Genomic DNA, 143116 nt, shown 5'->3' on the forward strand with positions numbered 1-143116 from the left:
GATCACCCCCTCTACAGGGGCCTCTTGGGTCTAGACTTCTTGGCAAGGCCAACAGGGCTGAGTCACATGCGTCTGGAGCTAGAGATGTAGATGCCAGGACTGGAACACAAACGTGCCCACTCAGAGGGCCACCAGGGAGTGGGTGCTCAACTGAGTTCTCGCAAGTCCCTATTTTCCCCCAGCCAAGCCCCAGTTTCTGCCTAGCCTCTGTCCTGTGCCTGAGGTCCACCTGGTGGGGTGAGACAGCTTTCATGGAGAGTCAAGTAGAACCCATGTTTTTGGCATGAATCAGCTAGAACTTCAGGCTGGAAAGGAAGATGGGAAAGTGGTCCCAAAGTCCCCCTTGCTGTATGGTGTCCTCTCCAGGCTCTCTTCCACTGACACCCTCCCCAGGGACACCCACACCCCAGCCAGAGGAGGCCGTGGGCCCTCTTTCCTGCCTGTCAGTGCCTTGCTCCCTCCATTCTCTCCCCAGCTATCTTCCCAACAAAGGTTCTGTTCCCTCCCTCCCCATCTCCCATTCTCATCTCAGGAAAGGCAGCCCAGACCATGAGTGTAAATATGAATGGTCTTCTGTCTACAGTGCTCATAAAAGCGTCTACAAGAGTGCTTCTTTAATTGGGAGCAGATCCTCTGAAGTTTCAATGACATTAAAATAAGCTTACTTTCCTCTATGGAAGGGTCACTGACAGCAGGAGGAAGGCATGGAAAGTTTTACTTTTCTCTTCTGAAAGCTTTAAGTGGGAAAGGCCCCTGTATTTTTACTGGCATACAACAGCTGCCTGCTTGTGCCCTGAGGCCTGCCCCCACATGTATATATGTAAACCTGGTATTCTTATGTATTTGTGAATGCACAAGTGTGCATGAGTGCACACACACACACACACACACACACAAATCTGCTGTACCCATATAAGATGTGAAAAGTTCAAGAATGGGCCTATTCCCTGTCTGGCGTGTATGAGCTACCAAACCATTGTTCTTCCCCACACCCTGGCAGGAGTGAGGATACATGGGAGAGACTCTATGCACTGGGCAAATGCCAGAACTCCCTGTATAGAGTGACAGAGCAGCAACAGCCACCAATTGTGATATATTGTGTACCCTAACAAAATTTGCCTGAAGATCAGAGAACAGAACAAACCACTATATTAAACATAGAAGCCGGCAGTGGTGGCACACACCTTTAATCCCAGTACTTGGGAGTCGCACGCCTTTAATCCCAACACTAGGAATATTGAGATAGGAAATTACATGGCTGGGCAGAGAAAGGTATATAAGGCATAAAGAGACAGGAACTAAAGCCTTTTCGGCTGAGGAAACTCATTCAGCTAGAGGCCTATCTGCTGAGGATTTTCAGGTTGAGGAGTTGGTGAGGTAAGAGGTGGTGGTTGTGGCTTGCTCTGCTTCTCTGATCTTCAGGCAAATTTTATTAGGGTAAACAATATATCATCACAAGCAATACATTGTTCCTGAGCTCCAGATACTTTCCTGACAGAAGCTTGGATGTTTGCTAACCCGCCTTGCAATCCAGCTCCTGAGCTTAGGCAGGTGTGCAGTTGACACTCATTTCACCAAGGGCAAGCTATGATCAACTTCTCCCCTAGACAACTCAGTCCCTCATATCTGTCTCCACCTCTGTCCTTGTGACCCCAGTGAGTCTGTGTTGCACCTGGCTGCCAAGGGCTAAATCTACAGGTTGAATTGTGCAATTATTTTGCTGAGAAGTTTCTGGTGGCTCTGTTTTCTTTGAGGTTAAAGGTAATGTTTCTTGGTCACTGTTGACACGTTTCTCAAGCAGACCTTCCTGTCCTTTCCCAGTCTCAGTTCCTCACTCAACTTATTTCACTATCTCTGTTGTTTCTAAATTTGAGTCAAACTCCCCCAACTCAAGGCCTTTGCACTGGCCAGCCTTCCTTTTTGAAGGGCTCTTTACCAGAGTCCTATTTGCATGGATATCTTATTTTCATTCATATCTCAGCAAAAGTTGCTTTCTCAAGGCCTTTGTCCGATTTCTGTCAAAAACACTGCTTCCTTTAGACACCCGGTCTCTTTGTTTCTTAAAGAATCCCTGTGCCTACAGTTGCAGTGGCTCAGGAATGTTTGGTGAGAAAAGAATCTGTTCTCTAACCCTCCCCTGATGAGAGAAGAGTCCTAAGGTTGTACAACGTTGAGGAGACTTGAGGGGGGAAAAGCTCTGCATATGGGGAGAGGGCCATGTAGGAAGGGAAAATAAAGTTGGCAGGAGACCCTTGGAATTCTGGCATTGTGCAGCTAGAAGCTATGGTGTTTATATAGAGCAGATTCTTCTCCCTACCTACAATCCGTCTTTACAGCTTTCTAAGAAGTGCTTGTCTGCCATAATGAGGTAAAGACTGAAGCACTGAGCAGGGAGTATTGTTCCTGAGATCTCAGGGCCAGTCAGATCATAGCAGAGCATTAAGTCTGAAGTCCTTTACAGCAAGCCCCAGGCCTTATCCTGGTTCCTGGAAAATCCCAGTGCCCCTCCCACCCTCTTCTCCAGACACAGGCTTAGAATCAGTGCTGGCCTGTGGCCCTGGCTGACTCAGTCTGAGAAGAGTCTGAGTCTGCGAATGAGCTCTTGGGGAGAGGGGAGGACAAAATCAAACTTGATGGGAACTGTTGGTTTTGCTGAGCCCCTCCCCACAATCTGGTTCTGCGGGGTTCCTTCAAAGTTTCAGAGATGTCTGGGCACTCTGGCTGGACAGAGTACGTTGCAGAAATACCATTCCCAAAGTAACCACCTGGATTGGTCACTGCACTTCCAAACCAGGAGAAGGGCAGCCAGGCCAGGGCTCCTTGGGAGCTAAGAAACTGGGAGCACCTCAGACCTTGGGCTTCCTGCCTAGGTGGGGAAGAAGGAGTGTCACTCCCTCTTCCAGGCTGGCTGTGCCAGAGAAACCTGGGAGCAAGCTTCTCCCCACCCCCATCCCAGCTAATGGGAACCAGATGGCAGGATGTTTAGTCAGAGCCTGGGGAGCTTTGAGAACAGGGGAAATGGTTAAGGGGCCAGGATTCCAGAATCCATCTCAGTTGGGGGGAAGGGGCAGAGCCAGGGGCATCTCTGGAGACCCAGATTCTAGGCCCACCTCTGTGATGCCTAGATCAGGAGGTTCTCAGACTTGAGCAGGTCTTCTGTCATTTCTCTGTAAAATGATGATGGTGGAGGGGTGCTCCTTCTCTCTGGCTTTCAAGAACAAGGGAGGACTGCATACTTCAGGCCTCTCAGGCATGAGGGGTCCCCTCCTCCAGCCTCAGCAATGGCCTCTCAGACAGAAGACTGGGCCCAGGCCATTCTCAGTCACCCACAGGATGCACAGTCAGATGCTGGTCTCATCACTGGCTCTTAAGACAACCCTGGTCTCTGATTTGTGTGTGGCATTGTCACAGTCTTCAGGTCACGTGGGGAAAGGACTATGAATGGACCTTGGGTGGTTCAGAGTGGGGGCTCTTCCAGAAGAGTGACTCCCAGGTCCCTCTCTCACCAGCCACAGTACAGCTGCTTCACTACACTCAAGTAGGGAAATGTTGAAAATCCACTTGCTAGAAGTCCTTCTAACTTCAACTGCCCCTGCCCCTCTCCTAGGACTTCACACACTGCCCCATAGCCCAGGACAGAGACTCAAACACGCAAATAGAGCTGAAGCTGTAGCCCTTCTTGGCCTCTGCCCTTCCCCCACTACTTCTCTTCCTCCCTTCCATCCAAACCTTGCCCACAATTAACTAATTTTTTTCAGATCACTTCCAAACATAAGTCAACACTGGACAGAACTGTAGGAAAAGCTTCTTCAATGCTGGCCCCAAACAGCTGAGCCCTGTGGCAAGCTGTACTGCTTGCCAGCCCCAGCCGCCTGCCCCCTCAGCCCCCAGAGCTAGGTTTAGAGCTGGGGCTATGGAGAAACCCAGTGGCTAGTGTCCAGGCCAAGTGTTGGAGCAGAGATTGCTGACATCCCCCGAGGCATGTTTAAGGGACCCATGTAGACACCTCCTTTGTCTATACCCAGCAGCACCTTCATTCAGGTCCAACCTCTTTTCTATCTGGTATCATCCTAACCCACAGGTGCCCCTAGATTCACCTAGTGTTGGGGAGGTACAGTAGCATATGTGGCCTGGGACTCTTGACCAAAAAGTCTGGGAGTCTTGTAAGATGGATATATCCAGGCAGTGCCTACTACACACACATTCTGATGGGGAACACAGGGTACATGTTGCCCACCATTTCACAGAGGAGAAAGTAGAGGCCTGGAAGAAAAGGAAGTGACATAAGCACCAGGAGCCAACCCTATCCACAGGTAGGCCAGTGTCCAGGAAGCCCAAAGTCTGTTGTCTGTGCAATGGGGGTGGGGGGCTTTCTGCTGCTATCTATGGCAGAAATCCATGGCATGAACAGGTTCTGTCAACACCACAGTCTTCACTGCCCAAGACAGCCCTGGCACCTGCCCCTTCTCCTGGGGACCCAGGAGGTCCTTGCCCTTCTCTTTTTCCTGCCATGAAGGTGGGACCAGGCAACCTGTGGTGAGTATCCTGCCCTCAAATGGACCTCATAGGCCCACAGTGTATGGAAACAGATGCTCTATTCATGGAGGCACTGGGCCTGGGCCAGTAGAGAGTCAACATGGGCCTTACAGAGAAAGCACAAGTTCTTGGATGCAGGAAAGAATCCCTGTCTTTCTTCTCAGGTGGGAGCAGTGGACACTGTGGGGAGTTAGGAACAAGGGACTCATTGGTTTGGTAGAAGGGAAGGATAGACAGAGTAGGCAGGGGTGGCTCCTAGAAACAAAGCCAGAGCCAAGAGCTTAGGTAGGATTGTCACAGGCCACCCTGCCATCACTGTGTATGCCCATGTATCCCATCTAGTTGTGGCCACTATTCCACTTCTCCCAGCTCTTCATGCTCTCTGTGAGGCCTACCCACAGGGTCCATGAAGGGTATATTGCTCTCCATCCTGGCTCTTTGGGTGGGGTGCTGCTCTGAAGGGGCCCTGGCCAGGCAGGGTCTAAATGTGAGAGAGCCTGTGGCCCCACCAGCCACAGAAGCTTTGCCCATCCCACAGCCACCACCCAGAAGGTCGAGGTCTTTCAACATTGAGTAGATATCACTGGCAAGAAGAAGAGCACCTCGCTCTGCCACTGGAGTGCCTTTGGATTAGAGTAGATGGGGAGAAAGCCCGTCACTGGAGGCTGTCCACCTGAGACATCCAGACAAAGCCTGAGGCAGTCCATGGCCCTCAGAGCACCCTTTCTGGAGGGTAACAAGTGTTGAAGACCTTGGGAGGCTTTGTACCCACTGCCTAGCATGGGGCAGAAAAGGGAGGGGCTAGAAGAATAGATCAGGGTTCGCTGGGAGAGAGTTCATCTAGCTGCCTCAAAGCCTACTGGGACAAGAGAATCTTGAGAGGCTGGAATTGTGGGAGGTGAGGGGTTTGGCAGGCAGATCTGGGCTCAAGGGGCCCCAAGACAAGGACTATGGGTAAGGGCTGATTAGTGCTGTGCTTGGTGGTCCTGTCCTAGGGAGGCGGGAGGAGTAAGTGGGTGGGTCTAGGCCCTCATCCTATTCCCTGAACACAAAACAAATAAGAGCCCTCGAGGCTACTGGGCTTCTAGGACATGGGAGTCCCCAGGAATTATCACCCTTTCTTTAAGGTGGCTGACAGCCCCTTAAGACAGCCTTCAAGCTTAGCTACCCTACAACAAACCCTGCCTCCCAGCAGGTACTGGGACTGCAATCTCCAAAAGTGAACTGTGCAAGGTGACAGTAATGACTGTCTCCACACATAAGGCTCCTGCTTCAGCACTTGGTAGGGGCAGAGGGGGACCCTGAGGCAATGCTCCCACCCTCTGTCCTTGGGAGGCACTGGAGAAGAGGAACTGAGAAGAGATTTGACCCAAGATCTGACTAAGTTGACCTCTTCAACCAAGGACAAGCAAAGCTCCCCTTGTGAGCTGGGGGCCGGCCTGCATCTTGTCCCAGTGTATTTGGAGAGCCTCTAGTGGAAGCACTGCTTCATTTATAAGAGGCAGGCTAGGCCGCCAATGACATAGGATGGCACTCTGCTTGCTCTCTGGTTCTCCTGTGGAGAAGGAAGAATGGCAGTAGAAGGCCTGGAGAGAAAAGGGGTTGTGACCACTCTGCCATGAGTATCTCATGGTGGGTGAGGACTAGACCTGTAAGTCACTCCGGCCTATGTTGGCACCTTTTGCAGAGTTAGGCAACCCAAACAGGCATGAAGATTAGCAGCTAGACTGGTGACAGAGCTGAGCTTGACCCATTCTCAAAGAGCAAGTTCACCAAGCTCCCATCTGGAAGTAACCTGCCAGGCCAGGCCTGGCCCTGAGATAGAAGTCACCCCCAGTAGTCTATGAGGAAACACAGTGTCTGAGCAATGGAATGCATACCCAACAGTCTCAATCCAAGGCAATAGCTATCGTAGGGACTAGGACAGAGGAGCCCAAGGTGGGGAACCTGAAACCCCTTATAGGCCAGCAAGGTTCCAGGATCCAAAGAAGGGGCAGTGATCATAGAAGAGTGCCGGGGAAGAAAGGCAGGTCAGAAACCCAAAAGGAATCTGAAGTCCAAGAGGACCAATGGTAAGGACTAGATAGGGTTGATGGCCCCCATGTGGTGTCTGCTGGGTGTGATAAGGCTACTCATGAGTGTCCAAACTGACCGCAGTTTTGTAAAGTCAAGCATGCATTTTAGGAGAGGAAACCCCCAAAGACATGACTCCCTACTGGACTCAGTCACTGGCAAAGCCCTTGCCCCTCAGTTGGGCTCTTGCTGCTTGTGATTAAGCCAGGGATGCCCCATTTATTCTTATAGGGAACTCTGCTGATCTGTGCCAGGAGCCTGGTACCAGCAGAAAGACCAGAGCAGAGACCAAGATAATGGCAGGAACACCTCAGAAGCCACAGGCTACATACAGATGAGGCCAGGAAGCAGGCAAGGGCCTGGACCTGGAATGACAGACCTGGGCACCACAGAGGAGGCCATGCCCTCCCTGCCAGCCTCATGCATGCTGGCCCAAATGGCTATTGCCTGACACAATGTCAAAATGAAACATGCCCCAACCCTGGGGGATCCTGACCTGACCACGCTCTTCCTCGCAGGTGGTTAACTCCTCTCTGCCAGCACCTACCCCCACAGCAGAGCTAAGAAGGGTGCAGACTTACACTCTTGTCCTGGATCCCCTTCAAACCAGCTCTCAGCCACGGTGGTTGCCTTCCTGCAACTCTTGCTGTGGGTCTTGGTTAGCAGTGATGCAGTGCCCTACAATCAGAAGAACTGGATACTTCAAAGAAGTGGGGGCTTAAGAGTAGCAAAGGACAGGAGATAGTGCATGGGAAATAGTTGCTCTATGAGGACACAGAATGAAACTGCCAAGATTCCAACCTGCATGTTCCTGGGACTGTCCAACCTGGAGTGGCTAGATCTGAGCAAAAACAAACTGAACACCTAAGGCCTACATACCCATGCTTCCAAGGTGCACTGCAGCCTTTTGCCTCCATTCTAGAGGCCTGGGCTTGGGTCTGGGGATGAGAACTGCAAGTGGCCAAAGGTTCCATTGCTTTGCATTGATCTACAATATCCAGCTGCTAAAAGTCAAGTCTAAAGAAGGCTCTGCAGGAAGTTCTTCAGCAGGGATGAATCGCATGATTTGGGGTACATGGGGAAGTCCCCCGAGCCCTTTGCAGTAGATATCCTCAATGGGCCTAGGTTCAACAACAGTTAGGAAGCCACAGTAAAGCCAGATAGGGGTGTTGCTTGGCTAGGATGGACCTAGAGTTATGCCCAGAAAGGTTTGTGTCCTGATCAGCAGCAGATAGACCCCCATCTTGCCTCCTCTCTTCTCCCAGAATCAGAAGCAGCTGAAGCAGCTTAACTTGGATAGAAATTCGCTGTCCACATTGCCAGGCTTGCCCCTCTCCCTGCTGGAATTCAAATGCAATGATCATTTCCTGCAGGGCCTACAGCACAGAATCTTCTGGAGTGCAGGCAAGGCTCTGGTCCCAGAGCAGCTGAAGGAAGCAGCAAAGAGGCACAAGCAAGGGAGCATAGAGTCAGTTCACCCAGCCTCTCTGCCTTCCCCAAAGGGCTCAGCCAGCTGCTGATGCTTGGGGTGCAAGGGAATGAGTTTTATGATAGGGACATCTCACAGGTTTTTGTCAACTTAACTTAAGCTAGAGTCATCTGGGAAAGGGAGCCTCAGTTGAACTGACTCCATCAGATTGGCCTGTAGGGATGTCTGTGGGACATTTTCTTGATTAAAGATTGATGTGAGAGGGCCCAATCCATTGTAGGTAGTACCATTCCCAGGCAGGTACTCCTGAATTGTTTAATGAAGTAGACTGAGCAAACCATGAGGAGCAAGCCAGTAAACAGCATTCTTCCATGTCTTCTGCTTCAGTTCCTACCTTGTCTTCCCTTCGGGATTGACTGTAAACTGTAAGCTAAAATAAACCCTTTCCTCACCAAGTTGCTTTGGTCATGGTGTTTTTATCACAGCAATAGAAAGCAAACTAAAATAGTTGGCTTTCTCTCCCTTTTTATACAGTTTAGGACTCCAGCCCATAGGGTGGTGCCACTTACATTCAGAGCAGGTCCCCAGTTAATCTTCTCTGGAATTCCCCTTATACACACACCCAGAGGTATGCCTCACTAATGTCCTAGGTGCTTACTAATCAAAATCAAGCTGGCAATCAAAATTAACCATCACCTTGAGTAAAGCCCATGCCTTCTTGAACCACACCATCTCCTGAAATGGCTATCACCATTTGGTGGTACTTTCTGGAGATGTGAGTTGTGGGACTCAGGGGAGCCATGGCCTAGCCAGTTGGTGTTCCCAGGATCCTTGGCATAGATGGAGCAGTTTACTTTCCTCATGACCTCTGGTTCTAGGAGCTCAGCACCAACTTCCTCAAAAAGATGGTAAAAAGGATGCTGAATTGCAACTGTACCTTAGCTTCAGGAGGACGGCCTGGCACTCTAGGCATGGATCAATCCGCACCCCACGAGTGTCTACCCTTGGGGGGGGGGGCATTCCCCTGACAGGCATATGGAAACCAGAAAAGAAGGAAAGGCCCCAGAAACACAGGAAAGTATAGAGGACAGTGGAGTCAGGAAACCCCAGAGGACCTAGAGCATAGGCCTGGTCTCAGATAGATCTTCAGGTCACCTCCCTCCATGCTCACAGCCCAGGGAAGTTTGGGCCCTGTCACCACCTGCTCCTCTAAGCTATTGCCAGTTTCCAAGGTCTTCTCCCAACACCCCTCAACCTCAAGATCCTCCTCCCTCAGCCATGCCTATGCCTGCCTTGCTGGCACCCAGGAAGCCCATGTGGAGCTGTGGCGACAGACGGAGCTGGCCCAGAGCTGGTTTTAGCTGAGGCGATAACTACAAGAAGAGGCATGAAAGGGAGGAGCAGGACAGAGACCGGTGGTGTCCTGGAGTTGCCATCACAAAGCCCCACAACTGGATGTACTAACACAACAGAAACATAGAATCAGGGTATGAGGGAGTGGGCTTTCTCAGGAGGACTTAAAACAAAATCCTTTCCTCTGATTTGGACAGTTGGTTGGGGTGTTGGCATGAACAGACCTTTCACCACAACAATGACCAGAGGCCACAGTGTTAAGGGGACAGGATACAGTTCTGGAAAGAGTGGGACAGGATAACGGAGGTTGGGAGAGGGCTGTCAAGAAGCTAATGAAGGTCTGCTGATCACCAAGACATGACAGGCTGGAGTGGAGACAGAAGGCAAGGGTCCACAGACAGTCCCACCCACCATTCCCAGGACCAGAACCTCCCGCCCAGTGTCTTCTTGTTCCAGGAAAAAGTTACCAGGACGTTTGGGTTTAATTATTCTTTTTTCCTCTTCACTTCTTGCCAAGGGGGCAAAAGAAAGCAGACAGCAGCCTGGGAGGGGCTACTCTGCTGCTTTCCACTCCACCACCACCACCACCCCCCGCCCCCCTCACCACCACCACCACCCCACCCCCGCTCCACATCCGTCCTCCTGCCCGACAACATGGGGCCTGGGCAGGGGGTTGGCGGCTAGTCAAACATAGGCTCAGCCCCTGCTTCTCCTTGACTGCAGCACTGTGATATTTTCTCTGCTGATGGAAGGCATGGGGGCTGCAGCCTGAATGGATAGGAGACAGAGGAGCTGCCCCAATGACTTGTCCCACTTGGAGGTCATTGAAAGAAGCCACTTTTTCTGCTTTCACCCATCCTGGCCATTACCACCCTCTGTTCTTTCAGACTTGCAAGGATCAGATCTTGCCTGCCAGCAGAGTCAGGGCCTCAGAGGTCCACCAAGGAGTAACAGAGGCTCATAGTGGCCCAGAGGAAAGTGGTGACCTGAACTTCACCTTCAGTCTAGCCTCCTTAAATCCCTCTGCCCAGTAGATATCCAGTGCTCATGCTCCACTCTCACTCTGGCTCTTGCTCTCACTCTGCCATCTGATTTTCGCATGGTGGAAGCTAAGCCCCATTTGATCTTTACACCACTGGGACAGTTTTAGATGCCCCCACTTCTTCACATGATTGATGAAGACCTTTTCATTCAGCATATGACCCAGTGGAGTTCAAGGGACTGGAGGAGCACTGGTTTGCATTAAATGTAATAAATGCACCTCATTCAAGCCTCTAGCAGCTCCCACCTCCATCTCAGACTTAAGATGCATGCACTGAGAGCTCTGGCTCTCTTTCCCATGGAGTCCCCAGCCACATCCTAGATGCTGCTTTCCTCAGCAAGGGTCTCAGAGACCTGGTTCCCACAGCTCTTCTGAGAGCCTCCCCACATTCTTGTCCTCATCAGAGTCCTGAATCCTTACAGCTATACCTACTTGTTCCAGGAACTATCTGTAGCTGAGCCCTCTATTAAGTTTCCTATCCAGGGCTAAGACTTATAGTGGCATTTGGTTGCTCGTGCAGGTTGATAGAGAAGCCAAACACACTTATCTTTTGTCCTAAAGCAACCAGAAGCTGGTGACTGCTGCATATTAGTAACTTTGAAGCCCCTTATCCATTCCATATCCCATGACCTTGTCCATACATACCCATCCCAAAATCAGCCTGCCCAATCCCCAGGGTCCTACCCACAGTTTGAAAGTGGGAGAATAGGATGCAGGCAGGTAAAACAATTTGCCCAAAATTATGCATCTCACTTCCTACAGGACCAAGTTATAACTTATATGGTCTGATACCAGAAAAGGGGGTGGTCACATTCATTCAGCAGGTACTGGGGGCTAAGCCTTGGTCTGTGCAAAGCCAGGCCTGCATCAGAGGTCCAGCCCTGGGGATCTAGCAGTGACTGTACCCTGATCCAAGTCATTGGCTGACTACCTGACAAAGGCCAGGCTGCAGTGCCAGGGTGGTGATGACTCAGGCCTGCTGAGCCCTGAAGACAGGGTCGGCCAGTTGTACTGGGTTGAGGAGATCATTCTGAGGAGCCCCATGAGGCCATGGAGCCTTGTCTTGCCTGTTAAGGGAGCCACAGGGAAAGTGACTGAGGTTCCTGCATCAGCTTCTACAGCTTGCAAGACCAGAGAATTAGGTGGCAGGCAAGTAGAATGTGGCAGGAAGAAAGACCATCCCTGCCTTTGGGGATATAAACAGAGGAAGAACACAAAAATACCTACTACAGAGCCCTAACACTGCCACCAGTTCCAATTGGGCTCTGGGCCTGAGAATTCAGTCTTGCTTTGTCTAATTCTGCAGCAATTCTCTCCTACCCCCACCCCACCACATTTTCGGCAGAAAAAGGACAAGCAGACTGGGGGTGGGTGTGACTGGGAAGCTGGTGGAATGTTTGCTTTGGACTCATCCATGCATTCCTTCCCCCTCTGGGGTCTGCGCCCACAGATACGGCACTTCCTGTTTGGGCTGGGTCAGAGGTCAGCAGCCCTGGAGGCACTGGACCTGCTTTCCCAGCTTTCCTAACTCCTCCTCCCCAGCCTAGCCACCCCAAGCCCTGACCATCCTGCTCTAGCCTTCTAATCCATCCAGCCCCACCCTCTTCACTGTTGAGTTCAGACCCAAAAGGCACAGGATGTACGGTATAAGTAGCCCCAACATCCCGTCTTCCCAATTCTTAGCCCTGATGTGCTAATGACTCAAGGAGGCCCACTGTGTGTCAGGGCAGCAACTTCCAGGCCTTGGTCTAGACCCTTGGAGACAGGATGGGAATCCCCTGCACAAGGGGGGAAGAGCAAGGGATGGCACCCCTCAAGGATAACTCCTGAGTTATTTCCAGTTTGTCTATGAGGCTGCTATGAGCTGGCAGAGCCTGGGACAGAGAGCATAACTTCTGTGATGTTCCCAACACAGATGCAGGGAATTTAAATTTAGAAATTATAATGAGATGATTCTTTGACTCACCTCCTGATCAAGATTGAAATTAGACTGTGATCAACATAGCCTCTGCTAGCCCTGACAACAATCTAGAATTGGGCTGGTACCAAGTTGAGACAAAGGAAACATGACTTTATGTCACCAGGTTATCACTAATTAAGGATACCCAGCAAACAAGGCACAGCTGAGGCAAGAATGATCCAATTCTCCAAGTAATACGGGGTCTTGGAGCTAGAGGATCCTGGCAGCTGGAGGTCAGGGCCTCCAGTTCTGTGTTAATCTGGGAGGGGCTATCTAGCAACCAGAATCTGGGCTGGTAGTACAAGCAACATCCCCCAAAAGAACTCCAGGCAGGGATGAGCTTCCCAGAATCCTCTAGTCCCTGATGCCATGCCTACTTTGCCTACTTCTCCCTTGGGTAGTCACTTGGCAGGTACCAGCAGTAAAGGCAGTCCAACTGGAACCTCAGGGTGCTGAGTCTCAGAAAGAATACAATAGTAGCAACCCAGATCGTGGTGATAGCAAAGAAGGGGTCGCTGGGGTCATGTGGCAAAAAAGGAAACATTCATCAATCTCCAGATTAAGATGGGGCACTGAGGTAAGAGAGCAGGACTGAAGGCAATGGCAGTGGGGACCAGAAGGGTACTCCTATGGCTGTCAAGTTCAAGTGGAAAATGAGAATGGGGAACAATGTATTTGTTGGGGCTGACCTGTGTCTCCTACAGGAGACCTCAACAAGACTTTGCACCTCTATTTCCTTTCTCCTGTTCCCATGCAATCAGCTTTCCAGATTCTACAACCCACCAGCCTCCCTGCCTAGTTTCCCCACATTCTACACCAAACCTCCCTCTTGCTTTATACTCAAGGTCTGGATAAGCTTTGCTTGACATGCTGTGCTTGGTACCAAGGCCATCCCCCCGGCTCCTACTCCCATAGCAGCTGCCACTACCTCTGAGAAGCTGATTCTGCAGTCCTCAGGCTATGCACTGCCCTCTGCCAGGCACCTGGCTAGAGGTTCTGAAAAACAGGGCCTGGCCTGCCCTTCCCCAACCCTACTAGACTCTAGTAGAGCAACTAGAGCCTTCTGTTTCCACAGGCCATAGGCAGAGCCAGACAGCACTCCTAAGGTCTAGCTTTATTTAAAGGAAGAGCACAGAGTCCCTGGTGCCTCATAGCCTCCTTCTGGTCCTCAGCCCTGAAGACCATCCACACAGGCCACAGTACAGTCCCAGTCCACTTTCTCTCTTCTGGCCATGCCCCAGACTGTGCCTCTAAAGATAGCTAGACACACGCAGACTGGGTCTTCAAGGAGCCCCCTTCAATCCCTGAAATTACAGCCCTGGTGGCCCAAAAGGGAGAGATGCTGTGTGATTATGTCCTCAGGGGAAGGTCAAAAAAAAAAAAAAAAAACCTCCTGGCATAGAGAATGCCAGCTTTTACCAGCCACGCCTTGGCCATCAGCACTGGGAAGCTTCCAGACAGTGGAGGCTCGGCTCACTAGCACTACCTCAGCTATCTCTTGCGCATGTTGACAGAAGCTGTGTCCCTAATTGCTCCACCTTCTATACTCAAAAGGTACCCCCTTACCAAGCATCCATTTCATACCACCTTGAGGCTCCAGGTACTCAGTACTCACTCTAGTGGTAGCAAGGGCTGCCCTCTAGAGTCTGTGGATCTCATACCCTGACTTTGTTCTGCCATTGAGGGTGTGGGCATCAGCCATTAACATAGCCAGAGGGTAAGAGGACTTATCAAAGCATTCTGGACAAAATGCTTGCTAAAGAAGTGATCCTGGTGTGCATGTGACATGTCTCTGGGTGGACTATGTCCTGGAGGCTGAGGCCCCTTGCTCAGGACTGGCTTTGTGGGAGCCCACAGGAGTACCGCAGAGATACTGCCTTCTTCTCTGCAAGCCTTCCCTGCCCCCTTAGGCTGGTATGCTCTTGTCCCACCATCTCTTTGATTCTCCAGGCATGACCTTGCTCACAGTCCAGCAGTATTCAAATTATATGTGGACAGGGCTACTACCTGTTCAACTTATGCACTGTGGATTCCCTTGAGTTCCCAGATGTCCCCTGGGTCTCTTCAGCTTATCCAGAAGCCAGGCATCGGACTGTCACTTAACACTGACTGCCAGAACAAATGAGAGAAACATTGTGCAGTGGGCTGGACATACTAGAGAAACAGGACAGGGAAGGACTCAAAAGGGGGACTGGCAGAAGAACCCTGAAGCCCAAAGACTCATGAGCTAAGCAACTGGGTTGGTAGGAGCTCTAGTGTGTAGGAACCCCTGAGAAGTTTTCTCAGCAGCTATCACCTCTGCAAGGGGCACCTGCCACGCTTCCAGGCCCTGTCCCCCAGGGATTCTCACCAAAAGTCAGTATTTTATACTCAGAGAACCAATGTGTTCACAGCTGTCCTCTGGATGCCCTGTCTCTCTCTCAGCACGCCCCCCCCCCACCTTCGGCTTTGAAGCTGGGGCAAGAACAGATGTGAACCAGCTGTAGGGGGACAGGCTCCTGCCTATGCCAGGTCCTTTTCCACACATGCCAGGCTGAAATTCCCCTGCCTGGGAAAAAGGGTCTCTCCTTTTCTTAGCTCCTTTCCTCCCTGCCCCTTCCACAAGACATAGACCCTTCTATATATGCACTGCCGTCCTACCAGCTCTTGCCTATGGGATCTTCCCTAGGCAGGCTGGGGGAGTAACTGCCTAAAGATGGATGGAGGGCTGGCTACTCAGAACAGGAAGCCAGCAATGTCTCCTAGCCAGATGCTTAAGCAGTGCAGGTGCCCATGGCAGGTGATCACATCAGTACAGCTTCTCCCAGAAGCAGTGCTGGCTGCTCAAAGGATATGCTTCCCATCCATCTAAAGGGCTAGTTAGGCTCCTTACATTCTTAGCTCTGGACAGCAAGAGAAAGACCTTCCTAGGCTGTGAGGCAGGCCAGGGGAGACAGGGTAGCTCCCTAAGATAACCTAACTTTCTCCAAGCCTCTGGGGAAGCATACAAGCTAGAGTTGAAGGGGTATACAAACACAGAAGCTAGTCTCTCTCTGGGGTAGCCTGGAGTCACACACAGAGGTGTATTGACAATGATGAGCTCTGTCTCCCGACCCTAGCTGAAGGCTGCCACTGGTTCCTGAGGAGCTAAGACAGCTGTGTGGTTGCCTCCTCCTCTGGAGTCCTGGGGGGCCTCAGAAAATGCCTTTTCTTTCTTCCTGTCTCCCCACAGCCCTCCCTCTGCCTTCTCTGCCTCCTCCCAGGCATGGGAGGCCAGAGGGCAAGAGATTGTTGTTGCTGCTGCTGCTGCTGCTCTGTTCTGCTGGCCAGCAAGGATGTTCTGTTCCCAGCCTTGCTACAGCTGGGGCCCAGGTTGTTTCCTCAGAGACAGCTGAGGCATAAGGACAGGGAACTAGAAGAGTGAGAGGGGCAGTCTCAAAGATTGAGAGGCGCTGCCTGGATGGCTTGGGAGTTGCCCCCAAATTAGAGGGCCAGGCTGAGTGACTCAATGGGCCCTGGGCTGAGCATGCAGTTATAGCTTACTGCAGACTGCAAACCACTGACACAAGGACCTTCCAGGCACAAAACTGTATTTACGGAAGTGCTGCCCCGACCTGCCCCCCAACTTTGAAGAAGAACCTCAAAGTGCACAATGTACCTCTTTCCTGGCCCCCATGCAAAGGGTTACCTCAAACTCTTTCCAGGAAGAAAGACAGGCTGGCTTACTGCTCAGCCTCCCACCTACCCCTAGGGCACATTTTCTAGGCTGTTCCCTACACCCTCCACAAGGCAAAGAGGCTCCCTCTGCCTGTTCTAGTCTGCTCACTGTGGCTCCTCCAGAAAGTCTTCCTGGGTCTCCCTTTGATGCTAGGTGTTATAGCCCTGTTGAGGCCAGAAACAAGAACACATACCTGCCTCCTTGTGGAACTCAGCTCCTAAGAGTCCACTTACTGCAGTGGTTCTCAACCTGTGGATTGCGACCCCTTTGAAGAGTTGAATGACCCTTTCACAGGGGTCACTTAAGACCAACGGAAAACCAAGATATTTAATTCATAACAGTAGCAAAATTACAGTTATGAAGCATCAACAAAAATAATTTTATGATTGGGGGTCAGTACAATATGAAGAACTATATTAAATAGTTGTAGCATTAAGAAGGTTGAGAACCACTGCTCTAGTGGGTCATGACAACTCCATCCATCTCCAGGGTACTTCTCCCCACTGAGGTTCTTGGAGGCCTAAATAACAACCCCTAGAACAGTGTAGGCTCAGGCCTAGTGGTACCATATTCATTAAGGAATTTGCAGACAGGTGCCTGGGGGCAGTGAGTATATATTCTGTGAGGTTTCACCCTTAAAATAAAAACCTTGACTAGGCATGATGGCATATGCCTCTAACTCCAGCACATCAAGAGTTCAAGGTCATTCTGGACTACAAAGCAAATTTGAGTTCAACATGGACTACAGGAGACCCTATCTCAAAAATCAAACCAAAACAAAACAAAAAAGATTTGCTGAGATATACTTGTTGGGTGTAGTAATGGCCTACTCCTGTAATCTTAGCACTCAGTAAGAAGGAGGATTGCCACAAGTTCAAGGTTACTTAGTGAGAGTTTATCTCAAAAATAGAAAAAAAAGAAGAGATAAAAGATACATAAAACACAAAGCATACAGTTTAAATAAACAACTCAGCACTTTTCACTCAGTATGTTCAGAGCACTTTTATTGGTTCAAACTGAAGACTCAGAACTGGTGAGATGGCTCAGTAGGCCTGATGATCTGAGTTTGGTCTCTGGGACCCACATGGTAGAGGGAGATAACTCCCAATGGTTGTACTCTGACCTCTACTCACTCACATGTCATGACATGCACACCTACCCACTCCCACACACAAAATAAATAAAATACAATATATTTTTAAGACCCAAAGGCCCATGTATTTGGCTGTCACTCCTCTATTCCCCCATTCCCACCCATCTGCTATTTCTCTGTCTCTATTGGAGAGCCTAGTCTGGACATCTCACATGAACAGGCCAGATATATTGTGGCCTTTTGCCATTGGCTGAACTCACCAAGCAGAATGTTGCATATGTGCCTCGGACCTGCTTCAGCCTTTGCTGCCTCTCTGCCCCTGGTCTCTGCTGACATGTTTAGTCTGGATAAGTAGGTATTAGAGTCCAAATCCACTGGAGAGTATGGCCAGAGTTATCACAAAGTGACTGTGAATAGAAAATCTGAGGGTCCATGAAGCTCTGTAGCTTCCAGGATGTTACTCTGCCAGTGACCAGGTATGTTTGAGTATGAACAAAAGCAAAAGTCAGGGGCTGGGAGTAGTTCAATGGAAGACCATTTGCTTGGTATACACAAGACCCTGCTCCCATCACTAGTACTGAAAAGACAAAAAGGAAAGAGAAAAAAAGAAAGACATGAACCAAATGGGACATGGTAAAGTATTCTGTAATCCCAACACTCATAAGACAAAGACAAGAGGATCGGGGTTCAAGACCAGCTTTACTTACACAGTCAGTTGAAGGCCACCTAGGGCTACATGAGATCTTTCTCTCTCTCTCTCCTCTCTCTCTCTCTCTCTCTCTCTCTCTCTCTCTCTCTCTCTCTCTCTCTCTCTCTCTCTCTCTGTATATGTATATGTATATGATGTACATGAAATAGCAAATAAAACCAAAAGCCTCAGTCTAGAGGACCTTTGTGCTCCCCAGTCTCCTGGTCTGGAACATAGAATCCCAAGGCACCCACAGGCTCCCAACACATATCCAGCTTCTTCCATTTTTCTCCTCTCTGAAGCAAGAGGAAAAGCCTCTTGAAGGAAAGTGCCACAGCTGGACACTGAGCTGATTCTGGCTCCAGGCAAAACCCTTACTAGAACCTCTGTCCCTAGCTGGGAACTTGTAGTGACCCTCACCCCTCACCCCTCACCCTGATCTCTATCTGGTGGGGTTCTGTTTCCCTCCTTATTTTTTGCCCTTCCCTACTCTTGGTCCCTCATTCCTTCTTCAGATTTCAGTGTGGCTCCCTGATTCAGTCTCTCCCATCATCTAAGGGCTCTCACCTTTATATCTTGGAAGCTGCACTAGCAAAGGAGAGGTAGTACATCACTAGATAGGTAGATACCACAGTAGGGACCATGACTCTTTTGGGCCATCAAGAAGCAGCTGAGGTTTGGCAGGCTGACCCAGTTACTCCCAAAAGTGACCAAAGGAAATTTCCCCAACAGAGACCATGGTTATGGTATCCTGGCTACCCTGTAGGAGTTGAGCAAGAAGATGAGGGACTTGGTTCCTCTTCTCCAAATTAGCTTTGCCAACTTCTCAAAGTCTTCAGGGAGGTGAGCCAAGAAGGTCTCCAGAATCTGGGGACAAATCTGTTTTAAAAGGAGGAAGGGATGGGGAGGAAAGGCTTACAGGGCCCCTAGGAACCTAGATCAAGCACTTCTAGAAGCCTACAATCCTCTACTTCTCTGATCCCCAAACCACCCCCTTGTTTCAGACCAGACAGAGGTTCTGGGTGGAATTAGGACAGAATTCCAGGGCCATGCACTATCCTAGCCATAAGGTTACCTCCCCTCATCTCCTCTTACTTTCTTCTGCCTGGCAGTATGCCAGCAAGCACCTCAATGTCCCTATTTGAGCAGTGGAAAGTTTGACTCTGTGAGTCTGTTTGCCCAGAGACACCAAGGGTCTGTCCCTAAGTAAGTGAGTGTGTGTCCTTTCAAAGTGTGCTTGAGGCAGGGGCCAGGGTGGGGGACATAGGGGGAGGGGTACCACACAGCCTCGCCGCCGCCGCCGCCGCCGCCTACAAGAAAATTGCTTCCTTTGAAGCTGCCAGGGGGCTCGGAAGTCTGCCCCCTCCCTCCCAGCTGCCCTTCCTCCCTCCTTCTCTCCCTGTCTGCTCCACCAGCCCCCTCCCTCCTTGTCTCCCTCTCCGCCCCCTCCCTGTTCGTCCCCTCCCTGTCGGGCTGGCCCGCCCAGCCTTTAGCCTCCCTCCCACTGCCTCTGTCTCCCTCTCTCCACGAACTGCCCAGGAGTGAGCAGCTGCTCCCGGTTGGTCCTGCCTGACGGACAGATACACCGACAGCCTGACATCCTAGCCCACCAACTAACCAGCCTGCACCGGGCTGCTTCCCCCTCCCCAGGTAGGGCCTGCTCAAGCCCCGAACTGACTCCACTCTCCCATAAAAACCTCAATTTGTCCTTGTTATCTTCATTTCTGGCTATGCTGTCACCTCACTAACCCAGAGATGCTGACAATCCTGCTGCTCCCACAGCAGCCCTGCTACATCTGATACCTCAATCTGTGGCCTTGCTGTCCCACTGTCTGTACCGCAACTGCTTCATTACTGCTCTCTCTACACCAAAGGTTCCCGGTTTGTGTCCTTTCATCAACACCCTGTGACCCTTTTGGTCCTTATCCCATTTCTGCCTCTTCTCCCCACCCTCTTCCCTGAGCTTTCTTCCCACCCTTTCTTTCCCTCTCCCCTCTGACCTTGCTTAGTTGCTAAATTCACCCATGATTTGCCTCTCTGCCTCTTGGGGGTGGGCAGGGAGCTTCCCCTGTGCTGCTTCCCAGAACATCACTGAGGCAGGGCTGGGTGGCTGGCATGCTGGCTCTACCCACAGCCCTATCCCTTCATGGCAAGGCCCAGGCATACCCTCCACTCCTGCTAGCCTTGCTCTCCCAGTTCAGCCTTTCTTGGGGGCTTGGCACCTAGCCAGGTCAGGGAGGATGGGCCCAATGCAAAATTCAGCACTGGCAAAGTCTCCACTTGGAGTAGTCTGAGAGACTTGTGCTCCCAGGCATACCTCAGGCAACTTGCCCTGATATTTCACACTCACCACAGACAGACTAATGCCCTGCTTCCACCCTCTCCTGGGCAAGGTGTGGATCCACAGAGCCCCAGCTATAGGGGTCTTGTGTTCCTCCTGTTTATCTCAGTCCTATCTGTTTCCAGAACCCTCTTGAGTTGAGATGCAGAATGGGCAGAGGATGAGATGGATATAGAAAATTTGGCAATTGTGCCATTTTCGCAGGGACAAATATGGCTTGGGGCCCTGAGGGGCCAAGGGGTTCAGGAGAGGAATCAAGAGACAAGTAATTTGGGCATGAGCCAAGTCTAGTGAAGATTGGGGGACTGAAGTACCCTGTCACTGCCCCAGGGGTGGGACCAGGCTCTCTCCCGTCTGCCCAGAGTAAGAGGCATAGGACCCTGCAGGGAGGAGCTGTAGGTGGAGCAGGCAGAGGAAATCTTCATTAGGCCAAGGACATAGCACCTGGGTGACTCCAATTTCATCTTTAGGAGCTTCTGCCTGTGTTCCTCTCTGGCCTGCTGGCTTTCTGCTGTGTAATGACTAGAACTGAGACAAGCTGGAGATGCTCCCTAGATGCCAGCAAGATTCCCAGGGACAGGCATCTGGGCATGTGATCAGTTGCCTGTGCCACCCACACCCTAGGAGAACTTGTGGGTGGGCAGGGGTACTTTGTGTGGAACATGACTGTTTTGGCTGCTGAAGGCCAAGTGGCATGAACCTTTGAAGGCAGGCAGTGTAGCTATGCTGACAGGAGGATGTGGGTCTGCCTCTAAGCCACTAGGGCAAGGCAGCAGGAGGAGACTCTGAGCCAGGGAGTAGAGGGGGCTCCATAGCCAGCTGGCCACCTGGGTGTGGTAACTGGGCCTCTCTGGCCCATTCCTACACTGGCCCACTTTCCACTCCAAAGGACTCCTGTCTACCACTGCTTCTGCACCCTACCCAGAAGAGTGGTTGAAGTTCTACTGCATGCAAAGTGAATCTGGACCAGCTAGTTTTAGGGGCCCAGATGGGTGTGCCAGCCACTGACCATCATGTCAGATAACTTGCTAGCACTGACCCAAATCTTTCCCCAGTCCCTCCCAAGCCCTAGGCTGTTGAAGGATTGGCAACATGATGGGATAAAAGGAAAAGGGATGTTTCAAAGGTAAAAAAGAGCTTTCTTCAGCAGCATTCTGTAGCCATCCTGTGACAATGTCTATATCCCTCTAATCACAGTGTCAAATCCTCAGAAGAATAATTAAGGCTATGCTTGACAATCTGCACTGGGATCCTCCCTAGATCACTCGATTCCTGTCACCCTGTGTTGGGGAGGAGTGGGGACTAGACTCTATTCTAGTCTCCCTTTTGCCTGGGCTCACCCACCATGGTCTTTCACCTTCTCTCCCTGCAGAAACAAAGTACCACAAGTCTATCCCAGAAGTCACTAGTCCTTGGTCCCACAAGATTCTCAGCATGCCTCCCCCAATACCAACAGCCTCTAATACTCCAACTACTGGAACCCTTCAGCTTCCTTGCTCACCCACAACACCCCCTGACTACCTCCACATCGACCACGACTCCCTCCTGCTCTTCCTCCTTTGTCCCTGCTCTTAAATGCCCCACCCGTCTTCTAGTCTGGCCTCCACATCCCAATAGTCCTAGCATCAGGCTCTCCCCATTGTAGGGAGGCCAATTGGTTATAGGGAGACACTCCAGCACAGGACCTCCCTCACACCAAGAAGTAGGGTCAGTGTGAATGAATGTTCCTGAATACCCTGTCATGGATGGACTAAAGATTACAGGGCAGGTACAGTCTCCCTCTAAAGACAAGCTAACCAAGGGGCTCCTGCTCTGGCCTTATCCACTGAATTCTGGGGTAGTTAGCATTGTTTCTCACCCCTTCCTCACCTCCAGGAGACTTATATTCCTTTGTGCTCAGACACATTGGGCTGGGGAAGGTCAGCAGCATCACCTATCACACCTTGGCCACCCACAGAGTCCTTTCTGCAAATCTCACGGGGTGGGGGTGGGACACGGGGAGGGAAAGTGTGGCTCACACTTTGTCCCATATTCAGACCTCAGACCATCCTCCAGCCTTCCAGAAAGCAACAGTTTCAGGTGTCCTCAGAGGAAAGCTGGGGTTTGCTGGGCCAACTCCTTTGGGGCTTAAGAACAGGGCTTTGTCTCCAGTCCTCTTCCAGGCCAATAAGTCCCTTACCCAACTTTTATAGCCCACAGCCAAAGGCTCCTTGGATATATCTGGGACTCCAGGTCACTTTAATTACCTTCTTCGAGATTTCTTATTGCTCTAAGTCCAGAAAGCCCCAGATGTGGCCTTTCCATGTGCTTTAGTGGCTGCCTGGCTGCAAGCATCCAGGAGCCCAGTCAGCCTGGGAAGACTGTAAATGAAGAGGCTCTTGGCCTTTCCCAGCTGACTGCATGAGGCTGAATCCCACCACAGCCAGAGTTCCTGGCAAGCAGTACAGGACCTGATATTTGGGAGAGAGTTCAGTAACCCCAAGACATGGGAAGAAAGGGGGCTCTCTGGGATCTGGAATCTGTTGCCTTGCTACTCTCTCCAGGAGTGGGGCTTTGGATGAGCAGGTAGACAGACACTGTGACATCTTAGCCTGACTTTTACCTCACTGTGAGGCCATGGAAAAGAGTTTTGGACAAATTATCTTAGTCTCAGCTTACTAGACACCTATAAAATGTTAAAAAGTGTTATGGTCACCGGGGGTTGGGTAGTAAAGAAATCATTTGACTCTCCTTTTCCACCATTGAGAAGTGACAGCATCCTCTTCTCCTTTGAAAATTCTAGCACATGCTGAGTAGGAGCCCAGACTTTGTTAGTAAGTGGGAGGAGGTGGGCAGACATGGGCCAGGTGCAAAGGGACTAGGAAACATAGTACCTCCAATCATCTGTTATAAGGCTTCTTTCCAGAAGTTTCTCAGTAGGGCAGGGACAAGCAATAGAAAGTTCTCACTCAATGCACCCACCACCTCTATATACCCCAGGCACCCCTGACACCTGCATTCAGGTACAGCCTACTCCCAAGTCTGTTGGAGAGCTGTATCTGACTGCCCAGCTACTCTATCAGTGCCAGGGCCACAGGTAGTAAGACGTGGCCCTGACCAATTTGGCTTGGACTGTGCTCACCATGTGGCATACAGGAAAGCATACATCCCATCCTTCTAGTTGACACTTAAATATTAGGCTGGAGCTAGGTGGCCTTAGAGGGTAGCAGGAAGCAGGTCAATTGTCAGCTTGCCTTTGATGATCAGAGGAAGGAAAAACAGTGCCTAGTATCTCCTGTCACTCACACATTTCCCCACCTGCACAGTCCCAGGAGCACAGCAGAACTTAGTAGAAGGCAGCATCTTCCATTTATCACAGTCAAGGTACAGTTGCTCAGCAGGGCCCAATGCCCCAGGAGGAGGTTGCTGAGACTGCACTTGGTGTCTGCTCCTTGGCAGCTGCCAGCTCCACATCTGCAGGCAAGCTCCCATAGCCTGCCAGACCTCAAGCCTTGCCCCTGCCGCCCTTGGCCTGGCCTGAATGCCTGGCACAGCCCTTCCATGTTCTCAGAGACTGACAGCACGTCTTGCTTGGCTGTGGCCCAGAGCAATCCTGCATGAAGAACTACACTGGCTTTCAGAGGAACAGACAAGGAGGGCCCTATTGGGGTGGTGGCACAGGCTCCAGGAAGCCCATTCCCTTCCCTTGTTCACATCTGCAGTTGCCAAGCTCAGCTCACCATGATGACCACTTCTTTCCTTTGCTCTGATGAGCTGTTACCCCAGCAAGCTCAGAGCTCACTTTGATGGAGCATAAGGACAGCCAAAGAGGCCAACAAAGGGAAAATGAGGTCTGGAAACCCCAGTGGAAAGGTGAAGTGGAACTGGAGGAACTCTCTACAGGTTTTACAGGGTCTGTCCACAGAAGATCCTTCCTGTCTGCAACTTTGCCTGCTTCCTCAGTGTGCGGGGGTGAGGGCTCAGTTTGAGGGAGTTGAGGAAGGGAGGCATGTGAGACTATCTGCAGCACCCCCACTGTCACCATAACCCCACTGAGTGATTCTCCCACCCATTCTGGGTCTCTGCATTACCCACTTACAGGCCCAGAGTTTCCCAGAAGCTACCCTCATTCATGGACCAGAAGCAGTACTAAAAGCTCAGACCCTAGAGTGACCAAGGCTGGACTCTGTTCAGGCTGAGTAAGCAGGGAACTTGGGAGAAATCAGTTCCTCTTTGTAGGCCTCAGTTCTCTCATCCATAAAGTGGCACTACTGGTGGTGCAGACATGAAGAAGGCCTACCCTCTGCACTCTCTTAATTTAATGGAATCCCCTTTTTTGGGCTCTGTGTCTGGTGTGCCCCTATCCCTGCAGAATATGGGTACTGAATCTAGTGCCAGTTTTCTGAGTGAAAATGGGGGCTGTACTGGGAAGACTGCCTGGTCCCCATTCCTTTAAGCCTTGAGCCCTGAAAAAGCTGCCAAACTCTGTCCTTGAGCCTCCTACCCCAGGTTGAGCCTGGACTAGAACTGACAACAGACTTGGATCTCCTTGTATCATTCTCCTAGCCCCTTGTGGAAACCCACACCAATGTCCTCTCAAATCTACTTATATAAACCCACCTAGTGTTCTACAGCTCCTTTCTCTGGGTGGAGGAGGCTTGTAATCTGAACAGGCTTCAGTGCCTACAGAGGAACATCATGCTCTGATTGTCTATGGGCTACAAAAGGCTTTTGGGGAAGATTCCTGCCTAGGAAAAAGATGCCCTATGGAGATCTCCAGGCTGCTCTGTAGTTCCAAAGGATATGGGTTGGCTTCACGAAGATGGTCCTCTATCCAACTTTATCCCCTATCCATGCCATCTCCCCTGATTCCTGGCCTATCCAGGTGGATTGTGGGTCCTGTAGTTCAGATAGGCATAAATTCTAGCCTTGACTCATCCTCCTGCAGGGTAGCTTTGGCAGAGGGGACAGGCAGGTGGGTGGGCAGTGCAGAGGGGTGGGGGACAGTGCCTCACTCCTCACTCCTTCCCTGCCATTCCATCTTGCTCTCTGGACTCCCTTCTGCCTCTTCTGACTGCTCTGGGCTGCTCTTGCTTCTCCTCCCTGCCCTTCTAGTCCATCTGCCTTGGGCAAGTTCCCCACACTGTCCTGGAGGCTGTAGCTGAGAGATGACTGGTCTTTCTAGCTATTCTGGGGCCCAGACTTTCTGGGGGAATCTGCTGTGTCTTACTGGGCCAGGCTTGGGTGAGCATCTTGAGGCTACTTGGAAGGAATGGGGGAGGCTGGACACTCACCCAGCTGAGGACTTCTTGTAACCTCAGGAGTCAACACCATACCCACTTCTGCATATAAAAAGGAAATTGAGCCAAGCTTTTGGCTGTGTCCCCTACTTTGCTGTGTGACCTTTGGGTATCAGAAAGGCTGCTCTATTCTCTCCAGGAAGCAGCTCATCACTAACCTCTGTGCAGGCCCTTCTGTCCATTGATATAAGATGGGAGCCAGGATGGGCCTTGAGAACTGGGGTTGGGTCTCTGTGTGTGGGGTCCCCCCCACACACACACACAAATCTGGAGCTTTTCAAGCAACAACATAGAGTGAGATTTCTTCTGGGGCTGACATCCACTAGATAGCCAGTGCTTGTGCCTAACCAAATTGGGGTGTCCCAACCCCCCTCCTCACTAGTGCTGAGGATTCCAAAGCAGCAGTGAGCCCAGCCCTCTCGTCAACTGGGTTCCTTCCACTCTTGTCTCCAGCAGTTGAGATCAGAGGAGCTTATTTAGCCCAGATGGAGCCCAAATATCCCAGCTTCCCCACCAAAATGTGCCCCATATGAGGCCTCCCTGAGCTGGGACTGCTTTAAGTCTTCAAGAGACAGGGCTTCCTGTCTACACATGCACCAGGACAACCCCAGACATCCAAGCCTGGGAGGCTAGCAAAGCCAACATGGATTCCCTATTTAGAAGATGGGGTGAACAAACCAAAATACCCTGAGCCTTTGCCATGAAGTTGGGCAAGGAGTGATAAGAGAGGCAGGGGCTCTGGCCTTGTCCTGCAGACTATGCCCTGCTTGGGTGGTTGAATGCAGTAGGAAGAAACAGGAGATGTGGGTGCTGCGGGCAGGCTCAGGCAGCATAGAGTCTCCACCCCCACCCCACTGCCTCAGCCAGGGAGGGCCTCAAGACAAGCCCAACCCTGCCCTGTTACTCTGGCAGCAGCCTACTCTCCTTGGGATCTTCTCTATGGTGCCAGGGCCATGGGCACAAAGAAAGAGCAGAGATAGATGTGGGAGCCCTGAGTTTTGCAGGCTGAGTCCTGGGAAATGAGAGGAAGGGAGATGCCAAGTGCTGATCCTCTAATTCCCAGGACTCTGGCTTGGTGTTGCCACAGCATTGGAGAATCAATCAATCAATCTCTCTCTCTCTCTCTCTCTCCCCTCTCTCTCTCTCTCTCTCTCTCTCTCTCTCTCTCTCTCTCTCTCTCTCTCTCTCCTCCCTCCCTCCCTCCCTCCCTCCCTCCCTCCCTCTCCCTCTCCCTCCCTCTCCCTCTCCCTCTCCCTCTCCCTCTCCCTCTCCCTCTCCCTCTCCCTCTCCCTTCTCCTCTCCCTCCCTCCCTCCCTCTCACTCTCTCTCTTTTTCCTTCCACCTCATGTCTTGGCCTCTGGACCGTCTCAGAACAACATACAATTTGGGCACTGTGGAGGGACTCAGACTTTGAAGGGGATGACTCACTCATCACCTAGTTAAACTAATAGCATCCAAATCTTCCAAGCTCACTCTTGGGAGGGATTAGCCAGGTGGCCAGGGGTCCAATAGCTGGGCTTCCTCTCAGCCTCCATTTGGCCTCACTGACCTCCAATCCTCAGGCAGTGAAGCAGGCTCTGGTTGACTCATTGGTGGTGGGGGCAGCCTTGAGCTAATTGGGAAGACATTTCATTGCCCAGTGAAACCAACTCCTTCCAGGAAGGAGAGGGGAGTGGAAATAGAATCCCTCTTGGCTGGCCAACACTCCCACCCTGACTGGTGCCTCTTATCCATACTTCCTCCCTCTGCTACCTCCTAGCCATCCCTTGTGAGGGATAGGGGAACACAGTGCCAACATAGTGGCCCTTCTCATTTTTTGCTCCCAGGAACATTCACCATGAGTCCCCTGTGGCTACTCACCTTGATGCTGGCCCTGAGCCAGGCCCTGCCCTTTGAGCAGAAGGGCTTCTGGGACTTCACCTTGGACGATGGGCTGCTCATGATGAATGATGAGGAGGCTTCAGGCTCAGACACCACCTCAGGTGTCCCCGACATGGATTCTCTTACACCTACCTTCAGTGCCATGTGTCCTTTCGGCTGCCACTGCCACCTGCGGGTTGTTCAGTGCTCTGACTTGGGTGAGTTGCTAGGCAGTTTAATGTGAGAGTGTCCAGAGAGGCATAGGCCCTGCCTGGGAGGCCCTACTAAAGGGGATACATGGGCTATCTTGTGAGAGGGATGTAGAATGGTAGGGGTGGTAATGTTATGAGTCACCACAGGCTGAGGTATTAAGGTATGAACGTTTGAAGGTGTCCAGTGTCTGGCATGTGAAAAGCAAGTAGAATGTGCAAGCTCTGAAGCTGGCATTCATTAGCTCAGAGTCCCTGCATTTGTACTAGTGTCTCTCTGTGTGTCCATATGTATGTGTGTGCCCACCACTGTGACAACAGACTGGATGAGCCAGGCTTATGCTGGTGATGGTGCTGATCCCCAGGTCTGAAGACTGTGCCTAAGGAGATCTCACCTGACACCACACTGCTAGACCTGCAAAATAATGATATCTCTGAGATCCACAAGGATGACTTCAAAGGCCTCCAGCACCTCTATGTAAGCCTCCTCCTGCCCCCTACCATTTCTGAGGAGCTGGGAAGAGTTTGATGTTTCTTTGGCTGGGAGAAGGGGTGCTCACAAATGGGGCTGGGAAGAGGGGCTGGGAGCCAATGGAGCTGAGGTAAGTCTGGGGCTGGCTGGATTGGGAACACCCAAGACCATGGATTATGAGTACGGGTGCAAGATAAAAATCCCTCAGGTCAGTTCCCTTTTTGACTGAAAACTTTGCATTTTATTGGTTCCTCTGAGCAACACAGGAAAGAGTAGATCCCATTGTAGCTCTCGGAGAAACTGACTAGCAGAGTATGCTAGGCAGTGATGGCACTCCCAGGGCAGCTTGGAGCTAACCTCAGCTCCTTGGTATGTACTCTGCTCACAAACACAGACTGACTTCTATGAGACCAAAGAGGTTCAGATGTCTCAAGTGCCATTAGTAGTAAGTTCAGGAGGCAGAGGAAGAGGGGAGGTGGAGTCAGGGGCTGAGATGCTCACCTTGGTCCCCTGCCCTGCCTCAGGCCCTGGTCCTGGTAAACAATAAGATCTCCAAGATCCATGAGAAGGCCTTTAGCCCTCTGCGGAAGCTGCAGAAACTCTACATCTCCAAGAACCACCTGGTGGAGATACCTCCCAACCTGCCCAGCTCCCTGGTGGAGCTACGCATCCATGACAACCGTATCCGAAAAGTGCCCAAGGGCGTGTTCAGCGGGCTCCGGAACATGAATTGCATTGGTGAGAGTAGTCTGTACTTTGGCATCAGGCATAAAGGAGCCAGGTAGAGGAGATCTCTTCCAACCAGGGCAGATGGGTCCTGGACTGTCCTGTGCAGTCATGGAGAAGCCCTGTGTGCCTCAGAATGTTCCAGAAGCTTGTTTTAGGACATGATGAAGGATACTGGGGTAGTTTTAAAGGCTCAGTTCAAGAAAGAGTATCAAAAATAGTCTAAAAGAAGATCACTATGTTTCTTGACAAAACCCCAATTTGAGTAATCATTGTGGGTAAAGGGAGGGTATAGGACACAGGAAGACTGGCTGGTAGAGAGAATGGAGAAGGGCAGTGGACCACCACAACAGCAGGAGTTGGATAGCTTTCTGGAGGCCCTGACTTTATCTTTGGATCTCCACACTTTCCTCTTGCTTCCCAGCTCCCAGAGGCCAAGAACAGTGCCAGAGCCCTTGAGCTAGTCATCTTGAACAGCTGGAGTTTTCAATTAGTCAGCAGGGCAAATTCTTAAACTGCTTTCTAGAGGAAGTGGGAAGAGCCAGTGATCAGTAGATCCCTACTCCAGAAAAGAACAGGCTCTGAGGGTATGTGGGGTGCCACTGATTGGCTCCAGGCTGACAGGGCTTCTCTCCTAGAGATGGGTGGGAATCCCCTGGAGAACAGTGGCTTTGAACCAGGAGCCTTTGATGGCCTGAAGCTCAACTACCTGCGCATCTCAGAGGCCAAGCTAACTGGTATCCCCAAAGGTAGGAAAGTGTCAATACCTGACTTCCAGGAGCATTGAAGGGGGGTTGCCCAGTGTACTTGATCAGGGCTCTCTTCCTGGAGCAGAGAGTGGACCTTTTACCTGCCCCAGACCCTGCACTTACCTTCCAGTATGCTCTCTTCTGAGTAGATCTCCCTGAGACCCTGAATGAACTTCACCTGGACCACAACAAAATCCAGGCTATTGAGCTGGAGGACCTACTTCGTTACTCCAGGCTGTACAGGTGAGGTTGGGGCAGTCCTTGGGAGCTGCAGGGTTCCATCAGCAAACAGAGCAGATCATAGGGTGGCACCCAAGACCCTGTGCTCTATTCCACAGTCCTCCTCCCCTCCAGCCTCTGATGACTTCTAAATTTACTTATCTTCAGACTAGGCTTAGGCCACAACCAGATCCGGATGATTGAGAATGGGAGCCTGAGTTTTCTGCCTACCCTGCGGGAACTCCACTTGGACAACAACAAACTGTCCCGGGTACCTTCTGGCCTTCCAGACCTCAAGCTCCTCCAGGTGAGAGCTGGCTTTCCAAGACTGGGTAGGGTCATGGCACCAGCCTCTGAACTGCCTGGCTCCTCTGACCCCCTTTTTTACAGGGGCCCAGGGTAGACAGCATAACAGGACCTAGATTACTCTCTGGGTCCCATGTCCTCATCCAGACCTCACTGGAACAGTGCCCACTCTCTGTTTGCACCGAGGCAGTGCTAACTCCCATCTGTGGGATCTCTTCACAAGGGGAGTCTCCTTCCCTGACTTAGCCTCCAGCCACATGGGCAAACTAGGTCTTTCCCAACCCTGTTCTGGACCTCAATTTTTATCTCAGCTCCATTCACAATGGTGGAAAGCACTTTCATCCTCCCCTCGGGCAGCACAACCCATGCCAGGCTAAGAGCACCCTCTAGTGGCTGGCGACTTTAGTACCTACCACCAGTGAGCTCCTAACCTTAGGGAACCATCTTTCTCCTACATAGATATCAGGATCAATGTTTGTTTCCTACAACAGCCTCATTCTACCAAACACAACCCCCACCTCACCCATCCCAACTCACCACTCTCTGTATACCTCACCTGAGCCCCTCATCTTGCCCTGGGCTCAGTCATACACCCTAATCACAGCCAACACCCACTAACATACTCAGGTCCTTGTCCTCTTCTCAGTCGTGGGAAAAATCACCAACTAGCCATCAAAGGGTGACCATGAAATGATACTAGGAAGTGACTGATGGAGTCAAATATGGAGGCAGGCCTGACCCCTCTTACATCTGCCCTCCAACTTGCCTACAACCTACAACATCTACCTAGGCTGGGACAGACTAGGAAAGGTGGTCTGTGATACTGAGCCCTGATGAAAAGCTCCAACCACATCCCCTCTGCCCCTAGGTGGTCTATCTGCACTCCAACAACATCACCAAGGTGGGCATCAACGACTTCTGCCCCATGGGCTTCGGAGTCAAGAGGGCCTACTATAATGGCATCAGCCTCTTCAACAACCCTGTGCCCTACTGGGAAGTGCAGCCAGCCACCTTCCGCTGCGTCACTGACCGCCTGGCCATCCAGTTTGGAAATTATAAGAAGTAGAGGCAATGGTAACCACAATGGTGGCCTTGGTGAAAGCCTCTGAGGAACATAGCCAGACGTTCCACAGGGAAAGGGGAAGCAAAGAAGCAAAGTCCCCAACACACACCTTTGTTCCCCAACACTAACTCACTGCCCTACCACAGCCTCCCCCTGGCTCCCAAGCATGCACATATGCATATGGCCTGGTCCTCTCACCCATTCCTCTCAGCTTTTGAGATTTAACACTCACCTTCCACGTCCACTCAAAGACTCCCTATAAATCTTTCTTCTTGTCCATTCTGACACCCAGATGTCTGTGGCCGGAGGGGCTAGCAAATGTGGACACAGCACTCTACCACAGCTACTGTTCTATCCAGGCATGTGTTCCTCCTCTTTTTCACCCATGTCTGTCTTCTAGCTCTCTTGGACTCTACCTGCTGCCCTTGGCCTCTGGTGACCCCAAGTTCATTACCTGTCCATCCCAGACATCACCTGGCTCTACCAACTCCTGGATCAGTCCTTCTCTCCAACCCTGTTATCTTCCTTCTAGGGTGGTAGATATCTCCCCTGCCATCTCTCTGGACCTGGTTCATATCTCTCTGTCTCTGAATCTCTCTGTATATGTCTCTGTCTCTCTTTCTGCCTCTGTCTGCATCTCTCTGTCTCTGTCTCTCTGTCTCTGTCTCTGTCACACACACAGAGAGAGAGAAAGAGAGAGAGAGAGAGAAGGAGAGAGAGAGAGAGAGAGAGAGAGAGAGAGAGAGAGAGAGAGAGAGAGAGAGAGAGAGACCATCCCCTGGCTGCTTTCTGCTTCATAGATCCCTGGCCAGTCCCTGCACAAACAAATCTGGGAGCAACTATCTCCCTGATTGCCCCGCCAAGCACTTGATCCCCAACCCTGGAGGAGGCTGAAAGGTGGAGGCCCAGAATCCTGTCCTCATTGTCCAGGAAGAGGGCCATACTCTGCTGTCAAGATGAAGAGCAGGAAGCTTCCTAGCCCCTGGAGAGGCTCAGCAGGCCACCAGAGCCCCCCAGAACCAGTTTGCATTGGCCCATGCCCTCTCTACAAGATGGCTAGGTCCCTCTCCCTCATCTCTGGGTCCCTGCTGTAATAGGGGTTGGTGAGCAGTTGCACCCAGCTGGAGGGAGTTCTGCTTCTAAGGTCAGTTGTCTTTCAATTAAAGAAACACTGTGCAATACGACTCTGTGTACTACTTCTCTGGGACATCAATGGGCATCAAGAGGAGAGCAGAGGTGAAGCAAGAGACCTCCTCAGGCCACCTCCAACATTCTGCCTTTCCATGTCCCCTTCCAGTCCTTGCTCTCAGAAGAAGGCCCTCCTCACCCTCAGGTCCAGAGCTATAAAAGCACATACTAAGTGACCAGACATAAGGCCCAGGTCTTGTCTGTTTTCCCCATCCTTTCTTGCTCCTTCCATTGCCCCAGCTGTTCTTAATCTGAACCCATAAAGCAGGCCACACCTGTGGTGACATCTGCCCTCCCAGAGTGGAGCATTTGTCAAGCACCTTCTGGATATGGGATACCAAGCTAGGTCCCACTGCCTTCAGGAGGGGAACTTCAATACCCCAGCAGAGCCCTGCCTGCCTGCCTTTCTAGATGGAATTAGGGGAACAGAGTAATTCCAGAACCCTGTTGCAGCCTGGGAAGTGACTAGTACCTATGCTAGCACTAGGAAATGGCAAAGGGGAGAAGCCCTTGGCATCAGGCAGTATACCAGTGCAGCTACTTGGGCCAGCCTGGCTTGCCTTCCCACCCAGCACCCCACAGGTCCCTAAAAACTGAGAGCAGGCTACAGCTGGATCCTGAGAGAGGCTCTAGTTTGGGTCCAGGGAAGCATGCCCTGAAAAGAAACAGACCCTCTGGGGGCTGAAGTGGGCCCAGGCTAAGCACAAGGCTTCCTGCTCAGGTAATGGGAACTGGGGCTTCCCTATGCAGTGACAAACAGCCAGCAAAAATAGAGCAGCCAAGGCCAATGTGAGTTGACAGACCAGAAGGGGTTCACCTAGAGGCATTGCTTGTGGCTTCTCACACACAGCCATACCCTTATGCCTGACCTGGCAACCAAAGCACCCAGTGTGCCCAGGTTTCTCCTTTTGGGGATGGGAGGCACCACTCAGTGTGGTGGCCCAGAGATAGAATGTCACCCAGCAGCATCATAGCACTATTCTGGGGCATGTGCTACACAGCCTGGCAATCTCTGCTGAGCTGGGCAGACACAGGGCAAGGGCACTGGTCCAGGGCCAGGAGTCAGGTCCTCAGTGCAGTCCCCATGCTGGTAGGAAGGAGGGGCAGGCAGCAATGAGCCCTGGTAGAGACAGAAAAATGAAGCCTTCAGTGTGTTTCTCTAGGGTGTGTTCTGGGGGCAGGATTCACTTCAACAAGTCTTCCATAGCCCCACTGCATCTGTTTTCCCTTCCTGCCTCTCTCCCTGGCTATTCACCTTTCTTTTCATTTCAGGCTTTCTCTCATTTCAAGAAAGTTTACAAGGCTATTCTCTGCAGGTCTCAAATCAGGGACTCAGTAGGGTAGTGCCACCACCAGCAGCTCAGAAGACAAATGTTGCATAGGTTTTAAGTTCAGAGAAAGGATTCCACAGACAGCTCCACATTGTCTAGACCAAAGGCTGTAAGGCCCCAGACAGGAGCCCATGAGGCTTGTAGGTAATGGTTAAAGGTAGACTCCATCTTCATAGCACTTGGTCTTGGCCACTGGGATAAATTCCTCTGCCTTGAAACTGGAGAGATGGCTAGGCAGTTAAGAGCATTTGCTGCTCTCGCAGAGAGCCCTGGTTTGGTTCCCAGCACCCACTTTGGGCATCTTACAACCAAGAGATCCAAATCCCCTCTTCTAGGACCAAATGCCCTCTTGTATGGGCACCAGGCTTGCACGTGGGACATATACATACACTTGGGCACACACACATACCCATAAGATAAAAATAAATAAATCTTCCATCATATATATTTAAATTCTTCAATCTCACTCTACTATTGAGTGCATTTCAAATTATTAGATAATAATGAACTGAAAAAAATCACAATGAAAGTGGGTGTGGAGGTGCACTCTCTAATCCTAGCACTTGGGAGATAGAGAATCAGGAGTTCATGGATGAGTTTAGCTACATGAAACTCAGTCTTAAAAAAATCCACAATTACATTAAAATAGTCCCTGGGACCCAGCAGTCCTCTACCTTCATTTTCACTGGGTTGTAAAGTAGGGTTATATTCTAGGCACTGGCTTTGGTCATTGGAAGCACCATGGTGGTGATTATGCAGAGCATAGAAGACAAGTTCCAGCCCAACATTTGTTTGAGTATGAGTTCCTGGACTTTGGGACAGATTGAATGAGGAGTTAAAGGAAGAGTACATTGCAGGGCCATGGCACCAAAACAACCTGATGTGCTGAGTGGAGATCAATGTGGGAAGGGGAAAAGGGCTGTGAACACCAGAACTACCAAGGGTAGTGGGCATGTTCATATGTGGCTCAAAGCAGAGGCCAGTTGGGCAGCCATTAAACTGGTGAATATTCACATGTGCACACATGAACACACTGAGACAGAAATACATAGATGCACACACGAACATACAAGCATTGTGCATGAGCATGCATGAATATGTGCAAACATACATGAACACACATGCACAGAGAGAAACACACATGCACACAGACACAAATTAAGACATACACAAGTACACACAAATATATACACAAGCACATATACACATACAAGTCTATGTATGAAGACAGGAGCACATGTGCATCATGTGCATAGAAACTCAGGCAAGCACACACTAATGATATGCAATGTATGCAGACATGTGCACATGAACATATATAAAACAAACATATAGCTACACAGGCATGCCCATTCACGCACTGCATAGAGAGAAACACACAAATAGACACATGAGCATGTAGAAGTACATACACAGATTACATAGTAATGTGTGTCATTGGGAACAGCTGTTCTATGAACAAAGTAGCTGCCAAGGAGTGGCCTTTGAGAGGCATGGGGCTAGAATAACGAATTTTTTTGAACACTAACTACAGATCAGGTGCCTTCTGCATTCAGTGGGTCCCAGCTGGAGCCTAAGCCAAATCCACTGCTTAGGTTTAAACAAGTCAGATCTTGTAGAAGAGGCAGTTGGCCCGGTATCCTGGACCAGGGCCTAGATGGAAACAGGACCCCTGAGGAGAAAATCTCTCCTTGAAGGACCCGAGCAAAGGAGGTGAAGGCCCTGGAGTGGGGGCAGCAAGGCTGCTCTGAAAGTGTGGACCCAGGCTTTTCCCATGGTTTCCAGGTTCTTCTATGTACTCTGGGATCTCTTGGGAAAACAGAGACCATAGGAAGAGGTAAAGATTCTATTCTGGACACATGAGGTAGAGCCCTTGTTTCCCCCTGGCTTCTGAGGACACACATACCTTGGGGACCCAGAGAATCCAAGGTAGCCTGATGCTGAATGGCCCCAGTGCCCACTGCACAAGGGGTGGCTAGGGAAGAGGGTAGTGCCCTAGATAGTGAGCTGTCCTTGCTCAAGAGGGGTGGTGTTTAAAGAGTCTTTGTGCGTGTGTGTCTGTATGCAACACACACACACACACACACACACACACACACACACACAAAATAGCTGACCAGAGCTTTCCAAAAGTCCCAAGTGTGGGATCTATTGAGGCTAAGCAGGCTGGGAGGTGGCAGGTATGCAGTGGACAATCCTTTGAAAGATGACTCTCCTTGGTAACTAAGTTGGGGTTTATATGAGTATCCTGGGACTTCTGTTACAAATTATTGAAGCTGACAAAAACAGTATAATTTATTCTTTTGTGGTTCATGGGTCATGTTGGCATGATGGTTCTCCTTGATAAGGTCTAGGAGGACACATTATACCTCTTGCAGCTCCTGGTGACTCCTTGTCTTGTGGCTATTTCACTAATCCTCTGTTGTCCATGGTCTCTTCTATACGCATTGGATATTTCTCTCTGCCTCTATCTTAGAAGGACACTACCGTTGCACACAGGGCCTGTCTGAAGAACCAGAGAGCATCTCCTCAGCTCACCATCCTTCACTTAGTCACATCTGCTATGACCCTATTTTCAAATAAAGCCCGTTCCAGCAGTGGCAATCAGTCAGAATGAGTCTTTGGGTTGCTGTCAACCTGCTCCAGGACTGCAGATGGATGTTGATCCTGAAGCCTTGGAGAAGAGCTGTGGTGTCAGCCTGGAAAGAGTAGAGATGAAAGGGGGATAGGTCAGGGCCTACCAAAGGAACCAGGGCATCTGGGCCTGACCAACAAACTGCTATCCCAGAGGAGGTCATGACAGCCACACCAAGTGGCAGATGGGAAATTGAATAAGCAGGGGACATGGCCTGGTGGCCAAGGGAAGCAAGGTAGGAAGCCACAGGGTCCATAGAGAGAGGGTGACTGGTGGTAGTGACAGAGTGGACTGAAGACTCAGGAAAATGAGAAGGGCTGGACACAAGGAGACCAGCCTGGAAGGTGTCCAGCTGGCTGCTTCATGCAAATTTCTTAGGCTAAGGTGACCTTTTTTGAGGTTGCCCAGGAGTAGCCATGAACAGCACAGGAGAGGACCAAGATTAGGTCCTGGAGTGACAGATTCAGACACAGTAGGGTAAGGATAGGACCAAGAAGAAAGGAGGAAAAGGACAGGGAGGGAGCAGAGAGCCAGCCTAGTGGCTGTCCCCATCATGGACATCTCTGGATCTGGCTCCCTAAGGATTTCCAATGCAGGGAACTGGGACAGGGCTTTGTGTAAGAAAGAACTTTCTAGCAAAGGTCATTAATAGCTGGTTCCTCCCTCTTCTCACTCTGGACCCAGGGCCCTCAAGACTGGCACAGACAGACAGTGATGCCAGGGATCTCCCCACACTGTGAAAGGTAATGAAGGGGACCCAGTCTGGTGAGTTGAGGGAGGAAGGCCATAGCCCTCAGGACATGATCCTGTGCTTGCAGCTCCTCTACCTTCATTTGGCACCTCATTTCCTGACTTTCTCCACCTGGTATATCATACCCCCAAGTATCCACTTGTTTATGGAGAATGTGGGTGACAAAGAAGAGCAACTGGAAAGTGGCCAGATCTGATGCCTACAGCCCAGAGTTGCTCTTCAGAGAAGATGGGGCTGATTTCACTTTTAGTCCCCCTATTCTAGGCAGTGGAAGTCATGGGGTGTGCCGGGGACTCTGAAGTGCACCCAGTCCCTAAGGAACCAGCTGCTGATTCCAAGCACGTCCAAGTTCCAGGATAGCATTGGATTCTCTAGCAGAGCCAATGACACTGTGCTGGGGGTAGGTGGAGCTCTCACCTGGAGGATAGCCACCTCTGTTGGAATAGAAAGAAAGGGTATATGGGAGGCAGTGTAGTGCGTGAGCAAAGGTGTGAACAGGAGTGTGAGGGGAAAGTGAGTGAGCATTAGTGTGGAAAGTAACTGTCTAAGTACCCATGTGTGAATACCTCTGTGTGTGTGTGTGTGTGTGTGTGTGTGTGTGTGTGTGTGTGTGTGTGAGAGAGAGAGAGAGAGAGAGAGAGAGAGAGATGACAGTATGTGACTTTGTGAATCAATAACCATGTGTGGATGAATGTATGCAGGCTAGCTTATACAAGTGTGAGAGAATATGTGTAAGTGACCTTCTGTGAGTGTGAGTAAGAATGTGTGATACATGTCTGTAAGAATGTAGGTAGGTATGGGTGAATATGTGAGTGGTGCTTAATGAGTGTGAGAGTATGGGGTGTGAGTGACCATGTGTGTGAGTTGGATGAGCATGAGCATGAGGGTGTGTGGGTGAACATGTGAAAATATGTGTTGGATGAATGTGGAGTGGAGTGAGCTTACAAATATTCGTGCTGGGTGATTGTAGTGTGGGTGAGCACTTGAATGTACATGTCAGGTGAGTGTGGGCTGAGGGTGAGCATATAAGTGTGCATGTTGGTGAATGTGGGTGGAATTAATATGAGAGTATGCAATTGACTGAATGTGGGATGGGCATGAGTATATTAGTGTACATGTTGGGTGGGTATGAATGAGTGTGCATGTTGAGTGAATGTGGGTAGGTGTGAATGAGTAAGTGTATATATTGGGTGACTGTGGGGTGGGAGCAAGCACATAGGTATACATGTTGGGTGAGTGTAGATTGTAGGTAAGCATATGAATGTGCATGTTGGTGAATGTGAGTATGTTGGGTGAATGTGGGTTGGGATGAGCACATGAGTGTGCATTTTGGCAAATGTGAGTGGGTGTGAATGAGTGAGTGTGTATGTTGGGTGATTGTGTGAGTAAGCACATGAATGAGCATATTGGGTATGAGTGTAGGTGAGCAAGTGAGTGTGAATGTTGGGTGAGTGTGTGAGTAAGCACATGAATGAGCATATTGGGTGTGAGTGTAGGTGAGCAAGTAAGTGTGAATATTGGGTTTGGGGTAGTTGTGAATGAGTGCTCATATTGGGTGAGTGTGGAGTGGCTGTGTGAGTATGCATGCTGGTGTGAAGTGAGTGTGAATGTATGAGTGCTCATGTTGTGTGAATGTGGGGTAGCTGTATGAGTGTGTATGTGAGTATGCAAGTAGTCTGCCTGTACTGAGAAGTACCAGTATTGGCCTGACTTTCTAGGACACCAGATCTCATGGGCTTTTCCACAGAACTAGTTGCTTCCTGGAGGAGGGGCTGGCTATAGGGGTGTGACCTTCTCTGGCCCAACATGAGACCACAGCAGTGCCTTCCTGTACTTCAGATACGATACGGTGGCAGCACCTCAAAAACTGCTTTCTCTGAACTCCATAACCATATTATGTCATCCCCAGTTAATGGTTCCCCCGTATCCCTTATCCCAACGATCTGAGTAGTCACTGTCTGCCACCCACTCCCTTTCAGTAGACACCATTGTATCCCCATCACCCATCCCAGCCTGGTGCATAGGCTCCCTTGGTGCCCTGTGTGTTCAGTCTTTTCCCTCTTTGTCTCCAGGAGCTCCAGCAAGTGAAGTGACCCCAAGGTTTGGCCCATAGCCTTCTCCTCAGCCCCTAACCCTGTTCACAGACCAAAGCAAGGTAGGATCTGGGGTCAGCTTCTTCTGTCCAATCAGCTGGAAAGCTCAGTGCTACAAAGACTAGTGGCAAGTGCGGCTCCCTTCTGGAAGTCCAAGGGCACACAAGGGTGGCTGCCCTCATTGGTGTGCATGTGTTTTGGCGGGTGTATGTGAGTGTCTTCTCTAGGGTATGCCCTGTATCTGCCTCTGGGTGTTCACTTGTGTGCAGCATAGCCCACTTTGTCCTGGAAAATGGTGTTCACTTGATAACCTTTAGGGGTCACAGAGTGAAAATCTGTTATAAGCTCCAGCTTCCCTCTGGGAAAATGTGTTTGAATGCCTGCACTCCCATCGCTTACCAGGCAGTTTCAGACAACCACCAACCACAGGAGCCCACCAAGAGCCCAGAGACCCCAAGCTACAAATCAGCTCCAAACCCCAAGGGCAGAGAGGGTCTTGAGAGGTATGACAACCTGCTGCCCCAGTCACATGAGGGGGCTTTCTGCACCAGCAGCTTCTCAGCCCCCACTTTCTAACCACACCCACCACTATTCTGCCAGTGTCCTTGGAGGGCCATGCCAGGCTAGGAAGTGCTGGCATTCCCTAGCATCCTGGGAACAGAAGGGCACACACCAGGCGCAAGGCTCAGGAGCACCTTGTCCCCAGAGCCTGTTCGCCAGTGCACTGCCCCTCCATCCGCTCCTCCTCCTCCTCCTTCTCCTCCTCCTCCTCCTCCTCCGCCGCCGCTGCCGCCGCCGCCGCTGCCGCCGCCGCCACCGCCGCCGCCGCCACCACCACCGCCACTGCCACCGCCACCGCCACCACCTCCGGCTCCCTCCCTCCCCCACCCCTTCCTCCCTCCCTCCGCGATTAGAGCTGCGGCTGGAGTCGAGCGCGCAGCGTCGCCCGCCGCCGCTGGTGCGGAGCGTGGGGAGCACTGGGACACAGCCCTCGCCTGCCGCGGAGGGTCCTGCTCCGCACTGCTGGTCAGGCCGCCCGGTGCCCGGGCCTCTCCGTCCTTGGAGCTGATCGTTGCCCTCCGGGCGCCCTCCCGCAGCAACAGCAACAGCCAGAGCAGAGGCCGCGGTGGCGGCTGTGCCCATGCCGGGGTAAGTGGTGCCCAGGCGCACAGGCGGGAGCAGAAGGGGTGGGCGCGCTAGCAGGCAGGGGCGAGAGGGCGGCCCAGCAGGTGGCGCGGCGGCAGGTGGGGGTAAGCAGGATCCCGCCCAAGGCACCTGCTCCCTAAGGGCCGGGCCTGCATGTCCTTGCGGCAACACGGGTGCGTGTCACCCGGGAGCCTCAGAGCTGGTGGGGAGCACCCCGCACCCGCACCCGCACCTTGCACCCCGCATCCCGCGCGCACGCGCATCTGTGTCTAGGGAACAAGGCCGCTGGGGACTGTGGGCTGGGGCTCCAAGCAGGCATAGCCCAGGGGTGCCAGGCCTGAACCAAGAGTCTAGCCCCTGCCCACACACCTTCCAGGGTTTCAAGGCAACCCCTCCCCCCGCCTCCTAGCACTGTGTCATCCTCCCCCTCACATGTTCCTACACTGTTCCCTGCACACCCACATAGCTGCCCAGCTGACCCTGCCGCTGGCATGGACAGTGCCACGGGCAAGTGAAGTGGCAGAGCCACACTTGAACAAATCCTTCATCTCTGCCAACAGCTCCTCTCCTCACCTGTGTGACCTTGGCCAGAGGGTTTCTGTGATGGGGAGCCTCAGTGTTCTTGGGACTGAAGGCTCCAGCTCTGCTATTCTGGGATGTGGAGCCACTGGCAACATCTCTGGAGCCCAGGAAGACCGGCTCCTCTCTCTATGACCTGCTCTCCCTATCCTGTGAGCCACTATGGGGCTTAGTGACTCAGCCAACAGGGGAGAGGCAGAAGGCAGGGTCAGGGGTCAGGGTCCTGGTGCCTCACCTAGGCAGAACAGACAGGCAGCAAGTCCTAGACTGGGAGCTCTAGCACGCCTCTGTCATTCTCTTGCTGCAAGGTAGGCAGGGCCAGGATCTCCCACTCCTCACTGAATGTTTGCCACTCCAAGGCCAGACCCCAAATAAGGCTACTACTTCTTTCACAGATGGGGCCTTGGGTTTCTGACCTAAAGTGGGTGCGACATGATCAAGTCCCCACTCCAGTCTCCTCTAGCTCTCTACAAGGAGTTTGGCACCAGCCTGGCAGATGCCACCTGCATATACACCACCACCCATAGTTCTGGGCTCTGGATCTCTGCCCTTGCCCCTCCTAGTATGTGACCATTTAAAGCAAAGGTTTGATTCCTAATCTACATGACTTCCCAGGTGCCTGGCACAGGTTTGACAAAGTGGGCACTGGGTTTTTGTGTGGCACATTCATGACCTTGATTCTGCTGGATCTACAGACTCACTAACAAGATGCAAAGTCTTGACCTCTGTACCCATTTCACAGACAGGATCATTGAGGCTCCAGGAGGGTAGAGACTTGGCAGTACACTGAGGGCATAGATGGAGGTCCCTTTGTTTTGTTTGAGCAGATAGCTGGGGATGCTCCTGTATATCTATGGGGTGTGTGTATATGAATAATGCCATATCATCCCCCTTCCTGAGCTCCTCCTCCTGCATCCACACATGGTTCTAAGCAGGTTCCTGGACCCCCTGGTGGAGCCTTCTATCAACCATATTCATAAATTGATGTGTTTACACCCACCACCACCACCCTTGATAGACAAGGAAACTAAGGCTTCCTGGCTTGGAAAGGGGAGCCTGGAGGAGTGGTCTGAGAGTCTGCCAAGTTCCATTGGGGCCAAGATTAGGCCTAGCAGAGGAGCCAAGGGTGAAGCTGACCCCTCAAGTCTTCACCAGAACAGCTAGCTGGTCAGTCGGAAGGAACTGGGCACTTGTGGTCCTAGGGCATTGATTGCCTGCCACTAGCCTCAAGGCGGGAGAGGGCCAAGGGCACAGGCAGTCTTGATCAGCTCCATCTGGTCCAATCCCAGCCCTGCCAGGTGGTTTGAGGGGAGGGCAGCCATGCTTTGGCACAGAGGAGGTGAGGCAGGCAGATGGGAGTAGGTCGGGCGTGGGAGGGGGTTCTGCACAAAGCCAGAAGGAGAGCCAGTCCTCAGGGAAGGGAGCCCCCAAGGCTAGGAGTATGCTTGGAAGAATGCCAGCCTCAGCAGAGGGAATGCCACTATGAACCCCTGGGGGCAACCAGGGGCACCAGCAGCCTATGGCAGACACCTATCTTTGTCCCTAATGACAGGAACTCTAGGGTATGGTGCCAGCTTTATGTCTGATGTTTTCTGTGACCTTGGCTGAGTCCCTTTCCTTATCTAAATCTGAGGAGCAGGATGCACCTTGCAGGTCCTGTACTGACATTTCACAATTCCTAGATGGAGATGCTAGGTTGAAACATTTGAGAGAGCAGAAGAGCTGAAAAGTTAGCCAGTGAGTGAAACTAGTCAGTGAGCAGGAGAGGTCAGTCTGTGGATCACTGCACAGTATTCCAATCTGGCCCAGCCAGCCAGAGAGATATCCAAAGGGGGCTTTAATGAGCTATCAAAGCCCCTCTGAGCATGGCTGCTATGAGATGAGCTTAGCTGGATTCTTGGAGCTAATGCAGCCAGGTCCAGCTTCCTCCAGCCATTTGCCCTGATCCCTTCCACCTCTCAGAGCAAGTTGGTGTACTGTATATAACCCTTCTGATTTTATAATGGTGGAGACTGTGATTCAGAAATGGTTACTGTCTCCATCCTAGGTTACTAGCAAATCAAATAGCAATAATGATAACACTAACAATGGGAGTCACCTTGTGCCAGATCCTGTCCCGAGTGCTCCACAGACATCCTTTGTCCTGCCCTTCATTGAAATAATAACTGAATAAAGCAAGTGCTGTTATTATCTATAGTTGACAGATTATCAGACTGAGGCCCAGAGAAGTTAGGTAACTTGCTCAAGGTCACATAGCCAGAGGATGGCAAAACCACCTGTTATGATGTCTCCAGAAGTTTCTTCCATTGTCTCTAGAAGTATGTGTTGAACTTTATTGAGGAGAGCACTGAGCATTTGAGCTGACTGGGGAACACTTCTGAGGTAGAGCTAAAGATTCTTAGGAACATTCTGCAGCTCAGAAGCTGAGATATTGGTGTCCCCACCCATGTCCCCACTGAGAAAAAAGGATAAAAGGTGATTTCTACCTATCCAAAGCACATGGAGAATGATTCACTTTCAATAAATTATCTATGTGATGGCTTCAGGGACACCCATGAAGAAGAGCATATAATGAATGGAGACCTGGACTGTGGCACCAAAGCCCCCCTGAAGACCCTTCAGTGCCATCTCTGACTTCAGAGTGAGCCCTAGCTGTACCCCAGGCTGGCCATGGGAAATGAAGACCTGCAATGTACAGATGGTTCCTCCTTGTCCCCTGTCATTTCCCAGCTCCTCACTGTAGCCTTCCTCCCTGGCCTGATTGGGCCAGTGTAAGCCAGGCCAACCTTGCCCAGGTGGATAGCCCTCCCCTGCTGGGGTACCTTCTGTTGGGTGGACAGTGCTGTCAGCAGGCCTGGGAGAAGCCTGGGGAGAAAGGTCTGAGATACACATCACCAGAACAGAGAGAAGGAGGTTCTCAGATGTAGAGGAATTTGGGCATCTGAGACTGTGCCAAGGTTGGGAGGGGAAGAAGTCCAAGGTCACATGGCTGAGTAGATGGCAAAACTGAACTAGAGCTACATGGTTCAGGCAGACTTCTTAAGGCTAGCAAGCAGACTCTCTTGGAGCCCAAAAAGTTTCCAGAGACTTGTGCCCAAACCAAAGGTGTATAAATGGGAGATACTGTCATTTCCCTCAAACTTTGCTTTTTCTTTTTAAATATTTATTCCTTTTATTTTATGTGTATGTGTGTGTGCCTGAGTGTATATATGTGCATCATGCGGGTGCATACCATGTACATGCAGGAGCCCGTGGAGATCGGAAGGGACATCAGATCCCCCAAAACTATAGTTACATGCAGTTGCAAACCACCATGTGGGTGCTGGGAACCAAACCGGGTCCCCTGCAAGAGCAGTAAGTGCTCTTAAGCACTGAGCCATCTGTCCAAGCCTGAAGTGTGCCTTTTCCAAAGGGATATAGAACCCACTGTTCTTGGTTCTCCCAAGAAATGGACAACCATTCCTTCAAATGAATTCTTTCATGAGCCACAGTCTTGAGACACTTTCTAAACCAACACTGATGTGCCAGTTATTAGCCACAAGGGGCAATTTAATTAAAGTAAAATTACAAGTCCCCATCTTTGGTTGCACTGAATGTGTTAAAAGTACTTAGTAGCCATGTATGACTGCTGGCTTCCCTATCAGATGAGGAATGTAAATGTTCCCGTTGCTGTCCAAAGGTACCATCTTAGTCTGTATGCAGACCTAAGTCCTGACACAGGTCCTGAAGCCATCTGTATGGCACTTCCCTGTGGCATTCAAGCTACTAGTAGCCCAACTATGGCTCAGGCTTTCCCAGAAAACCTACCAGAAATGAAGCCCTGGGGGAGTTCTGGGCACTGATGAACATTTGAGGAAGTGTTCTTTGATTAGCTAGGCTCTGATCAGAGGGCTTAACAACTGAGGACACAAGGTGCCAGGATGAATATATTCTCTTGTTGAGATGTGTCCAGCCATGCCAGGGGCCACATCTTATTGGTGTGATGGCCCTTGGGGACTCTGTTCCATAATCATTCAACCATATTTGTAGTGACCCTTGTGCCCTGTGTCTGCTTCTGTGAGAGCAGTGAGGAAAACAAATGTGCTTCCCACCCTCACATAGCAAATGTGCTTCACTGTGTTCATCAAAGAATATACCGCCACCAAAGCACCCAGCTGGCTGGATCCAGCAGCTTGGGTGGAGGCTGTGAGGCCAGGCTGCATCTCTCAGAGCTCAGCCCCCAGCTTCACCCCTGCCCTGCCCATCCTGGCTAAGCAACTCAGACTAAGCTAGACAGCCTGAGCTCCAGCTTCTCAGGAGCCACATGGGGCTGGTGCTTGCTAGATTGGTCATAGAAACTAGAGACTATCTAGTCATTCCAACATGCTCAGCAAGGTGCCACTCAAAGTCCCTACACAGATCCTGAGCCACTCTCTCCTGATTTCTTGAAAGGGAGTAATGGAAGCAGATGTGGACACTCCAGATCAGCTCATTTATGCCTTGAAGAGTTCATTAGGGCCAGAGTGGTGCTTCACAAGGACCAGTTCAGATCTATCTAGAAGGGGTGGAATAATTATGCCAGGCATCCTGCTGACTCCAGGGGCCCTTACACACCCAACTTGGAGTCAGCACCAAATCCTAACACTACAAGATCCTGATAGTCCTCATTAGTCTCCACCATGTACTCAGGGAACCCTTGCATTTGGTAGCTGAGAGGAGGAGTCAGGACTGGGAAGCCACAGCTCAGCGGCCTGGGAAGCTCTGTATAAATGGGTAAGGTGTTGTCTGGGTTTTTTTTTTTTTTAAATAACATTTATGTAGTCGAAAGATTTCCTGTGTCCCGCCAGGGCCACAGTCGGGACAAATACATACTTACGTAGAGGAATATAATAATGGAAGATACTTAAAGGAAAGATGGGGGTAGGGGTGTAACTCAGCACCCAAAAAGAAAGGCAAAGGCAGAGGAGATACCATCCCACCATCCAGGAAGCACACAGGTAAAGCCACGGAATATGTGGCGACATCTAGATTAATAGAAATGGGCTGAGTTTAGTTATAAGAGCTAGCTAGCAAGAAGCTTGAGCCATAGGCCATGGCCATACAGTTTGTAATTAATATAAGTGTCTGTGTGTTTATTTGGGTCTGAGCAGCAGCAGGACTGGGCAGGATACAGGAAAACTTCCAGCTACATTTACATTCCTCCTATTTAAAAAACTAATGCTTTGCCAGGTTGTGGTGGCTCACACCTTTGATCCCAGCACTCAGGAGGCAGAGCCAGGCAAATCTCTGTGAGTTCGAGGCCGGCCTGGTCTGCAGATCAAGATCCAGGATACACACCAAAACTACACAGAAAAGCCCTGTCTCAAAAAAACAAAAAAAAAAACAAAAAACTAATGCTTTATAGACATACTCTTTTTTGACTACTAGAAAAATAAAACACAAAAAAGTCTAAGATATAGGAAGCTCCTCTTTACTTCATCCTATCACCAAAGTGCAAGCCAGTTTTCCATTCTATTGGACTTATTTCTGCTCTCTTTTCTTTGCATAAACTATTTATTTTCACATTACTGTAATTAAACCATGAGCTCAATTGTGTGATCTATTTTTTACTTCACATAAGCATTTCTTATTAATATAATCCCTTCCTAAATTAACTTTTTTTCCAAAATGGACATAGTTTACTTTGTTAAGTTACTTACCACAAAAAAGTCAACTTGAACTGTGCCACAAAGAAACTGCAAATAATCATTCACTCATTTGACAGTTATTTATCAGGCACACTGATGTATCATGGCAGTCCTCAGTAATTACAATTTTTAATGGCTAAATAGTATTCTCTCAAGAGATTGTAATTCACTTAATTATTTGGCTATTTTTGGAAATCTAGGCAGCTGGATTTGTTTCACTCTTTTGCATGAGACTCTACTAAATATCTTGGGACAGAACACTCACTCTGTCCTGAGGAGAGAGAGGACCCAGACAACAGTGCAGCCTGCCAAGTGGCTCTCCAGAAGGGCTTCTGAATGTGCCAGAAGGGCTTACTCGCTGCGGCCTTGCCAGCTTTAGGTATTCCAGTCAAACAAGCTGCCATAGGTATCTAGGTCAGAAAACATCTACTTTGCTTTGTCTTCAATTAATTGCCATGGAGGGTGAACATTTCTACAAGTTTCTAAATTGGATCTATTTTGTTTTTTAGTAAAATATCTGGTAAATATTTTCCACTTTGCAGAGTGCATGGTCTCTATCCCAGCTACCATGCTCTTTATGGAAGCACAAATATAGACACAGACCATATGAAAATGAATGGGTATGGCAATGTGCTAATAAAACTTTATTCACAAGCGCATATTGCTGGATTTGGCCCTTGAGCTGTAGTTACTGAACCTCATTTAATTAAAAAGAAATTCATTTTCACGACTATGAAGTGAGAAAGCATTGTGCCCCCTCAGCCAGGTTGCTGGCCACAGGTCTCCATTCCTTTATCAAGTCCCTTGTTCCTTGGAGAATTTATACTGGATCTTTCATCTTCCCCTCAAAATACCCCCCATTGACATGCCCGCTGGTATCATTGGAGTTCCTGGACAGCAAAATTACAAACAGAGCTTCCAGACTAAACAAACAGGAAAGGACGGAGGGAATCAAGGAAAAGGAGAGATGGAGAAGGCTCTGTGGCCATTCCATTCCAGCTGATGAATGTTGGCCACTGGCCTCTTTGTTTCTCTGAATAAAAAGTATTTGAGAATGAGCCATCCCATTTTCCCTTTGTGAACTCACTTTGGAACTTTGTTAGTCCCTGGACTATCCCAGAACTCAGAATTATTTGCACTTTGGTATTTTGACATGAGCCAGACCCAGGTTATGTGTTGAGATTGATTTGATACTGCTGAACCAAAGTTTGCACGGATGGATGGCCAGGGCCATGATGGTGGCATGGGACATGACAGAGAAGGGAGAGGTTCTTGCTCCACCTTAAGCCAGCACTGCTGAAACCATTTGATGTTTTCAGAGCACTGTTCTGTTTCCATAGCAGAGCTAGGGTTCTATGTCATATCTCAGGCCCCAAACTGTCTGTTCAGGCACAAGGGTCCTTTCCTATCCCCATGGGCTTCATTTCTCCCAGTAGATGTGGGACCAGACACACTACATCTTGGCTTGGAGCCACAGGTCTGGAAGGGATGACTGTGGCCTAGGAACAGCTGGTCCAGGGTTCTCGATACCTGGGGACTTCCAGGAGGGAGGCTGCCACTAGGAATGGGAACCTAGTGCAGAAAACAAGGGAAGGAGGCATATATGGCACATGGACACAACAACTCTGTCCTCAGCACTTGTCTCACACAATCTAGTCTCCCTTGTGGCCCATGACTCATTGGCCCCCAACTCAATGAACATTGGCTGAACCTTTGTTTGGAAAAGGTCCTACCTATCCTGGGGAGAAGAGCAAGAACAGCCACCACATTCTATTCTTTGGGTCCAAGGAGGAGAGAGGGCTGGCCTGGGGGTGGCTGCTTAGAATCTTTGGACTGATGGTCCATGGGAGGTCCATTGGGCTGTCTGAGCATGTGAGTCCAGGCATGGTCAGAACTCTTGGGCTACTGGCTGTCTCCTGTGTTCCCTGATACCCTTCCATAGAGGAAGCAGAACCATAACATCATTGGGATCACCTTAGGGGAGGAGTGGGAAAAACTCTACATGTCTACCTCCCAGGGAGAAGCCTTGCCTCACTACCTATCACTGCGTCTCCCAGCTCTCAGTCTCACAAGGCATCTATTCATGAGCATCTACAGGGCAAGTGGGAGAACCTAGAGGAGGGCCTGGGTTGGGCCCCTGATGGCCTCTGTGGTCTGCTAAGGGGGTGCACTTGGACCCCTAACTTAGTGTTCATGTGCCCTGATGTGAAGGGGCCTCTTCAGGACCCAGCCCCTCCCAGGCCACCCCATGGACACTGCATGACCTTTGTAGTGCAAAGCTCAGTCCATGTGATCCTGGTGGCAGCCAGGCCCTGGGGGACCTTCAGGTCCTGCCATCACAGCCAGTTGGGGTTAGTAAGGATGCTGGAGCTGTGCCTAGCAGCATTTTAGGTGACCCTCCCTGAGCTGTAATTTCAGAGGTGTCCTTTCTTGGGGCCACCATGGGTCACTAGCCTTTTCTTCCTTTGTTACTGCATTTGACAACAGGCAGCAGTTTTGGACAACCTGGGGAATGGATACTGAGACCTGAGTGTGCTGAGCCTTTGCCTCTGGGTCAGAGAGATAGCAGTAACAGTTGATTCCCATCTCTAGTCTTTTCTATCCCCAGTACCCTTGCCCTCTTCTCTGCTAAGAATATCATGGTCAAGAATTTTTCAAAGGGAAGAAAAGTAGGTTTGAGACCCCTGTGGCCTCAGAACTCCACACAGTGACAAGCCCATTTCTTTACAGCTCCTTTTCCACATGGGATTGGTCCTCTGGGTGGGTAAGCTAAGTAACAAAAGTGGCCTAAAGAGACTACTTTATGAGCATTTGGGACCCCTACACCTCCAACTCCTGACCATGACAGCAGTGAATTCCTCATACCCCTGCCTCTGCTGTTGGCCAAGGACTTTAACCTGCTTCCAGAAACAAACCCCCAACACATGCATGTCCTTGTAGTCTTCTTATCTAGTCCCTGCTTGTCCTGGCTGGAAGGACTCAGCCTGGCCTGTAGCCCCAATGGCTTCCAGCTGTCTATAATTTCCTTAATTACCTGTTTAGACCTTGGCTATTTCCGGTTGTTAGGATGACTCTGGCATTGGACTGGTACCACAGTAGCCAGAAGAGCTGGGAGACTTGGGTGTCCTTCCTTCCAGCAGGGAGTTTTCTGGATATGAAGGGCTGGAGGATTAGAACCTGCTGCCTCCTGGGTAGGAGGCTTTCACAGAGGCTAGCCATGGTGGCTTTTGGTCTCCTTACCTCTCTAGAGACCGAAGGGTGGCCCAACTGTCTGTGCTTCAGAGCAGGAGGGAAGTGAAGGCCTGCGTGTGCAAGAACCGTGTGGGGGCGGGGCGCGGGCCTGACTTGGCTCCTGCTGCAATGCAGCTCTCTGCCCGCACAGCTCGCTGTAATTGGATAATTAGTGTCATTATGCTTCCTGCCCATCGGCTTCTCCAGCTCCTGCTCCCTAGCTCTCTCCTTTTTCAGCTTCTGCCTTCTCTGGCAGAAAACAAATGATTGTCCCCTTTCTCCATGTAGAGTCATGACCCCGGTAACCATACTGCATAGTCCCAGCCAGAAGGGAGTTTCTAACTTGCCTTTGTAACTCAGGGCCATGCAGCACTGTAAGAACCACTTGTGTGGGCATGTTGACTCATCCCACAAAAATATTCTAGGGACCCCAGAGCCATGTGGGATCCAAGCAGGCCTAGGGATGGCCCCTAAAATGGAAAACATCCTGGGAGGCCCCACCCTGAGGCCAAGCGGAATGTTCTGGCTTCAGCAGTGGAGCCTGGTCCTGACCTTTGAACTCTGGGGTCTGGTTGATATCAGCTTCAGGATAGACAAAGGTAAAAGGTTTGGGAAAGACATGTGAAGCAGAACTGACAGACTGAACAAAGAGCCTTGCCCTGCTTTATTTTCCCTGGCCTAATGGTCAGGGGGAAGCCTCCAGAGAAACAGATCAAGCCCCATGAAGATCTGCACTGGGTGCATACCAACTCGGCAAGGAAAAATGAAGTCCTGTTTCCAGATAGGCTGAATGATTCTGCAGTCAGTGCTTGAGCTGCACAAGGACACAACCTATCCAGCCACTTTATTAACTCTTTGAATTGGTTCTAATCAGGTGTCCATTGCTTTCTTGGATGTTCTGGGCAGTCATTTAGCAGAAGAGCCATACAGAATCTGAAGCCAGATTACCCAAGTTTACATCAGCCTCTACTCCTTGCCAGCAATATGACCCTGAATAAGCACCTCAATCTCTATTCCTTAGATGTCACAATAGGCATCCTCATCCCTTGACATAGAGCCTCACTGTGCAGAGCAATCATAATCATTCACACAATGCCTTGGTGCACAGTACTCAACACGGCCCACTGGCTTGGCTTGCATATGACAGGACTGACCTTTTCTCTTTCTTATGGTCCTGTCTTCTCCCTCTGCTTTGACTAGAACATCTAGGACAGTGTCAAATAACACAGGTAGAGGGAGCCAGGCTACAGATGATCACATGCTACAGGGAACCGATGAAAGTGTGAGATTTGGCAGATCCTGGAAAGTTTGGAAAGCCTCCTAACTCCCCATAACCAGGCCTGAATTGGGCACATAGTAAAGGTGGAGGCTCTAGTTCTTCCCTCTGCATCTCCAATTTCTTTAGGTTGTGGGGTTATCCTCTTCAGTGAAGGTCAGGAATATTAGCAGCTTTGTCAGCAAAGAAGTTAATTCCTGGCTCACACAGAAGTCTAGCTGCACAATCTGTGTCTGCTGTGAAGGCTTCTTAGTATATAGGGATGTGGGCTCCTATATGATACACATAGATTCATGTGCAAGATGACACAAGATATCTGTTACCACCCGATCCTCACATCAGCATTTCAGTCAGCAGGCAGAAGAAGAGCAGGGAAGAACATGTCCCTTCTCTTTCACGCCTCAACTTGAACCTTGAAGTTGTCCCAGTCACTTCTGTTTATATTTAATTGGCCAAAGTGTAGTTACATGGTCATATGTAGCTGTAAGAGAGTCAAAAATACAGTCATGGACTGGACAGCAAGACATCTAGCTAGCAAAATATCATATAGTCTCTTCCAGAACATTCTAGGGGTTCATTAGCACTTCTCAAAGCCATTTTTGGCACTAGGGGTTGAACTCGGGGCCTCATGATGGCTAAGTAAGAGCTCTACTGTGAAGCTGTGTTCCCAGCTCTCTTAGTTAGGGTTCCTAACTAAGGTTGCCATGACTATGGCAACTCTTATAAAGGAAAACATTTAATTGGGGTGGCTTACAGTTTCAGAGGTTTAGTCCATTATCACCATGGTGGGGCATGGTGGTGTGTAGGCAGACATGGTGCTAGTGCTGAGAGTCATACAGTTTGATCCAAAGGCATCAGGAAGTGAACTGAGACACTGGGCATATCTTGAGCATATATGAGACATCAAAGCCCACCTCCATAGTGACACACTTCCCCCCCAAAAGGCCACACCTACCCCAACAAAATCATACCTCCTAATAGTGCCACTCCCTTTAGGGGCCGTTTTCAAACCACTACACCAGCCTTCCTTTTATTATTTTTTTTTTATTTTGAGACAGAGTCCCATTAAGTTACCCAGGCTGGCCTTAAATTAATTCTACAGCACAGTCAGGCCTTAAACTTTCAAGCCTGCTACGTATCTGGAATCACAAGTCTTGACCACCAGGATCTGCTTCCAAAGGCATATTTTGTAAACAGAATTCACCCATCTTGAGGCCAGGATTTCCCCAAGTGATTAGATCATTGCTTCTGAGGATGGACTGGGCTTGCTGCTCCCAAGAAAGCTCTGCCAGTTGCTACAAGAAAGGGACTACATGCTTGCTTCAACCATTTCCAACCAGAAGAGCAAGTTGGGGCATAACAGTGGCAGACCACTTGTTTAGAATTCTTGGACAAGGGGGTCTGCCCCTAGCACCACAAGACAGAAACAAAAGTGGTCCAAGAAGGTGGGCAATAATGGTAGCAGCAGCCAGCAAGTAGCAGGGATGGGGATGTGGGATGTGAGTAGGGCACATGGGGAGAGGGATACTTAGGTTGACATTTCCCTAAGAGGGTTCTCCCTAAAAGCTCATTTCCACATCAGCAGAATGGATCACTGATTTGACCTGCCCAGGGGTGAGACAATATGACTTAGGACACCACAGCAGACCATTCAGGCTTCCTGTCTATCACCTTGGACACAAATGAGAAAAATGGCTGGTTGGGTTTATTTCCTTTTGGCATTATAGAACACACACACACACACACACACACACACACACACACACACACACCACAAAACAGGACATCTCCACCATTAGAGCCAAAAGACTTGAAAGCATGCCCCATATCCTCACTGCTGTACCACCATCAATACCATCAATCTCCAGAATTTGATCATTGTCCCAAGCTTTAGCTCAACCCTACTAAACACCAGCTCCTCATCCTCCTCCCCAGTCCTCAGCACCCATCATCCTACTGCCTGTCTCTATGAGGCTGGTAACTCTCAAGATCTCCCAGAAGTGAATCCAGACAGGCTCTGTCCTTTTATGTCAACCACATTATAGCATGTGTGGCAATTCCCTGACTGATGTTCCATTATATGCAAATGAAGACACACCCAATCTGTTTGTTCAGTCGTCCATCTATAGACATTGAGCTGTTTCCACTTTTTGGCTACAGTGAGTAATGTTTTTGCAAACAGGGCTATACAAGTCTCTGTGGGTCTCTGCCTCCTACTCTTAGGAGATGAGGAGCTGCTGTAATATGATGCTGAATTTTTTTCAGAAACTGCCATGCTGTACTGCATTGTGGTTGCAGTATCTATCATTCTGTCCTGAGGCCTCTTTAGACTGGAGAGCTTGGGGCACTCCCAGAACCTCTGAAAGCAGACAAATATATAGTCACAAACTTGGCTTGGCATGGGATGCTCTTGAGGAGTATTAGATTGGGTGGAGGTCCCAAACTCCCTTTTGGAGTAGGCAGTTCTCCAGGTAGGGAAGGCCATGCACATCTTGCCTGGGCTGCCCTAGGTGAGACTAAAGTGACTGGCCATCAGTTTGAGGTTGACCTACCCACAAGCAAGGGTAAAATTAAGCAATGTCTGGATCCCTACCAACCCCTTGATTCTGGATGTGGGTTTTTCTGGGATCTATATTCCTTGGCTGGATCCTCAACAGGGACTTCTAATTTTCCTATGTGCATCTATCTTTCTGTAGAACGAGCGGGGTCCCCATTGCCATGCTGAAAGTCACCAGCCATTCTCCAGGTGGCCTTCGTAGATTTGCTTGCAAGGGCAGAACTTCAGGCAGGTGGATGAGTGAGCAAGGAGGGGGGTACCATGGTGACAGTTGACCCTCTTCTGTTGTTATTGTTTTTGTCCAAAGCTGTTCTGGGCTTAGAGCTATTCTGCAGCAGTGGCAGAAACAGCAGAGTGTGCACAGATTGTACCAGGAATAGGGGGAGGACAGAATGGAGTGGGGGGAGGCTGTCCCTTTAAATCTGTTTTCTCGGTTTTATTTCTTTCTCTTTTCCCATCCTCCTCTCTCTACCAGCAAAAGTGGTGGGGCTGTGAGGGCCCAAGAGCTGCAGTGACAGTGTCTCTGAAATATTAATGAGGCTGTTCTCTGCCTGCTTCCTTCCCTCCCCCTCTCTGGCTGCATGCATGCCTTGTCCTTGGGTGGTCACCAAGGTGCATCAAACAGAGGGGTGGGGCAGAAGTGGACAAGAAGACAAGAGCCCTGTGCTGAGAGGGAAGATGTGGGAAATCAAGGATTAAAGTGCCACCCCCAGGGCCCCAAGGCAAGCCTATATCTGCCTCATCATGTTAGACCCAAGAGTGGACAGCCAGCTGACTTACAAGATTCCCTCCTCCCAGACCTTCTCCCCACCTGCTGCCTAGCTGGGCCCCAGGCCCCACCCAGTGTCCAAGTGTGACTGGGATGTCTGACTATAAGGCAGGGGTTAGGCCTCTGCTCCTGCTCTTGGATTGAATCTCTTTTCTCCACTACATGGGCAGGCTGGTGTTTTCCAGGTGCCTGGAGATAGAGAGAGGCCAGCACCTATTAATTCAAGAAACCCCCAGTGAGTCACACTGCTGAGTCCTAGTCATATCTGGAAGAAGAGTTCTAACTTGGTGAGTCCATAGGGAGATACTAGTGGGTGGTGAGGGGGCCCAAGGTAGAAGCATGTACCAGATCAGCCCAGGCTTCTACCTCCTGCCCATCCAGATGGACTGATGCCTTAAGTCCTGCACCTGGCTCTAGCACCAGAACATTGGCAAGCCCAGGCGCCATACACTTGATTTGTGTAAGGGGACTGTTCTTATCACTCAGGGCCCAGAAACTAGGAAACAACTTGGGACTGGGACTTTTGGGCCTGCACTGGTGCTGGTATCCAGCTGTATCTACCCTAGGAACAGTGGCAGCACTTGGTGGCTAGATGACCCATCACTAGTATGGGACATGTGTCCCCACAGACTTGTCTGGTGCTAGATGAGGACAGCCCTGAACTGTTTCTAACTTGATTTTAATGCTTTTTTTTTTTTTTTTAGTTCTGACGTGGGAGATGGCAGTGGACTTTGCTCTCTTTTCCTAAACCCTTCTGAACATGAGGCTGTGAAACCCCACAGAACAAGTAGACCAAAGGGTTCCATCTGAACCTGCTAAGGAAGCTGCTCAGGGTAGCAACAAGGTGTCCTAGTGTGGGTGGCTGGGACTCACCTCCGGCCATCAAACAAGCACTTGATGCCTGAGGGCTCTGGTCCCAACTGAGCCCTAATTCCTGCTTTGTGAATCAGGTATTGTGCATAGTGAGCTGCAGCAAGGGGTGGTGGATAGTGTAGGTATTGTTGTCCCATGGACATCGACAACTCAAAGTTCAGTGTTAAGAGTGGTGTCACTAGAGGAAGCCTAGAAGCAGAGGAGCCTTCCCGCAGGAACTGCACAGCTTCCTGAAGGGCACGGGCTGTCTAGGGTCAGGGGAACCACACACATATTAAATTGAAGGGGCTGGCAGAGAACCCACTTAAGGTGGTGTGTGTGAGAAAGAGAGGGGGTGGGGGGAGAAGGAGAGAGAGAGAGAGAGAGAGAGAGAGAGAGAGAGAGAGAGAGAGAGAGAGAGAGAGAGAGAGAGAGAGAGACAGAAATACCAGGAAGGAAGAGCCTTGGTTTTCTGATCAAGCAGATTTGAGTCACTGGAAGAGTGGGTTCTCCATTTGTATCTGAAGGGATTTAAGTGTCCAGGCCCCACTAGAGGGATGTTGCTAAAGTTTTCCTGCCTGGCCCACAGTCAGGACAAACTCTCTCACCTGCCAGTCCCACAGACGCTCAGACCCGACCAAGTAAACACAGAGACTTATATTGGTTATAAACTGTATGGCCGTGGCAGGCTTCTTGCTAACTGTTCTTACAGCTTAAATTAATCCATTTCTATAAATCTATACCTTGCCACATGGCTCGTGGCTTACCGGCATCTTCACATGCTGTTTGTCATCGTGGCGGCTGGCAGTGTCTCTCTGACTTAGCCTTCCACTTCCCAGCTTTATTCTCCTCCTTGTCCCTCCTATACTTCCTGCCTAGCCAATGGCCAATCAGTGTTTTATTTATTAACCAATCAGAGCAACACATTTGCCATACAGAACATCCCACAGCAGAGGGAAGAGTCCAGAAGGCATCTGTGTGATGGGTCTGGACTTGTGCTGTCTTCAACACCCCTACTATCTTCTGAGGTAGCAACCTGTTGACAGTCATGCTATGAGGGTGAGCCAAGCCAGGGAACCCAATACAGGTTTCTGCTCTCTCTCTACCCCATGATGTTGGCCAATTTGTGCCAGGATGGAGCAAATGCTAGAAAGTTCAAGTGCCCCTCTGAGGAGTTTCTCAATTCAATTAAGCCAATTAAGGTCTAAAAGATGAAAGAACACAGAAATGGTACATTCCCTGCCCTTTCGATGCCTACAGGCCATTCTCCGCAGCCAGCCCAGGCCGGAAACTCTATCAGGCCTACAGAACTGATAGGCCTGGTCACTTCTGTTCTTGGCCATTTCAGTGATGGCTGCTGTCCTTATTAAAACTGGAGGAGGGTATCATCCAGGTTTACAAACAACCCAGGGATTAAGAGAACATGCCTTCTGCTTTCTACAGCAGCTAAGAGTCACTCAAAGGGGGCCTCCCCTTAACTGATGCCTTCTATCTGAACTGTGGCCTGTTGGGTAAATGAAGATGAGGAAAGTTTGAGCAACCACACTTATTGGCTTCATGCTGTCCAGGATAGTACTGCCACCTTCCAGAGCTCCAAGCTCCTTCTCTGTAGACCAGGTGCCCAGTCACTAATTCCTCCAGTCCCATCACCATCTGGGATAGACCACTCAGTGCACTTTAGCAACTCAGTGGTGAACAATGTGTCTCAAGTAATTAAGGATGCATGTAAAGGTACTTCTGTTCATGGCTATGCCCAGCTCTGGGAAGTAGGAATGGATCATGGGATCTTGGGTTTAACACCAATTAATTATGACTGGAAAACAAACTGGTAAATACATTCTAGAGAACTGTGACTAATGGAAGCCATTGGATGTCAGCAGGTGGTGATGAGAGAGAAGGATGTGTTGTTGGAGCTCAGAGATGGTCTCTGGTAGAGTGGGTGATGGCCACTGGTAGACTGGTGTGGGGCATGGGGAACAGGCCAAGGGCAGAGGAAAAGTTGGAAGGTGCTTTGAAGGAATTTGGTCTTCTTGATTGGGGCTGGAGAGTGAAACAGTATGTGGCAGAACCAATCATGGATTATAGGAAGAATTTCCTGGAATGGTGGTGCCCAAGCCAGGGGAAGGAGTTTTCAGGGCAGCGTGGCTACTAGTTGCTAGCCCGTAGGGAGATCTCTCTGCTGGCAGACAGGATGTCAGATTTGGTTAGTGGAAGATGGGGAAAATGGAGCCAGCCACGACTGGTAGTCAGGGTATTGGGGGATACTGAGGTGGGGAGAACAACTTGACGCCTGAACAGTCACACAGGAGCAGGGGTGCTATGAACTCCAACCCCTCTGGCTATAGGGAGGTAATATGGCTCATCAAACCAATGGCTTTACCTCTCTACCCAGGGTCCTTACTATGAGGCACCGAAGGTCCAGCCATCTTCAGCAATGACAGCATTCCAAAATCAGGAGTACCTCTACACTTCAGGTCAGGGACAAGGAAGAAGAGGAGGAGGAGGAGAAAAATGCTTCATTTACATTAGGGGAGCCCTGTCCTCCTCCAGGACTCCTGGGTCTGGGTGACTGTAGTAGTGACCTACAGGTACCTGCTCTGAAGAACATGCACCCATCTCAGAGTTCACCCAATAGGCTGTTCACTTCACACCCCAAACCTAAGACCACCCTTATTTCCAGGTGGGCAAAATGGTTGAAAAGATTAATGGCTTCCAAGGAGTAAAATCTTTCATCTGGCTTCCCTTTCACAAAGAGTCCCTGTGGAGTCCTTAGGCAACTCAGTTGGGGACATGCAGGTTCTCAGATGGAGCCCTGGGGCTTCAAGCTTGGGGTGAGTGAATGTAGTGCTGAGCCCTTGCCTATGAGAGCATCAGAGCCTGAGGCAAGTACTAGCCACCCCTCCACAAGGGCTGAAAGGGCTTCAGGGCCAATGAGGAAGGACTCTCCCATGTTTTCACTTGCCAGTACCTGGGTACTTATAGCCCTGTTGATCTGGCCTTTCCTAGCAGCTTTGCCTGACTAGGAACTGAGAAGCTGACTCATGGGTGAAGGGGGCGGGCTGTGCTGGCTGAAGACAGTGTCTACCCTGACAAACCAGACCCATTCATCTTCTCCAGCAGCCAGCAGGCTGAGGGTGTCAGAAGCAGAGGACAGAACTCAAACCTGACAGGTACATCCAGCTGCTTATGCACTGGGACTTTGGGGAGCAATGGAGCACTGGTCAGAGAGAGGAGGGGAGGAGGAACACCTTCAGGTAGTAAGGACATCATCCTAAGGCAAGGTCACCTGGGGTAGGGTTTGGGGAAGCAGGGATTGGTGAAAAGCTAACATGGCTACCTTGAGGCAGCAGTCTCAATTTCCTCTGGCTCTGTCCTTTCTCTTAACCAAGTCTTTACTTCTTGCACTGACAAGAGAGTGATATTTGTCACCCCCTCCTAGGTTGTTGGTGTGGCAAAGTCACAGAGCACCAGTGGAAGGAGCACATTCTACCCAGCTTTCTGTGGGCCCACTGCTTGCCCCTGCCATCCCCAGCCAGTGCTTCTGGTTGCTGCTGCTCAACCGAGCAGAAGGACCACAGCCCCTGCCTCCCCCAGCCTTGCTTAGCTGTTTCTGTTTTCAGTCTTTTCTTCCCTTTGTTCTTCCTAGATGCCTTCTCTGAAAGCCCAGGGCTTTGGGCCTCTGAATTGAACCTTATTTCTATAGCTTAGCCACACAGAGAAAAGCAATTAGTTTAGTTTTGTCGACCTCCAGCACAAAATGTCAGTGCCTGCCATGTAATAGATGCCCAAGAAACATTTTTTAGATAACCAACTGGAAAAAGTGGTGGGAGATAGGTGCACGGGATTGAGAAAAGATGGGGAAGTCATCTTGTGTTTGCCATTTTCATCCCACATCTTCCAGAAGTAAAACCTGGTCCATGTAGTAAGTGATGAAACAGTTAATACTGAGGTATCCAAACTGTGAAATGGTGACCAATTGGGATGGACATTTTCTAAGTGCCCCTCACCCCGCCCACCAGACCTTGCAGCTAGGCACACACAATTTTTCTTGAGAGCTGAAGTCTTCATGTTTAGAGCATGTGTGGGAATGTTTCCCCCAATGCCTCTGCTCTTCCTCTAGATGTGATATTCTCAGTTCATGGCACCCCATAGCATTCAAAGGATCTAACCCACTAGGCCCTCCTGATAGTGACGGCCATGGAGTTAACCACCTCTATTTTAGCTGCATGAGGGCCTTTTTTTCCTTTCTTCTAGGCTTTGGGTTATTTTTCCCCCATGGGCGGTTCTAGATAAGAAACCTAGATGGATGTCTGAGTTCTGGTTTTTGAGAGTATTGTTCTGAGCCAGGAGTTTTTGCCCAAAGGTGAGAGGTCTAGTCCAGCCAAGCATGTTGCCGGGAGGGTTGTTTGCCGATATAAAGGCCCAAACCCTGTGCTCTGAGAATAATTCAGTTCTGGGGGACAAATGTGGCAAGTTTGGCATATGGCTCTGCAGGAGGAGGACAGGTCCAATAGGGCCTAATGGCCCTACTGTCAGACCCCATGAAGGCTGCAGATGGCAGCTAGAGGGAGCAGCGGTTTTCTTAGGCAAGGTAAGGAGCACTGGTGCAGAGGATAGATAACAGCCTCAGGAACCCTACAAAAGAGGAAGGTGCTATGACCTGGCAGTGGTCTGGATGGTTTTGTTTGTTTGTTTGTTTGTTTGTTTGTTTGTTCTGTTTTTCGGGGTTGTTATTGTTGGGGTTTTTTTTTTTTTTTTTTTTTTTTTGAGACAAGGTTTCTCTGTGTAACAGCCCTGGCTGTCCTGGAACTTCCTCTGTAGACCAGGCTGGCCTCAAACTCAGAGATCTACCTGCCTCTGCCTCTGCCTCCCAAGGGCTTGGACTAAAGGTGTGAGCCACCACACTCAGCTGAATGTTTTCAGAAAGGAAGACCTTAGCTCCTTTGTCATCAGGGTGTGGTAGCAATACACTAGAGAGCAGGTGTCAGCAGAGTCACTAGTGACCTGTAGTTACTTTGGACTTTTTCCTCTGGGCCCTATCCCAGGCCCCTCCACTTTGATTCCCCTTATCCTTACCCTCTTTGACCTGTCTATTTCTCCTTACCTCTTTCCCTCCCTCACCCTTTTTTCTGCTCTCCACTTGCCACTGGGCCTCCTCCCACCCCCAAGTACCCTGAGGGTTGCAGAAACACCCTGCACAGTCAACCTTGACAAGGAGTGCAGCTGGTCCTTTCCATGGTTCAGTCTATCCCCTGGAGCCCTGCACAGCCCAGGCCTGAGCAATTGAGGACTTCTGGGGATTTAGAACATGGCAGTGGCACTGGGCAAGTCTTATTCAGGCAAGAATAGGAAGTAAGGTGAGAGGGTCAAGCAAGAAGCTGGTGATGGGCACTGATCTCTTGTGCATATGAAGCAAGAGTAGCTACTGATAACCCCAAATACATTGCCTTACTTCCAAATGGGTTTTCAAGTGGTTCAGAGAGGCAGTGAGAGCTGGCTGTTGCTGGTGGCAGAAGGGCCCCACCACTCCCTGCTTCCCCACCTAACAAACCCTCTAGCTCTGGGTGCTCATGATAGGCAGGAGTAGGGGGACTGGTCTAGCGGGTGAGACCTGGGAGGTCAATTTGCCATTTGTGAGTCACAGAGTACACTGAATGAAGATGGGTAGAATAGCCCCAGAATCCTGGGCCTTCATTTTGTCCGAACCAGACCCTTGGCCTCTTCTTGCCTCCTTCTCCCCAGGTGTTCACACTTAACCTCTTTCCCACCACCACCTTGCCTCACCTCAGCACTGGGATCTTAGGTGGCCACCTGTCCCTAGCTACAACTGAGTCGAAGCTGCACCTGTGAGGAGGCCTGACAGACAGGATGGGTGACATGGCGAACAGTTCCATTGAGTTCCACCCCAAGCCCCAGCAGCAGCGGGAAGTGCCCCATGTGGGTGGCTTTGGGTGCACACTAGCAGAGCTACGCAGCCTCATGGAGCTCCGAGGTGCCGAAGCACTGCAGAAGATCCAGGAAGCCTATGGAGATGTCAGCGGGCTGTGCAGGAGGCTGAAGACCTCGCCTACTGAGGGTAAGTCCACTGGGTTTGGCAGGGAAAGAGATACCCCAGGAATGCAGGGTCTGCCTTACCCCTGGAGCACAATTGGGGCTCCGTGGTGCCGCTGCTATGACTGCCTTGAATGGCTCCGTGGAGGTAAGGCATAACTGACCCCTGGAGGACACAGAAACTGGGACCCTGATTGTCACCCTCTGCTCAGCCACTTTGTATTGACTGGAAGGTGCCTTGTGCAGGGGGAGATTGTCATCCTCTGTGCAACTAAATTCTGAGGGTCTGAGTTGAGCCCTCCTCCACACCTATGTAATCAGTCATTTTCCACCCTACAAAAAGAAAAGAAAGGGAAGGGCAAATGAGAACCACTAAAGGTGGAGGGTCCAAATGGAAACTCTGGACTTCTTTTCAAGAAACAGAGCAGTATCAACTGTCTCCTACCAGAAGAGGAGGAAACCATGGCCTCTGTCTATATAGTTGGACTTCATGTGCTCAAACCTGGGCTCAGTTAAGAGGAACCAGAAATAAGAGAATGCAGTGTGGAAGCCCTCTGGGGCTCAAGTTGCAGGGGTCCTCTCCATGGGAAGGGAGGGGTCACATAAGGATGACACAGAGACATTTTAATCTTGTGGGAATAGCAGACAAAAAGTAGAGCCCAATAGTCATATGGTACCATTAGCAGTGGCAGTGGTTGGGACTGAGGTGATTGCTCAGTTGGTAAAGTGCTTGCTGTGCAAACCTTAGGGCATGAATTGGAGTTTTTCAATACCCATGTAAAAAGCTGATCATGGAGTGTGTTCCTGTAATCGCAGCACCAAGGAGGCAGAGATAGGGGGATCCATAGGGTTTGTATATCAACGAGTCTAGTCAATCAGTGAACTCTTAATTTCAGTGAAAGACTCTGTCACAAACACTTAGGTGGAAAGCAACTGAGAAAGACATATGGCATTGACCTTTGGTCATGAACATACATGAGCATATATGAGCATGCGTGCATGAGCACACACACATACACACACACACACACACACACACACACACACACACACACACACAAACACACACACAAAGTGACAGTAGTCACAGGCTGTCCCAGAGAGGTACAAGCGTGAGATAGTGCAAGTATTACACCAGTGAGCATCTACAGAAGAAACATGGTGAGAGTCCTCCAGAAGATCTAGAGTGCAGGTCTGACTGTCATCTTGGGTCCTCAACTTCTGAATGCTGGGGTCTTCTGTGAGACCAGGGTTCCCAAAGAGACAAATCTAGCCCCAGATTTCAAGAGCTGGAACCCGTTATCTGACACTGGTCTTGCAGGATTGCTGGAGCTATCCCAATCTGATGCCAGGCCTGCTTCCCAGCCAGTGCTGATTGATTTTTATCAGCCACCCATCTCAGTGGTGGCATTTTGACCCACCCAGTCCTGCAAGTCCTGGCCACCACCTGGGTTCCTCCTGCTCCCTGGCTCCCCTGTCCCACCTATCACCAGGTCTTGCCCATTCTTGTTTCTAAATCAGTCCTTTAATTACAACACTCATGCTTATCGCCTCAAGCCTCCTTGCTCTGCCCTTGCCTCCATTCAAAGCCTCTAGGGCACACACCAGATGTTCTTACTGTAGCCTTGCCCCAAGTAGATTGAAGAAAGCATCATCTGTCCATAGGAAGTAGTGCATGGGCCCAAGGGAGCATTAGAGATAGGAGAAGGCAGGCCCATGGGCCAGGTTAAAAACTCCAGGTATGGTGGCCTCCCTGGCCATCTGGATCTTCCTGAACTGAGATGTAGAGCTGCTGCGCCCATTGAAAGACTATTCAGCCTGCCTACCACACACACACATACACCAGCCTGAAGCAGCATTATGTCAAGGCAGATGGCTGGGCTTCATGCCAAAGGATCTCTTTCCGTCCTCCTCCTTGCCCACCCCCACTCCCCCCCCCCCCGAGAACGTGGAGCCTCTGAGAAGGCTGGGGTAGAGGGCCATTTAGCCACAAGGGCTCTGGCCTCTCCCAGATCAAAGGAAGCAGATGGGCTTTGGCTGGCAGCTCTTCCCTCTGCCTGTCAGGCCTTGTTAAATATTTAAAATGTCAAGGCCTCTGGGAACCTGCCCGATTCTGCCACAGAGCTCCAAAGCTCATCTGGTGCCTGTAAATGGGGTGGGCATGGAGAAGGGCAGGTGCCCAGGTGGGTGGCTCAGCCCCTGACAGGCCTCTGAGACCCTAAGTCCCCATAGCAGCCCAGGGGCCAACCCTTCCCCCTAGGTTCCTAGGACCGAGCTGTCTGGGGCCAGGAGCAGGTGATTCTCACTCCCCCATTTCCTCAGCACAGCGAGCCTCGAGCAAGCAGGTTCCTCAGCAGGCCTTCTTAGTAGGAGGGGCAGACTTAACTGCAATTCTGGCCCCATGCCAATCCTCTGGGCAGGTGCCCAGAAGAGGACAAGGGGCCAGGCAGGTATGTTGGCATGTTGATGGAGGGGACTTTGGCAGTTATTGCACCAATCCATTAATCTCTCAGCCTCTGCAGAGATTCAGAAGAATTCCAGAACCCATCCTGAAGAAGGACCTGCCTACTGGTCAGGAACCTCAGGGTAGACTGGTTAGGGGGCTCTGTACCCTGCCCCTGTCTTATCTACTCTCTGTAGGCAGCCACAAAAAGGATGGGACCAATTAGCTGAGAACCGACACAATGAAGTCCTAATCCAATTCTGATGGTATCTGGCCTCTGCTCTGGGTGAATAGCCCATCTGTGTCCATGCCAACCACCCAGCCTCTGTCCCATGTCTTGGGCCTGCTAGGTGGGCATGTGCTTGGAACCAAAAGGGTCACAGCTGCCTTCTCTACCACACACACAATGGTACCACAGCAGTTGTGGCAGCTGTTGGTCTCAACCCTACAGAAAGGCCAAGGCTACAGGGTCAATCTGAAGGCAACTGCCAGTCTTTGCCAGGCAAAGGGGATGCGGGAGCATTGCTGCAGTAGCAAGGATGATCCAAGGCCAAGGGCAAGGCAGAGGAGGGGAATGGAGACTCCTCTGGGGGAAAGGGACTAAGGGCCTCACTGGCCTTAGGAACAATCTGGGCATGTGAAGCAGGACAGTCAGGAAGCAGAGTCACATGATGCCACGGGACTCGGGCTTTTTAGAAGCTAGAATGGGTCACTTGCCCTCTGTGGGGGCTCCAGGCCAAGGGCAATGTAGACCCCAAGTGTCTAGGAACTCATGGTGCATCTCTTGTAATGTTGAATTTCTCATAGCTCCTGCAGTTGAAGGAGAAAAGGCTCAATCTAGAAGAAAGGCTGAACCTTCTCAGCTTGGTCCCTACCCCCACCACTGCTACCACAGAGGCTGAGGTCTCCCAGACACCCTACTGGGAAAGCTGTGGGCCTTCAGAAAGAGGCCTTTGGCCCTAGCAGAAATCTGAGCTGCCAGTCCAGCCCAGGCTCAATGAGGCCAGGGAGAGAAAGGCAGGGACAGCTGCAGCCCTTCTGTGTGGGAAGGATACCGTGTGGCTAGATGGTGTGGACGTGCCAAACCTGTGCTGGTTGCAACTTTTGCTCTTGTCAGTCCTTCCACTTCATTCAAGCTGTACCCTGATCCTCTGCAGAAGGCCCACTGTCAGCACTTCCTTATTGGTGAGCGATCTGGGGCTGAGTCCTATGAGCCTTCCTAAACCCAGCCTGCTATGCATGTTCCATGGACTAGATGTCCCTTTTGCTCACCACTCAGCTCCTTCAGCAGGTGGTAGAATCCATGCCAGTGACTCTGGTGGAAGCTTCAAGCTGCCATCCATCCACTAGGTGTCGGTATGGAGCTGGTCCCTTTGGGGTATAGCCCTAGAGTCCTGCGCGAACCTAAGGAGGGACTGATCATCCTGCACAGAAGTTTGCCAACCAAGGATAAGGGTGTAGCAATTTCTCACTGGTTTGAGATCTATATGGAGGTTACCTGCAGGGCCCTGGAGCCATAAGTTAAGGCCTTCTCTGCCCCTGAATCCTGCACTGATTGAGGAGTCTCAAGTTAGGACTAAGAGGGCCTATGCTGGAACTTCACTTTCCTTTCCTCTCCTTGTTCTCTGCATGAACCATTGACAATCTCCTTAGCCTCAGCCATCCCCATCTCTCATCCTAAGAAGGTGTTAGGTATAGGGGAGCCATTTGCCCGGGCACTTCCTGGGCACTGTGGGCACCAGACCTTGGGTCATCCTCTCTTCAACTCTGTGTCACAGTAGCTCAGCCTCTGAGGAACTCTGTTTTCCTTTCCTGGTGCTGGTCCTTTCAAACTCCAGTCTCAGAAGCCTCCTCTGGAACTGGTAAACAGAGTCCCTCCTTCCCTACTGTGGAGCAGCTTCCATGCACTACCTAGAGAATCAGTTCCCCAGGCCACACCTAGGTGTGAGATGCCACAAACCTCTGCCTTTGCTTCTCCTTGCAGGCCCTGTACTTCCACCTTGAAGGACTTCCCAAGCCTCCCTCTTCTCTTCATAAGACAGTCTCCTTATATAGGTCTTTGGACCTAAGAACTTGCTCTCACACTCATTCTCTCTGATACTTCCCAGAGAAACTTCTAGAAAGTAGATCTCCATCCATTTCCAGAAGACATTGCTCTATCTTCCTCAACAGCTATGCTTCTGGACACACCAATGTCCCCGGTCCCAGGTTCCCCTGTGCCTTGCCCCTTTTGCAGGTTAGGCTGGATAGCCCTGAATGTCTTTGGAAACAGTAGGCCATACAGTAGGGTGGCCAAGGTCCAGAGACTGCCTCACTTTCAAAGTGCCAGTGTCTCAAACACAGTCCTATCTTTCAGGCCTGTGTGGGGCCAAGTGACCAGCACTCTGAAAGAGACATGGAATCTAAGTGTTAGGAGACAGATAGCTTGTCCGATCCCTTTGGAGAGGGCCTTGGCCAATTATTTGGCTCTTGGGTGAAAATGGGCTAATATTACCTGGATCACTTTGATTGGCAACCTCCCCACAAATCTACTGAAACCTCTTAGATATTGGTTCACCTCCCTACCCACTCACAACCCAGGGAGCCACTGGGTGCTCTGTTCTACTCCTGTCTCAGCTACCCTTGGCCACATAGTGTCCTCCTAGGTCCTTGCTGCCCTTTTATTTATTGGGTGTTATCACTTCCCTGCAAGCATCCCTCGAAGATAGCTTGGACATGGAAGTGACAGCAGACATGGAAGGTGCATGGGGTGGGCTAATGTTTCAGCGATTGAGACAACCACAGTCCCAAGGTCTCCTTCCCTAGGCCTACTGTCTTTTAATTGAATCAGGAAATTGATAACCCCCTTTCCTGGGTTACCATCCCTTCCTCAGGCTGGGTATTCCCTGTGAGGGCTGTGCTTGGTTCCCCTATGCTTAGTCCTGGGTCTGCAGAAATGCTTATAGTACTAGGCCTGTACCACTCTGCCTTCTCTAAGAATCCACTCCAGAGTTCTAGAGAGGCAAGCTTTAGTCAGAGAGCCACAAGGGCCATTCTTGCAGCAGCAGAAGCTTAGTCAGGGATGCTTATGGTACCAAAGGCTAGCCTGTACCATCTTCTTCTGTGCTTCTGCCACTTTCCCGGGACACTGTGTAGGCCTGGCAGACAACACCAATGACTTGGAGAAACGCAGGCAGATCTATGGGCAGAACTTCATCCCCCCCAAGCAGCCCAAGACCTTCCTGCAGCTTGTGTGGGAAGCCCTGCAGGACGTGACTCTCATCATCCTGGAGGTGGCTGCCATCGTCTCCCTGGGCCTCTCCTTCTATGCACCACCTGGAGAGGAAAGCGAAGGTGAGGGGAGAGACTCTGAGATAGAAGGAGGGGTCCCAGCTCTTGGCTACCATGACTTCACCTCTCCTTCCTTTATGTTCTCCTCCATCCTTGGACACAGCCTGTGGGAATGTGTCTGGTGGGGCAGAGGACGAAGGAGAGGCTGAGGCTGGCTGGATCGAGGGGGCTGCCATCCTACTCTCTGTCATCTGTGTGGTGCTGGTCACGGCCTTCAATGACTGGAGCAAGGAAAAGCAGTTCCGAGGTCTTCAGAGCCGTATTGAGCAGGAACAGAAGTTTACTGTCATCCGAAATGGGCAGCTCCTCCAGGTCCCTGTGGCAGCACTGGTGGTGGGGGACATTGCCCAGGTCAAATATGGTAAGTGTGCCCATCTTCATCCACCCTGCCAAGAAAGCCTGAATACCATTTCTAAGAAGGGTGAGCCAGAGGAACCTCCCCAGCTCAGACTATTTCCCCAGAAGTCTGTATGTTTTCACCCACAGGGGCCTGAGATTGGAGCATAGTGGGTGTTATTAGGGGCAGAAAAGGGGTTTGAGACACAACAGTGCCCACAGGAAGCACTCTGAAGAGGTCTCCTACTACTATAGGATACAAATGTTGCCCCTGTTCCTTGAGAACTGGACATGGTTAGATGTGGATGATCCTCCTCAAAGGGAGAGGCTTAAAGAAGAGAGCCCCCCCCCATCCTTTCCCAGATGACAGGAACTCCTCTGGAGAAGGCGGGAGGAAGTAAGGGTGGGGAGGTCCCATGGACCCATAGCTTCCGGTTCTGGCCTGGGCTGGCCTATAGGAGACCTTCTGCCTGCCGATGGTGTGCTCATCCAAGGCAATGACCTCAAGATCGACGAGAGCTCCCTGACTGGCGAGTCGGACCATGTGCGCAAATCAGCAGACAAAGATCCTATGCTACTCTCAGGTAAGGATCACCTTCTCAACCAGCCCAGTATAAGGTCACATTGAAAGCCTGGCCCAGCATCCCCAGCCAAGCCATCCTGCTGGACTTGCCTTAACTAGGGTCTCCCTGAATAGCTCTTCTGGTTGGGGAGTCTGAGAATGCTACCCACTGCCATGCCAGAGCAGGTCACTGGAGGCCTGGTGGTGTGGCTCCAGCCACAGGGCAAAGAAATGGGTCTCCCCTGCTCAAGAGGGCCTTTGATATCATGAATGGGATATCCCAAGGGGAGCTTGGGATATTGTGCTCCCTCCACATATAGACTCTGAAGATGACCATGTGTGTGTTTTGTTCCTTTTCTAGAAGGTTCTCATTCAGCCCACTTTTTTCTTAATGGGAAATGTAATATGAAACTGGACAGGAAGACCAGAAGCCCCCTAGTGGGCCATGTGAATGGCTCAGTCTATGCTTCTGACAAAGACCTGACAGTCTGTGGTCCTCTGGGTCATTCCCACTACCCCAAGCCTGGAAAAAGGTTGCAGTCTAGATGTAGGTGCCAACGGCTGCAGTGACTTCTGCAAGACAAGTACCTGCCTCAGGGAAACCCTGAAAGTCAGCCTATGGGTGCTGAGTATGTCCTACCAGGCTGTGCAAATCTGTCTTAGTTCCTCTGTGTTTCTTTGCTAGGCACTCATGTCATGGAAGGTTCTGGAAGAATGGTGGTAACAGCTGTTGGTGTGAACTCCCAGACAGGCATCATCTTTACATTGCTTGGAGCTGGTGGAGAGGAGGAGGAGAAGAAAGACAAGAAAGGTAAGGCAGCCATTACTCCAGTGCCCAGAGATGATGAGACAGCTTCCTCCTATGTTACTGTTCTTGCTTCTTCATCTGCCTGGTGACCAATCCTGGCTCCAGGGAGATGGATTGGAAGCTACCACCCTCTTCTGATTCTTCTTGAGAATCCTTCTGGTATTTTCCATAAGAGCCAGCAGGTCAATGCTATTCTCTGATGGCTTTGGTACATCTGTTCCTGGGATGAAGTGTGGTCACAGAAATGTGACCTCTTATCTCAACTTTGAAAGATGCTGCTGGGGTCTTCATGCCTACCCTCAAGGTACTCAACTTCCATATAGAAGATTGGGGTTGGGGAGGGAGTCACAAAGTCCAAAGTGGAAGTCTCCTGAACAGATAGGGATAGGTCTCAAAATGACAGCCAGGACCAAGGGATGCTGGATGGGGTGGGGTAGGGGAGGCTGTTCAGCAAGTGGTAGCCCTGTCCCTGGGGACAGTAAGGGATAGAAACAGAGGATTTTAGAGACTCCAGCTTCCTTATGGCCCTGGAAGCTACTATACTGCCCCTTCTAGCCATGGAACTCAAAACCGTGGAGTCACAGAACTTCCCTTTACCAGGCCCTGCTCCTCTGTGACTCAGGCACACACCATAGCTCTGGTGAGCAATCTATCCCCAGTTCTTTTCCACATCCCCAGGTGACTAGGGAGCAGATATTTCCAGATGCATGCCTGTCCATCTTAGAGGACCTGGAGCCACAGCTATCAGTTTTAGACTATTCAGGGATAGACTGGCATGAGGAAGGATAAGTTAGTAGTCCTGGCTTTAGGCTACTTCTTGAGGTCCCCTGTCCCTGAGAGCCAAGACACATGAGCTGGCAGGGCTACAATTGCCGATCACTGGGAAGCTTCTATTATCCTTGTTCCCTGGCAGTCTGGTCCTGTGCCTCCCTGTATCAGCACCTCCCTGCTGTTGGCAGGCCAGGCCTTCTGCCAGCTGCACCAAGTTCCCAGTCTCCACTGAACTCCTCCCAGTGTTACCCACAACTTTAATATGTGCTCCAAGAATATACAGATAAATGATAAGTAGGCTCTGAGCCTCAGCTGAGCTTAGCTTGAGTCCTCAGGCTAGATAACCTTGCTTAGTGCTCTCTTGGTTCTGCTTGGTTGACAGGGAGCCCCTTCCACATTTAAGGCCCTCTAGGAAATCCACTCCCTCGCCTTGAAGACAGTGGTCTCTCCCTTGAACTGACATCACAGCACACGCGCGCGCGCGCGCGCGCGCGCACACACACACACACACACACACACACAAAATGATAGATAGATAGATAGATAGATAGATAGATAGATAGATAGATAGATAGATAGATGGATGGATGGATGGATGGATGGATGGATGGATGGATGGATGAATAGAAATCTCTTTCACCTCTAAACTACCCCCAACTCACACAGGGGCCCTGAACAGAAAGGGTACAATATATGCCAAACTTACCATACTTATGGCTGGAGGTGTCTCTCTCATTCTTTGGACCCCAGACCATGGTACTATTGCCTAGAAGCTACTTGACACCCTGTCTGTCCTTTGATTGCCCAGTGACATGAGCTACTGGGTGGAAACTGATCCTGTGCTGGCAGATCCCTCCCTAAATGGGGACCAGTGCAGATGTGGCTTGCAGATAAACTCTTCTGTCACCTGAGCTGTGCAACCCTCAGAAAGAGTAACTAGCACTATGGGCTGTACCCAACCTGAGGCTTCAGACAGGGCCACCTGGAGTCCAGTCTTCATACCTTCCCCCTAGTGCTGCTATATACCCAACATTTAGACCTCCTCTGCACAGTGGCTCTGGACCCACAGTTTGGATGTGCCCTAAAACAGACAGAGCCCTTATCCCTGAGGACACACACCTAATAGTGGCCTCAGAAAAGAGTAGAGGGGTTGGGTTGGTCCAGAGCTTGAGAATTACCTCCTGTTGGGTCTGAAAGGTCAAACATCTAAGAAGAGGGCTTCTCTTAAGGTAGCAGGCCTTCCAGAAACTGTTCACACCTACTTCACCTGACCCAGAGCCCATCCAGAACTGGCTTTAGAGACTCACTGTGGGGCTGAGGTCAAGGCCCAGTGGGAAACACTGGGTAGAAGCGTGGCCCAGGAAGCCCAGAGGGTATGCAGTGAATATGAGCTGGGAGGTAATGATATCCTGCTCCTGGAAAGTTAAGAAGGCCCCTCCATAGGCAAGGTCATGACTATCAGCTATCAGGCCTCTCCTTTCCCTCCTCTACTCCATATAGCTACAAACTGCTGTATGTGCCCAAGCTCTTCCTACTCTCCTGTGTTTCTGTGTATGTCATGACCACATGGGTGTTCTCAAGTCTCTCCGTGTCTGTCATTCCTCTTCCATTGTAGGCAAGCAGCAGGATGGGGCGATGGACAGTAGCCAAACCAGAGGTAACGTATGCGCATGGCTCAGGGCAGCTGAGGAGCTTATGGGGAGGAGGGGGAAGGGGGAACTGGGAGGGACCACCTGATGCCAGGGAAGAAGCAACACCTAAAGACAGGTGAGTAGGCCCCGAAGTCCTATCCTGGCTTGGAAGTGAAGGGGACACCCTTGGAGGATGCTCCAGTTTCCACCAGACACTGTTTTCATGAAGCCTAGATAAGCCACCTGGAAAACAGCTGGTCAGTGCCAAGGCCATCAGCATGGCTTGAACTTGCCCATGTATGAAAATTACCCGTAGACACCCTGAGACCACTTTAGCCAGATAAGGAAACTGAGGCATAGAGAGGATAACTTGTCAAAATCCCTAGGCGCCAGTTCTGTGAGTTTTCCAGGTAAGAGAAGTCAGCTAGAACCTGAAAGATAACTAAGATTGGTAAGGTTTTGGGGACAGGAGGCATCCTGTTGGCTAGAGCCCTTGCTTGGTGGGATAACAGTAGGTAGGGACTCAAAACTAGAGTGACCCAGCTAGACAGGGTCTGGCATGTCCTAAGGCTGCTAGGAGGAAGGAGCTATCGTAAGTGGCTTTGGGCTGCCAGGTGAGGTGAAGGGATGCAGAATAAAAGAAAAAAGACAAACTGGGGGACACCCCCACAACTGCTAGGTCAGGCAACCCCTTCCTTAGGAAGAGTGGAGGAAGCAGGTAGAGTGGACATAGTTACTTTTGGCAGTGTAGTCGAGAGCCCCAAGCCCAAAGACTGTGTAAAGCTTGGCAAAGGGGGAGATAAGGCACCCATGTCACCACCACAAATGCAACAAGAATGAAAACTGTGAGGCCTAAAAAGAAGGAGTGAGAGGAGCCACCTGATCCAAGAGGGAGGTAGGGAAATCGTAAGAGAGACAAAACAGGCTTTCCCACAGGTCCCATGGGAAGAGGCAAGATGAGCAGTGGTGTCTGAGCTAAGAGGAGAATACACTAAGGCCCTTTAGTGTCCTTGAGGGGAAAGTAGATGTGGCTTGGATATCTGTGGGCAATTGAGTCAGATTTTGGTTCCAGAACATTCCTTGGACCAACCACAGGACTTCTCTCAGGTATTGAGATTTGGGACATTACTGGACTGGCCAACTTGTCTGTGCACAAGTTCCTTGTACTAGTGTCTGTCCACCCTTCCCACAAAAGAACCATCTGTCTGTCCCACCTAGGACAATGCTTCAACTGTCTGCCTACCTCAGGAGGGCCTGGGCTTAGGATGCAACAGAAGCCTACAGATTTCCTTTGCAAAACTTGAAATTAAAAGTGCTCCACTGAATCCCATATGATGAGACATGTCTTTCCTTGTGATTGCCCTCTGTAGCCCCTTTACCCTTGCTAGGCCCTAACTTCAGCCAAGGGTTTCCTCTATGTACAGCTAAGAAGCAGGATGGGGCTGTTGCCATGGAAATGCAGCCCCTGAAGAGTGCTGAGGGTGGGGAAATGGAGGAGCGAGAAAAGAAGAAAACCAACGTACCCAAGAAGGAGAAGTCAGTTCTGCAAGGGAAGCTCACAAAACTGGCTGTGCAGATTGGGAAAGCAGGTATGTTCAGCCACACACAGAATTCCAGAAGCCTGGAGGACAGCAGACTCCTGGAAGTAGTATCAGTTCCAGATGCTGTGAATGCAAAGGACAGAATATTGTCCTAGCCCTAGGCAAGTTCATGTACAGATAAATGGATAGTATTCCAGAAGAGTGTGGCATATACTGTAGGACCAGAGGTGCAGACCAGAGCCAATTATGACTATCAAATCCTGGCTTAGCACCCTCCACCCCAATAAGGCCTAAGCCACACATTCATGCATTACTTAGCAGACTCCCTGATTCAAGGTTTCTGGCCACATCATAGTCAAGAGGCAGCCAACTTTACTGCCTGCTAGCCAGAGCCCAAAAATATGAGGGCGGCTAGTTCCTCACAGATATGCCTCTCATACCCTTAGCTTTCTGCTCTTTACACTACACTGTCCTGGGGAACTGGAGCAAAGGCTACCCTAGGACCTCTCACTCCATGGAGTCATCCTTCAAGCTATTTATCCTAAAAGTTGACTCAAATCCATCAACCCCTTGCAAAGGCCCTGGCTGACCTCAGGCCAACCATGGCTACATTGCCCTCAATTTTCTTCCTTCCTTTTCTCCTCTTACCTCTTGTGGCCCCTCTCCATCATGGCTGGGCAGGGTTGGTGATGTCTGCCATCACTGTCATCATCCTGGTCCTCTACTTTGTGATTGAGACCTTCGTCGTGGATGGCAGGGTGTGGCTGGCAGAGTGCACACCTGTCTACGTGCAGTATTTTGTGAAGTTCTTCATTATCGGAGTCACTGTGTTGGTTGTGGCTGTCCCTGAGGGCCTGCCTCTTGCTGTCACTATCTCCTTGGCTTACTCTGTCAAGGTAATAATACTGCTACTTATAATTAATTCCATCACACAGACTACAAAACTAGAGTAGAATATTATCAAAGCATCTTAGGTGTAGTGGGCACAAAGGAAGGCTAGGGAAGCTAAGGAAGGAGGGAAGGGTACTGACTAAGATGGACTTTGCTAATACATCCTAGCAGAGGGTCCTACTGTGACCACCCATCCCTTAGACACAGTGAAGGGAGCTAGAAAACAAACTGATGTTGAGAAAGACCTGGGCCTGGCATCTGTGGAATACTGGCAGGGAGAGTTGGAAGAGCCAAGAAAAAAGTGGGGGGGGATAGTGCTGCTTGCAGAGGCAGAGGCAAAGATGCAGGGGCCTCAGAAAAGGCTCTGGGACACTGGGAGGCAGTGGGAAATTAAAGAAGAACCAGGGGAGTGTGGAGGAACACAGAGGTAGCAGGCAATTGGAGAGGGAGCTCCGGCAGATAGTTTCCAAGTCAGCCATGCAGAGAGTAGCTTTTTGGAAGCTCACTGCTCCCCATGAGATGGCAGCCCTTGTATCTTACATACCTACCCTCTTAGTTTGATTACCACCCAACCCAGAGATGACCAAGGTCACCAAACAGATTGTTAGTGTCACTCACATTGCCTTTATCCCTATGAGTAAACAACTAAGCATCTCCCACTCCTCTGCCCTTTACAGAAAATGATGAAGGATAACAACCTGGTACGCCACCTGGATGCCTGTGAAACCATGGGCAATGCCACGGCCATCTGTTCTGACAAGACGGGCACACTCACCACCAACCGCATGACCGTGGTCCAGTCTTACCTAGGAGACACTCACTACAAAGAGATTCCAGCTCCCAGCGCCCTGACCCCCAAGATCCTTGACCTTCTGGTCCATGCCATCTCCATCAACAGTGCCTACACCACCAAAATACTAGTGAGCAGGGCTAGGAGGGCAGATGAGAGAAAGGGGCAGGGCTGGTGGTATGGCATGAACTGCCCTGAGGGGCTCACTTATAAATCTTGGGGTGCTGAGAAAGTAGCTGAGTGGTATTGGTAAAGAATATGCCTAGTGAACATGAGGTTTGACCAAAAATGGTTTGCCCCATCATACTATAAAAAGAAACACAGAGCAGGGGAGAAAAATGTAGATGGACTTTTTTGTCAGGACCATCAGCCTCCCAATATTGGTACAGAGACCTGTTTTAATTATGAAAGCTCAGATGATAGCTTAGTCTGTTTCTAACTAGCTCTTACAACTTAAATTAACCTATCTCTATTAATTTACTTTCTGCCTTGTGGCTTTATTACCTCATCTCTGTAGTGCCCATCCTGCTTGCTCTGTATCCCTGGCATCTCTGCCTTCTTCTTCCCAGCATCCTCTCTGCCTGGAAATCCTGCCTAGCTATTGACCATTCAGCGTTTTATTAAACCAATCAGAGTGACACATCTTCACAGTATACGAAAAGATTATTCCACAGCAGAAAAGTAAAAACCAAGGTTGAAGAGATGGCTCAGTCAGTAAAGTGCTCACCTTACAAGCATGAAGCCTTGAGTTCACTCACCAGAACCCATGTAAAAAAAGATATGCAGCAGTCTGCTTATACTTCCGGCACTGGGGAGGCAGAGACAGGCAGAAATCAGGGGCTCCAGGCCAGTGACAGACCCCATTTCAACAAAACAAGAAAGACCAAGAACTTTCAAGAGGAACCTTTAGGGTGCTAGTAGACTTTCTTCCTGTCCCTGGCATGACAGAGTACTCATGCAGCTGGGTGGGGTAGGTGGGTTCTAGAAGTCCTTTCCAAGCATGGTAAATGATAGAAAACTTACCTTTAAAGGGACATGTTGCAGCCAGGCCATGTCCTGTGTAGTCAATATGGGTGGCTTCACTCTACTCCATGCCACTGCCCCCTAGCTACATGATGGCCAAAGCTGAATGGGAACCTTAGCCTTGGGGATGGAACAGAGGGTACTCTGGGCCTTGATGCCAAGCTGACTGTCCTTGCCTACAGCCTCCAGAGAAGGAAGGCGCTCTCCCACGCCAAGTGGGCAACAAAACAGAGTGTGCTCTGTTGGGCTTTGTCCTGGACCTGAAGCGAGACTTCCAACCTGTACGGGAGCAGATTCCAGAAGATAAGCTTTACAAAGTGTACACCTTCAATTCAGTCCGCAAGTCCATGAGCACAGTTATCCGCATGCCTGATGGTAGCTTCCGCCTCTTCAGCAAGGGAGCCTCAGAGATCCTGCTCAAAAAGTGAGTGGGTAACCGGAAGGAGCCAGGGGCCGGGTGGCTGAAGGCTAGCTAAAGGGTATAAAATTTCTTGTTTTATTTTTGTGGTAAAGTAGACCTAACATAAAATTGACCATGTTAGCCACTTTAAAGTATACAGTGCAGTAGCATTAAGTATATTCCTAATGTTTGCAGCCGTCACCACTATAGAACTCTAAAAGATTTCCATCACCCCCAAAAGAACCCCCAGGCCACATTAAGGAGATTTTCCTGCCCCCTCTCTACCTCTGGCAACTTCTGGCCTGTCCTTGTGGTTTCACCTATTCTATTCCAGAGATTTCATAAAAATGGAACTCTGTACTTTGTATATTTTTGTGTCTAGCTTTCATCATAGTTCATAATGTCCTCAAAGTTCCTTTATCTATCAGAGCTTCACTGCCATTTGAAGGCTGAACAACCTTCCATTGTATGGATAGCACCACATTTGGTTCAGCCATTCATCTATTCTCAGATACCCAGATTGTGTCTACATTTGGGCTCTTGTCAATAGTGCTATGGTCATTCAAGCACAGCACAGGTATAAGTCTGAGTACACATTCTCAACCCTTTGGGGTATACACTGTGTCAGTCAGCTTTCTGTTATTAGAATACTTGAGCTGAGCACAGTGATACATTCCTCTTGTCCTAGCTGCCTCAAATGATGAGACAGGAGGATGTCTTAAATCTAGGAGTTTGAGACCAACCTGAGCAACATGGGGAGGCCCTGTCTTACCACCACCACCAGAAAAGGAGAAAAACCAACTCATAAAAGATTTATTTAGACTTATAATTTTAAAGGTTTCAGTCCATAGTCATTTGCCCCCACTGCCTATGGACCTGTGACAGAATGGAACACCATGGAAAGGAGTATGTGGTGAAGCAAAAGGCTAGGATAAGAACAAGGAAGAGGAAGAGACCACAGTACCACAAATCTCTTCAATAGCATGTCACCAATGGCCTAAAATTTCCTTAAAATGCCCCCATCTTAAAGGTTGCACCTGCCGGGCGGTGGTGGCGCATGCCTTTAATCCCAGCACTCGGGAGGCAGAGCCAGGCGGATCTCTGTGAGTTCGAGGCCAGCCTGGGCTACCAAGTGAGTCCCAGGAAAGGCGCAAAGCTACACAGAGAAACCCTGTCTCGAAAAACCAAAAAAAAAAAAAAAAGGTTGCACCACCTCCCAACAGCATGAAAGTGAAGATCAAACATTTACACTAGGTTTTTTGGAAGACGTTATAGATTCATTTTAGCATTCCATCCCTGCCCTCCAAAGGCTCGTGTCCATCTCACAATGCAAACTTCACTCAGTCTACTCCCATGATTCTTCAATGTTTTAACTGTTCCAAAAGTCCAAGTTCAAAGTCTCACTCACACTTAGTATTAGTATTGAGTCCCTATAAAATTGAAACAACAAATTATTTTAACATACAGTGGCACAGAGTAAATATTCCCGTTCCAAAAGGCAGGAATGGAAGCACAAGTGAGTGCAGATTGAACCAAAGCAATACAGAAAACCAGGATAGCATTAAATCATGTAGCTCCATGTCCAATGGTATCTGAGCCATGTGGTGATGTGATGTAAGCTACAAAGGGCTTAGACAGCCCTACCTCTCTGGTCTTGCCTCTCTCTCTTGAGCTGGCTTCCTGCAGCTTTCTTCAGCAGGAGTTACACTGTCTGAGCATATCTAACTTCCTGCAATCTACTGTAGCTTTAGCTTCACCCTCACAGCTGTGTGCACTATCTAGAGGGATCCTGACATGACCACACATCTATCTCATGGCTACCCAAGATTTCCTTTAAAATCTAGGTGGAAACATCCACAACTCTGCAGGTCTTCCATTCTGAACATATGCAAAACCACCACATGAAGGATGCCAAGGCCTTCCACTAGCTTGAGCTACATCTGGGCCCACTTGAACCACAGCTGCAGTGGCTTCTGTGTCCCTTCCTGAATGAATGAGTAGGACCATCCCAGGGAAACAATTCACAGTTCATTAGACATATTAGAACAAGCAGGGCTTCCTGGAACTGTCCTCTCAAAAGACTCTGCCCTAGAAAGTCTTTTAAAGCAACTTGTATTTATACACCCCGGAACTGTGGTAGCTGTGGCCTTGTTAATTTCTGAGATTCTCTCCAGACATTGTTCTTATAGTATCAGTGCAATACTTGACCTTTTAAAGTGGCACTATCACTTCAGCAACATCCTCCTTGGCTGGAACTTTATAACATATCTTCTCTGGCCAAAATTGCAAGTCTTATTTAAAAAAATTTAAAAATTACATTTGTTTGATTATTTGTTCAGAGAGAGACAGAGAGAGAACAGAGTGTGTGTGTGCACATGTGTGTAGACCAGAAGACAAATGTGGGAGTTGGTTCTTTCTTTCCACATGTGGGTCATGGGGATGAAAGTTAGGTCATCACACTTAAAGGCAAATGCCTTTACCCATTGAACCATCTCACCAGCCCTCTCCTCTTTCTTGCTCTGATGACATTAAATTCAGCTGAAAAAGAGCCAATAATACCTATGCCACAAACTGAATGCTGGGATGCTTAAAATTTCCTCTGCCAGATTAATTAGTCTATCACCTTACATTTAACCTCACACTGAGTGTGAGGGCATAGGCAAAAGTGTAAAGAAGATATTTTCCATAGCATAATACAAATGGTCTCTAGTCCAATTCTCAATATCATCCTTGTTCTCATCTGAAAGCTTGCAAGCACAGGCTTTAACGTTTGTATCCCTGTCAGCATTCTAGTTCTCTGAGTTCCCACCAGAATTACCTGTTAAGCTCTGCTTACAACATTCTAGGCTTTCTCTATTGTTGTTGTTGCCATTCTACTGGGGGGAAAGTAGGGTCTCCTGGGTAGAAAATAGGATCTTCTAGTAATTTCAATTTATATTTCTTAAATACTAGTAAGGATGAGAAGATATTAGAATATTTCTATGTTGCTGACAGCAATATAAAATGGTATATTATCATGGCTGGAGAGGTGGCTCAGTTGTTAAAGTGCCTACCACACCAAGCAAAAGAGACCAGCATTCCAGCCAAGTGATGGTGGCACATACCTTTAATCCCAACACTCAGGAGGCAGAGACAGGCAGATCTCTGAGTTCCAAAGCCAGCCTGCTCTACAGAGAGAGTGCCAGGACAGCCAGGGATACACAGAGAAACTCTGTCTCAAAACAAAAACAAAAACAAAAAAACCAAGAAGACCAGTATTCATGTGGAAGTTGGGTATGCAACTTGGTCCATGGACAGAAGGGACGGGGCAGCAGTGGAGGGGAGAGACACACAGATAACTGGATTTCATTGGCCAGCCATTCTAGCCAAGTGGATGAGCTCCAGGTTCAGTGAAAAACCCTGTCCAAAGAAGTAAGGTGGAGAGTAATTGAGGAAGACATGCAAGGTGACCTTTGGCTTACACATGCACACACCCACACAAACACATACATATACCTACACACACAACACACGCACGTGAATGGTATCATTTTTGGAATATAGTTTTATATTTTATATATTTTATGGTTTCTCAGAAAGTTGAACATGGCACTGACATGTGACCCAACTGTTTTATTCCTTGGCATATGTGTGATAATTCACCTTGATTGTCACCTTTACTGTACTGAAGGATGTTTAGAAAACTGGTACCAAAAACTAGGACCATTGCTGTCACTTTGCCTGGTCATGTGGAAGAAAACTTAGGATTGACTCATGGTAGGAGTTAGGAAACATTTGGAAGAGCACACTAAAGAGTTGGGCTATCTTTTATTGTGTTTTTTTAAATCCTTGCTATATACTGACTACCAAATCCTCATCAAACATATAATTTTCCCTTTTCACTCTCCTGATAGTGTCTGTAGATGCACAAATATTTTCAAATCATGATGAAATCCAATTTGTCTGTTTTTGCTGTTGATGTTTATGTGGGTTGCTTTTGGTTTACTTGGTTATCTTTGGTTTTTATTACATTTATTTAATTTTAAATTATTGTTGATTTATGTGTATGGATGTTATGCCTGCATGTATGTCTATGTACCACGTATGTGCTGTGCTCATGGAGGCCAGAAGGGGGCATTGGATCCCCTGGAAGTGGGGTTACAACAGTTATGAGCTGCCATGTGAGTGCTGGAAATCGATCCAGGATCCTGTGGAAGAATAGCTACTTTCAGTTCTGGAAGAACTGAGCCATCTTTCCAGCCCCTCCCCCCTTTTTAATGTATGTGAGGTTTTTGCCTGTTTGTATGGCTGTGCACCACATTCATGCAATGCTCCTGGAAACCAGAGGGGGCATCAGATCCCCCTGGAACTGAAGTTACAGGCAATTATGTGGATGCTGGGAATGAAACCCCTGCCCTCTGGAAGTAGTCAGTGCTCTTAACTGCTGAGCTGTCTCTCTAGCTCCTACTTAATTGTTTGTGTGAATTCATGTGTGTGTCACACACATGCATATGTACACACAAGTGGAAGTCACAGGACAACACGTTCTGTCCCTCTACCACATGGGTCCTCAGGATTGAACTCAGGTCATCAGGCAGGCAGGCATCAAGCACCTTGACACTCTGAGCCATCTCACAAGCCCCCATTTGGTTTGTTTTGTGAGACAGACTCTCCACTGTGTAGCCCAGGCTAGCTTGGAACTTGCAGTTCTCCTGCTTTAGCGTCTCAAGTTCAGGGACAACAGGCATGTGCCACTCTATCTGAAGTGGGGTTTCTTTCAGAGGTGATGAAAATATTCTAAATCTGACTGTGGTGATGGTTGTGTGTATCTAAAGATACACTAAAAATTATTGAACTATACACGTTAAATGGGTGAATTGTATAGTTTGTGACTTGTATTTCAATGAAGCTGTATAAAACCCAAAGGAGGGAAGGAGCATGATCCTTGCCCCTGAGCATCTCTGCTTCTCCTACCTCTTCTCATCCTGCATACTTCCCCTTGGTCTTGGCCTTTCTCTTTTCCTAAATCTCTCTGCCTCACCCACATGGCTTTTGCCATTTACCCTCAAAGGCCTTGGAAACAAAATCTCCAACAGTACACCAGGGTTCTCTGCGCCCAGGCTCAGCCTGCCCCATGCTCTCAGCAGACCTGACCACCAAATACATCTCTACTTGGTTGCCTTACTCAGAATACTCTCCCCAAAACAGCCCAGTCACAGCCTATGCAGCCCATGGTGAAGGCCACCTCTCCCCTGAAGCGGTCCCTACTAGGGTAAGATGAACTGCTGCATTTGGAGGCCCTGGCTCTTTCTGTGCCACTCCTTTGATGGGAACTATGGGGTTGCAGCTGAGGCTGACCACCAGCCACTCTGCTCTTTGCTGACAATGGGGCATAAGGAAGTTACTACTCTGTCTTGCTAGCTCAGGTTCCTCGTATAATATGGAGATCTTACAAATATGGATCTCCCGAGAGTGCTGAGAATCACATGAGTGAATCCATGACCCTAGGAAGATGTCAGACTATGGTGGCTTTTGTTAGTTTCTCTCTGTCAACCCCCAACCTTGATAGCCAGCTTTACCAGTCTCCCTGTGGCACCTGCCAGATGAGGCCCCATTCAGTTCAACCACAACTTTTCTGTAGCTGGTCTCCCTAGGCCTGTCCCTTTTGAAGCTCCCAGACTGTCAGAGCTAGAGCTGAGGCTGCTGTTGCCATGTGTTGTTCCTGCTCCATTGTTCCAGAGGACTGTCCATTAAATTTGGAGTTCACCTACATTCCACACCCTTGTCCTATAAAGTCTGTAGGAAAGGTACAATAAGCCTCAGGTTTCCACCTCTCACCTGGGTCTCTTAGCCAACCAGTGTGTGAGTATTCACAGGTTGCTGTAACAAATGGTCCTAAACCTGATGGCTTAAGATAACAGAAGTCTTAGGCTGATGAGATAACTGAATTGGTAAAGTTCTTGCCTCAAAAAACACAAGGCCTGAGTCTGATCGCCAGAAGTCACGTGAAAAGCTGGGTGTGGTAATACTCACTTGTAATTTCAACCCTGGGGAGGCAGACCAGAGATAGGCTGAATCCTTGGGGCTCTCTGGCCAGCTAGCCTACCCTACTTGGCAAGCTCTAGGCCAGTAAGAGACCCTGTCTCTAAAACAAAACAAATAACAATAAGGTGGACATTGACTGAGGAACACCCTGCTTATGACTTTTGGCTTACACACACACACACACACACACACACACACACACACACACACACACCAACATAAATTTATTACCCCACATTTCTGGTGGCCAGAAATACAAAGTTGAGATGTGGGCCAAGCTGTACTCTCTCTGAGAATGGGAAGGGAGGACCTTTGCTTGTCTCTCTCAAATTCTGATGCTAGAAGGCAGCTGCGTCACTCCAATTTCTTACCTGTGGTCACATGGCCTTCTCCCCTGTCTCTGCACATCTGCATCCTCTGTTCTTTATAATGTCATTGGTTAAGGTGCCATCATAATCCAATGTGTTTCCTCTTGTTCATTCCCTGTCCCCACCTCACTCTACCACCCCTCCCCTGCCAGGTGTACCAACATCTTAAACAGCAATGGTGAACTCCGAGGATTCCGTCCTCGGGACCGGGATGACATGGTGAAGAAGATCATTGAGCCTATGGCTTGTGATGGCCTCCGCACCATCTGCATTGCCTACAGGGACTTCCCTGCGAACCAGGAGCCCGACTGGGACAACGAGAATGACGTGGTGGGTGATCTTACCTGCATAGCTGTCGTGGGCATCGAGGATCCTGTACGACCTGAGGTAGCTGCCCCTTTTCTAGAAGCTGCTCTAGTAACTATTCCCCATGTTCAAGGTTGTCCAATAGGTGGCAAAGTGGCTTCTTCCACACTGGACTTCCACACTATAGGCTTGGGACACAAGCACACATGGTGAGAGCCACTTTCTCCTCACTTTCCAAGATGTCACACCTCTTCCTGCCCTATTTATAGATAGAGCAGCCTGGAAAACAGTGACTTGGGATCACTCAAGGTCATGGGACCTTCCTCAGTGCTTTTGATCCCCTTGCCAAGCCCTCTTGTTCTTGACCTATGGGAGTTCTGTGGGCCTGCCTGGTCCCTGGGCAAGGCTCACACTCCACTTCTACCAGGTGCAAAAGAAGATTCTGGGTGTCTGCAGGACCAGTGGACTGAAGGAGGAGATGAGGGAAACTGAGGAGCTAGAAACAGCTGAATCGGGTGGATATTGGTTTGGGGATATGGTGGGCAGTTGTCAGTCAAGAGCTTGATTGTGTCTGAATGAGATTCAGGACACACACACACATGGAGATGTCAAGTAGGCATATAGGTGTGGGAATGGAGAACTTAGAGCATAAGTTCTGACTGGAAAGAAATCCCAGAAGCACCTTCCTATGCATGATGATATCACTGAGGGTAGCTTCCAGTGATAGAGGCCAGATTTTGGGGGTAGGATGGATCTCAAGGGTCATATGGGTGAAGCAAACACAGAATGAAAAAGGACAAGTCTGCCTATTGATGGCCTTGACATTGGGAGGTCACTGAAGCCTTTGACCTGAACACATGTGATGGTTGTATTTGTTGTTCTTTATGGATGTGTTATTCTTGTGAATGGATACCCAAGAGTGTGAAAGGGCCCTCTACCTTCCCAGCCCTTTCTGTTGGTATACACTTCATGTTAGACTACCTTGATCCTGCCCCTTAGCCTGAAAGCACATATCTGTGGGAGCTGCTCTGGAGCTTTGGGTATAACAGGGAAGGAGAAGTTTTGCATACAGGGTCACAAAACAAAGGCACTCTGTTCCAAAGTAAATACTCCCCATGTCTAAAGAATGGTCATGGGTCACTGTCAACCATATATCCCTGTACACAGTTGGAGATGGAGTAAGAAATGTAATGAGCACAACAGGCCTAGGCTGGGCTGGCAGCAGAGTGAGCCCAGGGCAGCTGTACAGTAATATTTTTGAAAGTTTACACCTCAGGAAATGTGAAACACAGACAAGTGTTAAGATGTATACATGAGTTAAGAAAGATATAACCATGACCCAACCTCAAAGGGTACCATGGTGGGGAGGGTTGGGGTAGAAGCTCAGGACAGCAAGAACGTATCTCAGTTTGGGTGGTAACAGAGGGGTTCAGGGAACAAGGGTAGCTCCTTTGTGGTTTAAAGTGGTGAGAGGGAGTTCAGCAATAATGTTAATGGAGAGATCCAGCAAAACCTTCATGGGTCTTAGTCAAACTTGCTGGGCACTGGAAAGCACAGGATGGCCACCAGAGGGGAGCAGAGAGCTGTGTCCACAGAACTCTAGCAGATGAATACTCAGGTGGACCTGGAAACTTCTACAGACATCTACTCCCTGCTGTGCTGTGAGCCTTGAGGAGAAAATAGGGAACAGGTCAAAGCAGACAAGGAGAGAACAATCTTTCCTACAAGAAAGAGTATCCTCTGGAGGTGGTGTTCCTGCCACCTGGCTAGGAAGCTGAGAGCTTAGAGACTGCAAGTGTGGATGGGCCTTGGAGTAGTGGCTGCTCCTGGACCCTGGGGTGAACCTGTCCAAAGCTCCCAGTTTTCAGATTCATCGTGGCCACCTGGCAGCAGCCGAGAAGAAGGCTTCCAGCCGTTTTGGAAAATGAAGCTGCTTGAGAGGAAGTTCTCTGTACTCAAGGTCTGATGTGGCACCTTAAGACCCTAAGAGAACAGAATGTGTCCTTGAGACTGAGCATAAGGAGACACATCACACGCACATCACACACACACACACACACACGGGGGGGGGGGGGAGGTGAGGGAGCTACCACAATTAGACTCTGCCCTCACAAGGCATGTCCCTCACTGTCACTTAACAGTTCTGGTTTGATTATCAGATCCCTATCAAAGCCTTAAGTAGGGACTACTCTGTTCTTGCTTGCCACCCTCTACTTCCTTCCTGATTTCTCCCCAAACTTCTCTGTCCCTCTGTGCCCACCTTGCCTGCTCTAGCCTCTCTAGTTCAGAAGACTAGATCAAATCTAGATACCTCCTACATTCTTTCCCCCTTGGGTCCAGCAGCTGGCCCACCACTGTGCAAAGGGTACCCACCAAGAAATTCAAAGACCTAGGCCTCTCTTCACTCAACTCTTCAAACTCTGAGCTGGCCTTCCTCCTCCCCAGTGCATATACTACTCCATCCTGCCTGTCAGCCCTTCTGCAGCCCCAGGGCCTGAAGGGCCACACATATCATGTGTTTGGAAACTGTCCTTTCCATATGCCCACTACTGGGATGATGCTACAATGCCCAGGCTGGTCTCATGGCTTCCCACCCTCTTATCCTGTTTTGTGCTTTGTGCTGCGGGTTTTCTTTCTTCTTCCTTAGTTCTAGAACCTACTATGTCATTTGAAAAAGAAATACATGCATTCTAATCCCAAGTAATGCCTCACTTTCTCTAGTGAGTACATTATGTAAAACCTATAGCTGAGACAAAGATTACTTCCTGAGGAAAATGGTTGAGTTCTATGCTGAAAAACAAAAACAAACTAGACAAGAGAGGGAGAAGCTCAACATAGCCAGGTCTAACTCACTGCTCATTCCTGTGGCCAGTCACAGTGAAGGAGATGCCAGGGACAGTGGGCTGGGAGTCTGGGGAGGGTACCTGCCCACTGCAGGCCATCCTCTGAACTCCTTCACACCACGTTCCAGAGACCCTGCACTGGAACAATAGGCTTCACTATACTTCCAGATTTGCTGGGACTTATGATTCTGCAGATCTGTACCAGACACAAAATATGGGCTTGTCTTGCCAGCCCCACCTACCATTCTTATATCTCCCAGGTCCCTGAAGCCATTCGCAAATGCCAGCGTGCTGGCATCACAGTCCGTATGGTGACTGGAGACAACATCAACACTGCCCGGGCTATTGCAGCTAAGTGTGGCATCATCCACCCAGGCGAAGACTTCCTGTGCCTGGAAGGAAAGGAATTCAACAGAAGGATTCGAAACGAGAAAGGCGAGGTAGCTCCCTGCATCTCTGTCCCGGGCTGCTGCTTCTCCCATCCCTCTGCTATCTTCTCATCCCTCCCAGCCAAGGTGCCTAGACTCTGATGTCTCCATTATTTCCTCCAGATAGAACAGGAGCGGCTGGACAAGGTGTGGCCCAAGCTGCGGGTGCTCGCCCGATCATCTCCCACTGACAAACACACTCTGGTCAAAGGTAACCAAATGTGTTCACCCTCTTCAACATGTACTTGCCTCTGGCATCCCTGCATGTTGTCACCTGCTCTTAGATTCTTGAATGGAAGAATCTAGAGACTATTGACTAGAAAACATCAAACTAATAATGGCTTGTAGAAGCTGCCCCCTCATTGGAACAAATGGGGAAACTAAGGCTGGGACAGGGAGACAATCATCCAATGCACACAATGTGGGACCTTCTCCTCTACCAAATCATGCCAGACTATGTTACTGAGCAAAGGGCCTTGGTGGAAATAGGGGGATGAAGTTATCCCATTAAAGCCTGAGGACTTGATCCCATAAGTGGCCAGGAGTACAGAAGCAGCCCATATCAACCTTTGGCAGATAGCTTCAACCCTACCTTAACCCACTCTATGTTCTAGGCATTATCGACAGCACAACCGGTGAGCAGCGGCAGGTGGTGGCCGTGACTGGGGATGGCACCAATGATGGGCCAGCTCTCAAAAAGGCAGATGTGGGCTTCGCCATGGTAAGCCACCTAGTGCCATACCAGTTCATCACACAGATGAAATCCTGTTTCTCCTGGACTTAACTTTGGACCAGAAAGTGGAGAGCCAGTGTCAGTGCAGGTGACAGAGTGCTAGAAGCTTCCTTCTCTCACATCTTGACCACTTGGGGCTGTATGGCTTGTCAACAATGGCATCTGCCCACTGTCACCTATTCTCAGTCCACTCCAAGTAGCCCCTAGCCCCAAGAGTGATGAGCAGAGACCACAGTGGATTCTTCCTCTGGTTTCTCTCTTTCTTTTCATACAGCTCTAGCTCTTCTTACTGAGCAAGGTAGCCTTCTAGGCCTTCTAGGCATTGCCCACGTGGTGAGCCCTGTCCCCAACTCACAGTGGCTAGCAACCTAGTGTCACCTTTCCCCACCCTGGCAGAAAGGAGGACCTTTTGCTCAGTCCATATTTGGTTCAGTGGTGGGGTGAGGAAGTATAGCATTCCTAGACCTCACAACCTGGAGTAGAGAGCAAGCTGAACTTCCCAAGGTGGCTGGTGTTACAAGGCCAGGTCCAAGATGGAGTGGGTGAGGGCTACAACAGACTTGATGTCTATTGCTTGTGCCCAAGCTTGTGTGGTAGAGCAGCAAGAATCTCCCAAGCAGCCAGGGGATGGGTCCTTTACCCAACCCAAACAGATAGCCCACATTTCTCAGGGCATCTTCAGGTAGCCAGACAAAGGACTTTTGAGTAGCTACCCAGTGGCAGCTGGGCCTTGTGGGAGGCTGTACAGATGGCCATGTTGTTAGCAATTGTGTTGTTTAGCAGCAAAGGCCACCTCACAGCCACATGTGACAACATGCAGTTTGCAGCACAGAATGTGTTAGATTAAAACAAGTACTGTTCAATTAAGGCTTTATTTGGAAGAGAAAGGCAGGGGACCCTCCCAGGTGGGCTGGGTGGCCAAGAAGGGGTTGAGAAATGAGCACTGTGCCTGTGTACCATCCCCCAGGGCATTGCAGGCACTGATGTGGCCAAGGAGGCCTCTGACATCATCCTGACCGATGACAACTTCACCAGCATTGTCAAAGCGGTCATGTGGGGTCGCAATGTCTACGACAGCATCTCGAAGTTTCTGCAGTTTCAGTTGACAGTCAACGTGGTGGCTGTGATCGTGGCCTTCACAGGTGCCTGCATCACTCAGGTGGGCACCAGGGGCCTACAGAAGGCAGTTGGTTTCTAAGAGTAGTAGTGTGGGCTCAAGAGGGCTATGTTGAGAGCAAGTATTTTGTTTACTTCAGATTCTTTTTATTGAAATCAAACTCACATACCAAAAATCTTATCTGTTCATGGTAGCTGTTTAGTAGATTTTTTAGTATATTCACAGTGTCAATCATCACTTCCATATAGTTCCAAAACACACTCATCCATCCTAAAGGAAACCTTTCACCTACTAGCAGTCATACCCCATCCCCCTCCAAGCTCCTGACAACTGTCACTTCTTTCTGCCTGTATTTATTTGCCTATTGTAGATAATTTGTATCAGTGGAGTGAAATGACATGTGGCCTTTTGGGGTTTGTTTTTACAGTTTTTGCAAAGGGGAGGGGGCACATATATGTGCTACAGTGCACATGTGGAGGCCAGAGGACAACTTGTACAAATAAATTCTCTCTTTCCACCATGTGGGTCCCAGGGAATTGAACTCAGGCCATTATGTTTATGCCTTTATCCACTGTGCCAATTTGAAGATTTGACATATGGCCTTTGCACCCCGCATCTCATGTGGCATGTTTTCAGGATTCATCCATGTTGCAGCTTGGACCAATGCTTTATTCATTTTCATAGCTGCACAATAGTCCAATAAGCCCCATTTTGTTTGTCATTCATCAGCTGACCAAGCTTTGAGCCACTTCCACTTCATTGTATTGTGAGTAGTGCTGCTAAGAACACTCATGTCCAAGTTTCAATGTGCATATGTCTTCTACTCTCTTGGGTCTAGATCTAGGAGTAGAATGACTGAGTCACAGAGAAACTTTAGATTTCCTCTTTCTCAATGCTTTCATCCTCCCCATTGGTTGGAGGCCAGAATTTATTGATTTCTTGTTAGTGATGGTTGACTTTATTGTCAAAAAGTAGTTAACTATTTTTGGTAATTATCTTGGTCCTTTCAAGCGTGTGTGTGTGTGTGTGTGTGTGTGTGTGTGTGTGTGTGTGTGTGTGTGTGTGTGTGTTGGCAAGGTGTACATACACCTATATTCATGTTCATGTAGAGGTCAGAGGTAAACCTCTGGTGTTCCTTGGTAGCTTTCCACATTGTTTTTTAAGAGACAGACTTTCAATAGGACCCGAGCCTCACTGATTAGGACAGGCTAGCTAGGCAGCAAGTCTTACAGATCCTCACATCTTCATCTTCCCGTCATTGAGATTACAAATTCACACCACCATGCCAAGCTTTTTTGATACAGACTCTAGGAGTTGAGCTTAGATTTTCATGCTTGTAAGGCAAACACTTGACTGAGTTAACTTCCCAGCCCCTCAGGTACTTTTTCTTGATATCTAAGTCAAGTATGAATGATATCATAGTAACCATCCTAGCCATTTGAAAGTGCAGAATCCCAGGCTTTGGCATTTTCAGTGTTGTATAACCATCACCTTGATTTACTCTCAGAATATTCTCATGGTCCCCAGAGGACACCTCACACCCATTAGCAGCCACTCCCCATTGCCTCCCCAACCTTTCAAACACTCGTCTGCTTTCTCTGTATGTGAATTTCTCAGTTCATTTGATTTCATTCACTCACTCATCATGGTGTTATACATTCAGATCCTATGAAGCTGATTTTTTTTTTGAGACAGGGTTTCTCCGTGTAGTTTTGGTGCCTGTCCTGGATCTCACTGTAGACCAGGCTGGCCTCGAACTCACAGAGATCTGCCTGGCTCTGCCTCCCAAGTACTAGGATTAAAGGTGTGCACCCCACTGCCACCCAGCAACGCTGATTTTTAAAGAGACACTCAATGGGGATGATGAGAAAGCAGATTGGGGTCAACATTTCTGCCTCTTCCTGCCCTGTGAGGTGAGAGACTCTGGTTTCAAAGGCAGGCTGCTGTTATTGGGCTATCTTGAAAGCCCTGGTAACTAGTTGGGACTTTGTAGTTCCTGAAAAGGCCTCAGACCACACCTTTGAGATCACTGCCACCAGGCAAGAAGAGGGAGAGGAAAGTGGTAATTTGGAAGCCCAATGGAAAACATCTGCAAGCCTGAGGAAACTTGTGTGACAGGCTTCTGGGAATGAGATTCCCAGATCGCATTGGCATGATATTCACAAAGCTGAGCTTCTCAATAGTGGCAGGCTTTCATATTGTACCATCCCAAGGTTTCTCTGTGATCCTGCATGGCCAGCACATAGAAAGGTAACTGCCCCCTCTCTGCAGGACTCTCCTCTCAAAGCTGTGCAGATGTTGTGGGTGAACTTGATCATGGACACATTTGCCTCACTTGCCCTGGCAACGGAGCCCCCAACTGAGTCACTGCTGCTGCGGAAGCCATATGGCCGGGACAAACCCCTCATCTCACGTACCATGATGAAGAACATCCTTGGCCATGCAGTCTACCAGCTCACCATTATCTTTACCTTGCTTTTTGTTGGTAAGTTGGACCTAAGGCACACGCTTCAGCCCATATACAAGGTTTTCAATACACTGTTGTTGTGGCCTCATGTAGTGGTATTGTGTTCCCCAAAATATTGTGCATGCTAATAAACTTATCTGGAGTCAGAGAAGAGAACAGCCACAATATTAAACACAGAGGATAGGTGGTGGTAGCACACGCCTTTAATCCTAGCATTCCAGAGGCAGAAATCCCTCTGGATCTCTGTGAGTTCAAGGCCACATTGGAAACAGCCAGGCATGGTGACACATGCCTTTAATCTCAGGAAGTTATGGCAGGAAGCAGAAAGGTATTTAAGGCGTGTGGACCAGGAACTAGAGGGGGTTAAGCTTTTGGCCTGGTTAAGCTTTTAGGCTTTTGAGCAACAGTTCAGCTGAGATTCATTCTGGATGAGGACTCAGAGGTTTCCTCCAGTCTGAGGAAACAGGATCAGCTGAGGAATTGGCAAGGTGAGGTGGCTGTGGCTTGTTCTGCTTCTCTGATCTTCCAGCATTCACCAGAATACCTGACTTCAAGTTTGTTTTTATTAATAAGACCCTTTAAGATTCATACTACAACCTCATGTTTGGGCCCTGTCTGTAACCTCAGTCTGGCACAGGATGGGATACATCACTTACAGACAGAAAAGAACAGGCCTGCTCTATACCTTTGACCCATACCTTCCTGCTTCACCATGTGCCCTACTGCACATCTTTGAGGCAGATATGGTGAAGGAGAGTGGCCACTAGTGCTAAGAGATCTCCCTCCTCAGCCCCTGCCTCTCTCTTCCCTTCAGGAGAGCTCTTCTTTGACATTGATAGTGGAAGGAATGCACCCCTGCACTCGCCACCCTCAGAGCACTATACCATCATTTTTAACACCTTCGTCATGATGCAGCTTTTTAATGAGATCAATGCTCGCAAGATTCATGGTGAGAGGAATGTCTTCGATGGCATCTTCAGCAACCCCATCTTCTGCACCATTGTCCTGGGCACCTTTGGAATTCAGGTAGGCCATGAAGGTGTAGGGGCACTGTCTGCAAATCTCTTCTGTGTTCTAGAGCAGGTGTTCTTCATCTTCCAAACATTGCTGGGCTCATTTTGGTCTAACCTACTAGATTCCAAAGGGCTATGGAAGGCCTTTATCTTCCCATCCTGCTCACATGGTTGCTAGAAATATTCTTCTCTGACTCTCTCTGGGTCAACCATCTCCATTTCTAGCACCTAATTCCTTAGTTTTCTATAACTATAGATTCTTTAAGAAATGCTCGTCGTGCACATGGTTGACATGTTAAACTTTGGCTGCCACAACACTGTGGGCAGGTTGGCAAGCTGGCAAGCTCAGCTCCCACAGGTGGGGCTGAATGCTCTAAAGTATAGTGTGTTCAAACAAAATTTCATTTATAGTAAGTCCCACAAATCAGGAAATGGCTGTCATACAAATGCAGTTCACCATTCACAGATCCCAAGAGGAGGGGCACGTTATACCTTGGTGGCCACCCACAAATGCCAGTAAGGAACTAATGAGAGGGGAATTTTACTGTGGCTTCCCAGGACCAAATGAATGAGAGGGTCAACAGATTTTATCTTGGCTAGCATAAATCATTTTAACCCACCACAGGGTATAGACTGGCCCTGGTTGCCTGGAAACTGGCTCTGAGATAGATTGGGTTATACACTATGAACTGGTTAGTTAGCATTTAAAAATATTGCCCTTGGGTGTAGGACTTCTCCTAAAGTAGACAGAAAGGAAGGCAGGAGGCCAAGGCAGGGTGACCCTCATACTATAGGGTCATGCAGAGCAGGCAAATAAGAAAACAGTCTTGCTGAAGCTGGAAAGATGGTCCAAACATCTGAGTCTCACCTGGAGGCTGGAGGCACCAGATAGCAGGTGGGTTTGGGTGTCAGCATGTGAAGCTACACATTGACCCATCCTGGTATCTTTGGCCTGTGGGCAGCTAGTCTGTGGGAACCATCTTTAGGCATTTATTGATGGACAAAAGAGGAGAATGAGCTGATAAGAAATGCCAAGGCATTTCCCAGAGTCTACCAAAAAGGCAGGAAGCCAGAAAACATTTGCCTATGGCCAGGCTGATCTGGCTCCCAGGAGGCAAAGTCAATCTGGAAGAAAAGGTTTGTAGAGGGCTGAGCAGAATACAGAGAAGTCAAGAGCTACCCTGGTAATACACTTCTCTGCCCACCACTTTCCATTCCTTCCCCCAGATTGTCATCGTCCAGTTTGGTGGGAAGCCCTTCAGCTGTTCCCCACTGTCCACAGAACAGTGGCTCTGGTGCCTATTTGTTGGTGTTGGGGAGCTGGTCTGGGGACAGGTGAGTGTCTGCCTCATCAACTTTCTTACCAATGCTTTCATTCTGGTTGCTTCTGTTCATGGCCTTCAGAGTGGGTAAGAAGCCAAGCATCCTGTCCCACTTATGCCTCCCCCTATCCTTACTCCCTGCCCCAAAATCTTGGAGCCTATGACCTGGAAAGTGTGTGGTGTGTACTCAGGCTCAGGCCTATGACATACTATAACCTGGGGGCAAGGTCACAAGTGACAACCTCAGGAATGAGAACATAGAGCAGAAATGTCGCACTATCCTGGGAATCATCCAGTTTCCTTCCCCATAGTAGAAGCTAAAAATTGCCTGCTAAACCTGTATATTTGGGGGACTGCAGTGTATCTGGGTATAGAGCATTTACTTAGCTTTCGTAAAGTTCTTGGTTCTGTCCCCAGCAGTACAAAAAACAAGACAGAAGGCAGGCCAGCCTGTGAGGTTTGGGATGTCCCAATGTATTTGAAATTAAACAACACCCTGCTATGAAATCTGTGGAACAAAGAGAGCTTGAGAAAAATGAGGTGTTTTGACTAAATGGAAAATGGCAGGACAACACTTGCAGACCTGAAAGCCTCAGCTGCCCCCAAAGGAGCAGTTTGTAGCACCCAATGATGAGATCAGGAAGTAACATCTTGGGTGTCAGCAGCCAGTACAATCTTAGGCACCAAGCCAGCCCCCTCCATGGTTCACTGAAAGCATTTTCTCCAGAGTTCAGGAACACTGTTATAGGAAGCCACATCCAGGATCTTCTTCTCTTTGGGTCTTGATCAGCCCAGGCTGTCGCAGCAAACTATTAAAGACAGGCAGGTTACATGGAAGGCATGTATTTTCTCACAGCTCTAGAAGCTTGACATCTAAGATCAAGGACAGCTAATTCAGTGTCTGGTAGGGGTACCTTCCTGACTTCTGACTAGCTACTTTCTTACAGTGTGTTCCTAGGGAGTTCTCTGGTATCTCCTCTCATAAGGGCACAAATCTGGTGGGATCAGGGCTCCAACCAAATGACTTCATTTAACCTCTATTATCTTCCTTCTCCCAGTACTTCCAAACTGATGGTTAGGGCTTACCACTAGGGGGTAAGGGGGTATCATTTAGGTTATAACACTATGAATTTTGTTTCTTTATCCATTGGTGTGTGTCCCTACCATGCTGGCCACAGAGACCACTTCGACTACAGCAGATACTAGCCTCTGCTGGCCCCTGGCATTAATCATCAGAGACAACTCACACAGTTTTTCCATCTCCTTTTTAAGAAATCTCTTTTTTTCCCATCACTGCACCTCCCTACTGTAACACTTAAGCCTGACAGTCCAATGGAATCCCTTCATGTTCTACAGTCTAGACTCCATATACGCCACTCTGCCCTGCCCATGCCAGCCTCTAGTTAATGTTTGAACTCCCTGATGTAATAGCCACTGCAATTCTCCCCTGGATACATGCTGCCTGCCTGTAGCTCAGGGTATTTTTAATTATAAAAATAATACACATTCAAAGTGACAAAACTAGGAAAAAAGGAATCTCCATGAAGAACCTTAAAGCCACTCCTGTCATGCTGACAGGAACCTAAGAGGAACAGGATGACCTACCATCCTCTACCCAGACAGTGAAAGGCGCATCCCAGCCCTCCCTTCTTGTCACCTCTTCCTCCCCCGAGGCCCCTGATCACAAGCCCTTTTCTATGTACTTTCTCCAGAAAATGCCAGGCAAAAGCTTCCATGGAGCTCAATCTTAGAGAACATGGCAGTCAGCTTTTCTTCCAGCAACCATGAAGGCCAGCAGATGGGGAGTGCTATCAGCTAGGAAGCTCACCTGAGAACTGGTGTGCAGTTTTTCTGTGAGGTCAATCACGTGGATATAGTGAGTACTATACAGTACTCAAATGGATGGCCTCAGTATCCATCCCCTCTGTGTCCCATAAGGAATACATACACTAGCAGGTGGCCCAAGGCCCTAACTGAGCCCATTCTTCTCAGGAAGGATGCCCCATGCATATCAAGATCCTTCTCAGGAGTGGCCAAAGGCAAGCACTGTCTTTCTCACATGGTTCGCCATACATTGGTTTCTCTGCTCCCTGGCCCTGGATGAGACTCTGTGGAGCAGGAGTCTGCTACAAGGAAAGGAGTAGTTTAAGGTCTGCCAAGCCCGGGATATGGGCTTTATCTCTGAGAAATGGGGCCCCTAGTTTATTCCTGGCCACAGTACAGCCTGCTGTCATGGCCACCTCTGTTTGCTGCCCTTTGACTGTGGCTTTTCCAGGTCATTGCCACCATCCCCACCAGCCAGCTCAAGTGCCTGAAGGAAGCAGGACATGGGCCTGGGAAGGACGAGATGACTGATGAGGAGCTGGCTGAGGGAGAGGAGGAAATCGACCATGCTGAGCGAGAGCTCCGCAGAGGCCAGATCCTCTGGTTCCGGGGCCTCAACCGGATCCAGACACAGGTAAGCTGCTGTTCCATGTGACTATTTTGTTGCCTTAAAAAGCAGGCAAGAGGCAGAAACTGGGCATACAGACCCCAAAGCCAGCAGGAAACTCCCTGGATCTGGCCCCCAAGCATACAGAGGCAGTGTCTAGTTCCTCTCCTATACATAGAGGTGCCCACCACTGGCTGGCCACCCACTTAGATCACCTCTCCATAACAGTTCCCTCAGTACCCAGGTAGCTTCTCTCATAACTGAATAATAACATGTGCTAGCAGCTAGTGGCTCTCTCAGGGATACAAACCAGCACTGTCTGCTTTTCTTGGTAAGAGCTGCTCAGGTAATAGACAAGTTGCATTTGGGTGTGAAGGAGGAAAATGTCCCTTTCACAGAGCCCTTGGCTGGCTCTCTGTTCACTAGAGTCTGCTGGAATTACTGTGCAAGACCAAGTTGGCCCAAATCTCCATAGGCTAAGCTAGTCAAGGCCAAAGCCATCAACTATAGTTCCCCAAAACATCTGACTGCCAACAAGAGGCAGTAGTAAAGGCTTCAAAAAAAACCATGTACCAGGTTACACTGCTCTCTGTCCCAATCCTTTCTTGGCCAGCTTTCTTACTAGAAGGTTCCATACTTGCTGCCTATTTTCATATTCCCCTCACACCCTCTCATGATTGCACTGCCCACCACTCCCACTAATGGCTCTCACCACTGTCTGCCAAGGCCTTCTTCCACTCCATGCTTCCCAGTTGCCCTCTGGAACTGTTGCTGGCCCTGCTAATACTGACAGCTTGCTATTCCTTCTGAGTTTCCATCTTCTCTGTCTTTATATTCCTGGTATCTCTACCTCCCACTCCATTCCTGCTCTCCCATGCTGAAAATCCCTGGGAGAGCCTGCTAGGGAACTGTCTGAGCCCAAACACCCCACCAGGTCACCAGACCTCCTCACATTGCAGCCTCCTGGACTGACCTGTAGGCAATTCCCTATGGCCTAGCTGGTATCCTCTAAATTACCTTGGCACTTTTACTCATTGTCTTTTTCTCATCCAAGGCCTTGGCTACCTTCTCTCTGATGCCACTGTCACTACCTCTGTTGTAGGTACAATCACTTTTCCTCTCTGGGAACTTACCAGCTAAGGCAGAACCAGCTGGGTAGATTCTCCTTGAGTCTGTTTGGCAACTCATTCACTGGGACAGTACTTGGTTTCACATGCCTCCCCATGTATTCTTCCAGCTGTCTTGCCACACATGGTCCAGAATTCATACTCAGACTGTCCTCAGGGCTCCAAGGTACATACAGCTACTCCAGTACAACCCAAAGTGATCTAATGGTATCTATCCTGAGAGTGCCCCTCTTCTCCCTTTTAGGCTCTGTGGGTATGCCTGCCACTGGGATCATTCCTTGCCTTCCATCTGTCTTTGTTCATGCCTGCTCCTCTGATGCCACCCTGAGGCCTGTGGAGCTTGTCTCCATTATCCCCAGGATGAAGTTTCAGCTTCTGACTGTGGTCTTCGAGCTCCAGCTTCTTGGCATCACTCCACTCCTCTCTCTCTCTCTCTCCCTATGACTCTGTGCTGCTTTTCCAGATGTACACCCTGCCCACCCACACTGCTGTGCCTCCCTGCTTGCTGCTGTGTACTCTCAGGGCTCATTTTCCATGCTATAAAAGCCTACTTAAATGTTGCCAAGTCTATGCCTTCTCACATACTACCCCCTCCTACCACTATGGGCCATCTGTACAACTGAGGCCAGGACACTGAATCTGAGCATGCCAGAATTCCTTGGGGGAACTTACTTAGAGAGCAGGATCCTTCAGGACTGGGTGAGGTGGCACCAAAAAAGTCCAAGTTGAAGGCATTCCTCAAGGACCAAGCATCCTGAGAACCGACTCCAGTGTGTCCAGGGAGGCATATACTGGGTCCACATCTGAGCCATGTTACCCTAGCTATGATTCAAATGGATCCTGAGAAAAGGGGAGCCACCATTAGATCCCTAGCCCAAGCCTCCTCTCTCCATGGGGTGAGCCAGTGCCTTCAACACAGTGCCCAGGACAGGCGTGGCTGCAGAATAAGTAGCTTTGACTTGTTTCCTGTAATAAATGTTTACTCACTAGCATAAATGCACAGCAAATGTCAGAAAACAGCCCTCATATCTTCCCAGTGTGCATGTGGCCATCTAACTGTACCTTCCAGGAGACTATGACTGTGACCACTCCCAGTACCCTATCCTGATCTGATTCAGGGCAGATCTTATCTGTCATGCTCCAGTTCTGATGCAAAGCACAGGAAAAGAGTACAGCAGTGCCCCGACTCTGCAAGAGTTAGCATTTCTACCTGCTGAGACAGCAACCCTACCCCAACCTAGTGTCAGTGGTAGCCTGGCCACCAATGTATATTGTATCTTTGTGTGTCTGTAAGCTCCTGGGTATGCCACCGCTGCCCAACTAGAAGTGGGTCCCACCACTTGGAGTCTTTGTGTTCCATGTCATTCTACTGTTCCATGCCCATGTACATGCTTTGCAAGCAAGGAGATGGGACTCCAGGGAAAGAGGGAGTGGCCCAAAATCAGCCAGTGAGAGCCAAGGATAGCACAGGTTCCTCAAGAACACTTCTCGGCCCTCAGTAAAGCCACACTGGTTCCCCCATGGGATCTCAACTCCCATGACTTTTCAAAGTGGCTTTATCATGTCAGAGTCACCATGCCTCTCAAGAATACTGAACCAGTCACTTATTCACTATTTGAATCAAATAGAATAAGCTCAATTTATTCTATTTGATTCAAAAAACCTGCTTGTAAAAACAGAACTAAAGCCTGTGGAAGGCTCTTCAGGTTGTATGTGTTTTCTAGGCAACTGCCCCAAGATTTCTGGATCTTGTGAACCACAAAATTGCTCCCCGGATTTCAGAGGCCTGCACAACATTTTCTGTTACAAAGTAACTTGATGCCCGCTCTCACCACTGTTCTATATTAATGTATCAATGCACCAGATGCTAGGGTGCTGTTCTACAATAAAAGAGAGTGCCTCAAACCTAGAACATGTAGCTTTTTGAATGTTCATAATGTGGTCTGTCTTTTTTGCATTCCATTATAAATTAATGAGACTCTTTACCAATGACTGAGCCCTTGTTCCTGGCCAGTGCTGAGGCCTCTGGTGGGGGTAGGGTGGTGATGGTGATATTTTCATAGATATGGTTACCCCACGGGGACATCACAGAAAACATCATGGAGACTGATGCAAAACTGAGGCAGCAAAGGCAGGTTTCCCATCCCTTGTCTTTTTCATAGCCTAAAAACACTGAAATCTAAAGAAACAACCCCACACCCTAGAGTCTGCAACACCACCACATCAAACATCTTTCTTCCATGAAATACTCAACCACGTGTACAACATATTCCTCACAGATGCAGTCACAGCCTCAGAGCCTACCTTCTCTTGAGGAAAAGAGTGAGAAAGTGGGTCATGCTGGGTGAAAAGCTGCGTTGGGCAGGTTGTATGGAAGGATGACAAGTCTTTCCACAGTGGGTCCAAGGTTGAAAGACATTTTGTTTGGAGGAAGGTGTCAACAGTGAAGCTGCTTCTTTGTAGAAGTCCTGTCAGAAAGCCAGCGGAAACTGGAAACCACTGAGTTCCCACTGCAGAGCTTTGGGTGGACCAGGCAGTAAAGGGTCTTTGGACTCCAGAAATACATGTTGGCTTGTCTGCTTATACTATTCCGTGAACTACATGGTACTTTCCAGAAGGTGGATCCACCCTCAAAGATTCTCTCCCCGCTGAGGCCATTCTCTGAGAGGAAGCTGCCAGTGGGCCTTGCCTCTGGCCTCCCAGAGTCTAGGCATGTGGTCTCCCAGTGCCATAACACTGGATATGGTTACTCAGCTACAGTTCCTTCAGACCCTACTTCCTGTGTTTGTCACAATGTCGTAGTCAAAGACAGGGTCAGAAAATCCAAAGTAAATGAGTCAGGAGGCTTCTAGCGGGATTTATCCACAAGGCCCTCCCATGGGTCTCATCTTCCACATATGTACTTCCCCTTCATCTTCTAGGAAGCTTAAAGGGTGGGAACAAGGCAGAAGGCACAGTTGCCTCCCAGTCCTCCCAGCCTCCATGCCTGGGGCTGTAGGAAGAGTTCTGACAAGACAAAGCCTGTGCTCTTGGAAGCCCCTCTTCTGCCTAAATATATCTTCTGCTGAGGGTCCCCCTCACTTCAATGAGCTGCAGAAATCTGGGGGATTATCTATCCCCCACACCAGTGAAGCAGGACAGAGCAAGAGACCCTCTGCTAAGAGGACCGTGAACAAGGGCAGTGATTTCCCAGGAATCCAGGCAAGAGCCTCCAGCCCACATACCACTGGAGAATGCTTCCACTTTCTAATAAGAGCATGTCATATCCCTCAGGTGTGTTGGGGCGGAAAACATGTTCAGAACTACTGAAGTAGGATAAGGAAGTATTTCCAGACACAGGTACTTATTGACAAGTGGCTCTGGATGAGCGTATTGTGAATGCAAGTGACTGCCTACAAAATGTTTGCAGTGTGTTTCTACCGGTGACCTTTCCCTCCCACACTTCTGACCACTAACCATTTGCCCAGCAAACCCTCTCTCAGTCATGGCTTTGTCAAAAGCATTGTCAGCTTCCAGGGATGGGGCTGACCTAGCTGAGGCTTTGCTGGCCCCATATGTCCCTAGTGTGGCCCCTGCCCTCACCCAGCCCCACCCTGTGTGGTAGCCTGGACCTCCATGCAAGCCAACCTTTATCTCATTTTCTCTCCCACAGATGGAGGTAGTGAGTACCTTCAAGAGAAGCGGGTCATTTCAGGGTGCTGTGCGCCGGCGGTCTTCAGTCCTCAGCCAGCTCCATGACGTAACCAATCTTTCTACCCCTACTCACGTAACTCTCTCTGCCGCCAAGCCCACCAGCACTGCTGGCAGTGAGTCTTGACTTCCCTTTTCTCTCATAAATGGCACCTGGGGGAAGATAAAGCCTCCCCGACTCTGCCTTCTCTTTTCCAGTCTTGCATTTCTGCTCACCGTGGCTTTTCTGTTCCTTCTTTACTGCCCTGTCCAGTCCTTCCCGCCAGACGGTGTCTCTCCAAAGCCATACTCTCTTATGAAATGACGCCACAGCACTGCCGGGCCTTTCGTCCTTTGCTTTGTTTGGGTTTTAGTTTGCATTTAGTACCCCTGCTACCATTGGTTTTCTTTTCTTGAATTTGTCTGCATGTATCCATGGTTCTTCATGAACTCAGGCTTCTTCCAGTGGTGTCTGGTGTCAGGCTGGGGACTTGCTCCATGTTCTGGGGTGAGAGTCAGGAAAACATGTGGCCCAGGGCTACCCTTCTGGGGTAGGCAAAGGCCCACAGTGTGGTATCATTTGCAGCAGAAGAATCCAGCTAATCTCTTCGGAGAAGAAAGTGACAACTTCCAGCATTCTCCTTGAGGTGGCTTCCAAAGGATGCCCCTGTCTCCAGTCCCCAGGTGGGCTCAGTGGTGACCAAGAGTGCCTCTCCTGAGCAGCTGGTGCCTGCCCTGTAGGCCCCTCCCTGAGCCAGGATCTGTTAGAGGAAGCCTGATAACAGGAGCTCAGAGGACAGGCAGGTGCTGTTTTGTGTGTCCCCAAGCATCTTGCTCTTTCCAAACAGGCCTCAGTACTGGAGGATCTGAATCCAATCTTGTGCAATCCTCTCTACTCCTTCCTCAGAGAAGCCAGGACATTTCAATGACAAGTTCCCACCATGCAATTCACACTTTGAAGAGAACCCTGGGGTTGGCCTGACTAGATAGAAGCTCCCACAATTGCTCACATCTTTTTGTAAAGACAAAGAAGAGGACAATAGACTGCTGAACCTGTTACCCTACAGTGCCCCAACAGGAGGGAATGCAGGCAACCACATGGAGGCGGGGGTCACTCCTATGGGGGTTGCCTACTTTTGGTAACAAATTCAAGAGGTTTCAAAAAGTGAACAGTAAACCTTCGAGTATGAGTCCAGGGCCCCTGCTGGGATGGTTCAATGCTAAGTCTTTCCTTTCCTTCCAGTGAGTCCCCAGCAGCTCCCTTCGTGAACATGCCACTCCCACGCAGACGGAAGGCCTTAACTGCTTCACCTTTTTCCCATCACAGACTCTTCCAGTTTCTTTTTGCTTGCTTGCTTTCTTTTCTTTTCTTTCTTTCTTTTATTTATTTTTTTTTAGGAACTGGTGAGAGGTCCCCAGTGGGAGGTGCCCCTCCTCTTCCTTAAGCTCTTCTTTTGGGCTGCTCTGCCTTTTAAAGAAAGGATAAGGGCCCCTCAGGAACAGCATAGATGTATGTGCACAGACATCCCTTCTCCAAACGACAGGCCACATGCACCTCCAGCTTGTACACCCCTTGGACCACCCACCTGGGCCACAGGTATGAATTGACACATGTCACTGTTGGTCTAGAGAGCAGCCAGTGTTCCTGGCATACCAAAATGGGACCAAGAAAGATCTCAGGGATATTTTACATGCCAGTAGGAGGCTCTACCAAATCAGTTAAGGATAGAATGGCCCGTGACCTTCCAGCACACCTTGGCCATGCCCAGGGGGGCACCAACAACTTCTTTCCTCTAAACAATATGGGGAATGGATGTAGGACACACAGATCTGCTCAGCCCTTTTCTCCCCACTGACTTCCAACACATTTTTCAGTGTCATCATCTTTCTGCACTTCCCATCTTTCTACCTACCCACCTGTCTGTCTGTCTGTCCATCCATCTACCTGTGTACCTATTGCCTCAGGGGGAGGGCAGTTGACAAGACTCTTCTATGTATGCCACCCCCCAAACCTCTTCCAAAGCTCTGGTCTTAGCCCTCACTGGAGCCAATCAGCCTCTGAGGCCCCTCCTCACCTGTCTCCACTACCTAGGGTGAAGCCTACTGCCTCTTCAGCCCCCATTTCTCCTATTTCATCCCTACAGATTGTCTTTATTTTCTTCCTTGGCCCATAGTACCTTGCCTTTCTCCCTCCTTCCTTCCATGGTTATCTGTTCCCCTCCTTCCCACCTTTGGGTCCCAACAGTACCTGGTAAGTACAGTGGGAGAGACACTACCCTCCTGCTGTTTGTTCATGAGCCATTCCAGAGGAACCTAAGCAGATGTGAGAGGTCAGTGGCAGGGTCTTCTGAGGAGGGAGCTGTTGTGAAGGTATAGGGGTCCCGTTTCCAAACAAACCAAGGTAGGCAGCCTAAGAAAGATTCACTGTGGAGGAACAAGCAGTTTGGGTCACCTTGGCAACTTCAAGTGGGATGTGCTTTGCTTCTGGAAGTCACTGGCCAGAATTTATTCTTGCCACACATATAGCAGTTCCATCTAGAGTTCAGAGCCTAACTTCTGAATTCTGAGGGCTCTCACAAATCATTGCATCCAGCACCCTCGTAAGCCAGGAGAAGACAGGTGCCTACAAGGGCAAGGACCTACCCAGGACCCCATAGGCAGGCAGGCGTGGCAGAGTGGCCACTAGCTCACCCTACCCATCTCCTTGGAACTCTTCAGAGAACCAAAGCTGCTTGAAAGTAAAGCAGGGTGAAGGCCATGATGGAGCTCCCCTGGAAAATATGCAATGTTGTGCAAGGTGTTTTGACCACAGCTGTCCTGACTATCCCTAGAGGTCACAAGGTTTCCTAAGGAGAAGCCATGGCCCCATATGTGAGAAATTTTCCATCCTCGTCACTTGCTCCAGGCCAGATTGCCTTTCACCCACTCAGAGTCCAGAGGACTGTGCCTGTAGTTCTTGGGTACTGGATAAGCTTCCTGTTGAAAGGTATTCCCACTAAGAGCCTTAGGCTCTCTAGGGATAAAAGTCACTCATCCTGTGCACTGGGGCCAATGCAAAGAGTGGCCAGATGGAGAGGTGACCAGGATTCTTTGGGCTCAATATATTCTTCTCATCCTTTCTAATGTCCCACACTGTGTATGCATTCTCTCCCCCTCCCTCTCCCTCTCCCTCTCCCTCTCCCTCTCCCTCTCCCTCTCCCTCTCCCTCTCCCTCTCCCTCTCCCTCTCCCTCTCCCTCTCCCTCTCCCTCTCTCTCTCTCTCTCTCTCTCTCTCTCTCTCTCTCTCTCCTCCCCTCCCTCCCTCCCTCCTTTCCACCCCCTCTCCTGCTACTGATTCTGGACACAAGAGTCCCTCCACATCCCCACATTCCCCTTGCACAGTCTGAGCTGGCCATGACCTCCTCACTCCTAGCTACAGAACGGCCTGTGCAGCCTCTACCCTACTCAGCCATTTTTCCTCCCTTGCCTGGCCTCAAGGCTGTCCCCATCACAGCCATTTCATTAATAATACTCTGGGTTCAGGGCATATTATCTTCCCCCTCATGGCTGCCACCTCATTTCTTGTGACCTGGACTATTACCTGAAGGCCAGCCTGTCTGGATGGCTCAGGAAAAAATGGAGCTGCGAAATCCTATTTTCTGTGGGTGTCCATCATGCCCCTTCTCACCCCAGCCACACTCTCAATCACTAAGGCTAAAAGACTTCATTCTCCTAGTGAGTATCAAGAATCTCAAAAGGGTAGCTGGAGAGGGGTTTATGCAGTCATCCAGCTTTGCTAACAAGCAACAAAAACAGAGCACTAAGTATCTCCCTCCTAGTAGGAACTGAAGAAGCATGATCTTTGGAAACGCAAGCCTGGATCCTGGCATCACTGAAGCCTCTCTGGGCTCCAGTGCCCATAAGTTCTTTTGTGTCTCTTTCCCATGGGAACAGACACACCCTTGACCCTCTCCAGCCAAACACCAAAGTCTGTTCCCCATCAGTTCACCCTGGGAACCCTCTCATTCCAACCAGCAGTCAAGTCCAGGCCATCCTTAGGGTAGCAGCACTGGGCCTCTATACTCGAATGTTTACTGTCTCAGTAGTTTGAGATAAGATACCTTCTGACGCAGGACAGCAAAGATTTGAGCACCATATCACCAGAGGGGCTTCTTCCAGGTTCTGATGAAGAATTTGGAAACTGATCACAACAGTTGTTTCATTTTAAAGGGTTTTTGCAACATGGAAACCTTTCACCCATTGGGGGAAGGGAGCTAAACCCAGCCAGGTAAGCCCCTGCAGCTTTGCTTGGACATAAACTTCCAGAGCCCAGGAAGGCATGCTCATCACACTCTCACACACTCAACAAGGAAGGAGCTGGAAAACAGCCAAGTTTGCTCCGTTGTCAAAATATTAATCAATGTTGAGCCAAATCACCCCACTTGGGTTTGTTTCCTGGGAGAGTATATTGGTATTTTTTGTAGCTGCTTGACAGTGTACACACTGGCTCCACACTAGGAAAGGCATCAGTCAGTTCTCTTGTTAGGGCCCTGTCCTACCCTTTCTGGAACTACAGGCTAAATCCCAGGGAAACAAGCTTCCAGGAAATCACTAAAGCACACAACAAAATGCAGCCCTGGTCTGAGGCCCTGCAGGTAGGTGCTGTGAGTACTGCCACACAGCCAGCAGCTGAGAGCTTGTGGAATTTATTCAAGCCCTCCCTACCCCAACCTTCCCTGCCCACCCCTACTCCATTCCACTACCACAGCTGGCCTTGGCTACAAGAAATGCTTGGGTCAGGCTGCTGCTGTCAGGAGCCAGTCTACTTTCCATGTCCTGAGCAGTTAGGGCAAGACAGTTAAAGTAACTTACAAAGGCAGTTGAAGCAACTTAAAAAACTAGCCAGCTTCTCCTCAGTTTCACACTTACTGGACTAGAATGCCAAGGCACCTGAAAGGTCCCTTTTCTCAAGAAGGTTCTGGACTAGTGGTTGTAAAGAGCAATGGAAAGTTGAAGAAGGAGTCAGACAGAAGTATGTGAGTTCCATGAGCCTTAGCAGCTGAAACTGAGCAGAGAGCATGGGCAAACCTCCTGGGGGACCTCTGGTAGCAGTGGCCAGGTTGACTTTCTCTCTGGCCAAGGAATTGGAAAGAAGAGGAGAGAAGGTAGCAGGCATTTTCTACTGTTGCTTTCGCCATTGTGATTCAGGAGCCTTTGCTTTTTTTTCTCATTTTATTTTATTTTTTTCATTCTTGTTACTGGGATGAACCTTCCCTCATATCTCTCACTTAGTTCCCAGCTTTTACACTCTTGTTCTACCTTCCACCCACAGCCTACCCTCCACATGGAAACTCCAGACACAGACAGACAGACAGACAGACAGACAGACACACACACACACACACACACACACACACACACACACACACACACACACACACTTGAAAGTTTAGGCAAGAACATGTGTAACCCGAGAGGGCTTGAAGCTCCCATCCTTTAGAGCATCCTCGATTCCTTCCTACTACAGCTTATGAACTGGGGCTTGGTCTGCAGCATATCCACCAGTCCTGTGCCAAGTTAGCAGCCTTTATTCTGCATGCCCTGCTGTCTGGGCCACACAGAGAGGAGACATTGTGAGTCTCCTCTGGGCAGGAATTGGTGATCAGCAAAGGGAGTGACTGTAGATGGTCATAGGCCTCCTAGGAGAAGTGAAGGGACCATTCAAAGCATTAGGGGTGCTATTCTAGGTTCCAGGTTACTCAGGACAGACTCTCTGAGTTTGGTATGGAAAGAAAAAGGGCAGCTATAGTGGATGTGGGAGAAGCTATGTTGGATTTAGGGTTTAGGTCAGAGCCCAGCAGGTATTGGGTTTGGGAGCTTTAGTTGTTCCAGACGGTTTCAGCTAGCTGACCACAGCCAAGTGGGTAGAGAACTTTGGAGGGATGACACTACCATAGGAGACAGAAGCAAGGCTAGACCAGATAGTTTATACCCAGTCACTGTCTGCTGAGTATGAGCAGCTCACTGGATGTTGGGGCCACCATTGAACCCTACAGAAAAAGTCCTATCTTTCAGGGAATGGTTAGCTTCCACTGAGAGGAGACAGAAGAGAAAATAACTATTGTTACTGACTGGGTGCTGGGAGGAACAGGGTAGAGCTTACTGAAAAGGTGAGGAGGGGGTCCTGAGGATTACTGAGGCCTCTGAGCCACTGACTCTTTGTGGTAGAACAGACAGACAATGCCCTGTGAAAGGAACATGTCGGGGCTAGAGCTAGTAAAAGAGATGAAATGAGAAAGCCCAAGGCAGGCTCTTGGTTGGGGCCATGGGTCTTCTTCTGTGGGAAATGAAGCTAGTAATTTCCTTGCATTGGAAAGGATTAACCAGCTGCCATGTGGAGGACAGACTGTGAGGTAACATAAAGGTAGCAGGGAGACTATTTAAAAAATGTCCCTGCAGCAGTAAGCTTGAACCTGGTGTCGCGGCAGTGGTGGTGATGGGTGTGTGTGAAGTGGAAGATTCTGGATGTCATTTGAAGAGAGGGAATGGTGGATTGTTGAGAACTGAGGATATGTAAGGGAATGAGATATGACTCAGACACCCACATCTGGAGCTGAGAGAGCAAATGGAAGACAGGTGCAATGGAGACTATTGGTAGGCAGCAGCCCCTGAATATTAGGGAAGGGTCAAGGGGAAAGTGGCTAGGAAGGACTTCTGGGGAGGTTGAGGGAGCATCAAGTACTTTGCTTGGTTAGGGACTGCATTGCAAAAAATAAAGTATCAAAAGTCTTCTTGGGACACTAGCCATGATGGGTTGCTGAAGTGAAGCAACAGTTGAATGGGACTGTGGAACTGGGGTGGCGAACAAGTAAATGGTGATGCATGTGTGATTTATCTTTCCTAAAGACATCTTTTATGTAAAATTATCCTGCAGAACTGGATCTTGTGGTGCATGCCTGTCATTGCAGCACTGGGTAAGGGGGCAGTGCTGAAACAAGGGATCTGGAATTTGAAACCAGCCTGGTCTGTATGGTGAAACCCTGTCTCAAACAAACAAACAATCACACAAAAAATCCTTTTATCCTACAGGTAAATGGGCTGTAAATTAAAGTTCAATGATTTCTTACCCCCAGTCAGCACCCAGGCTACTTCCATCACTTACAAGAATATTCATAGTCAGGTAGGGAAGTGACAGGGTCTGACTCAGTGACCAAAAAGCCTGGAAACATCATCTGGACATGGGACATTGCAGGTCACCATAGGGTCATCAGAAGCTTAGTCAGAAGCTGTGTGTCAGGAACAAAGGCAGGATGGAGGCCCAAGGCAAACAAGAACATCAGCTTTCAAGCAGAACATGGAGGCTATAGTGGAGGAGGAGAGGAACACTGGTGAGATGTTTAGGGGTTGGTCCCATTGGACAAGCTGACAGTGAAGTGTATAGAGAGGATGGGCTAGGAGCTGGTGAGGATGGGAGAGTGAGAGTTCCAGTGGGCCTCCAACAGAGACACCTGGGAGCAGTAGGAGTGAGATGTAAAAAGGGGGTCTGGATGGATGTGATACTCAAAGCATTGATGACATCTAGGTGGTCTGATGGGCCTTGAGGGTGCTGAAGGCCCTGGGGAAGAGTGGAGGTGGAGGAGCTTTGAGCATAGCACACTGAGAAACCCAAGCAGGAGGCTGTGAGCTGGGGCATGGCATGGGCTCAGCTCAGCCTTGGCTGCAGCTTGGCCAGAAACACCAAACTCCAGTCAGGTCTGAAAGAAGGAATAATTCCAGGGTCTTGGAGAGAAGTTCAGGCACCTGGCACAAGTCCTGCCTTCCAGAACAGGCCACTCTTCCGGGCAGTTGCTGCTTTGCTGATTGAGATCAGCCTCCCAGGGGGTGCCTGTGCCCTACAGCCTTTGGGTGGTTGAAAATACCCCAATCATAAGATCAACAGCAAACCAGTTTGTTCTAGCCACAGATTTCAATGCAGGGAAGAAAGAAGCTGGAGAAAAAGCTGACTCACTCTCAGATGTTACCCTCAAGATGACTCAGAACAGTGGAGTGGGTGGCCCTCTGAACAAGAGGCACAGCACTCATTCACACATGGCATGCATGTGATTCCCAGGGGTTGGTACATTGGGAACTCTGTCCCTGGATCTGGCAGAAGGAGGAAGCAAAAGGAACAGACCAGAGCAGCAGTGGCTGCAAGAGGCAATGACAGCATATGAGGGTTGTCTTGTGGCCAGGGCTTCTCTCTTCAGGGAAAGACTTTGGAGCTGAGCCAGGTACAGTTGAGACCCATGGATAGGTTTGAACAGGTGTCTGGCCTGACCATATGAGGTCCAATTGAGGAGAATGTTGTGGCCAGTCACCTGGGCATTGTTGGAAGACTTAACTGATTCTCCCAGAGTCGAGGGCAACAATGTGTAACTCATTCTCTTTTTTGTGACATAATGGTATGGCTGATAGCTAGAGTTAGGTGTTTTTCCCAGCACCAACATTCCAGTCTTGCCCTAGAAAACCTAATTAATGAAGCAGCATTGGCATTAGATACAAAAAGTGAATTGTTTTCTTCTCATTAAAATTGGCAGTGGTTTTCAAATCCTATGTTAAACCTATTTAAGCAACCAGTCTGAAAATAGTGGCCTGAAGAACCAATAGCCATCCACAATCTGACAGAAAAAAAATCCTAACTGGACCTCAGATGTGGATTTAGGAAACCCCAATTTTCTAGAGCCTTTTGGCTTACTTCTTTCCATTCCAAAGGCTGTGAGGTTTGCCTCATTTAGAGTGATTTAGGAGCACTGCACTTGACCTGGCTGAGTTGTCAGCCCTAAGATCTTGACTGGAGGGTTGAAAGGAACTCATTGTAGCCCGGATGATTCATTGTCAACTGTTCCTATAAAGGACCAACAAGTAAACATATTTAGCTTTTCAGGCCAGGTCTCTGTTGCAACTGCACAACCATGCCCTTGTAGCATGAAAGCAGCCACGGACAGTATTCAAATGAATGGGCATGGCAGCTCACCAATACACTTTATTTACGAAACCAGAAGAGGTTCAGGGTTCATTCACTTTTTTTGCCAGAGTTTACAGATATGTTACCTAAACCATGAAAACTAAATCCTAGCTCCTTGAAATTACTTAGAATGTTTCACACAAGGAGAGACTAACTAGAGCTGGGGAACCCAGTTACCCTCCTGGAGAACTGGCAGTCTTTCCACTGTCCTTTACACTACCTGGAGGCCATCAGGACTGGCTTTGTATTTGCAGTAGGGCCAGTTGATATGGGCAGCAGTGCTGGCACTGGCTTGTGTGAGATCTAGCAGAGGCCTATTAATTGGCCTCTGGTTCTAGAAGCAGGAAGGAGCCCTGTATGTGGGGCCAGGGAGACATCACAGAGGCAGCTGTTCTGTGGCTTGAAAAAATAATGAAACTGGAGTCAGTGTGTGAGTGACTGTGGAAAAGCCAGAGAAGGAAGAGGCTGATTCTCAGGCAAGTTCTAAAGCATTGTCCTGCAGGAGATGCAGGAGGCTGGAGGGGATGCAAGCTTGGCTCAGAGCATGTGGCCACAGTGGTGGGGAGGTCCGAGCATTGTGGGAAGCACTTCCTTGCAGAATATAATGCTGATGTGAACTGAAGACAGGAGTAGGATGGACAAGGAGCATGTAGCAAAGCACAGGGCTGTCTGAACAGAAGCTCAATAAGGAGAAGAGGAGGGAGAGGATTTGGAGAAGAAGGGCCAGAAAGGTAGATTGCAAAGGGCTGCTGAGGGCACCAATTTTTAATCAGACCCAATCAGACACATGTAGCTATGACCCTGAGCTATAAGAAGACCATGAGGATAACTAGTAGATCAATACAGGTGAATAGGAGCAGGCTTGGTACATGCAAATGCAAGTGTGGCCGTTTTCAGTCTTGGCCTCCAGGTTAGGGTCAGTGGACCCTTAGGCCCAGAGCTCTGCCGTATTCCTAGATGGTTTCCAGCACTACACAGAGATGTGGACAGAGAAGAAGAGTAACAGGGACTCTTAACAGTAAGAGTCCACCGGCCCTAACCTGGAGGCCAAGACTGGTAAAATGAAAGAGGACAGGAACAACAATGTTAGAGAAGCTTGAGACGTTTTCAGAAGTGGGAATTCAAGTGTGTGGTGTGCCCCTGAAGGAAGAACTAAGATGCAGGTGCAGAAGTGGCCACTGGCACACTCTTTGGAGAATCTCAGTATATTTGTCTTCCACCAAATTGGAATTCAAATTGAGCAAAGACCTCAGGTGTCACCTAAGCCATTCCTGTTCCCAGGGTAAGGACCAGGAAGGTAGCAGGCATCAGCCTATTGTTCCAGGATATCTACCCCTGTCAGAATGTTTTCAATACCAAGGCCCTGACCTGTAAACCCTTACCACAGTCTAGCAAAGCCACCCCATTCTCTACAAGTCCCCCAGTGTGTGAATATTCATCACGCAATGTGCCAGCCCCTAATGTGGGCACAACTTTCCAGCACCAACTACCCATTGACTGTCTCCTCTCCTTTCCTCTCCCTCTTTTCTCCTCTCCCCTCTCCCCTCCCCTTACCTCTCCCTTCTCCTCCCTTCCTTGCCCTTCCCATCTCCTATGTGGGGTCTGTCCCTCCCCCTCCACTTCAGATCCGGGTGGTGAAAGCATTCCGTAGCTCACTTTATGAAGGCCTTGAGAAACCGGAATCCAAGAGCTGCATCCATAACTTCATGGCAACGCCCGAGTTTCTGATCAATGACTACACCCACAACATCCCGCTCATCGATGACACAGATGTGGATGAAAATGAAGAGCGACTGAGGGCCCCGCCTCCCTCACCCCCTAACCAGAACAACAACGCCATAGACAGCGGCATCTACCTGACCACGCATGTCACCAAGTCAGCTACCTCTTCAGCATTCTCTTCCAGGCCTGGGAGCCCACTCCACAGCATGGAGACATCCCTCTAACCAGAACTTCTGTCATCATACATATATACATACATGCACACATACACACACACAGAGTCTCTCTCTCTCTCTCTCTCTCTCTCTCTCTCTCTCTCTCTCTCTCTCTCACACACACACACACACACACACACACACACAGTCACACATGCACACATATGTGCATGTACACACAGAAAGGGGAACCTTGCACCTGCCAAAGAGGGAAAACCTGCTAAAGAGGCTAAAGACTTTTCTTATGTGGTATTTGCAAGAAGCCAATTGCGTTCAATAAGGGCACAGCCCCACTAGGCTTCTCATTAGGCTCCCAGGAGGTGGAGGAAGGAGGAAGAAGGAAAAGGGAGGAGAGGAAGTTCTTCACCCAATGTGAAGAAAAAAAAAAGAGAGCATGAGACAAGATGCACTTTCCATCTTTTTTTTTTTTCTACTGATGCTTCTTTTTTAAAAAACACTAGTTCCACCATGTGTTCACCATTTGGGCTGTGCAGCATGGCAGGGGCTAGCTGAGCCTATTTGGAGCTTTACCATAACACACACACACACACACACACACACACACACACACACACACACACACACACACACACACATAGAAGGCAGTCATTGTGCAGACCGGCCACCGGAGGGAGCCACCTGCAAAGGTACCTTCTACTGCAAAGCACACTAGACCCATCTGCAAACCGCATGTGTGTGCGTGTGTCTATATGTATGTGTGTCTATATGCATATACATATATATATATGGCAAATGCATATTTAAAGAATAAGGAACTATTTATCGGCATGATATTTCCATTCCTCTCACCAGGCGTTTTCCTTTTGAAGTTTCATTTTTGAATGTAGCAAGGTTCTTTTCAGGGAACAAGACTGCAAGAACATCCTTTCAGTGCTGTACTTCCCTCCCCAAGCACCTGGCCTGAGGATGTCCATGCTTGACCCTGCTGATTCCAGAGGAGGCAGTCTGGAGTGTGTTGTGCAAGAACCTTTGCACTTTGAGACCTCTGACTACAGAGGAAAAAGACTTTTCAATGGCATTTTATTTAAAAGGAAAATACCAAAGTATTGATGACAATACCCCCCCCCCCCAGTATGAAGCAAAGCAAGTTTTAGTTTTGGCTTCCTCCCATTTCGTTTCCAACACCTTCATTTTGGCTAATGGCTTTCTTTGTCCAAGTTTGAAAGCATGAAGAACCTTATGAACAGCTGTGATAGAGCAGAGACAGACGCCAGGCCTAACTGCTACAAAGGCCACCTGAGGAAGAGGGGTCATCAAAATCAAGATGCCAACTGCAAGGACAGTCCAGGTTCATCTCTGTCATTCCTCTAAACTTTCACTTTGTGCTTTGGCAAATGACAGTGAGTACTCACTGGACCACCTCCATGTCTGCCAAGGCATGGGCGTGCCACCCACCAAAGCTTGCTTCCAACCCAGGTCTTCTTGCCCACAGGGGAAATACAACCCAGAAGGCAACACTATAGAAACAGAGCCTGATGGAAAAATGACCTTCATTACTGTTGTCATTGCTGTTCTCTTGCTGGTGGCTCTTCTAGGCCTGTGGGGGGCTAAGCACTGGGTCTACAGGACTTGGGCCCACCAAGGCAGGTGAGGCTAGGAAAGCAAGGTCTGGGATCCAGGAACCTATCCCATCAGTGTGGGCATCCACTGGACCAAGCCTGCTTTCCTAGAAAAAGTGATAACCTGAGGAAAGAAGGCAGAGGAGAGAGGTCTAATGTCTGCTGCCCTGCAGGGAAGCCCAAGCTGATGAGTCTCTTTCTAGTGGAAAACTGACCCTCCCCTGTGCTTCTAGATCCTGAATCTGGACACCCACAATGACACCAGTGAAATGGGCAGCATCCTGCCCTTGAGGTTCCTTCACCTTCTGAACTTATGAGTGTCACACTTTGCAGAAAGATGTCTAGAATCTCACTCCACTCCCACACATGCTTGTCACTTGGCCCCGAGGTTTTCTGGCAGGAGACAGATGTGAGCTAAGAGATGGAGGGTAAGGACAAGCACCCTCAGGAGCTGCATTTGCCCCACTCCCATCCCACACCACCACACAGAAAGCTTGTCTCAGCTCCCAGGCATCCACACAAAGTCTAATGGAAATGTGCTTTGTCCTCACTGGTCACACCAATGCCATGTCACCCCTGAACAGGATAGTCACATCTCGGGCAAAAGAATTTCAGTTACAAGAGAAACTCCACTTTAAAACGCCAGCTACAGATCACTTAAAGCCATCCCTTTTTTTCTAAAGGGCATATTGAGAATGTTTCCCATTTGTAAATTGTTCCCTGATGTCCTTGTTTAAACCACCACAACAAAAGGGCAACTTGGCTGGCTGAGGGTCTTTGTGTTCTTCAACAAGAAATCAAAATGTGGAGTATTGCAGTTGAAGCGGGTCAGCTGTGTCCAGCTATGCTCATGGGCTTCTTGTCATCCTCTGTTGTAGACACACAGATAGAGCAAATGACCACTATATAGTAAAAAGCCAACCCTCAATGCTGCTGTGTAAAGTTGCCTGGTGTCAGTGTCGACTGTGTGATACCCAGGCTGCCTTTGTGCTGAGCTGTGGGGTTCAGAAAAGGCCCTGGAAACCGATATCATCTGTTCTGGTTCTTGTACAGTCTTCAGACCGAGAGACCTATCTCACCGGAAGCTTCTCTTTATAAAGCATTTTACTGTATGGAATGGCTTGGTCAACTGTGTTCAGTTCATAAATATGTTTTACATTTTTATCTGCTTGTTATAAAAATGAACAAAATATCTTAATAAGAAACATCACAGATGCATAAGAAATTAAAGTCTATAGTTGAATTTCTTAATTTAAAGAATAGACCAAAATTTCTGTGTATAAAAAAGTGAAAGGCTCCTACAATCTTGGTCTGGGGTCACATGTGTGATTTATTATTTGGTAACTTTCCATGTGGAACCGAACAAAGGTACCTGCATGCCACTGAGCCAAGGTAGGAGAAGCCACAAGCATGGCCTCCCCTGTGGACTGCTGCCCTGCTGGGTTCTATGACAAGAAGGAACACTGGCTCTGTAGGCAAGAGGTCCCCCACCTGTGGGGCCTCCCACTAACTGATTTGACCAGGTAAAGCCTGCTGTGAATATCCAGGTCCGTGTCCTTCGATAGGTCAATGGGAGAACTGTGGCAATTCTGTCTTCAGAACTTTTTCACCTTTCCAAACTTAAACTTCGTTTCATTTCCCACCAACTTCCCACTCCTCCTCCCTCCCCTATTCTATTGTCTGTCAGCAAATCTGGCTGCAGCATTCTCATACAAGGCCTCTCCTAGAAGTAGGATGAGAGAAGTATTTGTCCTTTTGTAATTGGCTCATTTCACTGAGCATCATGTCCTGAAAGGCCATCCATGTTGTAGTAGATGTCAGCCTTCTGTTCCTTTTTAAAGCTGGATAATACTCCATTGCTTGCACAGACATGCTAGGTTTATCCACACAATCACCAATGCTTGGACTACTCCCATCTTTTAGGCATTGTGAATAATACTTGTAGCTAGAGTTTTCCTGCCTGGCCCACAGTCAGGACAAATCTCTGACACCCGCCAGTCCCACGGCCACTCAAACCCGACCAAGTAAACACAGAGACTTATATTGGTTACAAACTGTATGGCCGTGGCAGGCTTCTTGCTAACTGTTCTTACAGCTTAAATTAATCCATCTCCATTAATCTATACCTTGCCACATGGCTCGTGGCTTACTGGCATCTTTACATGCTGTTTCTCATCATGGCGGCTGGCACTGTCTCCTCTCTCTCTCTCAGCCTTCCACTTCCCAGCTTTTTTCTCCTCCTTGTCCCGCCTACACTTCCTGCCTAGCCAATGGCCAATCAGTGTTTTATTGATTGACTAATCAGCAACACATTTGCCATACAGAACATCCCACAGCAAATACTACTATGAACCTGGGTGCACAAATTGCTCTTTGAGGTCCTGTTTTCCTTTGGGAATTGATATATACCCAGCCACGAGATTGCTGGATCTGATGGTAATTGTTTTAATGTGTGCATGCATATGTGTGTTCATGTATGTATAGGTGTGAATGGCCTCACGTGTGTGTGTGTTTGTGTGTGTGTGTGTGTGTGTGTGTGTGTGTGTGTGTGTGTGTGTGTGTGTGTAAGGTGGAGACCAAAGGAGAATTTCCAGTGTCATTCCTCAGGTACTGTTCACCCTGTTTTCTGAGACAGGGTCTCTCATTGGCCTAGAGCTCACCAATTAGGCTAGTCTGGCTGACCAACAAACCCCAGTGAGCCCTCTGTCTCTGCTTTCTTAATACTGGGATTTTAAGCACCAGCTTTTTTTTTTTTACAAGGATTCTGGAGATCAAACTCAGGTCCCCATTCTTGCAAGGCAAGAACTTTACCAACTGAGCCAGCTCATCAGCCCATGTTTAACTTTTTAAGGCCCCATCAGACTGCTTTTCTAGAGCATCTATGCATTTTACGTCCTCATCAGTAATGTACCTGAGTTCTGATCATTGACTTCCTCTTTGTCCTAAAGCCACAAAAACAAAGCCCAACATTTCACATTCATTTACTCTTAGTGCCTCTTTCCTACCCTCTCCAGATCCCTCTGAATGCCTGCGTGTAGATGTCAACGCTCTGTGGCACCCTCTTTGGGCCAGGAAGAGCCCCATAGATAGTTCTGTGGTTAGGCCTTACAAATGACCACCATGGTCACAGTACTGTGAGTCCCCTCCACAGCACTCTGCATATTGTCCTCAACTTTTCTTCATGATATTTGTTTTATTTTCCTTAGGATTTATTTCTATTGATGTGCCTATGTGTATATGCACGCATGTGCAATGTCTGTGGAGGCCAGAAGAGGGCATTGGATCTCCTGGAGCTGGAGTTACAGGCAGTTGGGTACCTCACTCTGGTCCTCTGGAAGAGTAGCAAGTTCTCCCAATCACTGAACCATCTCTCAGGCTCTCTTCATTGTATTTCTATTTATCTGGTGCACAAAATGTCCTTTTATATTTGTTAGCACCAGAGGACAATTTTCCAGGGCAAGAGCCAAAAAGAAGTAACACGTTTCCAAAGATCCCTTAAGACCCTGCTTCCACAGCAAAAAGGCAAGCAGCACAGTTTGAGTCATAAGACTAAGGAAGTCTAGACAAGACAGATTCCCTATCAACACAACTGGCTCCACATGAAGAGATAAGACGTGATGCTGCCCATAAAGCATGAATTTGTCCTTAGTCAAATGGCTGGGAGCAAGAACACACCACAGCAGTGCAGCCTGGAGAATTAGGAGAAGGTCTGTATGTCTTGGAGCTGTTTTGGCAGACTTCCTCACACTGGACAGGGAAAAAAAAACACAAGAGAAATGTATCCTCTCCCAGTTCTAGATGCCCAAAGTCCAAAATCAAGACATTAGCAAGGCCAAGCCCCCTCTGAGGATGTGTTCCCTGAGGATGTGTCCCTGAGAATGTGTTCCAGATCTTTCTTTTATTTTCTGATGTTATCCATCTAGGTATTACTTGACTGATAGACCCTTCCCTCTACCTCTGCCTGTCTTCATGCAGCCTTGTCATGTGCATATCTGCCTATGTCTCTTCACTTATAAGGATAGTAGCTTGTGGATCAGAGCCCACCATAGTGGCCCCACTTAGCTTGATGACAAATGTGAAAAGACTTTTCTAAATAAGGTCACCCTTACAGATTTCAGGGTGAGGACATGGACAGATCTTTTGAGAAACAAAACTCAATGCACCATAGTCAGGAAGAAAGAGCCAAGCAATTCCCAGGACCTGGTTGCCCTCCTCCTCATTCCATTGGGTTCATGGGCTAAGTAAGATTCAGCCACTTATCACTATGCTGTAAAATATGTTCTGCACCACAAGATCCTGGAAGCTTCAGACTCTAGAATAGCTTATCTTGGTCTGTCATTGCTGACCTTTTCATCCTAAAATAAAGGAGATGGAAGGTTGCAATTCTTTAACCTACATCATTTTGTTTACAAAAGTCTTGACAAAAGGAAGTAAAAAATAAAATCCAAAAGACCCAGAGTATAACAATGTCTTTACTTTTCTGATACCTAGAAACAAGAAGACTGTCTCCTCACTGTTCCACGGACCAAGTGACAAGCACTGAGCTGATAGGCCCAGAGGGCAGCACACAAATAACACCAAGTAAGGCCAGCGACACTCCTGAGCAGCGTGGCAGGCACACAGCACATGGGAGAATTCTAAAATAGCAGTCACAGTCAGGTTATCTGGTACAACCAGCTCGATCTACAAAGTGGAAACTGAGTCCCAAGGAGAGAGAGGAACTGTTGATAATCATCAGGAAAGGAAATAGTCGGGTTTCTAGGTGCTATGCACTGTATGGGGGCACTCTGGGGGTGCCTATCCTAACCTCTGGTGAGGTTTATCTACTGTCTCTCCTATTCTACGCTCTACAGAGGCCCTGAGAAGGGGAGTGGAGCAAACTGAAGTAGATGTGGGCAGATAGGGCCTTCTTTATGGTTTGAACAGTCCCATCATCCACCACTGCTAGTCTTCTGAGAGCTGAGAGAACACCTTTTTGTAAGTCAGATGAGCTCAAAGGTCTGAGATGGGTACAGGGCTGAGGTGTAATTCAGTGATAGAGCACTTGCCCTGGCTTCTTGCCTAAGCACACCAAGAAACAAGTAAATGTGAGAGCCCAGGGAGCATCGTTGGAAGTTGAAGCCTGGAGCAGGGGGCTCAAAAGCCCATTGGGGAAGATAAAAGAAGCCAAGAGTAGAACATCTGTCTTGAAAGTCTGGTCAAGTATGGTTAGCACAGGAGACAGGGCAGCCAATGCTAAAAATGGGACAGGCAACACAATTGGAATCAGCAGACAGCAGAAGGACAGGCTGGATTTCAGCCCTCACTCCATGCTCAGAGCCCTTGTCCTAGGCCTTGAGTCTGCCACAGGTCTCCTCCAGGTATGTCAGCCACACTGTGTGGGTACAGTGGAAAAGGCACACTCTTGGGACAGTGGGACTCAGAGACAGATCCATTTGTACAGTGTCACAACCGTTCATTCAGGTTAAAGGCTAAGAAGGAAAAGATGAGGAAGTATAAGATGCAGAGTGGGTGACAGAGCAAGTATCTTTCAAACAGCCTGTAAGGAGCAGAGGCCTACAAGGAGTGGACAGAGGTACAGAACAGCTGACAGAGGTGGATGCACACTTCTCCCTCCCATTTCCTGGCTTGCTTGGAAGGGTGACCTGTACTTCCCAAAGCAGGTCAATGGTGTCTCAGAATGGGTGGCAAGAGGACCTAGGGGATCTTTGTCAGGTCCACCACTGTGAGCCCTCCTAGAAGGAATGTTAGAAGTCTGGCCCTCTTCCACATGCCTCTTGGAGATGCTCTCCACACCAGATATGGTGCCAAGATGCCACTTTTGTATTCAGAAGAATCCAGAGGTCATCTGACCAGCTGTGTAATGAACAAGACACTCAAGCAAGTTATTAAGAAGAACTCAGAGTCACAAAGTGTGCAGGAGTATCCAGTCCCACATGTCTGCCAGATCAAATTTCTGTGCTGGTCATTTGTCATTCTGAGACCTGAACTTCCTCTAGCCAGGGCCCATTCCCATGCAGGTGTTCAGTGAAGAGATAAATGAAGCTGCCACCTGTGTGTTCAGGAAGCCAGGACCCAGGCACGTACTGGACCTATGGGGGATTGAAGCCAGCCTATCCCAGGAGAGCCACCTTCTTCCTCTTTTGTGCCTTTCACTGCCGCCCCATGGGTCTTCCTCCCAGAAGTGAGGCAAGTTTGGTCAAGTTGCTGTGTGGCTATATCCCCCAGCTGACAAAGGAATTGGTACACAGCAGTGGCTCAGTAAATGTTGTTTCATGACTGCTTGTCTTAAAATGTTTACAGTGAGAACAGCTGAAATGGGAACCCATAATCAGTTTATCATTAGCATTCACAGGAGAACTTTAGGATATGGAAGCCAGGCCACTGGGAGAGACTAGCTTACCAGGAAGGCTGTAACATTTTCTTGTCTTCCTCACCCTAGGGATAGATAACATATGCACTTTGTAAAGTCAAGAAATCCTTGCCAAACTGTGCCTAGTATGTGAGCACTCTTTGCCCACCAGGAACAAGTGAGGCCCAAGTGTTGGGAAACTCTTGCTTGAAGCTCCATGAGCAAGAGCTAGCATATTACACAATATGCATACCTGTAGGCACCAGAGTCCTTTCCAGTGGTGACAACTTACCACATGAGGGGAAGGGGCTGCCATGTGCTGAATGCCAATCAAGACCAGCAAGAGGTGCAAGGAGCCCACAGCAGGCTGTTGTTGCCCCTATACTCAAAGTCAGACTTTCTGAAAGGATAACAATCAGAAGGGTGCCATAGGGTAGAATGCCCCTGGACTCTTGTTCTACATTGTCTTGACACAAAAACTCCAAGGGCAGTGTGAACTATAGCACAAAGATGGAGACTTCTGTTGATTCACATCATTTTTATTACACAAAATAAAATTCCATCTATGCTGCACATTCATACTTTCTATAAATCTGGCTTTAAAAAATCCCTAGGGACCCAATTGTCATCAGAGAGGCATCATCCAGCAACTGATGGAGGCAGATGCAGAGACCCACAAAACATTAGGCAGAGTTCTGGAATCCTGTAGAGGAGGAGGAGAAGGAATGTGGGAGCCAGAAAGTCAAGGACACCATGGAATGGCTCAGAGAATCAACTAACCTGGGCTCATAAGGGTTCACAGAAACTGAACCAACAACCAGAAAGCCTGCATGGAACTGACCTAGGCACTCTGCATGTATGTGACAGTTGTGTAACTTGAGCTACTTGTGGGACTCCTAACAGCAGAAACAGGGGCTGTCTCTAACTTTTTACAGGCTTTTGGGACCCTACTCCTCATACTGCATTGCGTTGCCCAGCCTTAGTCTTCTGCAACTTGATGTGCAATGTTTTGTTGACACTCATGAGAGATCTGCTCTTTCCTGGATGGAGACAGAAAAGGAGGGGATTGAGGAATGGGAGTAGAAGGGATGAGAGAGGGACTGGGAGGGGAAGATGGGAGGAGGCTGTGGCCAAGATGCAAAATAAATAGATGAATTTTAAAAATCCCTAGGAATGCAGTCCCATCTGTTCTTTGACATTCCTGTCAATGACACCACACTTAATTGCCATCGAGTCTTCCCAACAGGCTAGAGCGGAGCCTCAAGGCAGCCACCTTCCTGTGATTTCTAGTCTGCCTGGCTGGAGGCAACACCAGACATCATCTAGGCCAGGGCTGCTGGGCATAGTAATAATGGCAGCATGTCATCACCTTCACCAGCCCATCTCCAGCAGTACACCTTAGTCCTCTCAGCTGGTCCTCTGGGGACTGGCTGTCACAGTGATGTGGTGGCACCATCCCCAGGCAGCCAACCATACTGGGCTTCTTTGGAGAGTCCTGGACCAGAGCCTAAGGGAATTTCTGTGTCCATGATATAAATCTGAATGAGATCAGACAATGTTATCAATGGTTGGCTTGGAAAGATCATCACTAAACACCTAGAAAGGAGAAGGAAAACAGGCTCTGATTAGGACACACACCCCACCCCACCCCACCCCACCCACCCCCACAGTATTCAATGAGGTACTGACTACTAGCACACAATGGCATTGCCCAGGTAGGGCAGGGTACACTGGAACTTGACTGGCTGGGTTATGGTGGTTTTCCTGGCAAGCCAATCCAGTTCCAGCCTGCTGGGACTGATCAGAGGTTTCACCGAGTAGAGAACATTCCAGATGAAGAAGCCTTGGTGATGGATGTTGACTAAGGAAGAGGGAGTCTCATTTCAATAAACGGGTAGGATAGGCAACCTAGGGCCCACACTTTGGCCCAGCCTGTGGAAAACCTAGAGCAGATGAGTGTGTGAGATCACTCATAAATGGAAGCATATCCTCAGGAGCCCACAGCAAGAGGGGTATGCAGTTCAGGGCCAATTCACATGCCTAGGGCCATACACTTTCTTCCAAGGTGCCTGGGGATCATCTCTTGAGTGCCCTGGGAAACCCTGCCTGTTGTGAGTGCCCTGGTTTGCCAGGGGCCTAAGGCCCTGGCAGGTTGTCTAACAGCAGGGTTCAAGTTAGGGACCTGGAACACATGGTATGGTACCAGCTGGACCTCAGGGTGGCTGAGGCCTAAGTAAGCCAGGTTAGGCACCCAAGTACTCTATGTCTGGATGAGTGAGCCCATTATTAACCCTGGTACTCAGGGTGCAGGTGGGGTTCCCAGATGATAGTACCCTATGCATACTGCCCTCCTCCACTGATAAAAGCACTGTTCCCCAAGAGGCCACCTGAAAGCTCACACCTCTCTGAAGCCTCTCCTGATCCCTGTACTATGTATCTTGTACCTTGGCAGATTTTCATCTGGACCCATTCACTGTAATAAATTAACTGTGCTATGATGGCTTCTCTTGGTTCTGAGAGTCTTTCCAGCAATCAAGCTTGAAGGGACTCTGAGGACTCTAAAATAAACCCTGTTGGGTACCATACTCATATTACACCAGGAGGGTTGCTGCCTAGGGGACCAAGGAGCCAATGAGGTCAGGGTACAGGTGGCTCTGCTATGTAATGACCTGCAGGATCTCTGTACCTACAACTGCCCAGCACATGTGGCTCTGAGTGAGCCAGAAATGCTCAACTTAGTTTTACAGGCTTTAAGAAGAGCTGGGAGTGTGGAGGTGAACCAGAGAGATGGCTCAGGGGTTAAAAGCACTTGTTCTTGCAGAACACCCAGGTTATATTATTTCCAGCACCCACATAGCATTACAACTCTCTGTAATTCCAGTTTCAGGAAATCCAGCATCCTCTTTTGAATTCTGAGCAGCAGGCACACACATGTGGTGCACATACATACAGACAGAACACTCATACACATAAAATAAAATAAATAAATCTAAAATATTTTTTTAAGAAGAGATGGATGAACATGTGTCCGTTACCCCAGAGAGGGCAACTTCTTGCCAGGCTGAGTAATTGCTGGGTAGATTCATACTGGCAGTGTTGGATCAGTGTAGCTACCACCTGATTCCAAGGAAGCAAGGATACTGTTGCCCTCTTATCTGAAAGCCCCTGACTAAGCATGGAATAGCACTTTCTGTCTACAAAGGTGCCCTCTTCATCCCACATGACCTGAGAGGAACTCCTGGCTTGACACTGTGACTATAAATACATTTACTCAAGGACCCTGAGCACCAACTATATGCCTAACTTACACAAGATTAGGTAGATAGAAAACTTGAAGGTCAGCTCTCCCATAGAGGTCACACAGGCCAGAGAAGTGTGTGTAAGAGACCAGGGCCTTTCTGCTTATCATCCACACAGCTTCTCTAATAAAGACTTCAGCGTGCTGCCTACCAATAGCACTTTCAGCATGTCATCCATCTATTATGCATCCATCCATCCATCCCACCCATCTAATATATCTATCCATCTATACAATCTATTTACTAGTCTCAGCTACCTATGGGTTCATCATCTGTCTTCCTGTAGTGTCTACCTATCCATCACTCCATCTGACCTATCACCTCTCTATTATTCACCAATCCATCTTTACCAATAAGAACCCCAAGGATTCTGAGGTGAAACTAGGTCTATTCATTCATCTTGATCAATGCCAAGATCCTACTTAATTCAATATGTGTCTCATGTTCTTGGTTTATCTGTTGTTCTTTACCAGAATAACTCCTTCTCCAGGACATTTGGCAATGCCTAGGTGGAAGCCAGGGCTGCTGGTCAACATCTGATAACCTCTACCACAAAAGAATAACCTGGCCCCAAATGGCAAGAGTATCAAGAGGGAAAGTTCCAGCTGAAGACTGCTAGTACAGACTATTTTCAAGAGTCAATATTCCCAAGTGCCTCACAACCTTATTCATAGGTAACTACTGGAAAGGAATGGGTGAGCATCCAGCTGGAGGGACATCAGAAAGGAAAAGTACAATACTGTGCCCTGAGCAGCCACTTCACCTGCCACCATGGCTTCTTGGCCTCAGCCTCAGCAGCCACCTCAACTCCAAAGACCTGCAGGGCCAGGTATAACACTACCACAGCTAGGTTCTGAGCCTGGAGCTGGAGGCACAGCCTACCATGGTAGCTATCACGCAGCAAGGCCCAGGCTGTGACAGAGATGGGGGTTCACTGTCAGCTGTTCTTGACAGAAATCAGGTAGTGGAACAGGAAATGCAAAGACATACACATCAGCCTCCAGGTGCAGGTCCTGCCTCCTCACTGCTTCACTGCATTCTCTACAGCAGCTAGCCTCCTGGCAGGCTGCCAATCATGTTACTTCCCTGCTCAAGTCCTCCAATGGCACCTCCAAAGCCATCGGTTGGCTACCAAGCCCTGCCTTCTTCTCTGGTCTCATCTCCTAGTGCCTTGAAACCACCCTCCTGGATTTAGATATGACAGATATGCTCCACTCTAATGATCTAACCTAACCCAAGTCCCCACATGTATGCCTGATCGCTTCTTCAGGGTAACTTGCTCATACTTTTTTGAGTGTTTGTTTGTTTGTTTGTTTGTTTGTTTGTTTGTTTGTTTTTTGAGACTGGATCTTCTCTGTGTAACAGTCCTGGCCATCCTGGAACTCTCCCTGTAGACCAGACTGGCTTCAAACTCACAAATATCCACCTGCCTCTGCCTCCCAAGTGCTGGGATTAAATGGGATTAAAGATGTGTGCCACAGCCACCTGGCCTGTCCAGGCTAGACTTAAACTCACTCTATGGCCCAAGCAGGCCTTGAATTTGTGATCCCCTGCTCAGCCTCCTGAGTGTTGGGACTACAGATACACACCACTTGCCTGGTTTGACAGGAAATCATTTGAAACCTGGTGCTCCCAAAGGCAGCACCTTTATCTTCAGAACAGAAGACATCATTCCCCTGTACAATGTTCCTGCCATGAAGGCACTGCTTTCAGGATGACCATAAACTGGTGACTTGTTTTTCTAGGTCATAACAAGAACCCAAAGTAATGGCAGTCTCAGCCACATTTCCATGGTCTCTCAGATTAGAGGTCATTTCCTGCTCTCAGAAGACAGATGCTCAGCCTGAGTCTCATGCAGTGCAGAAAGATACCAGCAAGAGTCTCCCATATGCATGTGATCCTGGTATGCCAAGAGAGGTAACACCTGTTACTTAAGCCTGCAACAAACAGAGAGAGGCACAGGCTTCTAGCAACACCTGCCACCAGCTCTGATTTGGGCCCAGATTATACAGCTTCCAAGGCCAGAATGCTGTTCCTTTCCAAGTCTTGTTGTCTGGACAACCTCAGCCAGTATGCAATTCCTATCTTCTGGAATGCTGATCAGTCTGCTCACTAACCCAAGACAAGAGATTTCTGTTATCATGAGGAGTTTAGTTGAAATTATGAAGGGAAATCTAAAGGACACTTGCATGAATGGAGTCGTTTCACACGTGTGCTCTGGTAGTGGACACGTGAATGTAGATACACAATAAAATCATACAAACTAAATATACATAAAACCAGTGGACTGTGTTTCTGTTGACATCTTGGCCATGACACTGTATTATACTCTGACATAGTGTTCTCACTGGAGGTGGCTGGACAAAGGGCACAAGATCATTCTTGAGTATTTCTTACAGCTGTATGTCAATCTGTAATTACCTCCATAAAAGATCCATCTAAAAATACCAGAAGTCCTAGCTCTGCCCCAAGCCCAAGCTCCCTTGTCTGCAGGCCATCCTTCCACTGTCCCTGTACATGGGCCTAAGGTGCCAAAGTATTCCCCAGTAGGCCTTCTCCTGTGCTGCTTTTGCAAATGGTCTTCTGCTGAGACTTTTGTGACCATGGAAGTTAAAAGAATACAACTTAATAACTGGCTCTCCCCATAGAACTCTAAGCACAACAGAGTCAGATACAATAGCAACTCATGAGGACAGGGACTTCATCTCGTCACAAAACCAGCCCTGCTTCTCTGAGGGTCAGTGAGCTCCAATCTAGACAGGCTACAGGTGCTGCAATGGCTTCAGAGAGCAGAAGGAGGCCCAGATGTGGCCACAGAGAAGTGCACAGAAAGGCAGAAGCTGAAATGAAAATTGGCTGAAAACAGCCCTAGATAGGGCAAAGGAAGTCAGCTGACTCATCAGGTGCCCCGGTTCCCAATGTCCCTGATCCTCCTCACATGTTGTGCTTTTGTATACTGGAAGGGATTTGTTTCTAGACTATAGTATGAAAAACCTGGTTAGAGCCACTAGAAACAGTTCCCAGCATCCAGCACACAGATACCTTGTGTGGATGCTGGAAGAAGACCTGGAAGTGCAAAATTCTCAACATGAGGAGCTCACAATACACAATGCTAACTCAGAACTCCCAGAAGCCGTAGTCCAGCTCCAAAGGGTTGCTGCTCTGCTTAAAGTACCTGCCAAAAAAAACCCTGCAAGACTTACAGTGGCCAATGATAGCCTCCTATCCCCAAGCAATGAGGTGGCTCCAGCAGGCAAGCCCTTAAGGCAAATGATTTCCAGTTGCACATTAAAGTGTCTTGTAAAATTGTTGGTTGTCCACCAGAATAAGATGCTAAAATACTAAAGCTGAAGATACCAAATGCTCTGGTCACAGGAATACAGAAAGTAAGCTAGAATTAACCAGGAAGCTTCCTTCCCACTGGCTAGCCTTTATAGTACCAGAAGGTACTATGCAGTCTGCTGGGGAGGAATGGTCAACAGTCTTAGTTATGGATCCTGCATGCTACACTTCCAACCAGGAGGAAAGAGATGTCCACTGATGCAATACTGGCAAGTCTGTTATGGGGCAACCAACTGCTTTCTGACTGAATTTGATGCCTACTCCACAGAAGGAATTTATTTCTGGTAATCACAGTCAAAAGCCCATTGCTTGGGAAGTCACAGGCACTAGCAGAGAGGCTACTACTGCTGTTTTAACCCAAGAGGCTGTGCATTGTCAGTAAGACGCTGAACAAAAAGACTGACCTTTTATAATGGTTCCAGAGGAACAAGAGGCACAAGCACTCAAGCCAGTTATGTTCCCCAACACAGTCAGTGGGGCAGAAGGGTGGCTCTTTGTATCTGTGGTACAATACCCAAGATTCTTACTCCAGGCTCAAAGAACATATAGAAACACAGCCATATACTTGTATATTCTGAAAGGTGAATGTGTTTTAGTTTCCTATTTCTCATATTGTCTTTCCTTTCTTCCAGAACTTTCTGTCCTTATTTACACTCTTCACATCTACAATCTCCTAAGAAAGAACTCCAAGGGATACAAACAGGGTTCACACCAAGTGCTCAGAACTCTGTGCCATGACTCATCCTTCTGAGCTGCAGAACACTATCTCCGTCCCCATGTCCACATCTAATTAGGGCTCCACACAATTTCCCTTCTGCTGCTCCTCCATGCTGGGGACCAGGCAATTACAGATGGACGCTTCTTCAGCTCTGCTTCTGTTTTTATCTTCACCTCACCTTGTCTACTGTGAACCAGCCAGGCTTTAGTGGGTGAGGAGTGGTTTTGTTGTTGCTGTTGTTGTTACTTGTTTATTGAAAAAAAAGCAGCAGAATAAAATAGTTTGCCTCTTAATGATTTGAATTCTGGGAAAGGCCCATGACACACAACTAGTCGGTGATTTTCCTTAAATGCCATGGCTGTCTCCAGGGCCCCAGCATGTTGGTGCAACCTCAAGGCTGGGCCTAGCATCCTTTGGCAGAACACAACTGCATTGCCCAGCTATGCAGTCTACTACCAATATCGGGGGAGACAGGCTGCTCAGCTACTGAGATTCAATTTCTTTCATGATCTAAGTATGATGATTGCCTAACTCTCTTTGTAGCCAAGGTCCTGTGGCCTTGCAGATCTTCCCAGTCCCACAATGTAACTGGGAGAGTTTCTTTCCCGTGATCTTCTGCCTCCATCCATCCTTGGTTCCTCTGTGGATTCAAGATTCCACACTATTTTTCTCTGACATACTTCTCCAATCTCTGTCTTCTCAAGCCTTATATCCAGTTGAGGTGGATGGGGGTAGGGGACTTCATAGCTTCCCTCCTATAAAGACCCCTAATTAGGTTCCTTTCTGATTTTGTAGCTAGTGTTTTGGGACCTGGGTCAAGATGACCCAGCTGCTTTCTTCCAAGCCTGACTGTTGGTGCCTGAAAGGCAAAGCACATAGGAGTTTTATCTGCCGTCCTTGCCAGGGTGGACAGTGGGATACCCTCCTACATGCCTCACCCAGGATGCCAATACCTGTTGGATACATTAATGAACTCAGGAGTACTCAGGTGTTACTCCTCTAATTTGCCAGCCAAGTAAATAGAAGGCATGGCAACCAGGTAACAGTCATAGGTGTCCAGGTTGATCTTGCATAAGAATTTGTGTTAAATTGCACAAGCAGTGGCAATAAGGATGAACTGCATGTCCAGCTTGACCCCTACAGAGAAAAAAAAAACAGGTTGATAGTCCTTCAGTTCAATGCTCACTACTCACTGGACTAAGCTCTAATGCTACATGGCCCACCGAGACCTTTTAGCTTCACAGCACCTTGCTGCTGGATCTCTTGCTAGGTCTATTGTACTATGACATTTTGTGTTCTGACAAATAAAGCTTGCCTGGAGATCAGAGGGCAGAGCTAGCCACTAGTTAGCCATAGAGACCAGGCTGTGCTAGCCCACACCTTTAATCCCAGCACTTAGGAGGCTCAAGCCTTTAATTCCAGTACAATCGGGGGATGGAGACAGGAATATAAGGCTGAGACAGGATCTCAGCCACCTTTCAGTCTGAGGATCCAGAGAGGTAAGAAGTCACTGGTGGCTGCTCCTTTGCTCCTCTAATCTTTCAGGTTATTACCCCAATATTTGACTCCTGGTTTTTATTGATAAGACTAAATAGATTCATGCTTCAGTCTATAGGCTTCTCAAATGTCAATGGACTAGCAAAGCCCTTGAGGCTGGAGTTTGAATGCAAACATCCTTCATGAGGCCTCCTGGGGCTTTGAGATTCTATACTTCTAAGAAGCCCCAAGCTCCTGCCTATGATATGGTGTACAAAATCCTGTTCATGAGCAAGAGTTCAGACTATTGTTCAGTTACCAGCTGGCAAATCAAGGTCTAGACAGAAGCTTAGAAAGGACAATACACTGCCCTGTGTCTGTTTACATCTGACCAAGCACTTACCTAGAGGTCACCCAAACCACAGCTCACCTAGCTAAAATCCTGCCAAGATGACATAGAAGAAAGAGCCTCTGTGACACCAAATAGATGCCAAAAGTCCTAGTGTTACAGTTAAAGATCACACTCAGGTTCTAGTTTGTCAAATGTGGTGGTACACATCTGTAGTGGTATTGTGGAAGGTTGTCTTCTTCCTGGCACATAATGGCCTGCTGGGCAAAGAACTGCCCTTACCTCTACTGCTGACAGTACGAATGCTGAACTTTCTAAACAAGCGGAACACTAGGAAAAGCAACTTCTGAACTCTGCCAAGACAGAGTAAGATGGTGGCAGATGTAATTGTCTTATTAAATAAGAAACACAGCCAAATGCAGAGCTGAAAGCCCCAGAGGTCAGAGAGCAGTAGCTAAGAGCTGAGACCAAGACCGCCTTCTTACCCTTCCTGCTGCTGCCGTCCTTCCCCTGAGAAAGAGACCTACTTCCTGTGTGTCTGTCTTTTTATTGACTTTCTGTTCTGCCTTCTCATTGGTTGTAAACCCAACCACATGACCTCCTCATCACTGCCTGTCTATACAGACCTCCAGGTATCTATGGTTGGTATTGAGATTAAAGGTGTGTGTCTCCATGCTGGTTGTATCTTTGAACACACAGAGATCTACCTGTCATATGATTGGGGATTAAGGGCGTGTGCTACCACTGCCAGACTCCTGCTATGGCTTGCTATTAGCTCTGACCCCCAGGCACTTTTATTTATTAACATACAAATAAAATCACATTTCAGCACAAATAAAATATCACCATAGATGGTCTTTCAAAATTCCTGCTTCTGAAAATGGTCTGTCAGATACTCTAGGCCTGTGGCCAATTTGAATGCACCAATGATGTTGAGAAACTTTAGTTGACTGTCCAGGCTGCCAGCTGTCTCTGTCTACTCTCAAAAGATTCCCAAAAGTTGCTTGCATCCATTTCCCATTTTCTCAGGTATTATTATGTTCCTTCTCATGTCTTTGATGGAGTTGAAGACTAGATAGTTACATACAATCTTCTCATATCTTAGCTAGAACATATTAGTACTAGAGTCAGAATCTTCAAGATAGAACAGCTATTGGAGTAATCTTGGTAATTTGCCATTTACCCATGTTTTGGACAATTCTGGACATTTAGCATGTTTTTCTTGTTTGATATTGTTCTTGTTAGTTGTAGTCCCATTTTTGTTTATGTTATTACCCTTTGTTTTTCTGGACAATACTTGATAATCATTCTTATTGTATATAGTTTGCATTAAGATTAGAACCTTCTTATTTAGACAAAAAGGGGAAATGTAGTGGTATTTGCTCCATCATGACCTTAGGCTATATGGCCCGAAGTGAGTGGTGCTTCCTGCTGTTGTATGTGACCTCTTAAAAGCAGAGGGAGAAGGGTCACATGCTCCTTCTCCCTGCTCCTGCCTGTGAGGTGGATTCACTCCCAGTCAGATCAGAGGACGACTTCTGCTGTTTGCTCAGTTCTGTAATCGTGAGTGTATTTCTTCAATTTATATCTTAATAAATTCTGTTACCCATTTAATAGATGCACGTGGATTGATTGCAATACACATCCTTAATCCCAGCACGTGGGAGTCTGAGAGTAGTGGATCTCTGTGAGTTGAGGCTAGTCTGGTCTACACAGTGACTTCCAGGCCAGCCAAGGCTACATAATATGACTGTCTCCAAAAAAAGAGGACCAGGAAGTGGTGGTGCATGTCTTTAATCCCAGCACTTGGGAGGCAGGGGGAGGTGGATCTCTGACTTCAAGGCCAGCCTGGTCTACAGAGTGAGTTCCAGGACAGCCAGAGCTGTTACACAGAGAAACCCTGTCTCAGAAAAAAAAAGGAAAAAAGAGGAAGAAGAAGAGCAGGAGAAGATAAAATGGCATTAAACAGACCACAGTACTCTCCAAGAAACTGGATTGGTCCTCTATGGCTGTTGTAAGAAACAATAAATAATAGTAAACTCAGTGGCCGAAAAAAAACACATATTTATATTCTTATAGCCCTGGAGGGATCAGAAATTCAAAATGAGCCTTAGGTAGCCAAGTCAAGGTGTCATCAGCCAGATTCCTAGACTTTTCGAACTCCTAGAGGCTGCCTGCATTCCTCTGCATCTGGCTCCCTCGTCTACCTCAAAACCAGTAGCATGACATCTTCTAACACTGCTGTGTTCACCATATGATCTTCTCTGAGTGACTCTTGTCTTTCTCTTACACAGACAGATGTAGTGTAAATAGACCATGATGTCACTATCTCAAGGTCTCATGCCTGCAATGTCCCCTTTGCTACATAAGATGACTTTTACAGGTTCCAGGAATTAGGGCATCTTCAAAGGACAAAGATGTAACTCCTACAAATAACAATGATATATACTGCAGGGAACCATGGAGTTGGCCTGGCCTAGCTGCCTTGAGAGGCATGTGTCATAGGTTTTTTAGGTTAGAGTCCATGGCTCCTGGGGCACAATATGCCTTCCAGTTCCTGAGAGACTGATGCACTCCCTCAGGCAGTGAAGCATTCAGGCTGCTTTGTGTTTCTCTGTATGTTCCCTTCAAAGTCAAGGAAACATGGAAACTTGACAGACAATTGGTCTTAGATATTAATCTTGTGTGCCCTGTATGACTTGCAAACTTCATTGTATCCTGGCAACTATAACTGTATGGATCCTGGCAATTGCTGTTTTATTCTGTTTCAGACAAAGGTGTAAAAAGTATGATTGCTCTCAATAAAATTGTCACAGGCTCAGTTGTGCTGTGGCCCCTCCAACCTGGCCTGATTTCATTCCTCCCAGCCACATCAGGTGACCTTGGCCCAGTAAGCAAGCACGGGTGCTTACAATATGCAATACTTTATAAAGAAACCATTCAAACACCATTAAGAACTTTTAACATTTCAGTTATCAGTTATATGGATAGTTCCTACATGGAATCCCCCATTCTAGGAGATGGCAAATAAGGTGGTCCTGCTGGTATGACCCACTGAATGTGTGGATGAGCAGACAGAGAACACTGCTGTCCATTTGTGATATGTCTTGCAGTTCTTCTTGTAAGTTAAATTTACAGATCACTGAGATTAGCAATCCTGTAACATTCTGTTGGACCCCCTACCATTCTCCCCAAGTGCAAACTATAAGGGATTAACTAACTGCCCACCAGCTGACAGAGTTAAAGTGGTTCTGTAGAATCCTAGTGCCTCACTCAGGAAACAGGTGCAAACCAGCACTGTGGTCTGTAGATAAACGGGTCTTATTAATTAAGAAACATAGAAACAATTGCAGAGTTAAAAGCCAAGAGGTCAGAGCTAGAAACCTTACCCTTCACTGGCGCTGTCCTTCCTCTCAGCAAAGAGAGCTACTTCCTGTCTGTTTGTCTTTTTTATAGACTTTCTATTCTGCCTTCTCATTGGCTGTAAACCCAACCACATGACCTCCTCGTCACTGCCTGTCTGTACAGACCTCCAGGTCTTCTATGGTTGGTATTGAGATTAAAGGTGTGTGTCTCCATGCTGGCTGTATCCTTGAACACACAGAGATCCGCCTAGCTCTGCCTCCCAAGAGCTGGGATTAAAGGCATGCACCATCACCGCCCAGTTTCTGCTATGGCTTGCTATTAGCTCTGACCCCCAGGCAACTTTATTTATTAAGATACAAATAAAATCACATTTCAGTACAATTAAAATATCATCATATTTCCCCTTTTCTATTTTAATAAAAAGGAAAAAGGTTATAACTAACATAAGAAAAACTATATACAAAAGTACAATAACTATATACCATATATACAAGTAATAAATAAAGTTCAGAACTGAGTGCACCCTGAGGCATGAAGGCCTATCCAGACACTGTATCCCAAGAATCCCCATGATCCAACCAAGGTGTTGACCTGGTCTGGTGGCCCAGAGTGTCTTTCTTAGTGGCTTAGGACAGGGAGAGTTTTGCAGCACCTAGTAAACCCTGGATCAAAGAAAGTTCTGAGCTCTTTTTTTGTGGCATCAGAATCTGAACAGACAGCTGCCAATAATGAGAAATGTTAGTTTGCAAAACCCAAGTCCAGATTTGCAAGAGTTTCAGCATGCAGATGAGACCTAAGGAAATTTGCTGTACCAAAATGTGAAGATGGCCTTTTCTGGTGGAAACATTAAGAGCATTTATGTCTGCCCTTCACTGCTTCCCAACATTTGTTGCAAATGTGGTGTTTTCTTAGCTTTCAAACCTGGAACACAGTAAATGTTTACTGAAAGAAGATTGAGTATGAAACTCACCTACTTAACATCCCATTTCATTTGTCTTCTACAAACAGGAAATTATGCATCAAGTGTTAGGAACATAGGATATCAAAAGAACTCCCAAACTAATGACTAACTCAGGTCATTTTGATACATTCAAATAATTGCTCTGATTCCAGATCACTGGGAATATGGAAAGAGCTACTCCTCCCTAAGCCATTATATGTGACTGATCTGATCTCATGAGAATGCAGAAATCCTCACAACCTGTTCAGCTTCATTCTCCTTCCTCAACATGGTCTGCCTCCACCAAGCTCCTTAGTATTTCCCCCATGCCAGCTAGGGTAGTGTGTTAGGACTGCTATAATAAATAACCACAAAGAAAGTGGCAAAACCAGCAAAAATGTATTCTTTCACCACTCTGAGGGCCAAAGGTAATCAAGGCCAATGGGTTGGTTGGGCTTCCTCTAGAGGTTCTAGTCCTCCTTGCCCTGTAAATTTCTTTTTCTTAATTTTTTTTTTTTTTTTTTTTTTTTTTTTTTTTTTTTTTTTGGTTTTTCGAGACAGGGTTTCTCTGTGTAGCTTTGCGCCTTTCCTGGAACTCGCTTTGGAGACCAGGCTGGCCTCGAACTCACAGAGATCCGCCTGGCTCTGCCTCCCGAGTGCTGGGATTAAAGGCGTGCGCCACCACCGCCCGGCCTTTTTCTTAATTTATTAAGAGATTTTCTATTCATTTTATATGCCAACCACAGATTCCCCCATCCTCCCTCCTCCGTCCTCCCACCCCCAGCCTTCCCCTCCAACACACACCCCCTTCCCACCTCCTCCAAGGCAAGGTCTCCCATGGGGAGTCAGCAGATCCTGGTACATTCAGTTGAGGCATGTCCAAGCCCTTCCCCCTGTACCAAGGCTGAGCAAAGTGTCACACCATAGGCACTAGGATCCAAAAAGCCAGCTCATGCACCAGGGACAGGTCCCAATCCCACTGCCTGGGGGCCTCCTAAACAGTTGAAGCTAAACAACTGTCTCACTTATCCAGAGTGCCTAGTCCAGTACCATAGGGGCTCCTCAGCTACTGGTCCACAGTTCATGTGTTTCCTCTAGTTTGGCTAGTTGTCCCTGTGCTTTTTCCAATCATGGTCTCGATATCCCTTGCTCATAGAATACCTCCTCTCTCTCATCGATTGAACTCCTGCTTCCATCAGTCACTAGATGAGGGCTCTATGATAACAGTTAGGGTAATCAGCTATCGGATCACCAGAGTAGGCCAACTCAGGCACCCCCTCGACGATTGCCAGTAGTCTATGGTGGAGTCATCCTTTGGATTCCTGGGAACCTCCCTAGCACTCTGCTTCTCCCTGTTCTTATGGTGTCTTCATTTATCATGGTGTCTCTTTCCTTGCTCTCCCATTCTGTTCCCATTCCAGATCAAACCTCCTGCTCTCCTAAGCTCTCATCTCCTTTCCCTTGCCGTCCATTACCCCCCCCATGCCCAGTTTGCTCATGTAGATCTCATCCATTTCTTCATCGCTGGGCAATCCATGTGTCCTTCCTAGGGCCCCCACTGTTGCATGAATCTTAAAAGGTCTTATTAGTAGAAACAAACCGGGAGCTAGGTACTGGGGTCAACGCTGGAAGATCAGAGAAGCAGAACAAGCCACAGCCACCTCACCTTGCCAATTTCTCAGCTGATCTTGTTTCCTCAGACTGGAAGGCTCTGAGTCCTCATCCAGAATGGGTCTCAGCTGAACTATGCTGCTCAAAGCCTGAAAACTTAACCAGCCAGTTCCTGGTTTTCACACCTTATATACCTTTCTGCTTTCTGCCATCACTTCCTGGGATTAAAGGCTCACTTCATGGGATTAAAGGCGTGAGTCACCATGCCTGTCTAGTCCAGTAACATTTGATAAACTCAGACAAAAAAATTTCACTGCTTATCCTATTTAAAATAAGTAGTTCATTTTTAAAAGTAATCTCCCTTTTTATCTTGTCATATCCATATTCTCTTTTTTCTTTTCATAATAGATTCAATAATCTACCTTTTATCATTTTTATCTTCCCCTGTTTCTTTTTAGAGTAGATTCAATGATCTATCCATTTATCCTATTATTTCTTTATCTTTTTTCTCACAGTAGATTCAATGATCTACTTCATATCTATATTTTCTTTTTCCTTTTTCTTTTTTTTAAACAAAAACTCTGAATCTAATCTCGTTCAGCTTTTTTCCTGACCATTAACAATTAACAACTTGTAACCAACCACAATAAACAATGACAATATCCATAACTCAAATGACCAAAAACCTCCCATCCCACCTCTTGAGAATGTGGGCGTTGTTTTCTTAAAATTACTTCCTGCTTTCTGGGGTGAAAACATCTTTAAGGGAATCCTGAAAGGAAAATTTCTGGGTTAATTGTCAAGTCCTGGTAGAGGTAGCTATATCATTTGTTGTCCAATCTCTGCATAATGGGAAAGTGCAGGGCTTGTCTCAAGTCCTTGTTTGAGTAGTCTATGAATCTGAATCATCTCAGCTAGCCATCTTGAAATTGTCCTGAGCAGTTTGTAGTCCAAAGCTGATCTTTCCATGGTATTAATCAGCTTAATGGCTTTACCATAGTCCATGTGGAATCATTATTGTGGGGTCTCATCATCCTTTTGAAGATTTCAAAGTTGCTGTTAGGTGTGGTCATGGTTCCCTGCAGATTGTGTGTGTGTGTGTGTGTGTGTGTGTGTGTGTGTGTGTGTGTGTGTGTGCCTCCTCTGTGGTTTGGAGCAATCACAGTCTGATAAATGTCTGTCTCTCAGAACCATGAATGTTTTTCCCTAGAAGAGAAAATCTTCACAGCAATTTCTCCCCACCATTTGTCTTGCCAAACTTTTCCAAACTGACCTTTGCCAATGCTTTCTTATAACACGATGGTCCTGGCAATTCTTCTCTGAACAAGCAGCAGTAAACCCTTTGTCCCAAGTAGCAGCATCATTGCAGTCACCAACACAATGAGAAGCAGCCAGCAACTCAGAGCAGCAGCCGCTGCCTTCATAGTCCCACCACCACCGTTTGTGGCTTGGCCGAAGCTTCTCCTTAGCAAGCCTCCCGGGCTGGCCTCAAACTCGGGATCTTCCTGCCTCTGCCTCCTTCAGTAAATCCTACCAGCGTGCATGACCACAACCGGCTGACGGTAGCTCAGTTCTGAGCTGGGGGCCCACAAGGCTACAGGCAAGTAACTTTTTCACGAATTCAAACCACGAACATTGGGCGCCAGATGTTGCACGAATCTTAAAAGATCTTATTAGTAGAAACAAACCCGGAGTTAGGTATTGGGGTGAATCCTGGAAGATCAGAGAAGCAGAACAAGCCACAGCTAACTCACCTCGCCAGTTCCTCAGCTGATCTTGTTTCCTCAGACTGGAAGTCTCTGAGTCCTCATCCAGAATGAATCTCAGCTGAACTGTGCTGCTCAAAAGCCTAAAAGCTTAACCAACCAGTTCCTGGTTTTCACGCCTTATATACCTTTCTGCTTTCTGCCATCACTTCCTGGGATTAAAGGCTCACTTCTTGGGATTAAAGGCATGAGTCACCATGCCTGTCTGTTTCCAGTGTGGTTTTAAACTCACAGAGATCCAGATGGATCTCTGCCTCTGAAATGGTAGGATTTAACACAGGTGCTACCACTGCCTAACCTCTATGTTTAATATTGTGGCTATTCTGTCTCTGACCCCAGATAAGTTTATTAGAGTACACAGTATTTTGGGGAACACAATACCACCACACCCCACATTTGTAAAAGAAACATTACTAAAGCTTAAATCGCACATCAAACCCCCACATACTAGTAGTGGGAGATTTCAACACCCCACTCTCACCACTGGATAGATCTGCCAGACTAAAACTTAACAGAGAAATAAGGGATCTAACAGATGTTATGACTCAAATGGACTTAATAGATATCTATAGAACATTCCACCCTAACACAAAAGAATATACCTTCTTCTCAGCACCCCATGGAACCTTCTCTAAAAAAGACCACATGCTTGGTCACAAAGCAAATCTCAACAGATACAAAAACATTGTATAATAACCTCCTGTATTTTATCAGACCACCATGGCTTAAAGTTAGATTTCAACAACAACAAAATTTACAGAAAGCCTACAATCTCATGGAAACTGAACAATGCCCAAATGAATCACCAGTGGGTCAAGGAAGAAATAAAGAAAGAAATTAAAGATTTTCTAGAATTCAATGAAAATGAAAGTACAACATACCCAAACTTATGGGACACTATGAAAGCAGTGCTAAGAGGGAAATTCATAGCACTAAACACCCACACAAAGAAGGTGGAGATAATCACGAGTCATGTGGCAAGGTATAGATTTATAAAAATGGGTTAATTTTTTTGTTTGTTTGTTTTTCGAGACAGGGTTTCTCTGTGTAGCTTTGCACCTTTTCCTGAAACTCACTTGGTAGCCCAGGCTGGCCTCGAACTCACAGAGATCCTCCTGGCTCTGCCTCCCGAGTGCTGGGATTAAAGGCGTGCGCCACCACTGCAAGGCAAAAATGGGTTAAGATATAAGAACTAGATAGGAAAAAGCCAGCCACAGCCATACAGTTTATAAGTAATATAAGCGTCTGAGTGATTATTTTATAAGTGGGCTGTGGGACTGCTGGGGGCTTGGCAGGACCTGGAGAGAAACTCTCTAGCTATACCCTTTCCTCCCCAAGTTGCTTTTGGTTATGGTGTGTGGTATTATTGTGTTCCCCAAAATATTGTGCACCCTAATAAACTTATCTGGTGTCAGAGAACAGGACAGCCACAATATTAAACATAGAGGATAGGCAGTGGTAGCACACACCTTTAATCCTAGCATTCCAGAGGAAGAGATCCATCTGCATCTCTGTGAGTTCAAGGCCACACTGGAAACAGCCAAGCATGGTGACACACACCTTTAATCCCAAGAAGTGAGCCTTTAATCCCATGGAGTGATGGCAAAAACAGAAAGATATATAAGGCATGGAGACCAGAAACTAGAAGCATTTGGCTAGTTAAGCTTTTAGGCTTTGGAGCAGCACAGTTCAGCTGAGATTCATTTGGATAAGGACTCAGAGGCTTCCAGTCTGAGGAAACAGGATCAGCTGAGGAACTGGCGAGGTGAGTTAGCTGTGGCTTGTTCTGCTTCTCTGATCTTCCAGCATTCACCCCAATACCTGGCTCCAGGTTTGTTTTTATTAATAAGAACTTTTAAGATTCATGCTACATCTGGCACCCAACGTATGTGGTACGAATTCTTGAAAAAGCTACTTGCCTGTGGCCTTTCGGGCCCCTGCTGAGACCCGAGCTACACTTTGCCGGTTGTGGTGGTGCATGCCAGTAGGATTTACTGAAGGAGGCAGAGGCAGGAGGATCCCGAGTTTGAAGTCAGCCTGGGAGGCTTGCTAAGGAGAAGCTTCGGCCAGGGCCCAGGCACAAACGGTGGCAGCAGGACCATGGAGGCAGCGACTGCTGCTCCGAATTGCTGGCTCCTTCTCATTGTGTTGGTGACTGCAGTGATGCTGTTACCTGGGACAAAGGGTTTACTGCTGCTTGTTCAGAGAAGAATTGCCAGGACCATCGTGTTACAAGAAAACATTGGCAAAGGTCAGTTTGGAAAAGTTTGGCAAGACAAATGGTGGGGAGAAATTGCTGTGAAAATTTTCTCTTTTAGGGAAGAACGTTCATGGTTCCAAGAGACAGACATTTATCAGACTGTGATTGCTCTGAACCACAGAGGAGCCACACAAAAAAAGTCTTCAGGGAACCATGACCACACCTAACAGTGACTTTGAAATCTTCAAAAGGATGACAGGAGCCCACAATGATGATTCCACATGGACTATGATAAAGCCATTAAGCTGATTAACACCACCAAAAGATTGACTTTGGACTACAAACTGTTTAGGACAATTTCAAGATGGCTAGCTGAGATGATCCAGATTCATAGACAACTCAAGTAAGGACTTGAAACAAGCCCTGCACTTTCCCATTATGCAGCGACTGGACAAATGATACAGGACTTGACAATTAACCCAAACATTTTCTTTTCAGGATTCCCTAAAGATGTCTTCACCCCCAGAAAGCAGGAAGTAATTTCAAGAACACAACACCCACATTCCCAAGAAGTGGGGTGGGTGTTTTTTGGTTGTTTAGTAAGTTAGGGATATTGTCATTGTTTATGATGGTTGGTTACAAGTTGTTAATTGTTATTGGCCAGGAAGAAAGCTGAACAAGGAGATTAGATCCAGAGTTTTCGTTTAAAAAAGAAAAAGAAAAAGAAAAAAGAGAATATAGATATGAGGTAGATTATTGAATCTACTCTGAGAAAAAAGATAAAGAAATAATAGGATAAATGGGTAGATCATTGAATCTACTCTAAAAAGAAACAGAGGAAGATATAAAAATGACAAAAGGTAGACTATTGAAACTTTTATGAAAAGAAAAAAGAGAGAATATGAATATGGTAAGATAAAAAGGTCAATTTTTGAATCTACTTTTAAAAAGAAACTACTAGTTTTAAATAGGATAAGTAATGAAATTTTTTTGAGTTTATCAAATGTTACTGGACTGGACATTGTTATATATTAATGGAGTTTTTTTTTCTGAATCTGTCAAATGTTAATGGACTAGACATCGTTAATGTAATCTTGACTGTGTATATTGTATATACATATTGGATATAATTTTTCTTGTATTAGTTATAAGCTTTTTAAAATTTTAGATAAAAAAGGGGAAATGTGGTGTTATGTTCCCCAAAATATTGTGTACCCTAATAAACTTATCTGGGGTCAGAGAACAGGACAGCCGCAATATTAAACATAGAGGTTAGGCAGGGGTAGCACACACCTTTAATCCTAGCATTCCAGAGGCAGAGATCCATCTGAATCTCTGTGAGTTCAAGGCCACACTGGAAACAGCCAGGCATGGTGACTCACGCCTTTAATCCCAAGAAGTGAGCCTTTAATCCCAGGAAGTGAGGGCAGAAAGCAGAAAGGTATATAAGGTGTGAAAACCAGGAACTAGAAGCATTTGGCTGGTTAAGAATTTGACTGGTTAAGCTTTTAGGCTTTGGAGCAGCAGTTCAGCTGAGATTCATTCTGGATGAGGACTTAGATGCTTCCAGTCTGAGGAAACAGGATCAGCTGAGGAACTGGTAAGGTGAGTTAGCTGTGGCTTGTTCTGCTTCTCTGATCTTCCAGCATTCACCCCAATAACTGGCCTCAGGTTTGATTTTATTAATAAGACTCTTTAAGATTTGTGCTATAATGGTGTTTCATCACAGCAATAAAAACCCTAAGAAAAGCTGGGTAGGGGTGGCGCACACCTTTAATCCCAGCACTCAGGAGGCAGAGCCAGGTGGATCTCTGTGAGTTCGAGGCCAGCCTGGTCTACAGAGTGAGTTCCAGGACAGGCACCAAAACTACACAGAGAAACCCTGTCTCGAAAAAATCAGAAGAAAAAAAAACCCTAAGACAAATGTGATCTTCATGTTCCCCTCTAGCTTCTAGTAGCCTCCAACTGTCCCTTGATTTGTGACCACATCACTCTGGTCTTTGCTTCTGTGTCTACACTGCCTCCTCCCCTGTATGTGTCTCTTCTGTCTGTCATGTGGACATCTGTCACTAGATTTAGGACCCATCCTGGTAATCCAAAACAACCCTATATCAACATGCCTATCCTCACTACATCTGCAAAGGCTCTTTTGACAAATAAAGTTAGTTTCAAAGGGTCTGGGGATTAGAACAGGGAAATATTTTGGAAGACTGTCTTTCATCCATGATACATCTACCAAAATGAGCTTCCTGGTACAGTAAGGTGAACAGGCCCTTCCATTTACTTCAAGAAAAAACCAGTAGTTAGGATCTGAGATGCCAGTCTCTGCCCAGTCACTCTGTTGCCTGGCCAGCCTCAGGTCTATGCTTCTCATGGCATGGACCTCAAGCAGCTCCCCTAAAGATGGTGGTCTCTCAGCTTGGCAGCTTGGTCTGGTATAAGGACTCCTGCCACACATCCTTCTGTCTAGCTTGTTCTGGTCTGTATTGTCACAGGTGTTTAGAATTAGAGGGGCTCAGGCCCCCAGGCCTCTGTGTTGTCAACATTTGTCATGCTCTGAGCCATCTTGGTTGTCTATCCCCAGGCTGTGAGCAACCCCACTTCCCCCTCTGCCTAAGGCTGAGAAATCTCCCTCATCCTGGCTGGTCAAAGCCATGAACTTCATTATACAACACAGAGCCTGGGCCAGACCAATAGATCTGAAAACTGGCAGCTTGAAATTCACACTCCCTAAAGTGACATGGACCTTGGGGGATCAAGATGCTGCCTTTCAATTTCTTACCCTACCTCTACCATACATTCAAGCACATGACACCCCCAAGTGCATGCACACGCGCACACACACACACACACACACACACACACACACACACACACACACACACTACATACTTGAAAACGTGATGTTTCTCCCTCCCCTGGAAGCCAGCCTACTTAGCCTCTTAGAGCCAGCCTACAGGCCTGCAGTTAAACAGTGTTGTGTGGATGCTTGCTTCTCCCTTGGGTATTTTGTGGTGTGAAGAGTCTATGCTCAACAAGTAATAGGTGCTTGTGAATGTGAGTCAAGGGAATGACTCAATGAACACATTAATTTTTAAAGCCCTGGGTCACAGGGCACTCTACTGGCAGGCAGGCTCAGCACAGTGATTGATAAATGAATAATTCACAAGTGACCAATTAGAGCTAGCAAACCCCTAAGAAGGGCTCTCCCTCTAGCAAGCCACACCTATCACAGAGTCCCTCACTTACATGCCACCTATCATCAATGTTCTCAAGTATTACATCCCCCTCACATCATCCTGGTCCCGTCACCCCTTGCTTAGTTGTTGACCTCCCTGAGGGCATAGACCTGGTTCTCCTGTCCAGTCCCAGTGGAGTGAAGATGCTCAGCAAAAGTAGACTGGGCAATCCCTGGCAGAAGCACATCCTTCTCACCACACACCCTCCCCACAGTGACAGCTATTAACTAAGAGAAAGTAACTTGTAGGCAGACTTTTCTCTCCCATCTGCCAGTTCCCAAATAACCGACACTGAGACTTAATATTAATTATAAATGTTCTGTTGGTAGTTCAGGCTTTTTTTTTTTTTTCTCGCTAGCTCTTTTAACTTAAATTAACCCATTCCTATTAATCTACATTCTGCCATGTGGTGTTACCTCTCTTTCATCTTGCTCTTCCTGTTTTCTCTCCGTGTCTCTCTGGCATCTCCTCTGAATCCACCCTTCTTCTTCTCAGTGTCTTTAGTCTGGTTCTCCCACCTAACTTTATCCTGTCCAGCTATTGACCAGTAAGCTTCTTTATTAAACCAATCACAGTATAATTTACACAGTGTACAGAAGGATTGTTCCACATTTCCCCCTTTTGTCTAAAAAGGGAAGGTTTTAACTTTAACATAGTAAAAGTATATACAACAAAAACAGTTATCAAGTAAGAATTACAGTTACAATATGCAGTCCATTGGTATTTGGCAAAATTAGAGAAAACACTCTATTATTTATTTTATCTTTGTGAGTCTAAAGTTTTATACCTAATTTACCTTTTATTATAACTAAGGAAAACTTTAATTATAGCTATCTAGTCTTCAACTCCATCAAAGACCCCAGAAGGATATAATATTACCTTTATAAACAGGAAATACAGAGCAACAACTTCCAAAACTAAATGACAGAAACAGCTGACTGCCAGAACAGTCACCCAAGGTTCCTCTGCAATGTTGGGGCATTTATCTTCAACCTACAGGCCTAGAATATCTGACAGACTTTTCTGTGAAGCAGATATTTTGAAGGACTGCCCTGCCTTGTCTTAGCAAAGTTCAGCAGTTGCTTTCTTTTGTGCCTTCTTGTCCAATTTAGACAGCATACCTTCAGCAGTCAAGGCAAGGGCAGTTTCTTGCCCAGTGGCTATCTTTTGCCATTAAGAAAGCAAACTCCATATGGAGGTTCTTTGATGCCCATCATAAAAAGCCTTAGGTTATTAAACATATTAAATACTATATTCTGTAGGCCTTTGAAGTGTTTGAAGACCATCTATCGATCTAAATATATCTTTTTAACCTTGAAAACATACCTAATATGATTACAAGTTTGATTATTATAGATGACTAACTACTAACCTGTGTTTCTTAATTATACATTACACTTAAATGAGCTGTATAAGCACAATACCCCAAACAAGAGTAGAAACATACATACAGTATAAAAATAACTTTAAATGTATATCAATAAGCCAAAATCCATACCAATGTAAAATATTTTGAGGTTAATAGTTATTTTTTAGAATAAAGTAGAATCGATAATCTACCCTTTTTCCTATCATTCCTATATCATATCCTCTTTATTCCTTTAGAAAGAGATCTTTGAATTTAATTTTAAGCCTTTTTTTTTACTATGACTAATAACAACTTGTAACCACCCCCCTTAAATGACAATAAACATCCATAACCCATCTTTTGAGCATGTGGGTGTCATTCTCTAGACTACTTCTTGTTGTTTGTGGATGCTGGTATCTTTGGGGGAACCTTGATAAAATCAGGATAATTGTTAAATCTTGGCTGTAGTATTCTGTGAGGCTGGATCATCTCAGTCAGCAGCCTTGAAGCTGTTGTGGATGTACAATTCTGAGGAGACAGTAACAGAGGCATTCTGAGATGCTGGATCACCCGGGCCATCTGTTTTCATTGATATTTCTATTTTGTCCCTTTGTTCTGAAAATACATAAACTTTTTTTTTTTTGGTTTTTCAAGACAGTTTCTCTGTGTAGTTTTGGTGCCTGTCCTGGATCTCTCTCTGTAGAGCAAGCTGGCCTCGAACTCACAGAGATCCGCCTGGCTCTGCCTCCCGTGTGCTGGGATTAAAGGTGTGCACCACCATTGCCCAGCTGAAAAATACATAAACTTTTAAAAGTAACACACATTACAAGTATGGAATATGTGGTGTGCCCAAGTCAGTTATGATGTTTTGTATTATGTTTGAACAGGTAAAATATATGTTATGTGTTTTGTGGTTTTTTTTTTAAGGTTTATTTCCTTATGTCTATAGTCAGGATTTTCAGCGGGTCTTCCTCGATCAAACCTGATCATCTTTAACCTGGAATGAATCCCCAGCC

General features: G+C 48.4%; 2 protein-coding genes across 10 annotated transcripts; both read left to right on the plus strand.

The window, feature by feature from the left end:
* The first annotated feature begins 19385 nt into the window (after positions 1 to 19385).
* On the plus strand, positions 19386 to 32276 carry Bgn (biglycan). Its single transcript, XM_052741596.1, has 8 exons — positions 19386 to 19521; positions 27318 to 27569; positions 27926 to 28038; positions 28557 to 28770; positions 29397 to 29507; positions 29657 to 29750; positions 29895 to 30033; positions 30901 to 32276. The coding sequence occupies exons 2-8, from the start codon at positions 27329 to 27331 to the stop codon at positions 31096 to 31098; spliced, it is 1110 nt and encodes a 369-aa protein (XP_052597556.1). The 5' UTR covers positions 19386 to 19521; positions 27318 to 27328; the 3' UTR covers positions 31099 to 32276.
* Positions 32277 to 40030: 7754 nt separating this feature from the next.
* Positions 40031 to 113324, plus strand: Atp2b3 (ATPase plasma membrane Ca2+ transporting 3). 9 transcript variants are annotated; one of them, XM_052741616.1, is made up of 23 exons: positions 40034 to 40242; positions 54488 to 54604; positions 55022 to 55267; positions 60912 to 61245; positions 66799 to 66996; positions 67097 to 67354; positions 67788 to 67913; positions 68577 to 68702; positions 71086 to 71127; positions 72526 to 72690; positions 73324 to 73538; positions 74211 to 74453; positions 75529 to 75770; positions 82291 to 82525; positions 85548 to 85727; positions 85839 to 85926; positions 86330 to 86436; positions 87416 to 87607; positions 89837 to 90050; positions 90847 to 91058; positions 92273 to 92380; positions 94643 to 94825; positions 110203 to 113324. In XM_052741616.1, the coding sequence occupies exons 4-23, from the start codon at positions 61038 to 61040 to the stop codon at positions 110521 to 110523; spliced, it is 3663 nt and encodes a 1220-aa protein (XP_052597576.1). In that variant the 5' UTR covers positions 40034 to 40242; positions 54488 to 54604; positions 55022 to 55267; positions 60912 to 61037; the 3' UTR covers positions 110524 to 113324. The 9 variants fall into 9 exon arrangements, with proteins under 9 accessions (XP_052597635.1, XP_052597629.1, XP_052597576.1 ...); XM_052741675.1 differs by lacking the exons at positions 54488 to 54604; positions 55022 to 55267 and adding an exon at positions 99578 to 99691 and having other exon boundaries at positions 40031 to 40242; XM_052741651.1 differs by lacking the exons at positions 54488 to 54604; positions 55022 to 55267 and adding an exon at positions 99578 to 99731 and having other exon boundaries at positions 110203 to 110344.
* The last annotated feature ends 29792 nt before the right edge of the window (positions 113325 to 143116 follow it).

Source organism: Peromyscus californicus, unplaced genomic scaffold (assembly GCF_007827085.1).
Source record: "Peromyscus californicus insignis strain IS unplaced genomic scaffold, ASM782708v3 Scaffold_10__1_contigs__length_136768540, whole genome shotgun sequence".
Lineage (NCBI taxonomy): Eukaryota > Metazoa > Chordata > Mammalia > Rodentia > Cricetidae > Peromyscus > Peromyscus californicus.

What these genes read in the sequence shown, in the direction of transcription:
- Atp2b3 (XM_052741675.1), top strand. Translation starts at nt 61,038, where the DNA reads ATGGGTGACATGGCGAACAGTTCCATTGAGTTCCACCCCAAGCCCCAG. An exon ending in TGTGCAGATTGGGAAAGCAG is followed by an intron (nt 72,691 to 73,323) that starts GTATGTTCAGCC and finishes ATGGCTGGGCAG; the next exon opens with GGTTGGTGATGTCTGCCATC. An exon ending in CCTACACCACCAAAATACTA is followed by an intron (nt 74,454 to 75,528) that starts GTGAGCAGGGCT and finishes CCTTGCCTACAG; the next exon opens with CCTCCAGAGAAGGAAGGCGC.
- Bgn (XM_052741596.1), top strand. Translation starts at nt 27,329, where the DNA reads ATGAGTCCCCTGTGGCTACTCACCTTGATGCTGGCCCTGAGCCAGGCC. An exon ending in TGTTCAGTGCTCTGACTTGG is followed by an intron (nt 27,570 to 27,925) that starts GTGAGTTGCTAG and finishes GCTGATCCCCAG; the next exon opens with GTCTGAAGACTGTGCCTAAG. An exon ending in CAGACCTCAAGCTCCTCCAG is followed by an intron (nt 30,034 to 30,900) that starts GTGAGAGCTGGC and finishes CTCTGCCCCTAG; the next exon opens with GTGGTCTATCTGCACTCCAA.